Source organism: Micromys minutus (assembly GCF_963924665.1).
Source record: "Micromys minutus genome assembly, chromosome: 1".
In the NCBI taxonomy this organism is placed as follows: domain Eukaryota; kingdom Metazoa; phylum Chordata; class Mammalia; order Rodentia; family Muridae; genus Micromys; species Micromys minutus.
Genome location: NC_137969.1, coordinates 74,574,679 through 74,718,857, shown reverse-complemented (window position 1 = coordinate 74,718,857; position 144,179 = coordinate 74,574,679). Strand labels below are relative to the sequence as shown.

Below are 144,179 nucleotides of genomic sequence, written 5' to 3'. Positions count from 1 at the left end.
ATCCAAGTTATGCATGGACCGCTCCCTCTGTGCTGCTCGGCTGTGTCGGCCCCAATGGACTAAGGCAGCAGGTAACAGAGACTTAACACGGCTAGAACCCCCAGCCATACCACAAAGTCCTATTCAATTTAGGAACCTAAACATGCTGTCCATGAAGTTTGGATGAGAGAGGAGAAGAACTGAAGTTGGTTTTAAGACTGCATGGCCTTTTTGCCTCTTTCTAAAGCCAGCTCTGGTAATCCTTGCGGCCCCCATTAGGATGGGTCACACTCCAGAGCAGAAGGCACTCTAGAGGACTAAGATTGAAAGCCTGAGTCCTTCTGGCCCCAGAGGCTGGAGAGCTGGGAGACATAGGCTGAGCGTGGGGGGTGGAAGTTGTTTGGCCACCTGCTTTTCTGCTCTTTCTCCTCTGAGTCTCAGGAGTGGCTTTGGGAGCTCCAAAAGTAAAGGGGGAGGGGCGGGGGAGGTTGAGGAAGGCATTGCTTATACCATACTAGAAATCAGAGACCTGGAGACCTGGAACAAAGCTTGCTTGGTGGTTAATCCATAATTGTAACCATTCCCTGGCACATTTATATTCTATGAGGAAAACTAATCTGCCTGCCAGGAGTGCCCAGAGTCACACGGGAAACCTAATGCTTGCCTCTACTTTGGAAACCAAAGGTTTCTACCATTGCCACCACACAGTACATAACTGATGTATTCTCTACCAGGAATTTGAATCTTAAATAAACAACATAAGGCCAAAAAAATCCGAATAGCATCCCACTAGTGACATGACCCTGACCAGAAGGCCCTTACTGCACAACCAGTCCTGACTGTCCCTGAACCCCTGGACATGTTAGTTCCTGCCCATTTACAAGCCCTTCCTATGGGCTCCCATATTCCTGGGTTCTCTCAGCATTGTTCCAGTAAAATGCACTTCTGCAGCACTAGCAGGGTCAGAGGCTTTGTTTTTGATACAGGGATCTGATGTATTTCCAACCAAGTCATTCACTGCAGCTTTGTATTTGAAGTCATTCATTCCAAATACTGTTATGAAACTCCATTGTGCCCTACACAGTGTGCCAGGAACTGGATGCATAAACACAATGATGACTCCAACACAGGCCAAGGGGACTGTTTGGGGTGGCAGAAAGGGAGCTGTTTGCAGCACATCAAATTAAGGCGGGAATGGCGGGATCCCTGGCAGTAAGGATTGTGAAGGAGGCCACTTCGCAATTCATGTTTAGTTTTTCATTTCTGACTGAGCGCAGCCCACGCCAACAAGGATCTAAGTGTAGCAGAATGCTCAGATTGACACTGTAATGGGCTGGAAGTGCAGATGAACCAGAGAGAAAGCTCTGCTGGGTGGGGTCACAAAGCAGGACATCACAAGAGCTTCTGTCTCTACAGAAGTCGGCCTGAGGTCCCAAGGCAGGGACAACTGAGAACCTGAGGGAACAAGAGAGCCTCTTCCAGAGCCTTGAAAATCTTTTACCTCCCTTGCTCTCTCTCACTGTAAAGAAGCTGTGACCATAGAAAGGCAGATATAAGCCCTGGGAGATTTCAAATACTCTTCATCTGGCTTCCAGAGAGAGGCATGTCTATCAGAGGAAAACAAACATTTGCATAGTGAACTAAGGCTGTTGATGTTTTACCAAATGTAGTACACCTGCATAACACTGAGGCAGGAGGATTCCTTAAACTCCTGAGTTCAGTGGTAGTGATAGAGAAATCAGGATCTGAGAGAGGGGAGGGAGAGAGGGGGGAGGGGAAGAGGGAAAGGGAGAAGGGGAGGGGGAGGGGGAGGGAGAGAGAGAGTATTTTGAATACAAAAATAATGAGTACTTGAGATTCAGCTACAACATATGACAATAACCAGAGCAAAATAGTCTCCTGGGACCTTAAAACAGCAAGACTGTCCCTTAGACTGGGATGTGGCTAATTGGTAGAGCAAATGCTTTTGCATATGTGGTGGCTCGGGGTTGAGACTCTGCAAACAGGATGGAAGGAGGAAAGAAAGGGATAGAGAGAAGGAAAGGAAATGTGAAGAAACCAGAGAGTGGTTATTATTAAAACCCATGTTAGAGACCAGATGATCCAATAGGAAATGAATTTTAAATACAGAGAAAAAATGTAAATCCTGATAAGAGGCTTGGGGACTATGTAAGCCACATGTGTGGATTGCAGGCATTCCAGGAGGGGAAATTATAGCTCAGACTTCTTTTTGTTCTCACAAAACATTAAAATAAAGTACCACACCAAGGAATATGCTAGTAACATTGTGCAAACTAGACTAAAGAAAGTCTTGGCAAGCAAGACAAAGGGGTTTAAGGTGTACAATAAAAAATGACCAAACTGTTCATATTTCTTTACTGTAGCCTTGGAGGATGAAAAGAGGAACGTGCTGTATGTATAGACTCTGTTAAGATCACAGCTGAGGGCCTGCACTCATGCAAAAGAATTCCCCTTGAATGAAAGGAAAATGAGCAGGGCATGTGCAGAAACCTGACTTCATCCTCTCTGCAGCCCATTTTAAGGGGAAAAAGCCTAAAATCATAGCAAAACACCATAGTTGGACCGCTACAGAACAGCATGCAAAAAAGTAACTCAAAATTGAGCATAGACCTAAGGGTGAAAACCAAACACTTGAGAACTCTGAGGCAAAAGCAAGGAAATACTTACAGTGGTCTCGTTAGTGACACTGGAGTGACAAGATGAAGTCACAAGAAAGCAGCAAGTAAAAACCCCAAAACATTCAGAATCCACAGGACACCATCAAGAAGCTTTTAAAAGGGCTGATGAGAGGGCTCTGTGGGCAGCCTTTCTGTCAGCTTGGCTACTTGATTTCAATCCTAGAGGCCCATTTGGTGGTAAAATACCAACTCCTGAAAGTTGTTCTTTAATCCACACACATGCGTGTGCATGCACACGCATACATACAGCGTTAATTAATTACGAGAATGAAATATATTATACTCAAAAGTAAAAGAACTTGGAAGCATACTTGATAAGAGCATTGGAGCCAAACTACTTTTCAAATGTTTGTCAGCTCAGATTTTAGATGATAGCCCAGTCTAAAAATATGAAAAGAATTAAAAAGACAGTTCTCCAAAAGCAGACACACATGCATATGGTCAATAAATGCATGGCTATGAGGTCATGGCTGATGCACTTTAAGTCATTAAAGACGTGTGAACAAAATCCACAGTGAAGTCCCACTTCATAGATAGTAAGGTGACTACAACAAAAAGACAGGCAACAGCAAATAGGAGGGTAGGAAGGGGTCGATGTCTTCACTTGTCACCGAAAACAACACACACACACACACACACACACACACACACACACACACAGCATTGGGACTGCCTTGTAGTTTGGTAGTTTCAATGTTAAAACAGTAATGTATATGTAGGTATACACCAAATAAAAATGAAAATATTGTCCATTCAAAAGTTTGCACATCGGAATCATAGTAGCCCAAACCAGGAACAATTCAAATAGGACAGTAGTATGATTGGCATATCCTACAAGCAAGTACAAAAGGTCACGTGCCATTTGATTACATCATATGAAATGTCCAGAGTAGACTAGTGGCTTCCTGAGTCTGGCACGGGGTGGGAAAGGGAAGTTATAGGTAATGGGAATAGGGCTTCTTTTGAGGTACACCCAACGTCTTCTGAAATATTATTGTACCAACAGATGTGTGGTTGAATATACTAAATCTCACACAATGCTATACTTTAAGAGCATTATACCTTAACAAAGATGTTTTCAAAATAAGTTCAACTGACTGTGGTGGTACATGTTTGTGATGGTTTGGATGAGAAAGGTTCCTGTCCTGTTTGTTGTTGTTGTTGTTGTTGTTGTTGTTGTTGTTTTGATTTTTGGGTTTGGGGAGGAGTTATTTGTTTTATTTAAATTTTTTTTGGTTTTTTTTTTTTTTGGTTTTTTTTTTTTTTTTTTTTTTTTGTCAACTTAACAGAAATCAAATATAAGTCATGTGGGAAGAGAAACCTCAGTTGAGAACACCACCAGATTGCCTGCAGGCAAGTGTATAGGACTTTTTGGTTTTTTATTGCTGATTGGTAGAGGAGGACCCAGCCCATGATGAACGGTGCCACCCCTGGGTGGGTTTAAGAAAACAGAGATTGAGGAAATGGCCAACCAATTACTGGCTCAACTTGAGACCCATCCCATGGAGAGAACCCACACAGGACACTATTGGTGATACTCAGCTATGCTTGTGGACAGGAGCCTGGCATAACTGTCCTCTGAGAGGATTCATCCAGCAGCTGGTGGAAACAGATGCAGAGACGCACAGCCAAACCTTTGGCACAGCTCGGGAGTCTTGTGGAAGAGTTGGGTGAGGGATTGAGTGAGCCAGAGGAGTTAAGGATACCACAGAAGACCTACAAAGTCAAGTAACCTGGGTTCATGGGGACTCACAGAGACTGACCACCTAGGCTCCCTACTAATAAATAGCAGCTTGGTCTTCGTGTGGGTCCCCTAACAATTGGACCAGGGCTGGCTCTGTTACCTGCCTTTAGATCTCTTTCCCCTAGCTGGGCTGCCTTGACTGGTCCCAGAAGGAGAGGATGTGCTTAGTCCTGCTGTAACTTGAAGTGCCAGGGAAGGTTGGTAGGTGGCTGGGTGTGGGGGTGGGGAAATAAAAGCAAGGGAAGGTTGGGGCTAGGAGTAACCAAGGGAGGGGGCTATCATCAGAATGTCAAGTGAATAAATAAATTAATGAAGAAAAAAAAAAAAAGAAAAGAAAGCAGGTTAAACAAGCTATGGAGAGGAACCATTATGCAGTATTTCTCATGACTTTTGCTTCAGTTCTTGCCTTCAGCTTCCTGTCCTGACTTCCCTCTTCCCTCAGTGATGGAATAAGACCCACAGGTCTTAAGATGAAGTAACCTCTTTCCTCCTCCAAGATGCTTTTGTTCACGGTGCTTTGTCACAGCAAAGGATGTAAACTAGATCAATAGGCTCATGTCATTGAACACTTGGTCCCTGGTTGGTGGTGGTATTTGAGAGGGTTGTACAACTTTCAGGAAGTGAAGACTTACTAAAGGAAGCGTGTCACTAGAGGTGGGACATGAGCTTTATAACCTACCCTCGCTTCCTGCTCTCTTGCTCTGCTTCCTGTGTGAATGAAAATGTGGTCAGTTTCCTGCTCCTGTTGCTATGCTACATCTTGCCTTCCACATCATGAAGGACTCTATCCCTTTAGCACCATAGCTAAAGTAAGCCTATTCCTAATTAAGTTTCTTTTTTGTCAGGAAATTTTATTATAGCAACGGAAAAGTAACTACTACAGGCTTACAATCTCATCACTCACAAAGATGAGGCAAAAATATCACAATTCCAAGGCCAACCTAGGCTAGGAAGAGTCTGTTGTAATTCTAAAAGCAAAAATTAAGTTCTAAATTTAATTCAGGGCTAGGAATTTAGCTCGGTGACAGAGTAATTGCTTGGTGTGGGTGACGCCCAAAATTTAATTATCAGGATCACAGAGATTAAGGAGACCAGAGAGAAAGAGGAGAAATAAAACCAGGAAAAGGAAAGGAAAAAGAAAAGAAAAGGAAAGAAAGGAATAGAAGTAATTTGAATTACATTATTTATTTGTGTGTGTGCATGTGTGTGTCTCTGTGTGTATAAGTATGTGTGCCTGTATGAGTGTGATTCTCTGCATGTGTGCACATGTGTATGCATGTTTGTGTGCATGTGTGACTCTGTATGCATGCATGTGCATATGCATGTGTATATATGTATGCATGTATGTGCATGTGTATGCATGTGTGTGTGCATGTGCATATGCGTCTGTGTGTCTGTGTGTGTGTGTGTGTGTGTGTGTGTGTATACAAGAATGTGGATGTGTGAGGGAAAATATGAGGGTGGATGTGTATGCATGTACATACCTGAGGTGGGCTGCTATGGATAAAACCCAGGGCCTTGTTCATTCTTGTGCTTTACCTCTGAGTTACCCTCTTAGCATACATAATAATGAACTTCCTAACAATATGACATACATTATTACATACTTGTGTAGACCAAAGGCTCTTGAAAACATAGAATTAGCAAAACAGCAATAAGATAGAAAAGAGAAAGTTAAAAAAAATCTTTCTAGAATTCTCATCTTGTAAATGCAGTGAGAAGCAGGAGACAAAATGTTTATGAGGACAAATGTTCATCTTGGTGGAGGAAACAGATGACATGTCATCGCTGTCAAACAATAGACAAAGCATGTGTCTGCTTACGCATGGCCAGGAATGAACGGGAGTTAATTCAAGGGAAGGCAAAGCAGGTCTTTGGACCAGTGAGGACACTCAAGAACAGAACAAAGAGCAGCCAGCAGACAAAACTGTGGAGTATACCTCTCACCCGAATTTTTTTTCTAATCTTTTTTTACATTAGTGCATATTAATATTTATTAGCAAAGTAATTAAAAAACATAAAAAACCATAAAATTTTATATTTGTATATATGGTTCTGGGATGCATTGTTTGTTTCACTTTTTTTTAAAGTTGACACCCAAAGTGATTAGTTTCATTGTGGTGTTTTATATGTGTGTATATAATAACATTTTGTTCTTATTCTGAGAAGATGAATTTAGTCAGATCCAGGCTGACTCTATGACATGTTGCAAACTGGCAGTTTTTGAAGACTTGGCCTAAGTTTCTGTTTCCCAGAAATGAGAACCCAGATCCAGGAACCCGCGGTCAGCCAGCCACAGCTGTGAGCAGCCAGTCTGAGGATGCCTTGCCACCCTGAAAAGTTCCCAGAGCCCTAACCAGTCACAAAGGCACCCATACCCCTGGAGATAGAAACAACCAATTAAGGCAAAGAAAGGGAAAAGTCACCTACTCCTACCATAGCTGGCTTTATAGTTGACCCTACAAAGCACACAGCTCTGCCTTTCTTCTCAATGCATGCTGGACCCCCTGCATGCATACTCTGCAGAATAAATGCTCTTTGCTGTTGCATACTATTTGAGTCTTGAGTGTCATTCTTTGGCGAATCACAGACCCTTACAATGCAAGCCCCTCCTGCTGCACACCTCAAGATCCTACCTCTCTCTTGCTAACCCTCTTCCTGCCCCTAAATATGTCTCCCTCTGCTCTTTATATCCCGTGAGTTCCACTTTTCCCCACCCCCACTAATAGTTCTTACCCCCAATACCCCCCCACACTTACAAGCTCTTCCTCCCAACACCTGGGATCTTCTGATATTTTGTCAAAATCTGAGAATGTATGCCCCAAATGTGAATGATCTCCCTGCAACATACAACATGGCACTGATAATTTTACCCTTCCTCACTTGGTCTTTTTCATCCTTCTCCTCTAGAACGAGTTACTGTTATTCCCTTTTTCTCTTTCTACTCTTGACAAGCCAGGAACTAAATCTAGCCAACTCTCAAGCAGGAAGTGTGACAAGAATTAAAATCTACCTGCTTCATGAAGGGGAGGTGTCTATCTATTGCATTTGGTATTACTGGTGATTTCTTTTCATAAAACAGTAAAGAAGATAATTATGTATATAGGTCATCCCAATAAATGTGAAGTGACTAAACTAAAAAAGAAAGAAAGAAAGTAGAGATCAGGAGCTAGAGAGGTATCTTAGCAGTTAAGAGAAGTTGTTGTTTTCCCAGAGGACCTGGGTTCAATTTCCATCACCCATGTGGACACTCATAACCATCACTAACTACAGTGACAGGGGACCCAGTGCCATTTTCTGACTTCCGAGGGAACTAGGCACACACATGGTGCACAGAAATAACACCCATACAGATAAAATTAAAATTAAAATTAAATTTAAAAGATTTAGAGCCCATCTAAGAAGAACAATCAAATGACCATATGCTAGTGTTGTGGTTTGTATATGCTCAGCCCAGGAAGTAGCACTATTAGAAGGTGTGGCCCTGTTGAAATAGATGTGGCCTTGTTGTATTATGTATGTCTCTGTGGTTGTGGACTATCAGACCCTCATCCTAGCTGCCTGGAAGTCAGTCTTCCACTAGCAGCCTTCAGATGAAGAAGATGCATAACTCTCATTTCTGCCTGCATCATGCCTGCCTAGATGCTACCATGTTCCCACCTTGATGATGAACTCTAAACTTGTAAGCCAGCCCCAATTAAAATTTGTCCTTATGAGAGTTGCCTTGGTCATTGTGTCTGTTCACAGCAGTAAAACCCTAAGTAAGGCAGCTACTAACTGGAAACAGGTTTAAAACAAGGAAACATATCAGCTATCAATTACTCAGAGAAATGGGCACTAAGGAACTGCTTGTTCAAGGAGGAGTTAATATCAGATAAGGTAAAATTTTGATTTAAAGACACTAAGTAGGAGATGTAATAATTTAAAGCACTAAATGGATAGAGCTCAGACATATTATTAACCTGTATTCTTGGTGCAGTTATATCTGCTAAATATTTAAGTACAAGGCTGTTAGAAGCTGGAAGTGGTGGCACATGCCTCTAATTCCAACACTCAGGAGGAGGCAATGGCAGAGGATCTCTGTGAGTTCAAGGCTAGACTGATCTACAGAGTGAGTTCCAGGACAGCCAGAGACACACAGAGAAACTCTGTCTCAAAAACAAAACAAGCAAACAAAGTCAAGACAAAACAAAAGAAACTCAAATACGGTGAAACTTTATCACATATCTTTTGAAGAGTTTGCAGATAAAGAGGAAGATCAAGAAAAGTGGGTGATAAAAAACTAAAAATGGTATTGTTGATATATTTATAACTAAAACTTATCAAAATTATTATGTTTTCTTCACATCTCTGTTTATTATACTTATTAAAAATTAATCATATACTTGGCCAGTAAAAATATTTAAAACTTTTTAACATTGGTTTGACAAAATTTAGAAGTCCATACTTTAGTCAAATTCAACAAAAGAAGAAATTACTCACAAAAAAAAATATAATCAAGAGAAAAACAACAAAATGCAGGAACTACAACATTTTCAAAGCTTGTCATAGATAAAATAGAGATTATAAAAAGAAGCTATAAAGAAATCATTAGAAGCCATGAAGTTTAAGGCTGGTGCTGTGGCTCATGGTTGAACATGCATTGAACATGCATGAAGACCTAGGTTAATCCCTACCACTTTGGGGGTGTGGAAGGAGATGAACAAGAAAAGCACCATTTGTACATTTTATACTTACTACTGAACTTGGGACAATATATCTAATTTTAGCAATGAAATTTTTTAAAGTAAAAAACAATTCATAATTCAAAATATTTTCAAGTGAGCAATGACATGCGTTATCCTGCCTTACTGTGAAAAGAAAAGTAAGACTGATGGATCTGAGCTCAGGGAGGTTGTTTTGGTAGGTAAAGCTCTTCCCTGGTCCACTCAGGACCTGATCTACTGTAAATGAGATAGAACAGTGCATCTCCGTAATGCCAGCATTCCTAGGGTGAGAGGGAGGCAGAGACTCCCTGGAAACCTGCAGGCAAGTGAGCCTGCCATGTGATCAGACAAGAAGCAAGGGGCCTGTCTCAAAGGAGGTGGAAGGTGAGACCAGCATACCACGTGATCCTCTAATCCTCACATGTACATCATGCATGCACATGCAAATGTGTACATACATGTGCACACATATGCCATAACATGACGATTAGAAAAGAAACTGTTGTAACTCTGGCTAAGAGGGAAAGAGGAGAAAAAAGGAAAGCAAAAATAGAGGTAGGAATGAAAAAAATAACAAAAAAAGAAAAATAACATTTCTTCTCTATAGAAAACTAGAGAGTAATGTTCCAGACTAATATAATAGCAAACAAATTTATGCAAAAATAATCCAAACTTTTGAAAACGTAAGACACAATGGAACAGAGAATAAATGATAAACTACCACCTTTAAAGTCACCAGAATTAGATATATGACTGGGCTTTACTTCAACTATTAACATGAGGTAATTATCAATATTATATAATTTACATAAGGACGTGAGGAAATATGGAAATATTACCCAATTCATGTTTGTAAAGATATGGTTTCAATTTAAAAACTTACTTCATAATAAAGTACTATATCAAATGGCTGAGAAACATCTAAGAAAGTGCTCAACATCCTTAGCCATCAGGGAAATGCAAATCAAAACAACCCTGAGATTCCTCCTCACACCAGTCAGATTAGCCAAGATCCAAAACTCAGATGACAATAGATGCTGGTGAGGATGTGGAGAAAGAGGAACACTTCTCCACTGCTGGTTGGGCTGTAAACTGATACAACCACTCTGGAAATCAGTCTGGCGGTTCCTCAGAAAAATGGACATAGTACCACCTGAAGACCCAGTTATTCCACTTCTGGGAATTTACCCCAGAGATGCTCCAACATACAACAAAAATACATGCACCACAATATTCATTGCAGCTCTATTTATAATAGCCAGAAGCTGGAAAGAACCCAGATGTCCTTCAGTAGATGAATGGATACAAAAATTGTGGTACATTTACACAATGGAGTACTACTCAGCTATCAGAAACAATGGCCTAACAAAATTCTTAAGAAAATAGATGCATCTAGAGAATATCATCCTGAGTGAGATAACCCAGTCACAAAAGAACAGACATAACATGCAGTCAGTGATAATGGGATACTAACCCCAGAAAGCTCTGGACACCCCAGAAACAACCCACAGACTGTGTGAAGATCAAGAAAAAAGGGAAAAAAGAATATATTTTTATTAAAATAGAACTATATCACATCCCCCTTTTTTTCCTACAGCCCCTCCCAGTTTCTCTCCTATCTCCTCAAATTAATAACCTCTTTTCCTATATTATTGTTACATATATACATATGTGTATGTATAGGTACCCACAAATACTTAATTACAACCTTATAAAAATGTGTTTGTATACTTTTATGCAAAAATGCTTTAAAATCTGTACATTTATCTTTGTTTTTTAAAATAAAGTTAAAAAAATAAAGTACTACAGAAATGTAGAAACCAGTCTCACATAAATATAATAAAAACATTTTAAATAAAAGCAGAATCAGCCCATCAAAATAAAGTGGTCTGTTCAATAAACAATTATTTCATGAGGACAATGGAGTTTAGTAACAAAATCTATCAGCACAACAATTTTCATCAAAGAAAAATAAAATTTATATAATTATGTATATAATACTTTTAAATGGCATTTGTGAAAGAACCCAGTATACAATCCTTTCAAAATATTAGGAAAAACATAGCCAGAAGGGATAGTATAGCATCTTTAGACAATATAAATTCTATACACTCGACAAAAATTTAATAGCCAGAATATATAAGGAACTCTATTTCAAAGGGAAGAAAGGGCAGTAGGTCTAAGGAGGTATTGTCCAAAGGAAGACTCACCAAATGTCAATTAATATATTTTAAAAGATCCCACTTCAGAGAAATACAACTCAAAGCCACAGCAGCTAATAAGAAAAAAGAAAAAAACTAGGAAAACACACAAAGACTAAAAAAAAAAAATCTATGGGCAAGTAAATGGAGGAGCAGAACACGTTCATGATGCTGACGGTGTGTGTGAATTAGGATGGCCACTACAGTGGCAATGGGTATATAACACACTCTTCAGTGACACAATCAGCCACCAGGAAGCTGCCATGGAAACCACGTGAGACAGTGTTTTATGCCCACAAGGAAGATCAGTCTCTAAAAAAGGCTATGATGGAGTTTCAGACATTGCTGGTAGAAGAGTAAATGTGTTCCAAACAAGCTTAGGGAAAGTCTGGGTTTTTCCCTATGACCCAGCACACCACTTCTTAGGTTTAGACTCAGAAGAACTGAAGATCCAAACTCAAATAGGGGTGTGATGTCTGGTTCACAGTATCCAGACACATGACAGCTGAAGGCAGGAGGTTGACAAATGTCCATGAACGCATGCACGCACAAAAGCTGCCCGAGCCATACTCTCATTTTAGTGTCGTGGCTGTATAAAGGGATGAAGTACTGATGTACTAATGCACACCGAAACATGCATTGTGGTGGTTTGAATGGAAATGGCTCTCAAAGACTCATAAAGTTGGAACTATTTGAAAGAATTAGGGAGGGTAGCCTTTTTGGAGGAACTGTGTCACTGGAGGGGAGCTTGGAGGTTTTCAGAAGCCCAAGCCAGGTCCAGTGACTTTCTCTTCCCGCTGCCTGCGGATCTGGACGTAGAACTCTCAGCTCCCTTCCCAGTACTATCTTTGCCTCTACGGCACCATGCTCTCTGCCAGAATGATGGACTAAACTTCAGAAACTGTAAGTAAGCTTCAATTGTGTGCTCTCTTTTAGAAGAGTTTCCTTGGTCATGATGTCTCTTCACAGCAATAGAACACTGACTAAGGCATTGCATGAACATCGAAGTCATGCAAAGTGAAATAAACCAGCCACAACAGATCACTCTTTTTGGCCCTATTTACATGACCTGACCAGACCAGGTAAATCTGTAGTGACAGTGTAGACTCATTAGACATCTGGATAGACACAGATTTGGTTTTTTTTTAAACCTAACGTTTTTAGTACGAACTAATTGCATTTCAATGTGCCTTTTTCATGTATGTACATGATATAGTTAGATAATTTTGACCTCCTCTTACCTTCTCTCATCCCTCTTCTACCCTTCCCGATTCTCTTCTCCTTCCCTAATAGTTTACCTTCTGTTTTATCTCCTCAACACCCCACATCCCCTGGGTTCTACATAAGAATCAAAACATGTAGCACCTGTCTTTCTTAGTATGAATTATTTTGCTTAACATGATGTCCTTTAGCGCTCTCCATTTTCTTCCAAATGATAGAATTTTATTCTTCTATATGGCTGAATAATACTCCATGTGTATAAATCCCATCTGCCTCATGTATACACCACATCCTCCCCATGTGTACACCACATCCTCCCCATGTGTACACCACATCCTCCCCATGTACACACCACATCCTCCTCATGTACACACCACATCCTCCCCATGTGTACACCACATCCTCCCCATGTGTACACCACATCCTCCCCATGTGTACACCACATCCTCCCCATGTACACACCACATCCTCCTCATGTACACACCACATCCTCCCCATGTACACACCACATCCTCCTCATGTACACACCACATCCTCCCCATGTGTACACCACATCCTCCCCATGTGTACACCACATCCTCCCCATGTGTACACCACATCCTCCCCATGTATACACCACATCCTCCCCATGTATACACCACATCCTCCCCATGTACACACCACATCCTCCTCATGTATACACCACATCCTCCCCATGTGTACACCACATCCTCCTCATGTATACACCACATCCTCCCCATGTATACACCACATTCTCCTTATTCATTCATTATGCTTCCATTACCCAGCTAGAACCATCTTGCTCTTGGAGACAAGGTCTCTCAATAAATGTGTCTGGTTTATCGCTGCCTGGCTGTTGAGCCCCTAGGATCTTCCCCATGTCCACTCACCCCCTCACCAACTCTAAGGTTAAAAGCACATACCACTAAGCTGTGCTTTTCACTTGTGTGCCAAAGATCCAAACCCAAATTGTCACACTTAAACACGAAGCACGTTACCCACTGAGACGTCCTGTCCTTAGTGTTTTAAGGAATCAGCAGGGTATTGGGCTCCTATCCCTGTACCCTTGCAAGCACTCACGGCTTCTGTTTTCTTGACAACTACCATTCTGACTGGAATGGGATGGAATCTCAATGAAGTTTGTATTTGTACTTTGGATAGAGGTCTTCTCTATGGGTACCAAAAATGTTCTAAAACAACCTTGGTTGTGTGACTCTGAATGTTTAAAGACCATTGAACCATTTTCTTCAGAAATGTAATTCTCACTTATAAAGAACTCTACATTCAAGAATGTTTATTGCATCATTGCTCATGCAGCATAATAATCATGATAATTAGAGCTATGGTTAGCATTATGGAAATAAAGAGAATACCTAGAAAAGAGTTTCTCTATTAATATAATACCTTTATATAATAAAGCATCATCATATGGCTGCTAGAAACAAGGAATCCATGAAAACAATGAAGCCATGGTGCAGAATGAATTTCTATAAATTATTGTGAATAAATAAATTAATTACATGACTGTTTATAATGCGATTTCATCTTATGTATAAGTGATGTATAAGTGGCAAAATACGTGTGTGTGTGTGTGTGTGTGTGTGTGTGTGTGTTTGCAGGTATATACACAAATGTTATCTAAGATGACTTAAGCCTGTAAGGGTATGTGGAAAGAAATCCCAGAAATGGGTGAGTCATAGGAGCTGGGAAAGAAAATTATACTGGATGGATTTTTTAAACATACTCAAGTTGGTTAAATGTCCACATCTCAGCTTAAGCAGAAAGCTTTTAAACTATTAAAATGTAAGCAGTCTATAATTTACATGTAAACTCAATAGGATCCACTCCCTGACACTTACAAAACATGTTGTACTGGACACATTAACTACTTTCTGCTTTGATTTCCTCATCCAAAAGTGAGTTCATAATAACTTACCCCATGGAGTGAGTTAAGGCTTGAAAGAAATAACACACATAAATCTCTCAGATTTTTGCTATTTGTCATTTACTATTTGTTTGACTGGTTCTTTGCCGAACATTGTGTCCAAAACCATCCATCTCATGAACCTGTTCAGTAAGTAAGTAAATAAATAATTGTTTGCTTGTGATTATCTTTCCCCACCCCCTTTCCTCTCCATCTTTTCCTCCTCAGTGGAAGGAAGTCTGTTCTTTGCTTGTCCTTGGAAGTTGTGGGAAAAGGGAAAAAGAAGTAGACCAGCCGCCGAAGCCCAGTCAGCACATCGTGAAGGGAGATTTATCTCAGGAGGAAAATGAAATTAGTCCATCTAGGAAGACATAATTCAATCTCCACTCCACCCGGAAGGGAAGGCACACTTCACATAAGTAGACCTTGAAGAGCAGGGTGAGAAAAGGGCAGGGGCAGGAATTTGGTCAGTGTTCCTCTCCACCCAACATGGCCGCAGGAGAGTTCCAAGTATACACACTGCAAAGTGTCTCCTACTCCTGTGGACTATTCCTGTTTGCTTGATTTTGATTTTCAGCTCTAATAGAGGTCAGTGGCCAAGCAGTAGTTGAAATCCTACCCCAAAAGCATATTTTTGCTAGTTATGTTAATCATTGTTTGGTCAGCTTTAACAACCAAATTGCAGCAACTACAGAGGGTCTCAACCTCTCCAGGGTTCTGAGCCCTGGTAGTAAATACAGACATTACATCTACTAAAAGGGAAAGGCTCATAATATTGTGTAGATACCACCTTTGTCCCCAAAGCTACTGCCTAGAACCATGCTGCAGCCCAGAGAGGGACACTTGTCTGTATCTGTGTGTCTAAGCTTCCTGTAGCCAAGGCCTGCCTCTCTTCTTCTGGTGAGTCAGGTCACCTCAGGAGACTTTGTGTCTCTAAACAGAAGCGGCAAGCTGCTCACAACTAAGAACTAAGGCTTTAGGACACAGCTGATCAATAAGGAGGTAATCTTACTTGAAAGGGCACCATCTTTGTTGGCTTAACACTAATATCAGTGGAGAAAACAAAGAGAGCTATTGCATAATTAGCTAATGAAATAGGACAGTGGGGACCAGGAACAGTAGGTCCAGAAGAGGCTGTCTAAATCTGAGTATAGTTATCTCCTCCCCTACCTGCACCACATCCCCCTTGGGCATGCAGCATCCTCTGATGGTTTTCAGCAGGGGAATCCAGAGAGACTCACAGGGACTTAGAACATGGCCTCCTGTTCCTTCAAAAGGCATCCTGAAGAACTCTATTTTCTTCATAGCGCAGCATTAGGCTCTCACTCTCCCTTAGCAGCCTCCCTTGGATCTGGATAGGTCCCTAAGCTGGCTTCTCTGCCTCAAGATCCCCTACCTTCCATGTGTCCCCCCATTTCACTCCTATTTGTCCTAGAATAAATTTTATGTGCCCAAGCGATCTATTTAAAGCATAAATCGAAGTGTCAGCTTCCGGTCCTCTAATTAAAAACCCTCAGTGTGTGTCTCCCACAGGTCTCATACATACAGAGAACCTTGAAACACGGAGAACATGACACAGCTCTGCCCTCAGAAAGCCTGGTGAGGCTAGACAAGTGACCAGTTCCACAAGCACCCATGACTCAGCAGCACAAAGAATGACCATGAGAACCTCCCTTGGGAGCCCCGAGGTCAAGAAAAGGCTCACCTGCAGAAGGAGCACATGAGCAGAAATGTCCACGATGCACTGACAAACAAGGCGCAGTATTTCTTGAAGCCAATTAATATAAACTAGAGGAAACTATTCAGAGTGTTTCAACTACTGAAGCTCAGGATCATGGTAGAAGGAAGGATGGAAAGAGTCTAGGAGCCAGGGGGAGTGGATGTCTATAGCGAAACAGAATTTGGCAGACGTGATGGGGCAGTTGCACATGTGAATTCACAAAGGTTGGGAATAAATGGACAAGATCAAATCCAGACAAACCTCCAGCCCTGAGAAGGAGGAGCTCGTGAGGCCCCACCCCTGTTTGAAGAGCTCTAGACAGTTGTTGGCTACTGGGGGAGGAGAATCGCTTCTTCAGACACGCAGGTGGTGCCCATGTACATACAAGCAGTATCAAATGAACTCAGCCGGTATTCTGTTTTTTTAAATGAAATTTGGAGGGAAACGTGAAGAAACATCAGGGAGGAGTTGAAGGGATGGGGCTGGGAGTTGAATTAGTTCCAAACACAATTATATGTGTGTATAAATATTAGATATTTATATTTAAGTCCTTTTTAAAGGAAACTATAAGCTGAACTCTAATAGAGGAAGAGTTAGGGCGTGGGGCGAGAAGGGGAGAGGAAGAGACGAATGTGCATTGCAGGTTAATGAGAACGGGCACTACTTCTTGCAGCGTTCACAGACTGCAGCAGTAAGAAGTATTTACCTCACTTTGTACTGTGAAGGGAGTAGAGAAGAGGCTTGAAACGGACAAGCACATCCCATAATGGGAACAGCTTTTTCTAAGGTTCAGTGGATTGAGAGGGAACACACGGTGTTTACCTTCATGGTGAGAGAGATGGGTGGAAGGGAGGGGGGAGGGGAAAGGGAAGGGGAGAGGGAAAGGGAGGAGCCCTCACATGCATTCAGTAACTACATTTTCAGTTCTCTGACCAAAGCAGCAGAGAGACCACACAGATCCATGCATAATTTCCTGTATTGATAAATTTATATGTGTGTCGTTTGGAGCAAACAACTACTATATAACAGAACAGAGTAGGTATGAAAAAGAAATGCAGTAATAAACTAAATATGGTTCCAAGGAAATAGCTTCAATCAGAGACCACCTCAGAGAGGAGGGCTTTCCTGGAGCCCCAAAAGATGGAAAGAAGTCCAGCAAATATGAAATTTGAGAATGAGAAGCGTAAGACACAGCTCCAAATATTCTAGGTAAGGAACTAGAGTTTGAGCCAAGTCAGTAGAGGACGCATCTGGAGTATGGTTCATTGGTCTAAAAAGATCAAAGGAAATCATAAGAAGTGAGACTTGGGGTGGCAGGTGGCACCCAAATCAAGCAAGGCATTGCCTTAATGGATTTTTTAAAATGTTTTATAAAATGAGATTTTTTTTTTCTCTGCAGGCAAAAGCACACAGGAAAATTTATTAGCAGGGAAGACACATACACATTGATGTAGGCTAATTAGCAATGGGGACAGGGAAGATCGGTGACAGTGACATTACGGCAGCTAAAAGAAGACACCAAGATCTCTGAGTGACAGGTCTCTGGCCTCATGAAGCTGGTGGGGACAGCAGCTTCCCACAAGGGCCCGGATAATGTCAGGATGTATCTTTTCCTCTAACTTGACAACATCCACAGGTCTCTTAGCCTTCTCTACCTTGATGTTATCATCTGTGAATTGGGGATTCTGCAGAGACTGGGAAAAAAGATAGAAGTGTACCACTCACTAGGGAAAAGTGCTACAAATCTGGTTCTTGCAGCGCCCACCACATGAAAATCCCTCTATTTTAGAGCATAGGTTGGTGGCTAATGCTTTTCAGTTCTTATTGAGACTTATTGTTAACCCACCTCAATTTCCTATAGCTCAGTGGTGCTCAAGCTTTCTAACACTTTGACTCAGTCTCTCATGTTGCAGTGACCCCCAACCATTTCATTGCTACCTCATAACTGTCATTTTGCTACTGTTATGAATCATAATGTAAATATCTGCTGTACAGGATATCTGATGAGTGTGTGACCTAGTGGTGCCGTGACCCATTGCTTTTGCAGGTCAAACGTTCAAAGAGCTGAGAGCAAAAACATACTAGCGTGAACCTCACTGGAGATTGCTTCTGTAAATAATGATCGCATCAAGATAGTTCTGGAATTGGAGAATCCGGATATGGTGCACGCCTGGTGACTGGGAATAAAGTTCAGTTGGTGAACTTGGCCTAGCATGGGCCAGGCTGCCACCCTGGCTTTGCTCCTCAGAACTTAAAAAGGCCGGGTGCAGTGGGCTATCTGCCCTCTTAATGTAAAGACAGGAGGATCTGAAATTAAGTTCAAGGCCTGCCTTGGGCTATGTGAGACCCTGTCTCAAAAGAAATGGGGCATATAGAAAGGAAAAAAGAAGGAAACAAAGAAGAAAGGAAAAAGAAAAGAAACAAAGAAGGAAGAAAAGAAGGAAAACCAGTTAATCAGTGGAACATAAGGCCTGTCCCCATGTGGTATTGCACATCTATTCAGAACACTGTATCATTTCCTGTCTGTCCAGGTGCCTAGTCTTGAGTCACTATTAAGTCATCATCTCCATGAAAAGAGCTAATGGACTTTCTCATCTGACATATCCTCAGCTCCTAACATAAGCAAGCTATGGCTGAGTGGGTGGATGATTCTCAGAGTCTTCCAGTGAGCAGACTGTATTCTTCACCATCCGGATACCATGGGATAACTCCCCCCACCGTGTGTGTGTGTGTGTGTGTGTGTGTGTGTGTGTGTGTGTGTGTGAACTTCTAAATTCCATGTTCTATCCTCTCCTTTCTGTTTTCCTACGGCTCTTTACAAACATTACATGCACTGGAAAGTGTCGGGTTAAAGTTTCAACATCTGGGTCAGGACTCTTGACTAAGTGACAGACTCCATTCAGACTTTCTTATATAATACGGTAGTGCATTTATGAATTTGTCTTCAGTCACTGCTGGAGTCCACACATGCAAGCCACGATGACCAGAGCCTGTGTCGCCACCTCTAGCCTCTTCTGTCCTCGGTACTATCTTCACCAATCAGATCTGAGTGGCAGCAAAGACGCAGAGAGTCCGAGACCTAAAGACTTAAAATCCCAGAAAAGAACAGGTTATCCATTTGAAATGGTCCTTGCCAAAATCTTAGGTGTCTGTTCATTGGCTCAGCTTGGGACACGTGCCCATCCAGAAGCCAACCTCTGGGACTCCATTTGTCCAAAGCCAGCCCTGGAGCAACATAAATGAGAGCGAACCACAGGGAGTAATAAGAGAGGAAGCCTGGGAGATGAGTGCAGTCCCAGAAGAGAATCAGGTGCTGCTACCAGCAAGGGTAACAGATGCTCAGGAGAGGCTAGTCGGCAGATGTTTTCGTCTCCAGCTATCTAAATTGAGAGTGAGTAAAGCCCCATCTGATAGACTGTCAGGAAGCAATTAAGCCTTTTGTCACTGTTGATGCTGCGCATGCATTTAATGATAACAGATGTGCTGCGGTACCAGTGAGCAGCTGCAGAGAGGGAACCAACAGGGCTGGAAGGAAAAGCTAAGCCATCCATCTTACGGCCCAAGAGTTCCCCGCGTCAACTCTACTGCTCAGGATGCCTAAACTGACTCGGGTACCTTCCGAGTTGCAAAACTCTGCTCTGGGATTCAGCAGATATATCTGAAACTGCTTAATGACCAACAGTTAAAGCTAGGTAAATTAAGAGAAGGAAACCGAGGATATGGTTTGGTGCATAAAACCCAGCCATATAATTAACAGAGCCCACATCAATCACACTTCAGTTAGGCCTCGCTGATTTCATAGGTATTCAATGATGGAAATAAACCAATCCTGGTAGAATTGAAGCCAGTAAAACCAAAATACTTAAATGTGAGGCTCCTGTCATCAATAGTCAAGTTCCCACTCTCTTTGTTGTATTTGTGGGATATTGGGGTTTTTAATGTTTCTTCCTCATTTCGATTTCGTTTCTGTCATCCCCAACATATCTTTGTCTAGGCATTCAATGCGAACTGGGTGTAGTTTTAATAATAATAAGCCCTTGTGCTGCAGACCACTCTGTCCTTTATAAAAATCACTCACTGGAGTTGCAAGACAAACTATCCTCCCAAGTAACTACTGGAGCATCTTCCGTGGCATTGCCGGTGGGGTCTGATTGTTTTGCATCATGGGTAAAATGTCTTTACGTTAGGATGGTGGAGCATCAGGGCTCTGGTGTTCTGAGAGGCAAGTGGGGTGACCCAAAGCAGAATCACCCTCAGCAGTTTGGGGTTATAAGTCCATTCTATGTAACTACATAAGCATTAGTGATAACCTGAGCTTCATGGGTAATCCTCTGGAAAGGGGGAAAATGACAATTTAATAAAATGAAGAGTAGTGTTTTTTAAAACAAGTAACACAAAGGTTGTTTGATAAAGCCTCAAGGAACTTTAGTATTTACATATATATGTAAATATATATGTATATATATGATGTATGTGTGTACATTTATAATATCTTAAACCTTAAAGGGCATTATGGCTCTTGGGCTGATTGTTCCACACAAGAACCACAGACTAACAAAATCCCCAGTACCAAGCACAAGAAACCCCCGTTTGATTGGATGGTCATTATAGTTCAAGTGACTCCCACGGCAATATGGACTACTGATGTAGCCCTAGGTTGCCACTCAGAGGTTGAAGACACTACACACTTAAAACACGTGATTAACCTGGAACTTCGCACCCTGTGGTCTTGCTCATGAGGTATCTGATAACCACTACGAAAGCTTCAAAGAGAAGGACTGATTAATAGTCCTACTTGGCTGCGATACCTTTGAACTACAGCATAGTAGGATGTCTATAAAGATTCAGTAAGCACTAGTAACCAACAGTCAGTCCAGTGAGCTTAAGGCCTACTCAACAGAAAAGAAATCATGCATGGTACTAAAACCTAGCCAACAACCTGGGACTAGTGAGGTCACGCATCTTAAAAGTGAATCTATTACTTCCACTTTGCTAGAGCAGCATAATTCCTAACTACATTCTAAATCTTGTCTGTTATATTTACCAATGATAAATGTAGCTCTCAACCCTCAACAATGAGGTGTCTCTTTACAGCAAATGGATACACACACACACACACACACACACACACACACACACACAAAACTAGGCACAATGCAGACATTAACGCATGGTAGGGATCCCAGGCCTGGTGGCCTGGTGGATGTATCCACATCCCAGTTCCTGCAATAATGGTTCAGGAAACATCACAGAAGAGGGCACAGAAAGATTTAAAAAGTCAGAACACCAGGAAGTCTGCTATGAAAGTCTGTTACAGAGAAGGTTACACAAACAGGCTACACAGCAGCAGTTATCAATTGACATGCTAATGAGGAAAGGGAAAATCTACTGAGGTTACATCCCTGGACAAGGAACTATAGGCAACTGGTGACTGCTGAGGGAAGAGTTAAGTCTCTCCCAGGGTCTAGGTCCCCAGTTAGCTATCCAAATAAAGTGGTCAGCCCTGGAACCGTATACACATAAATAACAAAAGTGAACTCTGTAGGATTTAGTTATATATTCCTATATATGTATGTATACATGCACATTTAGTAATAATAAAAGTAAAACCAATCGATTTGAGAGTCAGGAGGCAGCAACATAGAAGGAGTTAGAGGGGGACCTGGGAAGGGCCAGAGGGAAGAAACAGAAGGGGAAAGAATGTGGCTATTTTTTAACATTAAAAAAAGTATTAAAAGTAAAATAAAACTATCCATAGCTCTATATAGAAATAAGTAAAAATTACTTTGACAGCACTATCCATTTGGACTGTGGTTTATGATTCTTGTTTTCTCATTGCTTTCTAGTGCATCTTTCTCCTTAGGTTACTCCCAGATCTTTGATGACTAGAAATACCAATGTTCTGGGACTTTGAAAAACGTTATAGAAAAGAAGCAACTTTTGTTTTGTTCCCACATTTTTGGCTCTTACTTGGACCTTAAAAATCAGTAAATGTATTCAGGAATTTTTTTTTCTTTTAATTAGAAAAATAGTGGCTTATTGAATTAATTCCAGCCGGCTTTTCAAGGGGCTCAAAGGTCCACTCTCAGAACTATAATCCTTGAAGATGGTTGTTCTAAAACCAAAGGCAGCTGAAATCACTTTCAATCACTAAATCTCTTTCTCACTTGTTAGTCTTTAAACATATTCTCCAGTAGGGTGTCAAGTTCTGCCACAAGACAAATGATGGAAAAATGGAAAACTTCAGTCCCAAACCTCGGCAGACATTCCAGCCAGCTCTAATGCAGCAGTTCAGTTGCAATAACAAAGTACCAACCTTTCTGAGCTCCTACATAGGCCAGGTACATAGGCTTCTTTTCTTCAGTATTTCTTTGGTTTGACAATGAAACGGCCTCTGTAGTTTAATGTATTTAACACTTGATCATCTGCTCATGACACTGTTTAAGAACGCTATGAAACTTAAGGAAGTGGGCCACTGGAGGCAAGTATGTTGGGGTTGTGTGTGTGTGTGTGTGTGTGTGTGTGTGTAGCAGGAACAGCAGGACTGCCTCTATGTAAACCCTGGGGACCAAGAAGCCACAAAGCATCTCCTTCAGGAGAACCTAATTGAGAACTGACTGAGACACCAGCATTCCTGCAGAAGAACCTAATTGAAGACTGTCTGAAAGACCAAGGATTACTAGTGCAAACAATGTCAGCCAATCAGGAACTGCTGTTTAGAAGAGATGCTTTGTTGAGACCAGTAGGTGCATGGGTGGAGGGTATTAAAGGAGCTAGCAGCAGATGAGCTTACTGTGTGGTGTTTCTCACCTGCTCCCAGAATCTGTGACTGTGTGCCAACTCCCTCCCAACCCCCAAGGGCAGATAGGGTCGGTCAGAGAGCTGTCCAGGGCACAGGCAACATTGTGTGTGTGTGTTTGTGTGCGCGCGCGCAAGAGAGAGACAGAGAGAGAGAGAGAGAGAGAGAGAGAGAGAGAGAGAGAGAGAGAGAGAAAACGCTCAAGCACATGCACTTGTCAACTTGACACAATCTAGGATCATCTCGAAAAAGACCCACCCATTGAGAAAATACCTCCATCAGATTGGCTTATAGGCCAAACTTTAGAACAATTTCTTGATTAATGATTGATGTGAGAGAGCTCATCGTAGATGCGTTACTCCTGGGTAGGTGGTTCTGAGGTATATAAGAAAGTAGATTGAGCAAGCCATGAGGAGCAAGCCAGTAAACAGCACCCCTCCATGGCTCCAAATTCTTGCCTGAGAGTTCTTGCTTTTGACTTCCTTCAGTGATAGATCATAAGCTATAAGCCTAATGGGCCCTTTTCTTCCCAGGTTGCTTTTGATCGTGATCTTCATCACAACATAGAAAGCAAATACATACAGCCAGCCTTGGGGCTTTAAAGCCTCTTTCCATTTCCTGCTCACTCTCTGCTCCCAGAGTGTGGTTGCAATACAATCAGCCAGCCTCTATGCCTGCCACCATGTCTTCCCTCCCTGGTTCCACGTCCTTTCTACCAAGAAGGACTGTATCCACCCAGAACTGTAAGCCAAAATAAATGCTATCTTAACTACAGTTTTCAAGGTATTTTATCACAACAATAAGAAAGTAACTAAGAGATCCTTTCTTTTAATTATTCTTGTAACAACTAGATAGGCATTTATTAATGCCTTTTTATAGATGGATAAACTGACAAAGTGGAAAATTGACTTGCCAAGTTCACATGGTCTCTTAGAGGTGAATGTGGGAGCCAAGCCAGAGCTCATTCATACCATGAGTCAAGGTGAGGGTCAAGAAGCATCAGATATTTGCAAAGGAATTAGTTACACATTTCAGAAACCAGAACATTTCTGTTGTAACCTATTGTATTGAAACCTTTTTTCCAAGCCAGGGGATCAGCATGGCTGATGCACAAAGATGGGAGAAAGCTCAGGGTAGCCTCTGGCATTCACCAGATCAGGGTGACCTTGGGCATGAGGAGGGGATAGAAGAGGGACAGAAGACAAGGCCCGAGGAAGAAGCATCTCATGAAGACATGCTTTAATTAATTGAGGTATCGATGTGGTTACCTGAAGATATGAAACATGAGTAATTTAATTCTGTCCTATTTTCTCATAATTAATAGCTTCCAATCCCTGAGTTGCTCCAGCGTGAACTTGACTTGCCATTCTTGGGCTTCATTCTCTTGACTGATGGGCTCATGTCGCTGCTGCTTGTGTTTGTCAAGTCTCTGACATAAAGACTTCAACACCAGGTTTGTTTGGGTCATGATTTTCAATCCCGAGGGAGATTTAAGATGATACAAATTATCTTCAGAACCTAAGCTAATTAGTTGAGACTGGTGAATCTGGCTTCATCAAAATGAGTCCTTATTCTACATCATCACAGCTGTGTCTGAATACAATCAGTTTAAAAGACTGGGTAAAAACACACCAGTATTTTAAGAATTGCATTTTTCTTTTGACTTGTTTGTATATTTACTTATTCATTGTGCCACGGGTCAAGTCCAGTGCCTTATAAATGCTATCTCTACATCCATCTCTAAGCCCACAACTTATCTTTAATACTAGAAAATGATCTCATTTTTTTTTTTAATTTCCATAATGAGCCTTTGCTGTTTGGAATGAAGAAGCAAGTTTGAGATTGGGGAGCGGACACCTCATCAAGTCCAAATGATGAATGGACACAGTTCAGAGCCTTTGCCAAGGGACTAATTAGGAGATGATAGTTTGCCTTTGGTGTCCATCTTCAGACTCCTCTAAAGTCACCCACTGACATTTGAGTATGTTCCCTTTGTAACGGCACAGGCACAGTGCAGTTCTGTAGCCTGATGGTCTGCATGAGTTGGTAGTACATCTTTCCACTCATGCTCATACCTCCCATTACACTCGTCTACTTTCTGGTATATTCATGATGATCTGCTTAGTTCCCCCATATCTGACATTTATTTCCCAGTCTTTAGAGGCAAGTCTCTTGCAAAGGCTATAGTTCAAAGGCTTCGGTACCATTCTGATTTTTGAAAGCACATGCTTATTCCACTTCCTGCAGATAATCTCTCCTAACATTTGCATTAGTCACAAAGATCACAATGGGTGCTTCTAGACCGGCCCCCTAACTCTAATCTTACTGTGTAACACACTTTCCCTACCAATCCATTCTGAAATCAGGAACGTTAGCGGATTCGTCATTATCGAAATGATTGTGAATGTATGACATGCATGAAGTAGAAACTTAAGGGCTCTTTGGAAAATTAGTTTTGTCAAATGATAAGTCACTGGGGCACACAAGTGAAAGGATGTTTGGCTGGAGCAGACACAGGAGAGACTGTTTTCCTGAAGTAGATGCAGGTGAAGAGATGTTTTGATACAAGAAACATGCAAAAGGATGCTTGGTGAAGGAGTATAAATACGACCCCACAGACAGTGGAAGATGAGACCTGAGCCTTGGTTTGGTTTGCTCCACCTTAGCGTTCTTCACTAACAACATGCATGTATTGGTTTGCCTTCTATAGAATTGTTGAGCTCAACTAGTGATAACGCTGCCATTGAGGGAAACTGCTCGTGGGGTTCCTGTGGCAGCTTGCCGCTTGTGCAGCCTCACCTCAGGCCGGTTGCTGAGCCTGGTGGTTTCCTCAAGCTGCTGATGGTGTCTGGTGTCTGCCAAAAGGACTGGACTGAAGTTGCAGGTTCGTGTGTGCTGTCTGCCTGCCTAGAGGATTGGTCCGCAGCTGCAGAGTCGCATTTGGTGTTTGCTACAGGACTGAACTGCTGCCCAAGAATATCGAGCTTGCCCCCAAAGAACTATTGCTGAACAGGTCCACTTCCCCCCACACCCTAATAACTTTTCTCTTCCACTACCTCTCCTGGGTGGTGGGCTAGAAGAGAGGTTGTACCCTTATTAAAAGTAGGTTGCAAAAAAGATATGCCTACACCGTGTTTTTCTCACTCCCGATCATATCCCAATTTCTCAATTTTCTGTCATTTCTGGTACCATCCCAAGTCCTTCCTTTCTTCCAGGTCTGCCTCCTAGAGCCCCTGTCTTTCTGCTTCCATCTGGACATCTGTGTTTTGTAGGCATAGTGGAGAGTGTGGTGGCTCCCAGGCCCCTTCATTAACAGATGAACAGAATGAAGAGGAATCTCTCTACCCCTCTCCCCACACTGCCTATTCCTGCTGCTGGTTCAGCTAACTAACACATACACTCTATCACATACGTTTTACCTCCATACTTGATTTATTATCTAATCTGAATGTAAGTTCTATAAAGGAAAGAGAGGGAGGTTGGGAATGACTGAATTTGTGCATGTATGTGTTGTACACACTCCTGTGTGTCCACTTAAACTAGCTTATTTGGTTTGACTTGTTTGTTTGAGACTGGGTCTCATATAGCACTGGTTTATTTTGGACTTTCTAAATAGACAAAACTGTCCTTAAACGTGTGATCACCCAACCTCTGCATCATATGTGTTGTGATTACAGGTATGCACCACATATCTGCCATAACGGACAGGTTTTGTCTTTTTTATCTTCTGCTTTGTCTTCAGTGCCTAGGATAGTGCCTGCCACAGCATGGACACTGAGTGGAAGGATCAAAGCTACTCTATCTCCTTTGCTAGAGGCTCTTCCAGGAGTGGGTAGCCCAAGGCCAAGTGGTCCAATGAGCTTTGATGAGAGTCTACCAAGAAGGAGATCCAGTCAGTAAGTTTTTCCAGAAACCTGAGAAAAGGAGTAGTTAGTCAGGTTGTTTCTATTTGTCATCTTATGGGCAATAATAGAGGTGGCCTTAAGACAAACCCAAAGCCAGGAATGGCAGGCCAGGAAGACATCAGCAGTTTTCCAATGATTTAGTCAAGAATCAAGCCCTACCTTTGGGTTGTATTAGTCCAATTTGAATTGACTCTTTTATTTGCCATTAAGAAGTCTTACCTGCTATCCCTGTTCTGCTCAGCACAAGCATTTCCTGTCCGGGTTTTGTTGCTGTTGTTGTTTGTTACTGTTGACTTGTTTTTTGCTTTGATTGTTGTTGTTGTTTTCTTTAGTTTAATTTGGTTTTTCATGGTATGTTCTTGCCATGTAGCCTAAGCTAGTCTCAAACCTGTAACAGCGCTCCTGCCACAGCCTCTGGAGTGCTGGGGATTGGAAGCGTGCAGCACCAAACCACTGCATACCAACTGTTTTACAGACCACGTCTCTGCTTTTCTAAACCCATGCAGCCCTTTCGTGGCTTCTGTGTCTTCTTTCGAGGCACTCCATACTTTAACTGGAGCACATCCTGGCAAACTGTCTAAGAAATCTATAAAGAGAATATTTTCTGAGTCCTTGAATGTCTTAAAATGCTTTCACCTCTCCCCTTGAACTTCTCTGATGAATTGAGTAGATATGGAACTTTAGGTGGGAAACTGCAGCATCTTGAGATTTTGAAAGCACCCTTAGATTGTCTTTTTCGATCCCCTTTGCTGATGGGATGTTTGGTGATCTAACTCTATTTTGAGAAGTAGAATAGCTACATTTAGCAAATGAAAATAGAGGACACCTAATTAATTTTGTGTTCCAAATACCCTGTGAAATATCTGGGGCATACTCAAAAACGTACCCAAAGTCTCTCTGGTTGTTAACTATCAGCCCTAGGGGTAGTCACTGCTATATTCTTAATTTACTTGATGTATTTTTAGTATTATTCATCCTGGCTTTTCTTATTTTCCTAAACAATGCATGGTATTAGTGCTAATTGAACACCAAAAAAAAAAAAAAAAAAAAAGTATCATTCTTGTTGGCATGTTCAGCTGGCAAATCACCTTTGCCTGACAAAGGCTTCAGCTCCCTATCAGCTTGAGTCTGAGGAACTGTGAAAGAAAATAGTATTGTATTATATTAATCTTAGTATCAGAATACCTCTAGAGAAATTCATTATTAGAGCAAGGTCTGGGAAGACTAGAGCACTCAGCATCATGCCCTATAGCCTTGTTAAATTAGATGGTTTCAAACCTGGCTGCCCAGCTGACATTTCATACAAGCATCAGTAAACAAGCTCTGAAGGGGGCCAGGGGTTCAAACTGAAGAAAGCTTGACTTTGTAAGAGCAAGTATTCTAGACACATCTTGAACTTGCCAGGTAATTGCTCTGTGGTGACCTGGCAGGGAGATGCACTATCTCAGAAGGAGAAGATGATTAGCTTTAGAGATACATATTTCTTGACTTTATCTCAGAATGAACCAGCCAGAAAGTAGGTGAAGAGGTATGGAAATAATAAGCCATGTGGTGGGGAAAACTGGGTAAGATCAAGTAAGTTTAAGAAGTTGAAAGATCTATAGTCAGGGGAAAGAGATTTTTAAAAGACAATTTTAGAATCACCACACTAAAGATAACCTTAAACATCATCTAGTCTAGGCCTAGGAAGGGTGCAGCCAGCTCAGTGTGGAAGAATACCTACCAGAGTAACATACAGTAGACTGTAGTTTTGATCCATATCACACACAGGGAAGCATGAAGAAAGGAAGAGGAAGGAAGAAAGGCTGAGAGGAAGGGAAGAACATAATCTAGTCCCTCATTTTACTCCTAATAACAAGAATGACACAAATCCCAGGAAAACCAGTCTTCCTGGTTCCCAAGCAAGTGTCCACTCTGCTCCAGGGTTGCTGTTATCTGGGACTTATATACAGCAGTCCTATTGGATCCTCTTGATATCCTCTACAAGTGATAAAACCTCCATGGCCCATTTCAGCTTCACCCCAAATCCCATCACAAAAATAGTACAACTCCAATTGGGGTGGGCATCTAAAGGAAAATGTTCCCCTCACCAAAAGCATCACCTATGTCCCAGAGACTATGAGTATGTCTGTTGGAATGTAAATGGCTGCCCTCAGCATGTTGCTGGGGTCTTTGTAGTTTTGGTGGCACATAACACAGGACAAATGTGGTTTGATTGGGCAAGGTTGGAAGGATTAGACAACGGTCTGGATTGTGTCAAGGCCCATCAAGTGCAATGGCAGCAGGTGCACACTTCACTGTCACATCATCACATGAGAACAAAGCAGCAGATTGATTTGCACACTCATCACTTTTCCTGTCATCAGACTTCACTTCTTGGTTCCTGGTATGACAGCGAGATATTTTAGTAGGCTTTGTTTCCTTGATTAGTTGAATAAGTCCCATTTTCTATCTGAATATAGAATGTTTTCATCAGAACAGAACTTCTTTGAATAGTGCTTTTGATTTTAGAATCAAGGATCACTATGCCTGGGCTCAAAGTTGAAAGATCTACTCTCATCATCATCCATGGAGGTCATTTGCCTGCTTTTCTCTGTGGCCAAAAGTTACTGAAGAGGTCTGAAAAGTTTCTGCTTTCAAACAAATGGGTAACTTTATGCAGAAAGTATGATAGAAGGTAGACACAAGACGGTTATTTCTGTGTTTCATTAAGAAGTAAGCCTATGTGGGAAAGTATTGAAAATTGATGTTATCAGCCTTCTTAAGGGAGGATCTCAATGTGTAGCTCTGGTTTTACTGGAACAATCTTTGCAGACAAGGCTGGCCTCAAATTCAGAGATCTGTCTGACTCTGCCTGCCTAATACTGGGATTAAATGCATATGCCATTATACCTGGCTACATGAACAACTCTTAAGAAATTTGACTATGACCCAAAACACAAAAACTTTATTGGAATGCTTGGCTTGGTTAACTCATTGGTTAGTTTTAAAGGTAGAGGAGACTTGAGAGTTTCTGTTAGCTTGTGGGTATGGATGGATACTTTCACTTTTTATCTGTTCAGGAGCATCAATAATACAGCAGCCAACAAAGAATTCATCTAAAGTCATCAATTAGTCAAGGGGCCAAAGTATCAGACATAAATCCAGAAGATAACCAAATCCAGCAAGCTATCCTCTGATTTCCTCCCACACATATACGTATGTGAGGCTGCTCCCATGTGTTTGTTTGTGTGTGTGTGTGTGTGTGTGTGTGTGCACGCGCGTGCATTTGCATGCAAGTGTGCACAGGCATATGTGAACGCACCATAAAATATTTTTTTAATCTAGGTCCTAGCCAAGTGGTGGAGGTGCACAGCTTTAATCCCAGAACTTGAGGGGCAGAGGCAGGTAGGTCTCTGAGAATGAGGCTTACTCTACAGAGAGAGTTTCAGGACAGCCAAGGGTACACAGAGAAACCCTGTCTTGAAATAAAGAAACAAACAATCTGGGTCCTTCAATACCTTGTCTATTTATACATGCTATCCCTCCATTTGGTTATGGGCACAGGTGTTGTGACTGTACGAACAAGGTCAATCGGAGCTGCAGCACTAACAGGCCATGGAAGGAATAGAGAAGAAATCACTTGATCAGTATATATTTCCTGTGTGCTAAACACTGGGGAAGCACTTTAATGACAGTAAGCTAGTTGACTCCAGAAATTGTGTGAAATAGGTAATGTTATTATATCTCTTCCAAAAGTAAAGAAACCGAGATTCAAAGACATTAACTAACTTCTTCAAAAACACAGAGTTAATTAAGAACAGATCTGAACTTTAACCTTGTCTCACAGGAATGCAGACTAACACTGGTTTAATATTATTAATTAATAATGTGTAAAAGTATTATGACTTGGGTGGGCAAGATGGCTTCATGGATAAAACACAAGCCTGACTACTTGAGTTTGATAGTTGAATTCTATGGTGGTAGAATAGCATTGACTCTTGGAATTGCACCCTGCCCACCACCACCCCCCCCACACACACACACACTCACTCTTACAGAAAGAGAGCCAAGGCCAGCTTTGGTCCTGTTTCCTGCAGAGCTACCAGGAGACTTCAAGAGAGATTCAATCCTCTGCTGTTTTTAGCAAGTGGCACCAGGTGCCCAGGGAGAAGAAAATAAAGCCATTCCATCAAAATGCCAGGACATGGGCCCTGGAGCTCCCTTATCAGAGATCCCAGTGACAGGATTCATAAGTAATAACCAAGAAAACTGTTTCCAACTGGAACAAATTCTTAACAATATAAAGCAGCTTGTGACCGCTGCTAAACTTTCCTCTTCAAAGTGACCTACAGAGAAGCTCTGCAAATCTGTTAAATAGGAATTTGGGGCAATTGTTTTAGGCCAGGCTGGAAAGAAAGATGGAGCCACTGATGCTAAAGTTTTGAGACACAAGGGTGAAATTGAGATTAGAGATTTAACAGTCAAAGTCCCTAAACAGGACAATTTTAGTTGATATAATATTGATGTCCCTTGTTTCTTAAACTTTATGCCCCCAAAAATTGGCTTAAAGTAACCCAGTATAAAATACCATTTCTTCTCTGTTCTGCCATATTTCGTCCTCTCCTTAGATGGCACTTGGCTTTAAAATAATTAACCTGCTTTTGTTTTTTTCTCTTTTCTCTAAACCCTGTTCCATCCCATCTGAATTCCATTTTATATGTTAAATGATTTCCTGATTCCAGAACAACAGTATAGGCAATTTTAACTCATGATGGTTATTTAGCCGGAGTTTTCAACTTCATAGTCTCTAGCATGCTTGGAAAAGGTTGACTTAATTGGGTTAGTTCGAGAAGACCCGCCCTGGAAGTGGGCGGCACCATTCCCTTGGCTGAGATCCTGGTCTCTGTGAGGGAGAAAGTGGGGCATGGGCATAAGCAGTTGTTGCTCTCTTCTTCATGACTGGGGATGTGATGTGACCAGCTGCTTCAAGATGTTGCAGCCTTGATTTCTCCACCGAGATGAGCCTTACTTCCTTGAGTAGCATTTGTCCAGGTATGTTCTCACCCCAACAGAAAAGTAACTAGGACTCTTGGGACTTTGTCCTTTGACAAATCATGGAAGGACTGTCTGATGAGATCGTGATTTGCAAGTAAACCACTCCCTACACACACACAATCCTAAAACATTAACAGATACTTTTAAAGAATGTTTATCAGTTATAAAAACAAAAACCCACTAGTTTTAAGCGGAATTGTTTTTTTAGAAAGGAATTGTTTATCTTAGCATCTCTGTTTCCCAGCACATCTGGCATATGGTACAGGCGCAGAAAATTTTGTTTAATGATTGATGAGCATTATTCAGTATAGAATAACGGTTGTGTCCACCACCTGTGTTCCAGGCTTCAAAACACCCAGATATGCTTACAAAATCCACTTAATTGGAGAAAACTGATCTATACACCTCAAGAAATTACTTCAGTTTTTACCTTTTAGACATTCAACTTTAACACATTTGGAGCCTTCTGACTTATTGGAGAAAACTGATCTACATACCTCAAGGAATTACTTCAGTTTTTACCTTTCAGACATTCAACTTTAACACATTTGGAGCCTTCTGACTTTAAGAAGTAATCCTGTTAGCATAGATAGGTTTCTAGACTAAATGCTAAAATCCTTTTATCTGCTATTGAAGACTGATAGTAGCTAGTACCATTTATGTGATGATTTTTCTTGGTTGTCAATTTGACTGCATCTGGAATTAACTAAAACCCAAGAGGCTGGGCATTTTTCTTGATTAAATAATTTAAAGAGGGGATATCTGCCTTTAATCTGAACCACACCTTCTACTGGCAGCCTATAGAAAAAACATTGGAGAAGGAAGCTTGCTCCTGTTGCCTGCTTGCTCTCAATCTCAATGGCAAGTTTGTTCCTTCACTGGCATTAAAGCCGACTTCTTCAGGATTCTGGCAGATACTAAAGACCAGCCGAGACACCCAGACACCAAACAACTGCTAGATTCTTGAACTTTCTGTAGACAGCCATGGTTGGACTAGCTGGACCACAGCCTGTAAGCCACTCTAATAAAGCCCATATATATTTATTCTTTCATTTTTGTTTCTCTAGAAAACCCTGACAAAATACAGGACCACTTTCTCCTTGTAATCATGTTAAATCAGGAACTTTTATTTGGAATTCAAGCTCAGTCAGCACTAAGAGTTTTCCTGCTAGAATCCATCTTTGAATACAAGTTTTAGCCCTCCTTTCACTGCGTCCCCAATTATCTTTCTCTGCATCCACATGCTACCCACTTACCCTCTGATTTCATGAATCTCAGGACATAGTACTACCTGCCCAGTTAGACTGAGATTTTGGAATCATCACCACCTCGAACACTTACATCCACTCCTGCAATGTACCCAGCCTTAGCCACTGAAGGGCAGCTCATTGTTTTCTGACTACTATTGCAAAACATCCCTGAGTTCCAGAAAGGAAAATTAAAAACTACACGTGTGTTCTCCCATACATATCACGTTTTTGTAAGGAAATTGTAAGCTGCTGGGCTCAGGTGAACACAATTTTGAGGTGACCAATGAAGCTCTGGAATCCAGGAAGATCTCCAAGAAGGGCACTATCGTTTTCAGCACCTTGGAGAGAGCAAGTCGCACCCCAGGTTTAGAGGCACAAAGATCATCAGGCATGCTGTGCTTGCCCTGTAAGCACAGTGGAATGCTGGAAAGAGGGCAGGCTAGACATTCCACTCAAACCGGTTTGCTGTCTGACGCAGGAAGGTCACATCCATTCCTACCTGGAGGTGATGGCCCTAGGACTTTACCCTGTTTAGAGCACTCTCCCCACATATTTCTGGCCAGGCAGGTCTCCACCCCATGACTTTGCAGAAAGGCTTCCCTTAGTCATTATTGCTGTGTTTTACTTTGTTCCTCATGTTGTCCACATTTGAAACTGAACAGTTAATCCATCCTTTTGCTAAGCTATTGTCTCTCTGGCCCCAACAGAAAGTGGATCCTGTAGAAAAGAGACCATCCTGTGTTGCTCACTGCTATCTCTTTCGTGTTTCAAGCCTTTCTGACACCTAGAATACACTCTGCAAACACCTGACAATTAAAGAAATAAAGTAAGACAAGCAACAGGACCACTAAATTAGACCTGGAATGTGGGAGACAAATGAAAACCTTGAACTGCACAGTTTGAGCACACTCTTCTTATTGGTTCTAAAAATATGACTAAGATTCAAGATACATGTCTGTTCACTAGAATGGCCCATGCAAGAACAAGTATCTAGCACACTCATTAGATGGCAAAGCCAATATTAAATAGAAATTTTTAGAGAATTGATATTTTTTGTCGGTGGTAGGATCTTCTGTTTTATTTTTATCTGTTTTGTTTATGTTACAGTGTACCCCTATGCAGCCCAGGCTGGTTTCAAAGTCTAGATCCTCCTTCCTATTCCTCCTCAGACTCCTACAGACTGGAACTACATGCATGTGAGATAAGCAATACATTTTGAGGCTTTTTAAAAAATGGTGTGAATATTAGGTATTTTGCCTTTATATATGTCATATATGTAAACATGTGTTCAGTGCCTGCACAGGCTAGAACAGGGCATCACATCCTCTAGAACTGGAGATGTGGACAGTTGTTAGCTTCCACGAGTGTTCTGGGAAATGAAAAGGAGTCATCTCAAAGCAGATGGGGTTCTTAATCATTGATCCATATCTCCAGCACCAATTAATACTTTTTTTAACTAATACACGCTAAGCAAAGTCAATCCCCTTGTATAGCTCCTCAAAGACAGCTGCTATTTCCTGATGGATCATAATGAGATATGTAGATTTTTTCTTCTCAAAGACATCAGTAGAGACTATAAATAGTTGACTATTGTCTGAGTCATGGCCCTTAAGTTGTTCACTACTGGAAAAGATGAGAGCATCTCATGGGTGTTTGGAACCTACATCTCTGAACATGGGGGAGGAATATATGGCAAGTAGTAGACAAACTGCTTATGCAGAAGCGAGTCTGATAAACATCTTTAGTGCAGCCTGTACAGTGGTTTTAAGTCTTCTAAATCATCCCCAACATTTTGAAAATTAAAATAGAGATAGCTAGCATTTCTTAAAAATTCTTAAGTTCTGATAATATTGGTCTTGAAATTGCCACAGGGCAATAGTCACCTGACATTGGTTAACAACTGCTACTTTAAAGGAGACGTGTGGTCTATGGGAAGCCATGGATCCTGGCACCTCATCTGCATGACACTTTGCTTGACCTATACTATTCACCTATATTAACTGCATGGACCCCAAATGCATTTGAGTTTGAGGATGTTTACTATGGAATAGGCTCTGATCTAAGAATTGTGGCCTCAAGGCCAATTGTGAGGATAAGTTTCTATTTAAAAATGACAATCCCATTTTCCCTCCAAAACAATCAATCTATAATCTGTTACAAGCATGGAACTTGTAATTGAGTATATAATGAAGACATGTATAAGTACATAACACAGTTGTAGAGAAAAATGTGTGTTGTGTGTGAATGTGTGTGTATATCACTGTCCTTTAAAATGTTTATTGCATAAATTAGTAAGAATCAAGAGAGCATTTATCAGTATTCTAAATCCTAAACATATTATGACTTATTGTTATGCATCTTACAGTTTCTGAATCTACTAAATTTTTCTCTTTTTTCTCATATTTTCCTTCAGATTTTATCTTGAGATTAAGAACAGAACATGTGCTTATTTAATTAAAGCTTAATCAATTGATCAATGTATTAATCTTCAGTTGGTCAGTAGCCCCCAGGGTGCTGCAGTTCTATAGTACATCCATCGAACTAAGGCAGTCAAGTCTCCTTGGTCTGAAGACGTAGATCTGGTCCTGGCTGTGATCCTTCAAACAAGTCACTTGGTCTTCTAAAGTTTTCCCATCTGTCAAACTGTGTTCTCTCAAGGTGACTCCCTGTGAAGACAAGACACATGGGAAGTAAGCAACTGGAGACTCAGAGATAGATAGCGAGCTAACTAGCAGGGAATGAGGAGGAAAGACACCCTTCCCCAATAATTAAAGCAAAGAGACTTCCAAAGGCCTGGGCAGCAATCCATGGAGGACCAATAATGGAACATGAACTCATTAGCAGAATGTTGAGTAAAACTCAGAGAGGAAGAGAGGGCTGGTGAGGAGGGAGTCCAACTGGAGACAGGGGATTCTAATGAAGGAATGGGGAAGGATTGCTAATTGGGTCATTTAAAAACTCAACAGCTGAATGTAATTCCTCCTGAAGCAATAAGAAAACAGCCAGGGGAGATATAATAGCATGAGAATGTATGTTAATGGGCAAAACAGGATCCCCAAGTAACTCAAGACAATAATGCCCATGCGAGCTAATAGATGTCAGATGGAAAAGAGCTCCTGATCTTAAGCCAATCTCACCTGAGGACACAGATTTGAAAAATACATAAAAGGAAGTAGATAGTAAGCACTCAGAAAATATTTGTTAAGTTGGATTATATTTGCAGAAGCTCAGGTGCACTTGACTATTTTAAAACCCTAACTTGAAGGAAATGAAAAAAATACAACCAATCTCAGTGATTATGGCTTTTGCAAAGAGTCACCAAAAACACATTCCGTGCAGAAACCTTTTATATTTAAAATATGAAATTAAAATTATTCTGTTTGCCAAGATTTTTCACTAGCATGTACCACCAGGATGGAATTGAGAGTCTGTGCTATTAAATTTTGCATCCACTCAGGACTAACAGTATCAGGCAGAGCAACTTTGAATGAATACATGCATAAGTTTGATCATCTGTTGGTAAAGACCAAAACATCCAGATTAATAGCCTCAAACAACATAATTCCACTCTTTCCCATAATTCCACATGCTGACTTGCTCTATGAGAAGTTCTTTAGGGGTTCTTCCTTCTCTCATGTGACAGTCATCAGATGTCATTTGGTGGGAAGTTATCTAGACACTATGCCAAGAGACAATGGTGACTTTCCCTCCTCATAAAGTCTCATGCTCCATGAAGTCGATTTAGTGAGGTAAACAGACATGTCACATGGGGGTTAAGTTATTCCAAAGCACACAGTCAGAAACTATTAGGTCTTCTCAAGCTGTTGACTTAGAGCTGAGGCTTCTGGAATATCCCACTGGTTAAAGCTGATCACAGGGCCAACCTGTGACTCAATGCCTGAGGCAGCTATAAAAGTATGACTCTGAGGAGAGATTGTTAACTGAGGTTTGCCCTCCCCCTTCCTGTGGAGCAAGAAAGAGGCTTAGAGTCATGTCACATACCATTCTTTAAGCCCAGGAAGAATGACTCAGAGAGAAGACCCAAAGTCCAAAGGTTGAAAGCAGGGGATGAAATGAATATCCCTGAAAACAAAAACAGGGCTTGAAAGTAGAATGTCCCTTGTCTTAAGTGAAAGAAACCGGGCCTGTGCCAACCTGGATTTCAGAATCTCTATAATCTCCTTCTTCCTCACTTCTTCCTCTTCCTCCTCCTTCTGTTTCCCCTCCTCTCTTCTTCCTCTTCCTCCTCCTCCTGCTCCCCCTCTTCTCTTCTTCCTCTTCTTCCTCCTCCTGCTTCCCCTCCTCTCTTCTTTCTCTTCCTTCTCCTCCTCCTCTTCCTCTTCTTCCTCTCCTTCTCTCTTTTTCTTCCTCTTCCTTCTCCTCCTCTTCCTCTTCTTCTCCAGATCAGGGAGCAACTACAGTTTTCTGACCCTTCCACTGCTCTATGGTGGTGAATGGAGTACAATGATTCTCTTTCTTGATCTTTGCTCCAAAGCTGGGCACATGAGTCTCAACCACGGTGGATTTTGATGCTAGACTAGAAGCTGATTCTACATAGCATGAGGCTTGCAGATGTGAGGGAATTTTTCATATAGAAAGAACATGAATCTTGAAGGCAGCTTCAATGGTCCATGACCCCCACATCTGTCACTACATGCAGCCACTCTTTTACTTACCCTAGGACATGATGTGATAACATTGAAGAATATGGAGGAATTGATCCTCTGCTGGCTATTGGGAAGTTTGTAGAGTTGAAAACCTCCATTTCCTTCACTTTTTTTTCAGATGTTAAGCCTCTGTGTAAAAAGTCTGGCTGTCACAGTTGAGAGAACACCCTTCAAGATGATATGAGAGTCCATGCAAAGAGGGAAAGGTCTTAAGAGTGATATAAAGAGAAAAAGAGACCAGCCAATTCAACATCCCAGTTAAGACTCCACCCACCACCCCTACCCAAGGGAATCCCGATGAGATCAGCATAAAAACTGTTTGTGATAGCTCGGTCAACCATAACCATACAAAACCAATAAAACGTTTTGTTTTTAGATATTGAATTTTAGGATAGTTTACCAATACAGCTACTGATTACCAAAAATGAACAAACAAACAAACCCAGAATCAGTGGGTGATTATGGGCAGAACATCAGCTTAAAGGAGGTTGTTATGATATTAAGCCAGTTTAGAAACATAATGAAACTTAATGGTAATGTGATTTGAAAATGAAACCTCTCATCTTAAATTATGAACTATGTTTATAGTCAAAACATGCCTCAAACTCCCAACAGCCTATGGATAATAGGGCTTCCTTTGCCTTTTTTCAATCTGTTTTTTTAATCACATCATCTTATAGACCTGTACAGTGCACGCGCGCGCACACGTGTGTGTGTGTGTGTGTGTGTGTGTGTGTGTATGTGTATGAGTTATATTTAAATGCAACTCTATTGAAAAGCGTGTGCCCACTCTAGGACCCTATCTTACTGTCCTTTTCCTAAGCCCTGCCCCTAATACTGAATTTAAATCTATACTAAAATAGTCTCTTAATTAATTGCAGCAATCGAGTTATTTTGAAATTCTTTTCTATGCCATTAAAACAAGAATTCCAACTTCACTTTAGATGAGATCTTTGAAAAGAACACTTCCAGTTGCTACAACCAACATCATAAAGGTGCATCTCTCGGTAAAACTTTCAATACTATCCAAATGTCTTCTCACTTCAAGGAATATTTGTTGAGCCCCTGATTAGCATGAAGGAAAAATGGAGTTCCTTTGGATCCACTTATATGTTTCTCCTTTGGGGACTCAGATGTAACCTTAGGCATAAGGAAAGGAAGTTTTTGTTGAGAGCCAGGCATCTCTACACTATTGATTCCAGCATCCTTAAAGTAGCCTTGATGCAACAGCAGCAGCAGGAAGCCACTGCTCCAGAGACCAGTGATGTGGTAATGTGATGTCTGAAATCTTCATTTGGTGGGAGTAGAGATATGGGCTGTGTGGGAACAGATCTGAGTCTAACTTAAGGTAGACATAAAAGGAGAGAGCTGGGTGAGACATAGAATTTTAAAAATAATAAGATTGGGAATAGAAATGGTGCCATTAACATAAAAATGTAAGAATGTGAGACAGCTAAACTAAAGCAGCAATGGATGGAAAATCCACCCAGAAATAAGCTCTCTCATTTGGATCCGAGGATAAATTAAAAAGGCTATCTTATGAGCTGCTGGCAGGAAATAGGTGTCCAGGAAGCAGATAGTTAATGTAGGAAGGTAGGAATCCAGGATTCTATGGTGTGCTCCCGTGTTTCGACACTTGAATCAAGCTCTGCTTTACCTCACCTTTCAACTGACTTGGTGTTCCAAGACGGGATAAATGTCTGGATCTGAGGTCTGGGTTTCCAGACTTCTTCCTGGAGATGACATCATACTCCAAGATGACCGCTGAGTCAGGGCAGAAAGGAAGTCCTACCAGGACAGAGGACAAAACACCACACCCAATCTTACACCCAAAGGAGATTCATTATCACCCACCCACCAAGAACAGTAATGAAATCCCATCATTTATGCTTCAAACACACACTGCATGTGAAAATGAGCTGATGCCTCATCAAGAACTTGGTAACAACTCAGCCTCCCTCAAGCCATCGGGCGAGGCTTCTTTCTGTCTTTCGTAACTTGTGGGTCTAGGTATTCCTGTATTTAAACCAGAAGCTGAAAAATAAGCAACGCTGTGACGATGAAGCCATGATTGGATGGCTTCAGTCCTGCCGTGTGTGTGACCAGTTTTTTATGCTTACAAGTTTAACGCAAAATGAAACAGAACCTGAAAATCATGTTCAAATGGCTCCAGGACCCGGATGTCTCTTCAATGAGATTTTATCATTTCGTCGTTTGCTCCGGATTGCACTCTTGCATATATTGTGTCCTCGAACCCTCTGTCCCACTCTGCCCAGTCCCTCCCACCTCCTGTCAGTCTGTGTGTGTGAGAGAGAGAGACAGACAGACAGACAGAAACAGAGAGATTTGTGTATTTATATAAAATCTAAGAACCACAAATGATATACAAACTTTGCCAATAGTTTTAACATTTATCTCCTCTAACTTCTTAAGATTTCCATACATGTGTGTTGCTGCGTGATTTCTATTATCAATCCTTCTCCAGCCTCCAGCTCCTCCTGTGTCTCTCTCCATCTCAAACTCACAAGCTCTTTCCTCTTTAACTATGGTTATATGCATATAATGTTACATATATAACATATATGCCGTAATGCTTGCTCCTATCTAAATATGATTACTGCTGACTACCTGGGTAATCATATTTAGTAACCTACCAGGGCCTCATTCCTGCACAAGACAGATTCTTCCTCTCTGCAGCCATTGACTATAACTTTTCATTGAGCTGTAGGGCCTTGATAAGATTTCCCAGTGGGGACAGTCTTATTTAGATGACCATATAGTTAAGATCTTATGGGTCCAGCTTCCCAGCTTCCCTGTTATTTATAGAAGACACCGTCTTCACAGAAGATGTCCTGGTTCTTCCAATCTTCCAATTTTACACACACACACACACACACACACATATGTGTATATATATATATATGTACATATATATATATATATATATATATATATATATATATATATATATATATATATATACACACATACCTTCTAAAACTGAGTTAGATTATTTAAAATGATTATCTACAGGTGTATCCATCTTTCTGCCAACAGTATAACTTAGTTCTTAGTGACTGAGAAAACCCCATTGTGCATGTGTAACACATTTCCTTGTTCATCTTTCTATTGTTGGACACCTAGGCTGGCTTCATAGTTTAGCTATTTTAATGTACTTCTAAGCCCAAAATGCATAGTTGATGCCACTTCTGTTAGAGGTCAACTAAGTTTACATTATACCATTTTATACCTTTAGTAATTGTTTGGTCTTCAAATAACAAAAGATTTTCTTTTGGGAAGGACCATTTTATAACTATTGTAGCACAGAATGATAATTTTTAAATACCAATTTCAGCTGGTTTCATTTTAAATTTTTAAAATAAACTTTATTATAGCAGCTTGCAAATAAATAAATATTTTCAAAATTATCTTCAGAAATATGCCCAATCCTTATATATATTCTCATGGTGAACCATGCCTACTACTCTTACTATATACTCAATATACACTCCGAGTTTCAAAGGCAACAGAAGAGTGAGATGGGACTGAGAGGCCTCAGTTTCCCCAGAGTAAATGGCTCTATGTCAGAATAAGGAGACAGATCAGTATGTGTTCTCTTAGTCATAGACTGTTCAACTCACCTGTCTCCCTGAGCCTCCCCTCCCCACATAGTCTCACTTTTATACAACAATCAAAATAAAAACGAGCATTTTTACCAATTCTCCTGGGCCAGGTCCCATGTGAAAGACTTTGCAGAAAGGATCTCATTCAGTTCCCAAAGCCATCATCTCCGGTGCATTTATGTCTCCTTTGTCAGTGAGTTAAGTAATTCAGAGAAGTATTGAGTGAACACATGGTTGCCTGGACTGCCATTTCTCACCAGCGCCTCCTCCCCTTCCATCCCCCTGCCTCTTTCTTTGACATACCAGGTCTCTTTCTGTGTCTCGGGATGAATGCAGAATCTACAGTGGAAGACTGAGAGGAAGAAGCCTGGGCCCGTGCATTAGGGTTCCACAGAGACAGGGAATAGGATGTATATACACATTTATAAATCTACATATAAGTATATGTACACACCCATAAACTGTAAACATAATGTATACATATAAGCAGATTTGTTGTGCAATTTTGGCTCACAGAGTGATCTTAGGACCTGATGCTCTCTGTAAGCTGGGAACCCAGCAATGCTGGGGATACAGTTTAAATCCTTGAGAGCCAGAGAGTTGTGAGCAGAAGACCTGATGCTCCAGCCCAAGTCTTCAGACATAAAGCCAGAGAATCTTCCGTTTGTCTACCCTTTGCGTCAACCCAAACTCTCGGAGGGTAGATGAGACTATTGCATTTGGGGAAGGGTAGACTTTTTCCTCAGCATGCTAATTGTCCCTTTTTCTTTTTTCTGGTCTCTTCGCAGCACATGCCCATAGAAATAATATTTAACCAGATACCTGGACATCCTGTGATCTGATCAAGTTGACAACATAAGGTTAACCAACACAATCCCTGAATCTCTTCATGGATATGTGTAAGCATGATCAAATTCAAACCAATCTTCTGAAAGATGAATCATCGGGGGTGTTGAAAGGAGCCATCTCATCTGAGCCAGCTAAGTTTAGCCACCCCTCGGCCCTCTTTGCCTCTGTTCACAGAAGTGTGTTATAAAATACCCACAGACTATGAGATGGGATAGAAATGCACTTTTATTGTGAGAAGACACTGTGAGTTTCACTTAAGTGGATAATATTTCTATTATATATGTACACACACACACACACACAGAGAGAGAGAGAGAGAGAGAGAGAGAGAGAGAGAGAGTTAACTCCAAAGTTTGTGCTTTCCAGGAACAGAAATCCAAGACTAGTGATCACTGTCATGTCATAGTCAAGTTCTCCCAGTGTAAGAAAAGTGGCCTTAAAACCCATAACATACTTGCTCTCCCCAATAGTACCAGGTTCTAGAAAAACAAACAAAAAAAAAACCACACACACACAAAAAAATCCTTGGGAAATATCAGCCTTGAAAAGCTTTTGATACATAGCAAACTACCCCAAAGCCAAATGGTTTACAAAGAAACAACCCCACACAAATATCACCCCCACAAAAAATATTTTTAGGGCACACATTTGAGGCTCTGCAGTGCTTGCTGGTCTTAGCTGGGCCTTTCTGCCCACCAAAGCTAGGCTCTGAGCTAGGCTCTGCTAATATCAGCAGGGTTCACCTAGGTATTTAAGATTAGCTATGAGTTGGGTAATGAAGTAAGCATGACTCAGCCAGTTGCCTCTAATTGGAGTCTCTTCCTCCAACAGGTTTCTGAGCTTGATAGTCATAGCAGAGGGTGCAAGAGCTGCAAGAAGACAAAACTACATGTTTTCAGGTGACTCGGCCAATGCAGGTTTACTATGCCATGGAAAAGTGTGGGAGGTCGTTATCAAATGCAATGGGCACAGAGGGACGAGAACAGTTTCCTTACTACAACCAACTTGCCACAATATCGCAGGATCACTGTGTAGGAACCTAAGTGAGAGCGCTCTGATCCCCAAAGTCTTCTTCAAGCCTCTGACTTTAAAACCTCCAGCTATCTAGTAGTAACAGTGTCTCTAGGATAACAGCTGCAGCCTGCAGTCTTTGAAGTAGGTAAGAAGTCGGATTGGAAGGAAGTGTCCGATTCTCTCCCCCTGTGACTCATTGAGCAGAACACTGACACCGTTTGACTGAAGCATGCTTCCACAGGATGTGAGCAATCTCCCTGCAAAGAATGGATCGTGTTATACCAGCACCTTGCCTCCCTACCTGGCAAAGACATCGTAAGGCAGTTGCCTGAGACAGGACCCTCCATCTCCTCTGGAAGCTCATTAAGCTGAGGAAGTAAACAACTCAGAGGCTTCAGGAAGCCGCTGAAACTGACTAGATTCATTGGGCTCTTACCTCCCCAATATAAGCAGCAAGGACTGCTACAAGACCAGCTCAAACAAACTGAACTGCCTAGAATTCTCTCAGACAAGCCGACCTGCCTAAAAGAAGGTCAGAGCAGCCAAGCTTCCCGGGAGGAGCAAAGGTTAACTTGGATACCTGGAAGACTCGGGGGTCAGCTGGTGTACCTGGAAGAAGGAGGGGTCAGGGAACTATCCGGAAGAAGCAGAGATCAGCCCCAGTACGTGAGAATCTGGAGTTCCTGAAAGAGGCAGTCCCCTGCCTGTTGAGCTGCCTGAAGGCTACACAGTGCATTTTTGGTTTTTAGTTTCATTATCTGTCACATGCTGGAACAGGCTTTTGGTGGTGTGGCTGTCTGAGTCATTTATGTTCTTACAGTGGGACCCTCTCACCCATATATTTTATTTAACTCCAATAAAATCCATTGGATCAGTACAACATCAACGTGTACTTTGGTAGCATCCTGGCTTTGGTCTGTCCTTGATTCCATATATGGGATGAGCAAATGTTTGTTTACATCTCCTCAGGAATAGTATCACACAAGAGACAATGTGACCAACACTCACGTGAATACAATACACTTTTCCTCTCTAAAGAAAGAGAAATAAAGAAAGATAGTGAGGTATCGAACTCGAACTCTCTCTCTCTCTCTCTCTCTCTCTCACACACACACACACACACACACACACACACACACACGCCCCACTGGAGCTACTATTCAAGTTGCTACCCAGTTTAGACCTTCCTTTCTGACTTAGTTTCTATATACAAGGGCTTCTCTTTGTGGCTTGTTATTTCTATTTTAAAAATTTCATTTAATAACATCTCAGCCAAGAGAAACAAAATCTTGAACGACAAAAACAAATCATTTCAGTGACTTATGGCCAGACCAAGAGCAAACTGTTAGTGTGATTTGTGTCTGCTTCCAAACTTGGATGTTGAAGTTCCAGCCCCGGTACTTCAGAATGTGAGCCTCCTTTGGAACAGAGTCATTGTAAATGCAATTAGTTAATCGAGTGTCATCCGGGGGTGCACACAAAGGGAATGGCATATGATGAAGTAGAACCTGGGATGACCCAACAGAAGCCAAGGAACACCAAGGATTGCTAACTAGGGAGGCGTGGCTCAGCTGTTGGTTTGTTAGCCTAGGATGTCTACTATCTAGAAGTGTAAGATGAAGTGTTTTTCCTGGTTAAGCCAGCCAACCTCTAGTCATTTGTTAAGGCAGTCCTGAAAAGTGAGTATGTATGTGAATAATTACCTACATTATGGGCTACAGCACACTTGTTTCACTTTTTGTTTCTTACCCTTAATGTTTCTGGCCGCAGTTCCAACTATGATCACAGGTTGATGTTTTCCCCAGGCTCAGCCAGCATAGCCAAAAGCCAGTTCAAAACCCCAATCTCCTGACTAACTATGCACTTCACTCTACACATTATTACTCTATAGAGGTTTCTAATAACAAAAATGTTGAGAATAAAGCAAAGACTGGAGCTACTACTGTTTGAAGGTGCCTCCAATGCGCAAGAGATTAGTTTCTAAAAGAATTAGTTCTTAATCGATTCCTTATAAACTCGATGGTATTTTAAGCCGTCCCAAGGTATTTCCCATTTAAAAGTGCCCTGTGGGAGATCCTTTTGTACAGAGAAAGGTATTTTTTGGAGTGTGAATGATTACCTGCTTTCTTCTAAATTTGTTTGCTTTCCAAGTGTAATTTCTTTTCCTATAAGAGATGTGTGTGTGTGTGTGTGTGTGTGTGTGTGTGTGAAAGGAGGCTTGCCTTCAGTTCTGTGCCTCTCTTTGGCTGCTGGGGGTTGGCAAAAGCTTGCCTCTGCCATCCTAGCTAATGATAGCAATGAAGGCCACCCACAAGTTGCAGTGCTTTTTAAATATATGTGGTGTCTGAAATGCCTCCTTTCATTTTCAGCCACCTTGAACATCCTCAACCGAAAATCATTGTTTGCATTGGGAAGGGGGAAAACATCGTTCTTGTTAGATGCCAGCTCTGAGCTGTTAGTCACTCCGTATTAGTGATCTGTGTTGATTACTATTACAGATGCCGAGCCAAGCTGTGTGTGACATAGCGGGTGCTTTCTTTCCTTCTCTGGGTCTGCCTCTAGGCTGCCTGTGTAGAAAGAAATGCTTCTAGTGGCTCATGAGAGAAGGGATGGCTATAGCTAATAATATGACTAATCTTGTGTCTTTAATATCAGTTTCTAGGGGCAACAAAAATGGTTAAGAACTCTTGCCTGGGTTCAGTCCCCAACACGTAATGACAACTAATAAATGTCTGTAACTCCACTTCGAGGGAATCCCATGCTCTCTTCTGACCTTCTTGGGCACCAGGTATGCATGTGGTATACATACATACATTTGGGGAAACATGTGTGCATATAATAAATCTTTAATAACAGTTCCCATTGGGGGATAAAGGTGACCAATGTGTTTATGGTTCTTTCCTGCCATGGTTTTCGTTATTGATTAATTTCATAAACACCTATAAAGATCTCAAGTCAGGCATTGATTTTAGTCCTCGGGACACAAAGGTGAAAAGGACTCTGGTTCTTTTTCACTTGTTCTATCTCCACTGAGAAGATATATATATATATATATATATATATATATATATATATATATATATATATATATATAAACAATAACCACATCAATATGGAAATACAATATTAGAGAAAGGTGCTTTGGAACCACAAAGAGAAATCCAACGTTGAAAGAGCATTTTCCCAGAGTTGGTGGTTGTCTTACAAAATCTGGAAGAATGAGTAGGTATATGTCGAATGCATGATGTCATTCAGGATCAAAAATATGCTGTAATACAGGACCAAATGCATGATGTCATACAGTACCTCTCAAGAAGAGACAGTATTATGAGACAGTAATGTGATCCTGGTGTTTAGAGGTTGGTGGGTGGCAGATCACAGGGAATGAAGGGAAAATAGAAAATTAGTTGAAAACATTCATAGTGTTCAAGACCACAATGGAGCTTGGGCACCCATTTGCCATGAAAGGATTTCATCCTGGATGGATGTCCTAGTTACTTTTCTGTTGTGGTGAAGACACTACTATCAAAACAAATTGGAGGGAGAGAGTTTTTTGGGGTTTACACTTTCAGAGAGTCAATCCATAACCATCGTGGTAGGGAACATGCCAGTAGGCAGGCAGGGGTGGTTCTGGATCACTAGCTGAGAGCTCACATCCTGATCCACAATAACAAGAGAGAAAGAGGAAGAGGGAGAGGGAGAGGGGCAGTGGGAGAGAGAGAGAGAGAAGCCTATAAGGGTATAGGCTTTTGAACTTTCAAAGCATACCCTCAATGACACACATCCTCCAATAGGTCCACACCTCCTAATCTTCCCAACTGGGAACCAAGTATTCAAGTACACAGAAGCCAAATATTCAAATACCTGAATTTATTTGAGCCACAAAAGTAAGGAAAGGACATTATAAAATTTGACAACCTGGAAGATGGCCCGAAATCTGTTGGAGCTGAGTGGAGGGAGCTGAAGCAGAAGACAAATACTATATCAGGACAGCAACTGTGGGGAAGAAGAAAGGGCAAAAGATTTACACAAGAGTGATGAAGTAGAATTCCACAAGTCAATGACTAAGATGAAGGAAAAGGCTCGTGGAAATCACCCATCTCAGGCCTCAGCAGACAGGTGGCCTTAGGGGAAAAAAGATGAAAAAGCAAAGGAAAAAGCTAATGGACGTATTTCCAGAGAGCAGAAAGTTTGGAACTATAAAGGAGATTTTTAGGAGTCAGATTCCCACTCGCTCCTAGATGCAGGTTTTGGACCTGCTTGTTCCTTCTGACCCAGTTATTCCTCACAAATTTTACTTTCAGTCAGAGTAGAAATAAGTTCAATTTGCAGCCACATGCACAGGAGCACTAGCCCTTAACAATGGGCCACTGAGAGTCGTGTCTGTCGGGCCCTCAGTTCTGAACAGCAGAATTTTCTGGTTACTTCAGTCAGAAAAGAAAAAAAAATGTATTAAAATATATGGTTGACTCATAAAATTACCCAGAAGGCCAGGCATGGAAGCATCATAGCCAGGTATGACTTGGGCCAAGTCGTATCACTGACCTTGGGCCCTGGAATCCTCAAATTCTGCCTCTATTGCTCAAAAGTAACATCAGAAAATTGTCCTTATTTCCCCCCTTGCCTTTCTTCCCACCAAACTCTCCCACCAGTGCATGTAATTGTTAAAACTTGAATTTATAGATATGTCCAAAAGGTAAAAACACAAATCCCTGGCTTTTTCCTTAGAAAGATGAGATTCACATGGGCAGAAAACATCCCATAAATAGGAAAACAAATATTACTTGAGAGGGCCACTGTGGAAGAAGAAATTCCACTAAGAAATCCCTTGTTCCTATAACGTGGGAGCTGAAATAATTGAAAACCTTACAACTTTGTGCTTCATAGTATAATTCTTCCCATATTGGAGAATTCACTGAGGTGTGTAAAGTATTTTCAGTTTTGTGTGGGATGTTGCCAGTACACACAGCCAGTACAACCTCTGTGACTGTGGTCCTCTGCGAGGCCATGACGATTATGAAGCTCTTGCGTGCCTATGAGTGCTCTGACCTATACCTGGCATTACAGCCAACTGAGCAGAAGGATTGGACACATCTGTGCCCGTATCATTCCGAGTCGTGTTCACAGAGATGACACCTGGAGTCTGGGATCAGGACAGCCATCTGTCATTGTTACAGAAGCAATTACAGTTTGCCCTGACAGGAAGACCTTCATGGTCACTCATGGAGGTGAGAGCTTGCTTGGCAGTTGCAACAGAACCACCCTGGCTACACCTTCCAGTTAGCTGCTACAGACTCTGCCTCAGTAAAAGGAAGCCACAAAGGAAATGGGATACGGCCCAAGGAGAAATAGGCCATTTGGCCAGACTCTTAGAAATAAAAATTCCAGGCATGGGAGAGAGGCTCACTCTCCTGATAACCATTGCCATCATTGTCCCCTGAGGGTAGTCATCAGGGACACTCAGCCCAGTGGACTTCCAGTCCCTGTGCAACACAGGAAGGCTCCTGGCCCTTATTCCTCATCTTCAGAGTCTCTCCATTCTAGAAATTTCTGAATTATCTTAAGGGGGAAAAAAATCAATTCGCTGCAAAATTAAGCATCATCCTAAGAGGCATATGTGGGCCATGACAAAATGGCTTCATGTCTCAGCCGTGGGTTAATGTTTAGGTGTGAAGAGGCCCCATGGCCTCAGGCCTGTTTCCCTGGAAACATAAGGAGAAACAGTCTACAAGGAAACCAGGCAAATACACTATGATCAGATTCCCAGGAACATTTGGTTCCCTATGAGTAAGATTCCGGGATAGCTAAGACTCCCTTGCCCAGCTCCATGCAAGTTTTCAGCAGGACCCGTGTCAGAGCTGACTGTGCAGAGTTTAGGCACATTGAGGGTATTTTAATGCTCACTACCTACTCAAGCTTCTGTATTTCATTTCTTACAGCCATGGTCTTGTTCCTTTGAATGTGAGATACTTTTGAAATGTAGTATCTTAGTAATCTCATCCTAAGATTTTTTTTCTTTAACTTTTTATTGAGCCTTTGTGACTTTTACATCATGCACCCCAATCCCATTCACCTACACATCCCTTTGCATCCTCCCCCCAAAACTGCAACCTCTCCTCCAAAATAAAATAAAAACAAAACAAAAACTTCATCATGGAAGCTGTAGTGTGTCCACACTTCTTTACTTGCAAATATTCGTTGCAAAGACTCACTGGTCTGTTTTGAGGCCTCTGGCTTTTGCTACGCCATTAATACTGGATCCTCACCAACTCTATTCTGTTATCGCCCTGTATCATGAAGATCCTGCAGCTTTGGGTCTATAGTAGCATTCCCTTTATGTGCTACAGCAGTTCATAGACAAGGTCGATGTCGGGGTGGACCAACACAAAATCCTGGATTTGGGCCTTGGTGGTAGCTGAGTTGGTCAGCCAACCAGCTGTCCCACATCCACACCAGCAGGGCTTGCTCTCTGACACTGCCCTGGATAACTGACCCAATGTTGCAGCCAGCAAGGGGCAGGGCCAGCTCTATTGTGCTACCCAGATGAGGTGCAAGGCCCATTCTCCCAACTGCTGAAGCAGGTTGTGGGCAGGGCCAGTTCTCCTACTCCCACGAACCCCCTTAGATATTTTATATCTGTTTCTACTTCCAAGAAGGTAAAGTAAAAATGACCAAATTTCCACCCTTATGAAAACAACAAAACCTAAACACAATCTATTGAAAATGTTTTCAGGCATCATACAAATAAATAAATATATAGACAAATAAATAAAAACGTGAGCACTAAACATGTGCCAGATCCAGGCCTGGAAAGTTTATTATATTTACATAGAGAAGAAGGTTCCTGGGGAAAGGAATTTACCTGAACTGAAGAGACGGAAGAGTATGTTTAGAAAACCCAAAACAGCTGGATCTCACTGAGCAAACTATCAGAGAGAATAGATGGTACAATTTACATCTAGAATGTTCCTCAAAGATCTGTCCAAAGGGGACATTGGAGCCTCGCTCAACCTTCTTTCGTTTCTCTCCACTGCCTGGCCACCTCGAGCTCAGTGGCTTTGTTCAATAACACTCTCCCTCCATGATGCTCTGCCTTGCTCCAGGCCGCAAAGCAATGGAAGCAAAAGGCCACGCACAGAACATCTGTGAAACAGAACCCTCCCTCATCATAAGCTGTTTACCTCAAATTTGTTGTTACAGTGGTAGGTGACTAAAACAACGTACTTGCTCAGTGAGAAAGCTGTAGAGATCTACAAAGGACCTCCTTTCTATGTGTGACTGAACAAAGTCACTCCTGGATCTCCACAGTGAGTCAGTTCCAGGAAGTCCCACAAACACCAACATCTAAGGATGCTTAAGTTCAACATGCAAAATAGCATGTTCACCTGAGTGTAGCCTACACACATGCTCTGAAATACTCACTCATTACTAGGTTACTTATACATACTACAACACAAATGTTATGTGAATCACAGTTATGTTGAACTGGTTAGAGAGTAATGAAAGGGAAGTAAAAGATCACTATGAAATTTAGTATAAGCACAACTTCTTAAGAATATGCTAAATCTAAGAGTGGACAAATCTGCAGACTCAGAATCCAGGGATACAGAGGGTCACCTGCCTTGGTTAGGATCCTATTCGAGAAACTGTCCAAAGCAGGAGAAAAGCCCAAGCATAAGGAATTCCTGAAGCTTGCCCAGGGCTGAGACTCATTTATATTCTCAAAACTTAGAGCAGAGAACTCTGCAGAACATCAGGAGTAAGAAACGCTATTCAGAAGAACACTGCCAAATGAGCCCTAAGTAAAATATTGACTGGTCTCACTTAACCAAATCCAAAAGAAAGCCTCAAAAGGCTTGCACTATTCCATCTCTGATTGTTGCTTATACTGATCATAGCACTGGAACATTTAAAGGCATACAAAGCTTCAGCACCCAAGAGCCTGAAGCGTAAAGGGCTTGGCATCCAGTGAAAACTTATCAGACATACAAACTGAAGAAGGTGATCCACAAGGAAATTGTCAATCAATAGAGACAGATTGAAATGGTATGGATGATAACATTACTAAGCAGGGACATTATGCACCTGTGATAAATATCCCTCTGCATGGTAAAGTGGATAGCAGAAATAATGAGCATGGAAAAGGGAGGCATACACGATGTTTTTAAATGCAGCTGGGTAAGACAGGGAACACATGTAACTCTGGATAATCAGGAGGCTGGAGAATACAGCTGGTTGCTGGTAGCTCAGACCATTTTACAACACCCCGTCTCAAATTAAAGTTGTTTTTTAAATCCTATAGCTATCGAAGAAGTCACAGCTGAAACAATACTTTGCAGAACGAAAACTACAAGTCCAATGACTCCGCTGGCAGGTGTTATCTGCTCCATACAATACAGACATTTTCAAATATTGAAAAGTACTATACCGGGCAAGATAATTGTCTCTTCTGGACATTCATGTTGTGAAGGGAGCTATGAAGGTGTTGCCTTGCATGGGAAGGGGGAGTTTGCAAATGTCACCAATGAGAAGAGAGTATCCTGTGTCACCCAGGTGAACTCAATGACAAAGGTCCACTTAATGAAAGGACAGAGGGGAGTAGAATGAGCAAGATGCAGAGAGTCCTTGGTGGCTGGCTTTTATACATAGTAAGACAAAGGACTGGGCAAGGGGTGGGAGAACTGAGCCAGCCTCTGGAAGCCGGACTGAATTCTTCCCAGAGCCCCCAGAAGAACTTCCGCTTTGCTAACACCATTATCTTACTAAGGAAAAATATGGAACCCCAAGAACTTTGAGATAACATGTTTTTACTGTTTCAGTCAGTGGTGGTAGTGGTGGCGGTGATGGTGGTGGTAATGATGATGGTGATAGTAGTGGTAATGGTACTGGTGATGGTGGTTCTGGTGGATGGAGGGTTTAACTTTTTGAAGTAATGTCTCACTAATTCCAGTGGTGGTAGTGGTGGTGATGATGGTGGTGATAGTGGTGATGGTGATGGTGGTGGTGGTGATGGTGATGGTAGTGATAGTGGTGGTAATGGTACTGGTGATGGTGGTGGTAGTGGAGGTGATGGTGATGATGGTGGTGGTGGTGATGGTGGTTCTGGTGGCTGGAGGGTTTAACTTTTTGAAGTAATGTCTCACTAATTCCAGTCAGAACTCAGGCTCACTATCGTGTGGGCTGAACCCAGAGTATACTCTAGGCTGGCTTAGAACTAGCTGTGCTCCTTCTTTAGCCTCCCCAGTACTGAGATTACAGACACATGCCATCACATTTAGCTTGCTTTCATTGTTTGAAGCCGCTAAATCTGAGTTAACCTGTTACAAGAAATAGCATAAAACTGATACCTGGGAAGGACATTTCCAACTTATTCCATGGGGCCCGCACTATCTTAATACCCCAAACAGACCATAACATTACAGTAAAGAAACTCACAAAATCATCACTGAATTAGCAAGCCCATTAACAGTATGGGAAGAGGACAGTCACCAAGACTGAGTGCGATTTATCCCAGGAAAGCTATAGTGCTTTAAACTCCAGCGCGTCCCCCTGGGTCCAAAATTCCTGTAGTGGTTTGACATTCACCAACACATATGTGCCACCCTTTATTTTTTCCCTCACTGTCCATAACTCAGATGTCACCCACAGTAACCTTCTTTCTGCTTCCTAACTTGTCACATGCCTACGACAAGCTCAGACTCTGTGACAGCAAATACCATCTTCCTTCACCCTCTCTTAGGGACCATCCTTTACTGATCCTGTAGCAGAAGTGCCCTGGGTTCTTCCTCGGGCTCCCTGTCCCCACCCCTCCTATCTTTCCACCACATTCTATTAGGACTTTTGTACCAAGACATCACTAACTGTTAATTTTTGGTCTCGCCTATGAACTCCAACAAATTAAAAGTTCTATTCAGAGCATCTTTGAGTCTAAATGGTTAGCGCCATGCCTAGCATATGGTAGACCCTTTGTTTGTATCTACTGAATGCTTGGTACTTTCTAGAGATAAATCTGGTGTTCTGGGGCACAGAGAGAGCTAATTAAAATAAATATAAAATAAGCGGCCCTTTGACCTGAGACTGGAAAGGTTCCAAACACAAACACATCACTTATCCTCTGAAAATTACATCTCATAACTTGCATGTGCTTATAGGCTTACCATGTCCAAGTATTTATAATATGCCAGCCTATCTGAGGCTCTAGGAAGTATGTGGTTAGGCCTATTTCCCTGATGTGAAAACTGAGACCCAGGAAAGAAGAAAGATATGCCTGGGATTCTGGTGAGAGATGAAGGACTGCAGCTGGCTTACTCAGCAGTGCTTTCCTCTGCTCCTTCCGAGGTGTGCTTCAGTCCCACCCCTGCCTACAGAGAGCAGAAACTAAGAGCCTTCGCACTAACCTCAGGCCCTGTGCCCTCTATATAACTTCCGCAACAAATGAACTGCTGCGGGCTGTTATCTAATCAGCCCTGTAGCATTCCAAGCCCAGACTTTCCAAGCTGTGCTTTTACTCCCAAAAAAACAGGCTAGGTCCTTTACTCTCCTCCTTAAATGCTAATTCAAACACGGAAGAGTATTTAAATGAAAACTGATTAGATGCAGCTAAACAGACCAGCAGCCCATTGTCTTTCCCTCTTTAAGCTCCATCTCATCTCTTGGCACAGCCCACTAGGTCTACCATCATCATGAGCTCCATCACAGGAATGGTGAGGATCGCTGACCCTGTCTAGTGCTCCTGGGCAGTCCTTCTGTTCTTGTTTGATGTGTGCCTCACTGTGCCTGCCCATTGTTCTCTGACTTCTCTGCTTTCTTCTTTTAGTCATCACCCAGCTGCCCCATAGCTTCCACGTCCCAGTGAAGAGAAGGCCTCTTTCTGTTCTGCATATTTTCTCACCTTGAGAACTGCGTTGGGTTCTGGTATTCAGGCTCCATCACTCTTTGTCCTTCTACAAAACAATCTGAATTTCCTTCCACTGATTATTCATTTTTTCATTTGTTTGATGTCGTATTTTAATTTCTTTCTTTGCAGCCATCAAATTGCTCAGTCTCTTTAGACCTCTGCCAAATTCCTCAGTTTTGCTTTCTTTCTTTCTTTTTTCTAGTCTACTACTACAGAATGTTCAGAAAGATGCTTTCCTAGTGGGTGGTCCTTGATCCCAACAACCATGAAGAACAAAGAAACACCTTTTCATATTACAGCGTAAATCAGAAATTGAGTTCTGTAGTGGGGATTTCTAAGGGAACAGAAGTGATTATATAATATACATAATATAAAACTGATATATAGTATACGGGAAATTTATTATATCAGCTTACCGGATATGTTCTGGTTGGTCCAACAATGGCTGTCTCACACTGGAGAAACCAAGACTCAATTGCTCCGCCCCTAAAGCTGCATAACTCAAAAGTTTTAATCTGACACTAAAGGCCTGAAAGGTTCCTGGAGAACCCCTGAGCTTCAGTTTATTTAGAAGTGCCCTCCCGACACACACAAATGGTTCTAGTATTGGTGAATAAACTCCACAGCAACAGAACAAATGAATTTGCCAGCGAGAGTGAGAGTAAGTAGGAGGAGAGCAAAGACCAAAGGGCAAGGCGTCCTTCATTCACATCTTTCCATCTGGAAAAACACCTCCTGTATTTAGGGTAGGTCTTCCCACTTCAAATAATCTCATCAAGAAAATCCCTTCCAGGAGTCTCCAGCAGTTAGTGCTTCCGGTGATTTCAGATGTGTCAAGTCGACAACCCAGATTCACCATCGCTAGCACCAAAGTCTGAAGACAGAGCAGAGAGTATGGTGAGACCTTAACACAGTGATATGTATCCGTTAGAAAATCTGTGTCTGGTATACAGAGAAAGCATGCAAGGAAGTTATCACCTTTTGCAGCAGTGATGGGGATCCTTACTGCAAAAAAAGTAAGTGCTCAGAGAAATCTGCCTTTGTGCTGTTTACTTCCCCCATTTGTTTGTTTCTCTTCTTAAGAAGTACCCAGCACAAACCCTCAGAAAGCCCATTCATTCCCCTGTGCAAGATTTCTGTCACTGTTAGGTGACTTTAGTTCTTCAGATTTGTCTTCATGTCACTTCTCAGCACTTGAACTCTACTGTCAGTCATAATTGTTCCTGTGTCTTTATCCTAGAGTTGAAATCGATTCAGACATGAACTCAATCTTATTCTCTAAGCTAGGTGGCAGGGGGATAAAGGGAGAGAGGAAAGACTGACTGTAAGGAAGATTGGGTTCTAATTTGGAGAAACAGAGTCAGTAGCTCCTATAAATGTGTGTGTGGGTGTGTGTGGGTGTGTTTGTCTTGTGTGTCTGTGTGTGCATGTGTCTGCATATGTCTGAGTATGTCTCTGTGTGTATGTCTGTGTGTATGGCTGTCTGTCTGTGTATGTATTTCCATCTGTGTGTGTCTGTGTGTATGTCTGAGTACATTTCTGTATGTCTGTGTGTGTCTTTGTATGTCTATGCGTATCTGTGTGTATGTCTATGAGTACATGTCTGTGTGTGTGTGTCTGTGTGTCTGTATGTAAACAAACCTCTTAAGACTGAGCCTCAGGACTTCCTTGTGAGAGGTGGGCCTCCCTATTTGTTTTGACTGAAACTATATTTGGATCTTAACTGTCCCTCCAAAGGCCAAAGTCTTTGGTCCCTAATTTTGCTCCAAGATACACTCTTGCTATGATGTGCTGCTCTGCCACCGATGAAAAGAAAAAAGAACTGTCAAAGTAAATCTCTTCTTTTTGTAAATTGAGGACCCCAGGCATTTGCTATAGTACCCAAAAGCTAACAGAAAGAGTAAGCTATACATCCTCTGATCTCTTCTTTGTCTTCTTGTCAGTCTTTTCCTACTCTCTAAATTCATGTTCATTTCTCTAAGAACACTTAGTCTTAGTAGCATCTTTGAAAACAACTGGGTACTAAATTCTTTCAATAAAGGTCACTGAATAAGGATGTGTCAAAGGCAAGACAGGACAGCACCTCTGGAAGAGTCAGAACCCTCAGCAGGTTACCAAGTAACTGGCAATTCTTTTCCCATGACAAAGCAGGAGGGAATCTAGAGACAGCCACAAAGATAGATATTTTTAATTAGGAATACAAACAGGGAAACTGAGGCTTCAGGAGTTCATAGAACTGCTCATTCTTTGTGAACTGAAAGACACAAAGCCTCTGAGACAGTTTCCCATTACTAATCCCACTGCTAGGCTGTGGTCCTATTTTAAGATACAATCGGTTGTGCTTCGAACACTTTAGGGAAACAGCATGGATTTCTCTGTGCAGCTCCGCGGGAGGGCTGTGAAGCAGCCTGCCATGTGTGGCCTGCTCCTGGCTTGTCTCCCTTTGTGCAGGATTCTGGGTGCTGCCCTCACTTTCCCCAGGAAGTGTGAACACTAACGTTATTTCACCTCTACGGTGGGTGATACTTATTGAACTGGTCCAGATAAAATTAGTTTCTAGTTCAGTAAATGCAATGCTTGATTTGAAGAGAACCTTGGGTTTTCTCTTTCCTTTCTGTATTATCCTTTTTCTGTATATACTTCTCATTTCCTTTATTATAATGTGCTTGGGGTTTTCTTTCTGTTCATAAATCAATAGGTTGCAGCAGTAATAAAGTATAATTACATACATCAATGTCAAAGCTTCACAAAGATCACTGCTCTTATGTTATATTAACTTAGCCTAGTCTGTGTTGTAGTTCTTTCTCTAACAGAATCTCACAGAGGCTAAGGCGTATCCCAGGCTGACCTCAGATTTTCAACAATCCTCTTGCTCTGTAGTCCCAAGAGCTGGGATTGCAGGTGTGAGCCACATCACCCAGTGTTGCATTGTCTAAGTAAACAAAGCAAAGATTTCCTAAAGTTCATCTTACCAGTACCTCCTTCACATGTGTGGTTTCTCCAGACACTTCTCCTTGGTGCAGCCCAGGAGTGTGGAACTTAGGACCCACAAAAATGAGCAGTGTTTGCAAAACTGAGGGTAGATAAAAGGGTCCTATGCTCAAAGGAAAGTTCAGAGATCTTTTATCCATCCAGATGGTGGGGCCACATCGCTAGAAGGTATGGAGTGCTATGTGGGTTGCCAAAGCAAGGTCCCAACTCACTCATTTATTTGAGAAGTATTTGTGAATGTCTACTGTGGGCCCATCATTGTTTTGAAGGCTAGCAAAACAATAGAAGAAAGATCGATATAGTTTCCTATCATTACAGAGTACGTAACCTAGTGAGAAAGATAAGTCACAATTAAGTAATCAAACAAATGATTAAGGACAGCTGAAGTGGGGAAGAGGTTTGAGGACTTCAGGAGCTCACAGTGGTGATTCCCAGCTGGGTCTTCGAAGCGGAGGGTGGCATTTGTGGGCTGAGCTTTAATAAGGTTTGAGTTAGTGGAGTGAAGGGCCAGAGATCAGAAACTGGAAAAGACAGGAAGAATGATCCATCAGGAACGGGACCCTCCCTCCACAGAGGCCTAGAGGAGGGAAGCAAGCAGCTTGACTCAGTTGATGAGGTGAAAGGACAGCACCCAAATGGACTAGATAAGATGGGGTTTGGTGAGGCAGCCAGGCAGCCAGAGGCCACATCAGAAAGGATCTCATCATAACCGTAGCTCTCAGGGGTCCCCAAAGCAGTGGGAAATCATTGACATGTATTTGTGGATATTTTTCCCGAAATTCATGTTATCTTATTGGATTTTTTCAAAATGATACTTGTCAGTTACAGTATTTTAAAAGGTAGTTGGGAGGATGGAGATAGGGCAGTGTCTGCTGTGCAATTGTGGGGACCTTATTTCAGACCCCTGGGTCCTATGGAAAGAGCTGGACGTGTCAGCACACATCTGTGATATCAGCACTATAGAGGCAGACAGATCCCTGGAGCTTGCTGGCCTGCCAGTCCAGCCAAATCAATGAGTTCCAGGTTCAGAGAGAATGTCTCAAAAAAGAAGGTGGGGAGCAATTGAAAAAGACACCCCAATTGACCCATGGCGTCCACATGTACACACACATGTACATACATACTCATGTGCATGTACAAACACACACTTGACCCTATGCGCGCGCGCGCACACACACACACACACACACACACACACACACACTAGTTTCAAGGCACCTGAGAAAGAAAAGTGGAAAAAATCAACTAAGTGCCTCGAAAGAGTCAGAAAGGAGCCTGGTCCTACCCAAAAGGGTGATGGGGACTGTAACCAGGACGAGGCTCAAAGGATCACTGGGTCTGTGAGGTTCTAGGTCAGGATCAGCCTAAAAATGAGGTTGCCCTGGTATGGCTAAGACTCAGAGGAGTGGGTGGCCTCATATTTGCATTTCAAATGTTATCCCCTTTTCTGATCCCCCCTCGATCCCCCCCCCTCCTGAGATTCCACATCATACCAATCAGAATGGCTAATGTCAAAAGCTCAGATGACAGCAGATGCTGGTGGAGAAAGAGGAACACTTCTCCATTGTTGGGGGAAATGGCAAGCTGGTATAACCACTCTGGAAATCAGTCTGGAGGTTCCTCAGAAAATTTGACATAAGTGTTACCTAAAGACCCACTCCTAGGCATATACCCAAAAGATGTTCCAACATATAACAAGGACACATGCTCCACTATGTTCATAGCAGCCTTAATGATAATAGCCAGATGCTGGAAAGAACCCAGATATCCTTCAACAGAGGAATAGATACACATGGAGTATCAAATGTGGTACACAATGGAGTACTACTCAGCTATTAAAAACAATGACCTCAAGAAATTCATAGGCAAATGGATGAAACTAGAAAATATTTACTTTCTACTGAGGTTGTCTATAAACCTGGGTCTGTTTGCAAGTGGAAATCCAACCCGGGGCCACATCTGTACAGTTAGTTAACAGCCAACCCCTTCAAGTGTGGAAATGAAACAGAAACAAGAAAGGATGGAGGAGCTGTTGTTGGGAGACCTCTATGCTGCAGTAATCTAATCACTCTTGACAATCATACAGGCAGGGATTGGGCCTTTTCCACTTGTCTACGGCTCACATTGACCAACATATTTAATCATAATAATTACCACAAATAATTTTCACAGAGTAAGGTATAAACACACAGAGGACATGGCCTAGCCAACAGGAAAAAGGGGGCTCTTCAGGAAAGGTGAGTTGTCCACTGTGTTGAGCACAAGGGTTGGTAGGAAGCAAAGACAAGGCCAGAAAGGCACGCTGGTTCTCAGTGCCCTGTGATGGGCTCCAAATCAGCCTGTGTCTTGTTTGTTCCTTACAGAAAGGCGTGCTAGAAGACAACAGGGAAAAGGAGAATGAAGGATTTCCATTGGTTTAGTTTCAATACTGAGGAGACACTGGGAGCTTCAACCAGAAATCACTGTCAGAGGCTCTGACTGACTGGAAGAGAGCATCAGTCCATTGATACAGCAGAGATTCGAAGACACTCAAACATCTATTGGGTCAACTAGAATGCTTGCCTTGGATTGAGAAAAAGTGGCTGGCTGGCAGGAAAAACATGGGAGACATTCATGACAATAACAGTCAAATTTGATAAAAATCCTGTGGATAGCCTCTTGGGAAATGCTACCCCCAGGAGGAAAATAAGGGAGTCGAACGCTGAAGGAAATCAACATGGGATGGGATCCTGGGCTTAAAGGAAGGAAATAACATCACTGTACCAATGATTTTTTAAAAATCTAAGAAAAAAAGACTTTTGAGTGTGTTGGGAGATGGGACCTTAGACAGCACGGAGAAGCCAGAGCATATCTTCATGAGCTTTACAGAACCTAAGACAAAGTTGTCAGACTGTCTGAAGCAGTCCTGTGTCTCAGGCTGTATCTTGGTAAATTCTGGATCTATAACTGTGGTCCATGGAGAGCTGCTTCTTAACCCATCTGGAAGAAAATCTGGTCATTGAGGGTCTAAATTAATAAACCCAGATGGAATGGCGCTGCCTCTTACTCTGTACCCTTGCAACTTGAAGCTTCATGCAGCCTCTTGTCTGTCTTCAGGCCGTCTCAGCCAGGTTGAAGCCCATCTCCCGTTTTTTAACAGTTTCAGGGGCGATTCTTTAACTTTTGTCATTTGGTCCTATGGTTGCTGGAAAGGCTTGACAAGGTCAACAAGAAGATAGGCCTCTCTGACCCACAGTTTCTAAGAAGGTGTGCTTGACAAACTGAGTAATGACTCCATTGATAGGAAAAGTCAAGCCAGAGATCTCCCTCTTGTGAAAAGTCGAGCACAGGGTCACTGTGGCTGAGGCAAACAGGCTGGGGTCCCTTGGAGTGTGCTGAAGGGCCCTGGCTAGGGGACTGAAGACTTCTGTCCTGCTGCCAAGCATCAAAAGCTTAGAATACAAAGAAGCATCTGTGCTGTACCCTGAGAGTAAGTGCCAATGACATTATCCACAAGGAATGATTGCTATCAAGGTCTTGTTGTTGGGGTTTTCCCAACTTCCAGTGCCCAGAACTGAGAGTCCTTCAGACTATATGCAGTGCTTACAGCAAAGGGCATCAGTTATCATCAGCAAGCATACTAGAACCCCAGAGGGATGGGAAAGACTTGAGATCTAAATGCATCCTTACTGTAGGTAATGGGACAGCTGGCAGGGCTTGTAGGGAGGGTTGGGGATTAAGGCTTCAGATTTAACATGACTAGAAAGTTTGTCAAATGCATATTGAATACTAGGTACTGAACTGCACGGCAGAGCTTGATGTCATGTCTTCCTGAGGAAGAAACTGTCTCCTTCAGGAGATTAGGGAGCAAACAACTATGAACAGCATGAAGGCAGCTGGCAAAGGCAGGAGTGTGGTGCTGCCAGAGGCAAGGGGCACTCATGTGAAAAGGTGGAAAGGGAAACGTAAGAGGGGGTATAGCTAGGAACCTGGCCTGAAATGTGGCAATCCTCAGGTAGCTCACTAACACCAGAACACGGGGAAAGAGAACCACAGCCTCCTGGAGAAGCTGCTAAACTTGTGACTGCTTCATCTGTACGACGCACTGGCCTTTGACAGACAACTGTTGGGAAGGGCACCTGTCCCCGGTCAATGACCTGGAAGGTCCAGGTCATGAAGTAATTTGCTGAGATATAAATAAGAATGGGCTTCCGGGAGGCTAGAGAGTCCTTGCCAGCCGTATACCCAGTGTGTGGACCACACTGAACACCTAACACTTGTGTCTGCACACAGCTTAGCTCAGTGTTCCCACGGACAGTTACACAGTAAGTCTCACACTGACTTCCTTTGTTCTTGTGGACTCGGGTTGATAAGGTCACAAGGCACTATAACCCAGTGAGTTTATTTTAATTGCAAACTTTATGTAAATACCTTTAGGAATTATCATAGTCCCGTGTTCATTTAAGATCCATTAAGTCTGAAAGGATCCCTTACATTTTATGACTATATTTTACTGTATTTTATGTTTGAAATCATCATGGTGACATTCATGATTCTGGAGATTCACCAAGGTGAACACGTCAAGAGAGTCATTGATCAAAGTCAGTACATAATACATTTTATTGACACTTTACTAGATACAACAAAGTCTTTCAAGTTGTAAAAATAAAATATATTCTCCCTTACACAATTTTTCTACAAGTTGGAGACAGCTAACACGCCCTCCCCATGTATGATGGCTCGTACTACCAGAAGACAATGGAGATTTTTATCCACACAACTGCAGACTGACAAATTATTCAAATGAGAAAGATAACCTAATTCTCCGGCTGCATGCTTTTCTTTCAGACTACTTTCTAGACGATAATAGCCACTGAAATCCACACTATCTCCCTCCCCCAAACCACCTCTTGAGCACCTCCAACTTAACACAATTTGACTCCCAACCCCTACCTGCTACTACTTTGCTTTCTTCTGACCACGTGTTTGATCACCAAAGCCGGAAAACTCGATAGTTGGGCCTGATCTTCCTCTGACACTAATCAATCACTGAGTGAATCAAATTTACCTCCTAATGACTCCCAGATGCAGACAGGCCTCTGATGCCCCACAGCTCTACCCTAACTGAAGGCCAAATCATCTGTCAATCACAGACCCTGAAATCTTGCCTATTTCTAGTCTCCACATTGATAGAGAGCCATTCCCCACGCCCTCAAATTGTGAAATTTGCTTTCACGTTGACTTCCTCTGAAGATCAGCAACTGGTTTGGGGACAGAAATTTGATGCCTGTTGCCCATAGGTAACATTGAGAAACTCTTTGACTAGCAGCTTGTTTTCTCTGAGCATGCCCAAGCTCTTTCACATCTCTATACATTTTCCTTTTCACAAACTCATCTCCTTCTCATTCTCACATGCTTCCCTTCTTGGCCAGTCTCAATCAGTCCTCAGGATCTAATTCAAATGTCACGGTCTCAGTAGAGCTTTCTATAAATCTTGGTGGCTCTCCCTTCTGGCCTTCATGGCACTGGATATAAGTTTCTATTACAGCAGCATCACAGTTGACTGTAAGAGCCTGTTAATAGATTTATCTTCTCGAATGAATCATAGCATTGGTTCAACTTCAAGCCACTAGTACTGAGCAAAATACTTGGCTCCTGTCATGCCACCAGGAACTGTTTGCTGAATGAAAGGACCAGTGATGGAGGCCTTTCATCTACATCATAAAATGAGCCATGTCATCAAAGAAGGAAAGTGCTTTTCTGTGAACTATAAAGTGAAGCCAAAGTGTCAGAAAAGGTAAGACAAGGATGAAGCCTGCCTTCAGAACTACTTTTAGAACGTTCCCAATCTATCCATCCTAACTAAAGACTTGCCCCAGCAGCCTTCTGTGAGTACCAGCTCCAGTAAATGCTCAATGATCGTGAAGGGGAAAGATATGAAAGAAGCTACTGCTTCTGAATTATAAGAGAAGATACACAGGGAAAAAAAAGTATCTGCTAACCCCATGGGAAGAACAACAATATCAACCAACTAAAACCCCAGAGCTCCCAGGGTCTAAAACACCAACCAGTGAGTACACACACATGAAGAGATCCATGGCTCCAGTTGCACATGTAGCAGAGGATGACATTGTCTGGCATCAATGGGAGCAGAGGTCTTTGGTCCAGTGAAGGTTTGTTCTCTCAGTGTAGGGGAATGCCAAGGGGCTGAAGTGGGAGTGGGTGGTTAGGAGTGGGAGCATCTTCATGGAAGCAAGCGGAGGGGGGAGGGGAGATGGGAGGGGGAAAAGAAAATAACATGTGAAATGTAAATACAGAGAATATCCAATAAAAATTATCTGCTAAATATCCTTCCTATTTGATCACAATAGAACACACGGCAGATACACGGAAAGGAATGTGCCGCACATCTGTGACTTCAGTTTCCACCCGGAGCGTAGACAGGCTGCTCTTCCGTCGAGGTTTCACTGACAAAACTGGTAGGAAATGACTATGTGCTTGGTCACTAAGAACCTTCCAGAGAAGCAAAGACAAGAAAAGATCCTTAAGATTCCCAGCTTTCTATTGCGCAGATGGTTTCCTACAAATTGGCACCTTGACTTTGTAATTCTCCTGGGTTCCATAAAGTGCTGAACTTTTGCTTATACATAACAGGCCTTAGGTAACACTGGGAGGGTAGCTAAGTGTGTTTGGGTCTAACTAGATGGTTTCACTAACTTGCCTAAGGATGCAAGACAGTCAAAAGGTGGTGTTTCTCAAGGAGCTTCTATCTCCCCCCACTGTGTGTTGTTTTAAGTATTTTCAGAGGTTATGGGGTGGGGGGGAAGAGTATATGAAAGCAGGCCGTGGGTAGGCTGAGAGCTCGTTCCTTGACAAACACTGACATTTTAGGTAATTTTGTGGGAAAAAAAAAAAAAAAAGCTTCTACTAGACTAGAGAAAACCGCGGGTCAGTCGACGAGGTAGTAAATCTATTTAGTGCCACTGCTGGAGCTCACACTTCAGCCTTCCTCGAGTAGGACAGCAGAGAAGGTCCCACCCAACTCTAACAAACTACATCTCAAATAATGAGGCATCACAGAGAAGGCTGACTCTCCAACCCCTCCATATCTCCTCCCGCAGCCCGTAACGCACCCCACTGGGGTTCCCATTATACTCTGCACCGCCGCGCCCTCTCGGCCCCACCCACCCCAAGAAACAGGGTCCACGCTTCTGCATCCCACTATCACCCGCGGGGCGACACCTACCGGGGTCCCGGGCCCCGCCCAACCCCACGTGCCAGGCCCCGCCCGGGAGCTAGCGGCCCTTTAAACACCCCCACCCTTACACACAACCCCCCCCCGGACGGCAGCCGAAGAGGGACAAACTCATGGCGTACAGCCAGTCTCTTCCGCGGAGCATGTTTCCCGTAGCCCTAGCCCGCTGGGCTCTCCGCCCGGGGCTACGGTCCCCTGGCGCCCCCCGCACGCCCCCGCAGCCGGACGCAGGAGTGTGGGCGCTGTCCGGCTCCAGGGCGGGGCGGGAGGAAGCGCGGTCTCTGCCGCCGCCGCCGCCTGCCTCCGCCTGCCGCTCGGGCCGCCCGCTCGCCCGCCGCTGGGTGCGCTGCACGCGGGGGGCAGCCGCGGTGCAGAGGTTCATGCAGCGGCGGCGGCGGCAGCTGAAACAGAGAGACCGGGCGCCGCTGCCGCCACCCTCCCGCAGCTCCATGCAGCCGCCGCCGCCTCCTCCTCTCCGGCGAAGGGCGGGGGGCTCCGGCCCGGGGTGGGCACCACTCCTCGCAGCGCCGCTCCCCTCCCTGCCCTCCGCCGGGGCGCGGGAGCCGGCGAGAGCGCCCGCCGCCTCCTAGGAGCGCACGCTCCGCGCGCCCTTGCTGGAGCGAGGGGGCGGGCGTGGGCGGGCGTCGGGGCAGCCGCGACCCAGCGCGCGGAAAGGGGAGGGGGCTTCCCCGGAGGATGCCCCGCGGCGGCGGCTCCTCGCTCTTAGGCGCTAGCTGAGCTGGACCGGGAGCGAGCGGCGCGTCGCCATGCCGGCGTGACGGGCGCCCGCGGCTGCCCGCGCTGGGCCCCCGCGCTGCCCCACGCCGCGCCGCGCCGGCGCCGGGCGGCAGGATGGGCTGTATCCAAAGCATCACCTGCAAGGCGCGGATCCGGCGCGAGAACATCGTGGTGTACGATGTGTGCGCCACCATCGACCAGTGCCCCACGCGCATCGAGGAGACCTCGCCCATCGTCCTGCGCTACAAGACCCCTTACTTCAAAGCCTCGGCCCGTGTGGTCATGCCCCCCATCCCCCGCCACGAGACCTGGGTGGTGGGCTGGATCCAGGCTTGCAACCAGATGGAGTTCTTCAACACCTACAGCGACCTGGGCATGTAAGCGACGGGCCACGCCACGCGGCGCGGGAGCGGGGTCCTGGCCTCTTTCTCCACTCTCCATTCCGACCCCCTCCCCAGTCCCTTCTTACCGTTGCCCCCATCTCTTTCCGAACCTTCCTCCTGCCTCCCCACCCACCTCCCTCCTCCCTGCGCTTTTGTTTCAGTGACAGGGCGGGTGACGGGAGGCTCCTCGCGAAGGCATTTTCTAGTGCTTTGCTTCTGACTTCCTCAGAGAGGCGAGGAGAATTGTGAGGGGCAGGAAGAACGCAACTGGGAGGGTTCAAGAGGCAAAGATGGGGTTGCTGGCGATTGTCCTGGGAGTTTGGGGGCTCGGTCTGTATTTGTGGGTCTCCCCGGGAAGTTTGGGGAGAGGAGTGGAGTGCCGGGGGCGCATGGGCTGTGTCGTGCGCCTTTTGGAGAAAATCAAGCTGGGTTGGAAGAGAAGGTGTAGGAATGGGAGTTAGAGGCTCTGCCATCGCTCCCCAGACCAGGGAGCCTAAGGGCATCCCTGCCTGGAACCTCCAGCCTGGCAGAACACCACTCTAGCTATGCGCACTGGGGACCAGTTCTGGGGCGATGGGGAGCTGGAAGGCACAGGATGCTCCCAGACCAAGAGGAACTGGTGGCCTGTGCTAGCGGCCGCCTGGTGTAGCACGGGGTGTTTCTTAAGCTCGAGGAAAGGATGAGTCCCTTCATCTGTCTGGGGTCTTTACTTTTCCAAACTTTCCTAATTGCGGCGCTGGAAAGGATTCCCAGGCGCCCACCGCCTATTCAGTCGGCTGGCTGGGAGCTCTCCAACTTCCTTCAGCAGCGCCGGTTAGTGCGCGCTGAGGGTTTGGCAGCTGCGGTGCACCTAGATCTCCAGGGCTCTGCCGCCGCCAGGGGCGGACATCCTGCCCTGGAACCATACAGGCTTTGAGAGGTCATGTTCTGGACTTTTTTTATCTACTAAATTTTCATGGGCTCTCCCGTCCCTTTCCGGAACTACACTCCGTGTACTTGGCCACTATGCTTGGCTAGATTGGGGCCTGCGTTCTACTTACTATTACAGTGTCAGTCTAGAACACCCTAATTAGCTTGTAGCCTATAGGGAAACCCCTTTTCTGGAAATTCAACCTCATTTTATTTCTTAATCTAAAACTGTGGCACTCCCAAGATTTACCTATTTAATATGGATATGGGATGGGGGAGTTCTCATTTTAAAAGGTCAAACCATCTTTTTAGCTGCAGTTCTCGGGCTTTTTTCTTGCACTCTGGGAGCATGTAAGTTAACACTAGTCATAGGTGCTAAGAGGAATTTTGATAGAGTGTTTTGTTCCCTGTTCCTCCCAGAGTTTGCACTTTGCTCTTTAAGCATAAAAACTGGGGGGGGGGGGGGGTTGGTAAAGATGGTTAGTGATGAAGAAGAACAAACCCTGCTTTGCAATATGCCTGTGCACACTGTGCTCTTGTCTTTCTGGAAATGAGAGAAATGGGGGACATATTATTTTGGGTGAATCATGCCATCTAAAAAGACACAACCTGAAAAGAGTGGTTTGACTTGAATATGTGTGTTAGAACTGTTTGCTTGTTCGTTTATTTGGGGCCTTTTGAAACTCATTCTTTCCAGCCGAGTAAGAAAGCCTGGCAGGGGAAGGGCATATGTTTCATGATGGGGCAGCCTGGGGGAGGGGGGTTGCTTAACCTTGCTCGAACAGTCACAAAGCCTGACGCCCCTAGTAAAGGAAGCCTGGGGGGCAGTGGGCAGAAGCGGCACCCCACCCATATTTCTCATGACTACAGGAGGGAGCCATCTGCGGCCTCAAGTCTTTTGTAAATCAGTAAATACAAGGCATATATATTCCTTCCATAAAATATAAAATATTTTATGCCAGAGTAGTCGGGTTGAGCTATACACAGACATGATAATGGAACTTGTCTCTAGGGGAGGGTGTGTCCACCTTTGAACCAATTTTTGCAGGCATGAATTCCTAACATATTCTCCTGATATACCTTGCTGAGTTCTTGCACTTGAGTTTGTTTGATTTAACTGCTACTTTCAATATTTCAAGATTGCTGGTTCCTCTGTTGTTGGTGAAGGGAAGCAAGAATAGTCCCCAAGAAATCATAAATTGTATTATTATAGATCTGTATCCAGAGTCGATCTCTCTCTCTCTCTCTCTCTCTCTCTCTCTCTCTCTCTCTCTCTCTTTGTGACTGTAATCATTGCTATGTGTTCAGAGCTACTTTGGAGCCCAGGTTTTACTGAACCAGTTTCTACAGACTATTTATGCCCTGAAAACTTAGCCAACATAAACTTTTTAATGGGAAGTAATGATGCATAGAAGTCACCGCAGTCTATCGGTTTCTAGACTGCTGAAGCCACTATGGTGAGCGGCAGACACTGCAGCCTGGATGTTCACTCCTGTGCACTCTCACAGAAGCATGGTGCCGTGAGGTTTGGGTTAGGAGGGCGACTTCTCAATATTTGGGAAAGAACTGTACAAGACTAAATCCACATCTAAAACACCAAGAAGCTGCTGGTTTCAGGATTGAAAGAGAGCATGTCTTTGTGGTTTATATGTTGAGTTTCCTGGAGTGGAGGAGAGTGGGCTTTTATATTAGCATATATAGAATGAGGTTTTATTATGGCATTTTTCAAACAAAATGTTTGCTTCACCACACCCCCACCCTTAGTCCCCTTTCCTTCCTGTGCCCTTCAACCCCAGTAGCCTCCTTTCTGCTTTCCTGTTACATGTGACCTTTAGACCACTCACCTCTTTCTCAGCAGCCCTTGTTCCTCTCTCATGGTCTCCTGCGTAGTTTCAGAATTTGTACCCACTCTCTTATACACACTCCTTTACAAACTTACAGACACTGGAAGTGAGTCAGCATATGAGACAGTGTGTGTGTGTGTGTGTGTGTGTGTGTGTGTGTGTAAAAGTTTGGGAGAGTTGATTTTTTTTTTTGTCTTTCTGGGTCCAGGTCACCTTAATTTAATATACTTTGTGACTCCATCTATTTTCTCATAGATTTTATAATTTTATTTCTTTTATGGGTAAGTAAAATTTCAGAGGTTATATGTGGCATGTTTTCCTTCTCCATCATACTGTTGACGGACTTCTGGCTAGTTCCATTTGCTTCTTGTTGTAAATGATGCAGCAACGTGACGTATAGATGTCTCTGCAGCCGGATATAGAATCCTTCCGGTATATATGCCTTGGAGTGATATGGTAGTTTTTGGTAGGGCGTGGTGTGGTGTGGTTGTTCTAAGTCTTTCTAGATATACCTCCATACTGATTTCCATAGTGGATATATTAGGTTTACACTATTAACACTGAATAACCCCACCTCCTGCCCGCATTTATTGTCATTTTTTTTTTCTTGATCATAGCCATTCTGACTGGAGTGGGACAGAATCTCAAGGTAGATTAAATTTCCGTTTTCAAGGGATAGTTTTCTAAAGGAATATTTCAAATGGTTGGTGGCCATGATGATGTAATTTGAACTTGAACTCAAGTGACTTGGTACTTCACCAAGTGGCTATGAGGAATCCGGCTAGCAAATACAAGCCATGACTTGTTTATTCCTAACTTGGGTCTGATGGATCTGGTTAATGTGGTCTTCAGCAAAGTGCTCAAAGTGTTCCTCTTCCAGCAAGCAGAGCCATTGGTTTCCCAGTCATCCTTCAATGAACATAGATTTCCCAAGTGTCCAGGTTTACAAGCACCACAGAGGACACTAGGAAGGGCCGGAGACTTAGACTATGGCGGATTACACACAGAGAACTGTAACTGAAGTCTGACAGATAGATAGATGGGAAACATCGCATGACAGTCTATAAAAGGAAAAGTTAAGGTCAGCTTTTCACGACCACAGGGTGTTAGGAGTCTCTCTGTATCTTCTTCATGCCATCGAGGCAGAAGAACAACCCTGAATGCTTAGCACAACACCCAAGAGATGTCCGGGGTGAAGCCTGAACAGGAATGGAGCTTACTTGCCAGGAGTGAGTAGGGTGAAGCTAAACCCAGGGGGGAAGGTTGCGGCTAGACAGCTTTTCTGTACAGCCTCTCTTGCGAGTAGTCTTCTCAGGCTGTAGAGGGATTCTTCCATGATGGGCTCAGACCCACCCATCTGGAGAACTTAGGCTTAGGTGAAATTTAGTAAGTCCTATCTTACTCCTCACTTTCAAGAGAGTCCCTCCCTAGCTCCCTGCTCCTTCAGTGTGGTGGCTCTTGAACATCTAGCCAGACTAGCCCCCCACCTCTGAGACCCAGTCACCCTCCTCCTAGCTGCTCTCCTCCTATTGAGGAACCTACTCCCTTTCAGGTTTTGTTGTTGTTTTGTTTGTTTGGAGGTTCTTTGTAGCTAGTTTCTCTTTTTTATTATTATTAGATACTCTGTATTTACATTTGAGATGTACCCCACCCTGCTCCCATTCCCCCTCCCCCTCCATTTGCCTTCACAAAGGTGCACTCCCTCCTGATCACCCTCTCCAGCCCATTACCTTGCCATTCCCCTACATTGGGGAAACATGCCCTCCCTGGAACAAAAGCCTCTTCTCACATTGATGCCAGACACTGCTATCTTCAGCTACATACACAACTGAATCAATAGGTCTCTCAATGTGTGCACAAAGGTTAGTGTTTTACTCCATGGGAGTTTTGGATGGTTTGATTGGTTGATAATGTTATTCTTCCCATGAGGTTGCAACCCCGTTCAGCTCTTTAGGTCCTTTCTTTAGCAACCTCATTGGGGTCCCGGAGTTCAGACTGATGGTTAGCTGTAAGCATGCTCAGCTGTATCTATATGACTCTAGTATAGTCCCTGAGGGGGCAACTCTGTCTGGTTCCTGTTACTAAGTCAGCTATAGTGCTTGGACTTAGTGACTGCATATGTGATGGATCCCCAGGTGAGGTGGCTTCTGAGTGATCTTTTCTTCAATCCCTGCTCCTCTTTTTGACCTTGCATTTCCTCCCATGAGAGTTTTGTTCTCTTTTCTAAGAAGGACTGAGGCCTTCCCATTTTGGCCTTCCTTCTTTTTGAGCTTCATAACGTCTGTGAACATTATGTTGTTTCTTGGGTATTGGGTATTCAGAGCTTTCTGGGGCTAGTATCCGCTTATCAGTGACTGCATACCATGAGTGTTCTTTTGTGACTGGGTTACCTCCCTCAGGATGATAGTCTCTAGTTCCATCCATTTGCCTACAAATTGTATAAAGTCATTGTTTCTAATAGCTGAGTAGTACTCCATTGTGTAAATGTACCACACTTTCTGTATCCATTCATCTGTTGATGGACATGTCTCCAGGCTGCTAACTCCAGTGGAGCTGACTATGAGAGGTGCTCCCGGTTTCAATGGACCACGATTGACTGACAGCTTAATGACCTGACTAACTACTCTCATCTTTTAGCTCTCGTACCCTTTCCTGCTGTTCCTACCTCTGTCTTACCTCCAAAGCTTACTTTATATCACTCAACGTACGTGTTTCCCTTCTCGTTCTACACTTCCTCTGAGTAACTCCATCCACCCCAATAGCAGCAAATGAGCTCTCTCTCTCTCTCTCTCTCTCTCTCTCTCTCTCTCTCTCTCTCTCTCTCTCTCTCTCTCATCTGCAGCCAGGTACATGTGTTTATTATTCAGTTCTGCTTGACTGCTGGAAAGTTCTCTCTGGCTTAAGGTGTCTATTCTTAAGCCATTTTCTGATTATTTCTTTTGGTGGTGGTGGTGTTTAATCATTGGAGAAAGATTGTACTATGTATCCCTACATGGTCTGGCGCTTAGTATGAGGCTCGAGCTGGCCTGGAATTCGTGACAATCCTCCTAATCTGACCTCCTGCTTTGACCTCCCTCACTGTAGGATTATAGCACTTTGCCACACCCCAGCTTCTCTGAAATGTTTGCTCTCCACTGAAACATTTCTCCAGCCACAGTCCTTCCCCGGCTGACTAGAGTACCTCCTTACCCTGAGTTACACAAGCCCAAACATCTCAGTATCATTTACAACTTTCCTCCACTCATCCGGTCTATCCTCAGACCTATTGACCCATGTCTGGGACACAGCCATATTCCACACGTAGTTACCAGCTCCATCCTTGCTCTTCCTTCCAGACTCTCCCACAGAACAGGCAGATGGATTTATCCCAAGCACGGGTGTGGTCCCTTTCCTGCTGGGACTTTCTAGTGACTTCTCATTACAGGTGGTATAAAATGCATAAAACACTCTTCACTCTGGATTTCTGTTTCTAAGTCATGTCAACTGTCCCCCAGGTCTTCGTTGGAACTGGCTTTACCCAGCTGGTGTCTGAAATGCTCCTCCTGCCTAACCAGTTCTATCTAATTCCTGTTCATCATGCAAGTCTCAACTGCTCCTCAGAGGTCATCATTGACTTTACAGTTACAGTGGAACTCTGCTCTTCCAGAATGCCCTGTTCCTATACAGCCAGGGGAGTGCTGTGGTTCACTAACTTCCTACATGTGTCATGATAGTAGATATCAGATCTGTTGTATCCTCTGTGACCACTGCCTGGACCATAGAAGATGTCCAGGAAACATGTGACATTATTAAATACATGAGACATTTTTATCACTTTCAATCACCAGCATGCCCTTCAACAGAAATTAGCTTTTCATGTGAACACTTGGCATCATCCGCAGAACTGACACCCTGGCGACTGCTTGGCACTGCCACACATTCTAACTGCCCTGAGCTCCGTTTTGCTCCCCTGGACTTTGCGGCAAGGTTTGCTTCTTGGCATCTGGCTTGTGTCTTTCACTTCCTCTATCTCAGCCGGGTCCTGTCCATCAATTCAGAAGCCTAATTCTCATCTCACCCACCTGCTGTAAAATGATACTTTGTATCTACCCAAAAGAGTAGGAACCCTGTAGCAATTGTTCCGCCTGAACCCTTGATTCTGTAAATCCCAGGATTTAGAAGGATGGAGACGTGAACGTCTTGCCTGGTTGAGCGGTGCTCCCCTAAGATAGCGCTCACCTTTTTATTTCAGATTCTATGCTGCTGTATGTGCAGGGTTGTTTGGGAGGTTGCCTTCACTGATAGGCACACCTTCTTTCAGCATTTGCCATTTCTTCAAAGGATCTAGTGAGTCTGGACTGCTGGACCATTACCCATGATCTCTTTCTGTTACTATAGGGAGGCTCAGGAAACACAGGGGACCCTAGTCTAGAGAGAGCATCAGTTGGGAAACAAGATTCAATTCCTTGCTGCGTGTCCTGAGTGCCCTTGAAGGGGAGATGGCCTAACCCTTTTCCTCTAATCTCTTCCATCTCTGCAAAAGAGGAGCTGCAGAGGATTAACCGGTTTTATCAGCAAAGCATTAAGCTCCCTAGAGATAAAGCACAACTCCTAAAGGGACCGAGAGTGTAACACATGGTTAGAGGTAGAAGGAAGGAAACAAGATGTGCTTTGTGCCTGGGTGCTAGACTGTGGCCGCTTGGGCATGGCGAGAAGGGGGGAGCAGGGAGAGGATAATTTGAGGTCACTGGACTACAGGATACAAATAACCTTCCACTAGGCATCAGGAGTACATGATGTTTTGGGGGGAGGTCCCAGGTTCCGGTTCTCCCAGAGTCCTTCTTGTGCATTCAAGTTGCCAGGGATGACAGAAACCATTGTTTCTGTTAACACTGCAGGAAGTGGCTACAGTTTCAAAGTCTATTGTTAGGAATTCCTTTAAGAAGAGAAAAAAAAAAATAGGAAATAAGCAGACGCACATCCAGGTGAATACTCCTGAGTGGCAGAGCTCTCCCAGAGCTAAGGGTGTCTGGAAGGGTGGGGCTGGAGCCGGAACTCCCAACATCAAAGATACCCACAATGTGAGGTAAGCTCCCACAGAGGTATCGTGGGGCCACATTGCCTCTCCTTTCTGCAGATTCAAAGTAATAGGATGTTTAAGGACTGGCTCCATAGTTGACAAGGTGCTTCAGCACAAAACAGGTGTTGACATGTGTGGGAGAATGTCTGGAAAATCGGGGTGGCTTTGCTTGAGACGGGACATAAATAGCAAACACCATAAACATAAAACATGTTCTACCGTTAGAGGCTTGTGTGCGCCGCAATACTGAGTCCCCTCCTTATTTATGTGGCCTTGTGGAAACCTTACCCAGCAAGGGAGGGGTTCCTAGTACAGGGTTCAGGGGGGCTTAGCAACCTGCCTAAAGTCTTATAGCCAGAAAGAGGCTCAGCCAGATAGACAGCCTGTTTGTTTCCAGGCCCCTCCGTTTCTAATGGACCACTTTGCCTTCCGGGAAGGAGGTTTTCCAGACTTGCTCTGCTAAATAAAAATAATAAACACAGTCTTGTTGTTTTTCACTGATTTGTGAATTTCCTCGGTGCTTTGGAACTGAGTTCAGAGAACTTGGAAGCAAACCTCTTAGAGTCTCCATCCCTCCCTCCCTCCCTCCCTCACAGAGAACCAGTTGTGATGAGCAGTGAGAACACATCTTTGTAGCAGGGCGGGAACACAGAGTAGGAATGAGCTTCATCCATACTCATGGTTTCTGGGAATAAAGGCACCATCTCCAGCCATCCACAACACCCCGCACTGGCTGGGTGGCAGGTTTCTGGGCTCCTGCGGTTCCCCTATGACCCTGTGGCTAACTGGGGATGCTTTCTAGTGACTCTACCCTTAGACACTCAGACATGTTTCTGCCTCCTGCAATTCATGTGCTGTTCCTTTCATTAAAGCCTATCAGACCAGTCCCGGTGGGTGGACCCTGCTTCTAATTAAGTTCTGGGAGACACACCATTTGGAACGATTCACCATGCCAGTTTAAAATCTAGCTGCTGGCTCTCCAGCACAGAGAGAAGACCTGGGTCCCAGTGCCAGCTCTGAGACCTTTGGCTGGGTCTTCAAAATTCAGTGTCTAGTCTGCTTGTACATACATGAGCAATCATGTCTAGAGTCAACTGAATCTAGGAATCAACTGAAATGAAAGCTGTGCAGAGGGCTGGGGAGATGGCTCAGCAGTTAACAGCACTGGCTGCTGCTCTCCCAGAGGTCCTGAGTTCAATTCCCAGCAACCACATGGTGGATCACAACCATCTGTAATGGGATCCGATGCCCTCTTCTGGTGTGTCTGAAGACAGTGACAGTGTACTCACATAAAATAAATTATAAAAGGAAAAAAAAAAAAAAAAAGCTGTGTAAAGGCATTCCAAACTGTGGTGTGGTGTGGACAAGTTAGCTTGATTGTTATAGAGCTTATCAGTTAGTCCTACCAGTCAGTGACTCCACGTAAGCCTGAAAGGAGAAGTTTCGTTTGTAGCTCTCTGGCCTCCCTGGGCAGAAAGTCATTTAGACCTTTGAGAGGACCCGGACATGGCAGCTGCCTAACAGCCCTCCCCACCAAGTTACCTTTCAGCTGTGCTGTAGGAAGCAAAGTGTTTGGGACCCTGTTTTGAATTCCTGAAGCTGATCCATGAAGCTTGGCCACTTCCTCAAGGCCACCTGCCCCTCACAGAGCCCTCTCTTGGTGACAGTATCACTTGTACATCATGGTACCCCATGTAAGGAGCTGGGGACACAGCCATGCTGTTCCTACCCAAGAAAGTCACTGGTGTTTCATTTTAGAGAAGGCAGAAACCAACATATAAAGTCATTATATCTTAAACTAATTTTTAATATTATTCTCTCTTTCCAATTGTGAATTTTTTTTTCACAATTTTGTTTCTCTGTAAGCAGATGTCTCATGATTAATCTTACAAAAATGGTGAAACAGATTTAGGACAACAGTTACTCCCTATTTTTGAGACACAAGCAGAGGCTCAAAGAAATTAAATAATGTGTTCCATGTCAACTTGGGAAGGGCTGATAGGATTAGGCCAGGTTTGTGATCCCCCACTCCCTTCTTCAGTGTCCTGCTATATGTTCCAACACCTGACACCCCACCCCCATCCCCATGGCAGAGGGCAAGGCAAGATCTAATTTACCTGTTTCTGGTAGCTTCCAGTCTTGCCAAAGCCTGTTCCCTGCACCCTCCCTGGCATCCCCACAGGTACACAGGAGTTAGGCTTAGGGAAGACTATCCTCAGGATACATATGCATGTCATTCGTTCTGAGCATGTTTAGGGACATCTCTGAAGGCCAGAGAGGGAAAGACAGGAACATCCAAATGTGTTCAACAAATGCAAAGAGAAGTTTCAGACTGTCCAGTTAAAACAAAGTAAATAAGGCTTTCTGATGTGGTGTAATGTCCATGAGTGGGGTGACTGTCAGTCCTGTCTCCGGAGCATCCACTGGCTGAAACTCCTGGGGCTGCTGTTTTTCTAGCTGACTGGTGAGCCTGGGTCAGGCCAAGGCACTCAATGGCCACCAGAGGCCTGGCTAATGGGAAACAGTAAATGGACAATCCTCAACAGTCACAGCGACCTCCTAGAGGGGCAGACAGGCCAGGGATGCCAGGGGAGGAGGGGTGCAGGAAACAGGCTTTGGCAAGGCTGAAAGGTACCCGAAACAGGTAAATTAGATCTTGCCTTGCCCTCACCATGGGGGTGGGGTGTCAGGAACTGGAATATGTGAGGAGGGAATCAGAAATGCTGGTTCAGAGAGGAAGTGTTTTCGGGCTTGCTCATTCTTTTCTTAACCATGAGAGTCACACCGAGAGCCGCCATTCCAAAGTGGCAAGAACATCAAATCAAGAAACTGATTGTTTTAAATGACTCAAATCTAACAAATTTTCATGAACCATCATCACATTGTTTAGAGAAGATGAGAGAATTTGTGCTACCAAACTAAGCCTCAGAGTTCCTGGTGAAGATGTTTTCTTGGTCTTTGGATAAGGGGGTCAGTCTTTTATATGGACACCTGTCCACTCTGAGTGATTGACAGGTATCTACTTAGCATGTTTCCCTTTGCAGCCATAAACAACTTAACCAACTTAATTAAATTAATATGAAGCTATTTGTTGAACTCTTAAATAGTGCCAAATGCTTTATGTGCAGTGCCTCTGAAGTGGAAACTGCCCTTGCTTTCACCAGAATAAAACAGTGAGATAGGAATAAAGGCTCTGGTGGCATGTCTAGCATTAGGCAACTAAGAAACAGAACTAATTCTAATGACTGTGATGGGCTGTCTTAGAGGAGTTGGATAAACAAATTTATGGGTTGGTGGATGGATGGATGGATGGCTGGATGGATAGATGGATGGATGGATGGATGGATGGCTGGATGGATGGATGGATGGATGGATGGACGGACGGACGGACGGACGGACGGACGGACGGATGGATGGATGGATGGTTGGTTACATGGGTGAATGCATGTTGACTGTTCAGGACATTGTCTGATTGCTTGCTTTTGTCCTTGATGAGGAAACGGGAAACAAAAGGTTTGAACCAAATTGGGTATGCCTAGGGCTCTCACCTCCCAGCTGCCTAGTTCATTCAGCTGGTCAGGATCTGATGCTAATGAGACTAAGGTCTTAGGAAGAGATCCAAGCAAGGGCATGAGCTCCTGAGTCAGTATGCCTTCCCTTCCAGCTCCCTCACCAGCAGCTGCCCCCAGCCAGCTCTTGTTCACAGCAAGGTTAGGTGGACAAATGGTGAAACAGCTAGAAAAAAATGAAAAGGGTGGTTCGACAGAATCCTCTTTCCCTCACCAGCTGTTAGCATAGGATATCATGGGGCACAATTTACAGAGGTGCACACTGGAACCCAAGAAGGGCAGTGTGAGAATGTGCACATGAGTCACTGATAGATCCAAGATTCAGACCCAGGTCTACCTGATGCCATTGCTAATATTTGCATCCCCGGGCCTCTCTACTGCCTTACCCTGTGGGTCATGAATGGAGACATACCAAGCCTTTTAGTTTAAAAATCAGTAAACAGGGAGGTTTCCCTTCTAATTTTATACACATATGCACACCCTTGTTTGCTGAGAGTCCCAAGTCTGCTGGCAGAAATGATCACCTGTATCAGAGAGGAAGCAAACAGAACCCAGGAGTCGAATCCCTTGGCAGCACAGAAGGGAACTCAGATCAGCCCAAGGGATGTCTGCACAATTGCCAGGAGTGGGGGGACCAGGCTATTGCCAGTGTCTGTACATAGTGATTAGCAAACTAGAAAGGAGAGGGTCTCCCCAGAGACACCCATCACAGATGGCAGGAAATATGAGGCCCTAGCAGCCAAGAGAGGCTGGACTTAGGGAGAAACCAGGATTTAGCTGGGGTCCCCAGCAATTCAGAACCCCGGTTCTCCAGCTCTTTCAGACCTACCCCACCCAGCCCAGGTGCTGATGGCAGGCATGGTCCTCTTGGCTTCCTGCCCACAGACAGGCATGGTATCCTCATGTCCCCTGGCAGCTTCAAAAGAAACAAGATCCAAGTGGTGTCAAAGATGACAGATTGTAAGGGGGGCAAGGGCCCTCCCCTGATGGCAGGGCTCAGCTGGGAGGCCCTGAAGAACAGAACAGATGGGGGACGTCTGAGAGGAATATCCTAGCAGCCTGGGGACTCTTGTCTCTGTTGTGGCTTTTAGTCGGGTTTTGTCCATTTGCTTTTTGCCATTTTCTTTTTGTGTTAAGGGGGTTTAGCATAGGGATCTGATAGTGCTGTGTCTGCTTCCTCCAAAGGAGAGGGGCTGCAGAGAACGGGTCCAGGCCATTCAGCTGTGCTTTGGTCTTCTTAAGACTTAGGTGAGGATGGAAGAACACTGTCAGGGGAAAGTGTAGACTTCCCAGCAGCGTGTCACAACTCCAGAACCATCACTTGTAACTTTCCAGGCCATGTCTCAGGGGGACTCTAGAAATCCAGGGCAATGGCAGGTGCTCAGCCTCCCCTGACTCGACCCTATTCCAACCTTAATTCTATTCTCAAGGACTGCACTAAGACCCAGTTTCTGCCTTGCTGAAGGAGGATGCAGCCTCAGAAATGCACGGTAACTTAGGCCCCCGTTATCACCACCCGTGTGGCATGGTCCTTGCAGGTCCTGTAATTCCAAGATGCCTTGATGTCTGGGTAACCTATGACTTGTTAGTATTTGCTAAAGGCTGCCACTTGCTTTGGTCAAGATCTGCTTGACCTGTCATTGTGTCTTCTGCAACTTCTAGTTGACTACTTCCTCCACTTCCAGCCCATCATCCTTTTAGACCAGTAGGTCTCACTTGCTGGGTCTCCTGGACCCTCTGACCTTTAATTAATCAATAACATCCTCCCTTGGGCTCACCTACCTGAAGCTAAGAGACAAATGCAGAGGAGGGCACAACTGGAGCCGCATCACCATACCCCCTAAAAGTAGGATCTCTCATCCTTCCGGGAGCCCGTGAACTGCTGAGCCTTGGTGGGCAGCTACTTTCCAGAAGAAAGCCCTCTCCTAAATGATCTTTTAAGAAACGTACCTATGAAACTGTAGCTCTGGATCCTATGTATTGGATGATGGAGTTGAGACTCGGAATAGGAAGGGTTTGGGATCCAAGGAGAAAGCAGTACAGGGAGTGGGGAACAAGTCTGTTAGCTTCAAGAACCATTTTTTTTTTTAAAACAAATTCCTGGCAAAGAGTGGTAGGGAAGAAGTTGAAGAACATGGTTTGCATCCCTTCTTCTTGGTAACTATCAGAAGTCTCTAGATATTAAAAGCAGGTTCTTATGATGCAAAGGAAAAAGAGGAGGTGGAGAGGAGAAGAAGAAGGGAGGAAGGAGGGAGGAAGGAAGAAGGGAGGAAAAGGGAAGGAAAAAGGAAGGATGAAGGAAGGAAGAAGGGAAGGAGGAAGGAAGAAGGGAGGAAGGAAGAGGAAGGGGAAGAGGAGAAGAAGAAGAAGACTCCATGTGGAATCTGAAGTGAATTCATAGTGGGGCATCTCCAGATGTGGACACACTGTCAGCAGTTAGGCAAGAGTGGTTGTGCTCTCAAATCCAAATGCAACTGTGTCCAGGTCTGTGCCTTGAGAGAAAAACCCGTGTGGGTGCTCAGAGACTTTACAAATGTTTGTAATAACATAAAAATGATTAACTTTTATTTTATATGTATAAGCATATGTGTCTGCTATTTCCTGAAATGGTGGGTCACTTACATTGGCAGCCAGAATTATATACATCCCAGAATCACAAGCAAATAAACAGAAAGTTTCCTGTAATGTTTTTCTGCCTTCTTACATAAGCGTATACACTGGAAGATATTCTAGTGTAATCTTGCTGGTTAAACTGGAGCTCCCATACTACAGGATCCATACTAGATCATAGCCTTGGGTCTGGATTACATCATCCACCTTCCACATTGTCTGAATAGCTTCTGTAGACGTTTGCTTCGGTAGTCGTTGGACAAAGGTTGCATAGATGTTCTGTGTTCTAGATCATTGTACCTTGAAAATGTTGCACTTCTAGATGATTCTATCTGCATGGACTGCCAGTCACAGAGAAGGTCTTGTGAAGTGTCTCTGTCCTCTGAAGTGTTTGTGACTGCTCTGTTTTTCAGTTTTTAGCTATATAGGACTTTTTTTTTTTCAGGCTGTCTTCTTATGTCTTGAGTTTTTCAGTTGCTGTGTTTGTTTGCTTGCTTGCTTCATTTTGGACTCCAAGAAGTTTATTTTGCAAAGTTGGCCATGCATTAAGAAGAAATTATAATGAGGAGATTTTTCCAAGAAGTTTAGTTTATCATGGTTTGTTTACTAAGTCCTTCATCACTCTGTTATGGACAGGAGTTAGCTTTTTGTGATTACTCTTTCTGGGTTGAGTAATTTTCAAGTAACTTTGTGTTGAGGCAGCACTCTTTTAGAAGAAGTACTGTTTCTAGGCATTCTGTATTAGGAATTGAGATGAGAGCCAAGGTACCAGGAGTCCTCTGATTAAGGCCAAGGTCAAAGGGACCCAGCAATCACCAGTGCTGTTCACTTGACACAATCAATGTCATGTTGAAGCCTCTGGAGATCTAGTTTTTCTGAGGTATTACAAAGGACTCTGATGAGTGACAGTGATCTCTGTCACCCAACTGTATGCATTCTAAGGCCCAAACTACTATGACAAGCCAGAAGATTCTTCACTGTTCAATGTTTATTTGGTGTTTTCATTGGCATGACACTTGAGTGGTTGGTTCCTTCATCCATATGCAGCTCTTACATTTCACACAATATTGCAATGTACACTACAGACACATATAATACATAAAATATCCTGTAGAACACTTATACACGAAATATGCACAATGGACTCACACACTGGAACCTAGGCATGTTTGGTGAGGGTGCACAGCACAGCAATGCACAGCACTGCAACAGGCTAACATTCTTCTAGAAAGATTCCTAAGATGCCTCCAGGCTCTCCTGGGGTCCAGCAATCCTCAGTATCTTCCTGCTGCAGAGAGAAACAAGCAGCTGGCTCCAAGTTTTACTGCACCTGTTCTCTGGCCTTGCCCCAAGGGCTCATTTTGCACTGGCGTTTGGCTTCTGGCAGGCAGGGAGCTTGTCTGCTTCCTTCTCTTCCAGATGGCTCTGAGAAAGACCAGCAGAGGAGGGTACAGGGTGGAGATAGAAAATAGGACCAGGAGGCAAAATGCCTGCCATTTGGAAGATACAACCAGGGACTCCTGAGGAGACACATATGCCTGAAGTCAGCCTGGCTCTTGATGGTCTGATTCTGGATGGGGGAGCAGAGCACAGGACCCCTGTGATGGGTTATTCTGCGATGCAGCCATCTCAGGTTGGCTGGAGCCCTATAAACCTATACTGTCATAAGCAAATGAACAGACAAGCAAAGAAACAAGCTAAAAGGCCAGGCTGTAACCAAGTCAGGTAGAGATACTGCCATGTGTTGCTTCTGTGGAGCACCCACGGGTTGTAGAGAGGTAGAAATTGGATATGAAATTATCCTTCTCCATAGCACACATGGGCAAACTGGGGTTCAGCAAGCAGAACTCAGCAGACAGTTTACAGGGTTAGGAAGCACTGACATTCCCTATCTAATTCCAAGCTGATTGTTCCCTCAAATAGTTATTGCCTGGGGGTTGGGACGGGCTGTGATTTTCAGAAGCTAAAGGACTGGAGACTTCAGTGAAATTCCTCTATTGCCTGGGTAACCTATTAAAACGAAGAAAGGAGGGCTGCCCAAGGTCACTCAGAAAAACTGAGAGGTCTGCAAATGATGGGGCTTCTTTTAAAAGTCTGTGTTTCCAAATATTTTAATTCAGTCAATCTCGTTTTTATTTTTGCTTAACATTTCTCTTAGAAACTTTTCTCTATTATGGAATGCAAGTTTATAGGAATGGCCCAGCCTAATAGACAATTATTTGTATAGAGAGAAAGGATCTCAGGCCCTATTTTCATTTTTGCCTGTGCCTCTTGATTCAGAGACACAGAATGGGTTGTCTCCTTCTGCTTGGTTTCTTTAAAAAAAAATCTGAGCTGACTTCTACTCACCTCCCTGTTTATCTATTACAGATAACTGATACTTAATAACAAGCAAGGAGGAGAGGGGGAAGGCAGAGGAGGATGGGGGGGGGAGAAAGAGGATTGAGAAGGAGGTAGGGGAGGAAGACAAGGAGGGGAAGAGAGAAGAAAATGGGCATGAGATGCTAAGTGTTTACACAAATTTGAACTCATATACAGTTCATTCAAATTCATATTACCTCTATTCCATAGGTAAAGAAATGAGGACTTTGGAAAGATCAAGTAACTTACCCAAGCTCTTAATGCAAAGAATTCTAAAAGAACACCTGATCGCCAAGCATACAGGTGTTTATCTTTAAAAAAAAAAAAGTAAATATCAAATGTAAGTAAGATTTGACAAAACCATAAACCACAAATAGTTGGGACATTTCAAACAAAATCACTGCAAACACTCTTCCCAAATTGAAACTGTACAAAAGGTATTGACAATTCAGCAACAAACCAAACACTAAGAAGTATGTCAAAGCATTGAGTTCCTTACGTTTTTAGCTCTCTGGGACCCTCACAGCATCCTGTGTGTCCCTCAGAGGTTTCCCAGTAGGTAGAACATATTGCTGAAGATCTGCTTCTGTTGACGTTGGAGATCTAACTTATCAGAAGGGTGTGACTCAATGAAGAGAATCACAAGATCCAGAAGCCAACAGCCAAGAATTCATTACCCTTGACTCTCCTTTCATAAGAGACAACATATAGAAAGCATGGTCCAGGGAATCTTAGTAAGTACGTTTGAATCCTGCCCCCAACCACCTACCAACGTCTCTATCTGCTTCCCCACCTAGAAGAAAGGATAGTGATGTTCCCACTTGTTGGTGTGGTCATGATGGTCATGAACTTGTTGGCAATATTTAATGGGTTAACATTTATAAAGTGCTTTAAACAGTACCAGATACACTGTAGATGTGATTTTTAGAGAAAAGTTGGATACCAAGGGGTATCATTTTCTTCAGTGCTATAGCCATTAATGAGTTCTATTAATAAGTTCATGCTTAAACAAATAATCTCCCATATCCTCCCCACCAAAGAATACATAGACATTTATTGAATATCTGTTATATGGTTCATGGTACGAGTCCTCCAGTTGGTTTGGAATTACCTAGGTGTACTTAATACCAGACACATCTACCATGGGCTTTCCATCAGTGAAGTTCATTCTAAGCGAAGCAATCCAATAGACCCATGAAGACCTTGACACACCATACATTGCCTTTGCATCCAACCTCCTGCAGTCAGAATCTTGACAGTTCCTGGCACTGTTCTTGTGTTTCTCACTTGGTTCAGAAGCTCCAGGCTAAGCCATCTGCAGCCCTGGAAGGACTCTACTGTCCCTCCTGTTCACTAATCCTGCCTAGAAGTTATTATCTTGGCACGGTGAACCACAGCATGCCAATAGGAGAGTTCTTTCTTGCAGTTGGCAACTCTAAGACTATCTTCCATATCAGCCTTTCCTGTCCTAATGTCTAGCAGGTTTCCCTGGGTCCAGAGCGGCTACTGTGCTAAGCCTTCTTTCCTGCTCAGCATCTTTCCAGGGCTGAGGCTCTTTTTGATCATCTCCTCTTAGACCGTGGTCTCTCCTGAACTCCAGCCAGGCAAGAATTAACTTCAAGCTCTAGGGTAATGAGCTCAGAATTCTGGGAACCCCAATAGCTTTTATGTGTGTCCCGGGTGGTTTTGGGGACCTTGGAATCAGACCGACGAGAAATCGAACAAACCTTGAAAAAAGACAAAAGTGGCCAAATGCGCCTGAGTACAGACAGAGAAGACCAAAGGTCTGAAGCAGGCAGCAAGTACTGCTTAGTATAACTCTTAGTATAACTTAGTATAACTTAGTATGGCTCAGAGTGGAGTCCATTCAGATGTTCAGCAAGTGGCCACTCCCTTTGTTGAGGGTCAAACACCCCTTTCACAGGGGTCGCATATCAGGTACCTTGCCTATCAGATAATTACCTTCCAATACACAACAGTAGAAAATTACAGTTATGAAGTAGCAACGAAAAGAACTTTACAGTTGGGGATCATCACAGCATGAGGAACTGTACTAACGGTCAGCAGGATTAGGAAGGGTGAGAAGCACTGGCCAAGAGCTTGGCTGAGATGTCTCCTAGTATTTGCTATTCTGATGCCTTCTGGGGATTGAATTTGAGCATTAGTGTAATGTATACCCTGACCCGGTGTGTATTCTCTAATTTTCTATCTAAACCGCCTTGGAAACTTTATAGGCTCCAGCCCCTTGCCCCATTAACTTCAAACCTTTACTTTTGGTGTAATGAAGCCCCGCCCTCAAAGCGCTGCTTGACTTGTTGCTGGTTAAGAGTCTTCTAATACCAGGAAGTAAGAGTAAATTACTTTCCATCCCTCTTGATTCACAGAGAAGTGCATCATCCTAAATAGCCCATTAGTTGGTCTTGATTTTTTGTTTGATCAACTGCCTTTAAGATTCATATTAACCACTGTTCTAAGTATGGTGAAGGATGGGTAGAAATGGGAATCTTTAGGCTTAACTCAGAGACGGATAAATGTAATCCATGATGTTCTTAAGTACCATAAAAATGTTGTATGAGGAACAGAAATTACTTCTTGGGGTCAAAAGCCTTTGTAAGAAATGGTGGTCAGAGTAGGCTCTAAGGCCCCAAACCCCCTGCATTGTCCTCTGGGAAGATGCTGAACCAACCAAGCTGTGCTTATATTTATCCTTCATCTAGGTCCTGTGTACATAGTAGTGTGATTTGCTTCACTGCCTTCCTTTTGCTCCTCCTAGTAGCTGTATGAAAAGGGCAGAGAATGTATCATTTGTATTGCCCAAGAAGAAACTGAGGCTCTGAGACGGTCTATGATTTGTCCACAACATGGGTGTGGAGAGCAGACAAAAGACTGAAGGAGTGTCTCTGACTCACTGCCCACAGCTTGTCTACATTATCATCCCACGGGCCTTCGGGTTCTGAATGTGAATACCTGCTTAACATGCAGCCAACGAGAGGAAAGCATTAGTCACCTCTCCTTCAGAAAGCTTGCGTGAGTGAGCTCTGCTGAAGCCAAGAATGTGTCTGACTTGAGCTTGTCTTTGAGTCTGTAGAACTTCCAAGACTGGACATTTTGCTGACCTTAGCTAAGAGAATGCACCGTGGCCTATCTTAGAGTCATAAAGCAGGTACCAGGGACTTTGGGAAAATGTCTGAATCGTGTCTTTCCCTCCTCCCCACACCACACAGGCAGGTGAACGGCTCCTCCAGACAGGCCTGTGTCCCAGCTGTCAGCCAGCCAAGAAACCCTCTTCCCGGTTCCTCAGCCTTGGCCATCAGCTTGCAGAATGCTTGGGTGGAAGATGCTAGGCATACTCTGGGAGGCTGGGTCAGTGACAGTGGCATGAGACAACAAAGCTTTCTCAATATAAAATCACACACACACCCACTCTAAGTTGTGTTAGGGCACCCTCCAAATTGTATAAATATATTTGGAGCAGATTTAATGGAGGTGGGAGGAAGCTGAAGCAAAGGTGGTGGTTTCTGCATCATGACTTCCTGAGTCTCTGTGTATCAGAGAGTAGTTCAATGGCTGACTACAAAGACTGCTGTGGATGTCTCTGATTTGAGAGGATTTGTCCCAACCTCCTACCAGCCTCCTTTGACAGAGTTTATGTTTTAGTTACTTTTCTTGTTGATGTAGCAAAATACCTGAGAAAAGAAACTAAGGAAGGGTTTGTTGTGCTCACATTCTATCCTGGTGGGAAGACTGTGGAGCTGGAGCTTGAGATAACTGGTCACATTTGCATCTAATAAGGAAGCAGAGGCTCCTAGTTTTCTTCCTATTGCTGTGATAAAGGTCATGGCCTAAGGCAGTTTAGCTTACGTGACCCAGCCTTGGGGAGGACAGGGCATGAACTCCAAGTGGGAACCTGGAGGTAGAAACTAAGGCAGAGGCCATGGAAGATGCTGCTAGTGGCTTGGGTTCCTCAGCCTGCTTTTTTTTACAACCAAGGACCACCCACAGAGGGCTGGGCCCTCCCACATCAATCATTAATCAAGAAAATGCCTCATAAGCCAGTCTACTGGGAACATTTTCTCAGTTGAAGTTCCCTCTTCTCTGATGACTCTAGCTTATGTGAAGTGGATTTAAAAACTAGACAACACAGAGACAGCGCCCAAGGCTGCTGATCAGCTCTTGGAGGAATCATCAGTCCAGGACCCTAGTCTATGGATGGCGACACCCACTTTTAAGGTAGTTCCTCCCACCTCTGTTAACCTGGTCACAGAATGACCAGAGGTTTGTTTCCATGATAATTCTAAATCTCATCAAGTTGATGGTTAAAATTAACCCTTACTGTCTAAGATACAAAGGGGTGGGTATTAGAGCAGGTGTGCACCTTCAAATTTAAATGTGGCTAGTTCCTCAACACTCCACTCCACTCCTTCGGTTTCAAAGAAACCCCAAATTCCTCTTGAACAAGGACAAGAGAGGGTTTGCCTTTGTAAGGGGAAGATGAATGAGTTCTCAAAGAAACCTCTGGGTCAGGTTCCATGAGGACCAGAAGATGCCTTGTTGGAAGGAATGGCACACCTCTCCTCTGTACTGTATACCTTTAATGTTTCCTGCTGCAGCAACTGAAGATTGTGCCCTGAAGGAAGTTAGTTTACACCTCTTTACTGAAGAAAATAGCTGAGATTTCAAAGATAAACAGCCACCCACTCCCTGCCTATCAGGGACAGAGCAGTTTAAGATGAATGGAGACCTCTGTCTTCTCCACTCCCCGCCCACCCCTTCTCCCTCTGATCCTTCCTGCGCCATCAAGAAGACAGACAGCCTCCTCCCCGTCCCTGCCTCGAACCTTTAGAGGAAGGCGGAGCAGACTTGGGCTGATCCTTTCGGGAAATATTTCTTGCTCACAGGCCTCCCTTGCCTAGAAGCAGTTTCAGGGTTCCTGTGACTCTGGATTTCCGTTGCTTTCATTTTCTACAAACTAATTGCCATCTGTTGATTTCATTTCAGTGACACCCACATCAGGATCATTCATAGGGAGAACTAGACCACTCCTAAACCCCTCCCTTACTCCCTTACTGTTTGCTCCCATTCAGTGGCTGAGCCTGAATCTAAAAAGTCATGCTCTCTCTCTCATCTCCTTCCTCTCCTCCCTCCCTTTCCTTTACTCTTTCTCTCTCCTCTCTCTCAACTTGCTGGCTGTCAGGCAATCTTGAGTTTTGTGGCATGTGCCATTTCTTCTTTCATCCTTTGAGAAGGATGATGGTTTCTGGAACCTCTCATTTGAGCCAAGGGTTTCCCCTGTAATGTTTGTCCACTGTTCAGGCTGCCTTGATTACGCTTGATGAGGCTGCAGCCTTTTGGTTTTTATCGAAGGTCATGGGCAGGCTGTGGCCCATCTATGCTTCAGCTCCTGAGAACACTGTTCCCGTTCCATCCTTTGGGCCTTCCACAAAGTCCAGAAGTGCTCTGTGTGCTGTGTTGGGCAAAGGACCAATACACACATGAATACACACACAAACATACACCTTATGCATGCAGGAACGTGCGCACGCATACGCAAACACACACACTCAGTTTGCCTAAGACTTCTCAGCTTTCAAGAGCTGCATCTTGAATCAGTGATCTGACTCCAAAGTTCACGCCCTGGACATACATTCCTGGGGATCTATACCCTCATAAAGCACTATGCCATCACCCAAACCACAGCTCTTCTAGGAGGTCTCCTGAACCAAGGAGCCATGTGCTGCTATCCAGATTGGAATTCTGGAGCCAGATCCAGGCCACAAACATGATCATTTTCACAGCTAATCCCTTTGTCCACCCATCTTCCCAGACCTATCTTACTTGGTAGATCATAAGGTTAACCCTGTTCTTCTAGCCAGGTGCTGCACCACTCCAATAGACCTAAGCTGTTCAGAACACAGGAACTTGCTTTAAGTGAAGTCTAGCCCCTCCCTATTTATGTTTCTATTCATCGCACAGTGACCCACAAGCTGTACACCCACACAAGGCAACTTACCTCTTCTGTACAGACATGACTTAGGTCAGAGCAGAGCTGGTCATTCTCAAACCCATACTGAGCTTTTGAGAAACTCTACTCAGGACAAGGAAATCCAGGACCTGTCACTGTTGACCTGCCCTGTTGGGACATGTAGAGAACAGGGCAACTTTTCATGACAAACCCTTGCCCACCTGTCTCCTCCCTTCCTCCCATATCCGAAGAGCATCAGCCCTCCTTCAGAGTGCATGGGCCTGGTGTGAAAAGCTGTGCCCATCAGGCGTACACAGAGGACAGTGCAAGTTGTCGTAGATTGTGCATCCACGTAGCTGCCCTGTGTGTCTGTTTTCCACGCTTTGGCTGGACGTACACACACCACCATAACACTCCACGCTGGAACATTTCTGCCGTGTAAAGTGGGACTAAAGATCCTGCATTCGATAATTAGAAAAATGCTTGTTACATAGCTGTTGTGAGCCCAGCTCTCAGACATAGTAAATAATTAAAAGTAGTGTTAATCATCTCCCCCTTAAACAGAGTCTATCTAATCGTGTGGAAGCAACACTGTGGTTGGATGAACTGGGTGACTAGAACCTCAGGGAGGTATGTCTTGCTCCTCCATACATAGCCTAAAACATGATGTTCATGTTCCCAAACCACCAGAGTGCTCCCAATGTTTGTTTGTCTCCCTGTGACCCAACTGCATGTTGACTGTGTCTCCCGCAAGAGATCATCAGACCTGTGTCCCTCGCAGACAGATGTCCTCAGGTCCTAGCCTTTGACCCCGAGTAGGCCATCCTGGTGGGTGTTCACCTCCTCACTGGCCTGTGGTGTCCGGGGAGCAGGCCTGACCATCGAACGGACACACGTGTTGTAGACATTTATTGTCCCTCTAATTCAGCCACTTTTGCTTACAGGTAGACTCTTAGTTGCCTGTGATTCCTCTAAGCCATGGTCACTTAATCAGGAAAAAAAAAATAATAAATGGATACATGGTACTAACACGTCCCTCACAGGATTGTTTTAAAATTGAAGATAATTATATAAAACTATTGTGTGGACTTCAAGGCCTTTCCGCTCCATAGTACAGTTAAGCAGAAGCCCAGGGATTAGGTTGAGTACCAGTCCTGCTTTGTGCAGCTCCTTGGTTGTGTTTTATCATTAACCATTTTCTGAGAGGCCCTCTACATACATTGATTAATCATTATTTCACGGCTTGCTCTTACACTATCTGATGCATGCCTTGACAACTGAGCATCAGCTAAGGGTACAAAGCCAGAGGTCCCTTGGAGCTAAGTACCATCAGCCCTCCCTGTGTAGATGGTGGCTCCATTGTCTTCTGGCTTAGTTAAGAAGACAAGTTTCAGATTTATTAGTGGCCCCAACTGCTGTTTTCCCTAAAAGCCCTGAGCCCTTACAGCTGCTGTCTGGCTTCTGAGATTTATAATCACCATTTCTAGTCCTTGATGATGTCTGCAGTTTGATTTGCATATTCACCTTCCCTGTCCAATCTACGTCCACTTAAGTGACTGTCATGCTAGAGGTGGCTCTTCCCTAGCAAGTGACCCTGCTTTCTCCAGCAGAGTGGCGACACTTAAGAGCCCTGAGTTGACAGTGGATCAGGCTGTGGGAAAGAACCAACATGCAACTTGCATGTTGGAGGTCTTAGAGGGAGAGAGTGGTGTTTCTGCTCATGGAATGTCCACACTGTGACCACAGACGTGTTCATAACTTCCCCACTAACCAGAGAGGTTCTTATAAATAGTCCTGCCCCACCAGAATGTGTCAGTAGTATGGCTCCTGGCAGTGGTTAAGACTCCTATCTAAGAGAGAGCACCCTCCTTCTCCCACCCTCAGAATAGAGCAGTTTAACTTGATATTTTATGAGGATGTAACAGAAATGGAAGACCCTCATAAAGGTCTTCCTTCAGCACTCTTTCTTAACGACCATCCTTTGCTACTTATGGGGCAGCACAGCCCTAGTGTCTACAGCAAGTGAAGCCTCTGGGATTCTCCACACTGGTTAAGGCCAGCCTGCAGCCTCCTCTGCCAGCCACACACCAGATACATGCAAATAATAGCTATTCACAACCAAACTAGTTAGGTTCTCTATTGCTACAGTGAAACACTATGACCAAAAGCAAGTTGGAGAGGGAAGGGTTTATTTGACTTACACTTTCACATTATAGTTTATGATTGAAGGAAGCCAGGACAGGAACTCAAACAGGACTGGAACCTGGAGGCAGGAACTAATGCAGAGGCCACAAAGGGGTGTTGCTTACTGGCTTGCTCCCAAGGGCTTTCTTTGCTCAGCCTGCTTTCTTATAGCTCCCAGCATCACCAGTCCAGAGCTGGCACCACCCTCAATGGGCTGAGCCCTCCCCTGTCAAGTCACTAATTAAAATGCCCTATGGCTGGATCTTAGGGAGGCATTTTCTCAGTTGAGGTTCCCTCCTTCACGATAAGTTTAGCTCCTGTCAAGTTATCGTAAGACTAGCCAGGACATCATCCTAAGCAAAGTCATCTGCTTGTTGCTCAAATGCTGCCACCTCTGCCAGGAAACATTTGACTTGAGGACTTCTGTTTTTTCTGACATCATTATACCATTATGGTCATTCTGTGGGATTGTGGAATGTAAGTGCCAAATGTGTAGAGATTTTTCTTTTTCAACTCAGCATTCTGAAAGTCTAGTGTGGTTCATAGAACATGTTCTTGGGTATGTGCTGGGGTGGGGGCATGTGGTAAGCATGCACAAAGTCTACACACACACACACACACACCTGACTGCATCTGAATCTCTAGTGGTTTGATATGAACTGTATTAAAGAATTCTGCTACTCTCATGAACATCCAAGATTGTAAATCCATTGATCTTAAATTTGATTTTCTGCATCGTGGAGCTTATCTGGGCTATTTCATATATTGCCCCAATCAGGGCAGTATAAGTCTTAATCTCCCAAACAGCCCAGGCTCCTCCTAATGCAGCTATTATATCAGATAGCCCTCTATTTTCTTCTCTCAGAATGAGAGTATTGGATTTAAGAAAAATTCCCACTGTCCCCCTGCTCTCTGTGATTCGGAAGCTCCAATAAGGCAAAGGATCTGGATTTTCTTCACATAATATTTAAGGAACTCTAAATGTTTTGTTAAGGAAGGAGATGACTTAAGGGTGACAGCTGTCTCACGTTGTTTCAGGGACTGTCATGTAGAAGATGAAAAGGGTTAGAATTTTTTTTTTGAAAGGACTCAAGGACTATAAATAAGACCAATTATTAATTCATTCTACAAATATTTTTTGAGTGGATGCCATATGTCATGCACTATTCTGGAAAATCCCAAGGCAGTGGTGAGTAAAGCTTCCAATAATCCATACCTTTTAGGAATTTACATTTTAATGAAAAGAGATTATCTAAAACCAAATGAACCGAATGGAAAGGGGCTTCACAGATGTTCAACATGGGCTTCCTGTGAGTTGTTGTGGCATTAGTGAATGTCCTGGCACAGTGACCCAAGAAAAATCTACTTTTCTTAATCACATTTTATCTTGGCCCATGGTTTCACAGGCTTGATCCAAGATCAGTTGATTACTTTGTTTTAGGCCTGAGGCAAGGTGGAATATCATGGTGCTGGGACCATTCACTGGAAAAGGCTGCTCACCTCATGACTGTCAAGAAGCTGTAAAAGGAAAGAGAAAACAGAGATGGGGAAAAATACACCCCTCAACAGCATGCTGCCAGCGGCCTGCTTCCTTCAGCTAACCCCATGAAATAATAGCCAGTCCAGCTTGGAACTTATCCATAGTGAAGTACAATGAAAATCAGTGGTCTCACTGGCTAGCACCCCCTAATTACTTGAAGTATGAGGATGCACTTTACATCTAAACCATAACATTTGCTCTTGTTCCCCAAAGACTCATGATGTCTCATAATGCAAAAAGCATTTATTCTATCTCCAAGAGTCCCCAAAGGTTTAACAGTTTTGGCATTGCTCAAAAGTCAAAGTCTTCTCAGAAACTCAAGGCAACTATTACCTTTGAACCTCTAACATTTCTACTGCTTTGCTAAGACACCATAACCAGCTTGGCTTATGGAGAAAATGGTTTATTGAGTTTACAGTTTCAGATTGTGAGTCCATGACCACCATGATGGGGACCATGGCTACAAGCAAGCATGATGCTGGAGCAGTAGCTGGGAGTTCATATGTTAAGACAACAACCATGAGACAGAAAGAAAAAACTAACTAGAAGTAGGATGAGCTATTGAAAACTTCAGGTTTGTCCCTAGTCACACACCTCTTCCAACAAGGCTCATCCTTCCCAAACAGTTCCAACAACTGTGGGCCACACATCAGGCCCCATTATAAACTTCGTTTCCTTGTGTTTGTATGTAGTGGATGTAGTTGGGGAAAGTTCGTAATTACAGTGGATACATACTTTTCTAGACTGTAAAGTACAGTGTTGCTCATTCTCTTGGCAGACCTCATTATGTACCCATTCCGTGCCAGGCATCATGCAAACAAACAGCGACTTAAGATCCTCATCAAGCCTTTAGATCCAGATCTTCAGATGTTTCTAGGGATGATAGGGATGAGCAGATGCCTGAAGCACGGACCACTGGGCAGACTGTATTGCACCGTGTTCACCATCTTCCTATTGGCAGATCCTCTTGCCCCCTTTAACTTTCTTACCTGTTCTTTGCTTCTTTATCCTTTGCTTTGTATGTGGATAAAGTGGTGCTGCTGAAGAGAGGAGAGGAGAAGGGAAGGGAAGGCTCTGGGACTGAAAATTGGCAGGGACATTAGCAGCTGAGAGGGCAGAGATGGGGCATCTGGAGACAGCTGTCCCCCTCCCCACATCATAGCTCTGCTCACAGAAGCCAGCACACAGCGAGAAGTCAGCACACAGCGAGAAGTCAGCTTCCTGAGCCCTCACCCTCTCCCCGCAGGCTCAGGCTTTTCCATTACCAGGCTCTGTGAAGATTAACGTGTCATCTTTAAAGCATTTGGCACTCCTTGGGAAAAGCCATGCTGTGAATTCAGGCATCGCTAAAAGATTGAACTCTTATTAAGTCTCCGACACCCTGCGTGCATCAGAATCCTTACAGCTTTTGCTGTTACATCTCCAGTGTCCTGGGTTAGTTCCCAGCTGGGCCTATAGACAAGCAAATTACTGGCAGGCTCTGGTTAAGACACTGTACTTAGCACACCTAGAATAGTGAGGGACAAGGCTCCTTTTAAAAGGCTACATCATATGCCACATTCCCCCTCTACTCCATCTTGAGAAGGCAGGGGCCTCTTGGAATTTCATAGTTCTTGGGAAATTAGATCTCTTAATATACCAGAAACCAACCTTGGTGTTTCTCTCTCTCTCTCTCTCTCTCTCTCTCTCTCTCTCTCTCTCTGGCAAAGTCATTGTATAGAGTTTCACACCCTGTTCCTGCAGCTGTGTTGGGTGAGGCAAGAAATCAGAACCAGACCATGATGGAAAACATTCATTAGGAATCCTCTCTGGCTTGGCTCCTCTTCCGTCCCTTTTCTCCCCTGGCTGCAACAGAAGACTTAAGAATGCCACCTGGCTGCCCTGACTTTTCGTCAGTAAAGAGAGCATCCTCACCCAATATGCCCCTTGCCATTGAGCCGAGCAGACCAACAACTGAGACTTAAGTCCTCCATAGGTGAAACAAAGCTTTCTGCGAAGGGAGGCTGGAAATACAATGGGCTTCCTGGCATTCCGTCTGCCCTCTTTACTTAGATACTAGAGTCAGTCAGCTCTACCCAGCATGGACCAAAGTACGGTTGTTCTAAGAGCATTGAACTTTGAAAACAAAAGAATTCATTTTCAGGAGTCACTGCTAGTATATTTTAGCTATAGTCTACGGATCGTTGCCCAACCCAGTGTGACCTCAGTAACCCAGTATCACTTCCGCCTTTTCTCTTTTGTATCAGAGATAAAAACCAGGTTCATACAGGTGTCTAAAGCAAATTCCTACTGAAGTAGGTTCTAACTGGAAACCAGCTGGGGACAGTGGCAGTATAAATGGACTGAACTTTTCCACTTGTTGGCACTTGTTGGAACCTTAAAATTGGCCTAATTAATGTGTTTGCATAGTATTATGCCTGTTTTCATTGTCGGCTTAATTAGCTTCTTTAAAAATAATTCCTCAGGTGAAGGATGTTAATGGCTTCGCATCCTGCCCTGCTGTGCAAAGCCAGAGAGCTCTCTAGTTTTAGGGCAGAATAGAAGGAGGTAGCACTTTACGCTGCAGGTAGTCAGTGTGCGGAAATCGTTGCTCTAAGAAACTGTACGGGCTGCAGTTATAAATAGATCCCAGGAATGAACTTTCGGAGAAAGTCACTGATGGCAGGTATAAACTGGGTTATTAAAGGAGACTTGGGACATTTCCTACATTTTTAAAGTTAACATTGTAGACAAGTCACCATTATCTCCCAGGACAATGGGGTTGCTACCCTCAGAGACCACAGGAGGGAGTGACCTCTGTGTGACCTACTGAGCTGTTTCAAGACAGTTCTCGCTCTGTTCTCTTTAAGCCAGTTTAGTTGCTGTACTCTGTTCTCACTTGCTGTCTTTGTCTCCCCCTCAGTGTGCTGATCTTTTAAGTGGGCACTTTTTTTTTCAGGGCTCTGAAATGACTTCAGAATGTTACAAATGACCAGTCTAACCATGAGACAGGAAACACAGGCTCAAAGTTTGTCTCTGCCAATAACTAGTGGCCAGATTACTACTCGTTTCCCATCTGGACTTTACTAGTCATTACACCCTTTCTGCCCCTGAGATGGAAGGATTATCACCAACAGAGATAGCATGTCGAAGAAAGTAGCGTGGGAGAATCAGAGCCTCTACCCCACAGCTATGCAGGGACGCGTTCTAATGTCATCTGTAGTCAGTGGTGGAATACATTCTAACCCCTGAAAGTGAGATGCAGTGTCCCATATTATGTCTAAGTTCATTTTTTTTTCAAGATTGCTCTTCAAAAGTTGCTTGCCTTTTAATTAATCACTGGAAATCGATACACCTTTGTGGAAGATCTTTACCTGAAACATTGTTTCAGTTTGGTTTGAATTGCAGCCACCTGCTGGTGGAGTATGCAAATTGCAGGTTCTTTTAAAGAATTACCTCTTTAAGGTTCATCTGAGAAACCTGTACAGCATTCATCCTTCATGCTGTGAGCTTTCCCAACCAGCCCTGGGGAAAGCCCAAAGCAGCACTTAACAAGGAGTCTCTAGCACTGCTTGTGCAGCTGCAAACTGGGGCCACAGCTAGGCTAAACCCAGCCCTTGTGCCCACTCAAGAAGGGTAGAAAAGGAACTGGACCAGCTTCTAGTGGAAGGCTTGCTCTTGGGAAGAAAAAGAAACACTCTACTGTCCCCACTAAGTCAGCAGAGCCCCTCCAAGACACTACCACTTCAATAAGCAACCCACTCCTTCCTTTTTCAATGGGAGCGGCAGATTGCCATGACCTGAGACCCACTACATGTGCTTCCATATCCCAGGAAGCCTAAGAGGGTGGCAAACCTCACAAACTGTTACCTCTCAGCAGCATCTTGGAGGATCATCACATACCAGGAAGCAACTCCTACTTTGTGTTGAGCTGGTAGTATAACTAAATTATTTCAAAATTATCTAGAATAATCCAGAAAAGATCTAACTTGATTGGATCACCTAATGGGTGTTTGGGTTTTGTTGTTATTGTTGGGTTTTTTTGTTTGTTTGTTTGTTTGTTTGTTTTTATTGTGTTTGTTTATTTTCTGTTTTTACAGTGCTTCCATCACAGAAAACTGGAGGAATGTGACTTTTGAACTTTGGGACTTCATCCAAACATGAGAATCTTTGCCTAATTGGGTGGGATGACTTGGTGCAGGACAGCAACAGTTAGGTAGAGAGCAGTCGGATAAGGCGATGGGGGAAATCTCCACTAAGGAAAGGGGTGATGTATGGAGAAGCCCTCTGTTCTGATGACTGGCCCCTCACAGCACGTGAGCTGTTTGTGCCCTCTATTTTAATTTCTCCACAAGCATCTCACTGGCTCCCTAGCAATGCTAGAAGTAAAGTAGAAAACTGCAGAGGAAGTTAAATGACTTACCCAGTGTCCTGTTAAATTGCACCCCTGGATTTTCAGCTTAGGAGTGTTAGTCAAGATCACTGTAGCTTGATAGTCACACTTCGAGTTTTCCGAGGATGGGAATGGTTCGACCTCTGAGTAACAAATATAGAACAAAGTATCTTTAAGTTATTTGTGTGAATGCTTGTGATACAGTAGCCATGACCCCGTCTCACCAACCCTATCATAGTCATTGTGTGATAATTGTGCTTCCTGGCGGTGGCTGACACCTGTTCAGTCTCTGTAGCCTGCTCTTTCTGTAGAGACATTTCCTGACAAGTCAGGAATTTTTGTTTGGTTTTAGTTTTGTTTTGTTGAGACAGAGTCTCACTTCCCTGGCTGGCTTGGACCTTGCTATCTAGACCAGGCTTGTCCTAAAGTCACAGAGATCGGCCTGTCTCTGCCTCCAGAGGTCTGGGATCAAAGACATGCACAGCCATGCCTGGCTTCTGACAAGTTTTTTTTTTTTTCTTTTTTCTTTTTTTATTGGCTTGGAGGGCAGGGATGCTTTGGTTTTACCCTCTTCCTGGTCTTCTGCATCTGGTAAAAGCAGAAGTCTTTATCTGAGGAGCTCTTTTACTACACTGAAAGTACCCCTCCATTTGGGGGTACAGGATGTTCCAAGCTGCATTGGGTACTCTGCCGGGGTTTGCTTTTGTGGTTTTAGCTCAAGCCCTGCAGTTAGCACACAGAAGAAACCTCCTTGGTTTTATAAAACATAATAAGATCTTGGAACTTTCCAATTAGAACCTGTTTTAGTGTCCCTTAGAAGTCATCCAAATCACCCAGTGATATTGTGCCATGTTAGACAATTCTCATCAAACGCAAGTGCAGCATGAATCTAGCTCTTTCCCACCAGAGCCCACCATGATGCCTTCCATGGATCCTAAAATGTGTTCATGACCTTCAGTCTCTTCCATCACATACCAGTCCTCACAGCAACACACTTGTGCTGGAGGCCCAATTATCCATCCTTGGGAGGTATTTTCCTTTCCGTGGCCTCTCCTCCTCATGGACCAATATAGTTGCTTCAACCCTGGAGCAGCCTTACCTGTCCCACTGAGGTGAAGCTTAGCTGTGCTCTGGGCCTCCAGTATGGCTGCCACCACTGTCTTGTTCTGTGTAAAGGAGCTGTAACAAACACATGGCAGGAGCTGGTAAGCTGCCTGCACCCTGTGACCTGTGGTCATTTTGACATCCACTAATCTGTACAGTGACAGCATTCTTTATCAGGTTTGACACTTCTTGGTTTCTGCTGTGACATCTGGTTATGCAGGTGGACACATGACCTAGGAAGAAAAACACTACTCAGAGAATTAAAGCACTGAGGGTTAGACCTCATTTTCACTCCTGTTAGCTGTTATCCTGGGAACGATGTGTAATTGGGCCTCAGCTTCTTTACCTGGAGTGAATTAGTGGCTATCTTACATTAATTCAGGTTTTCTTGCCAGTGCCATTACTGACATGTCCTGTCAGAAGCTCAGCAGCACCTGTGACCACTCCCATTAATACAAGTAGCATTTCCCAAATGTAACAAAAAAACTGTCCCCAGACTTTACCAAGGGTCTCTCTGCTAGTAAAGCTGTTCCAAGTAGACTGTCCTAACTCATAGGTTTAGCAAGATACATTCATTCTCCATGTGAGGAAACATAGCCTGGTGGTCTTCTTCTTCTCCTCCTCTTCCTTCTCCTCCTCCTCCTTCCTGCTCCTCCTCCTCCTCTCTCAGCATCTTAGTTTCCTCTGATTTGTCTGCATTGATGTAAAAGCAAGAAGATGAGACAGCGCTTTTCATGCCACATCCTTCCATGGTCCAGAAAGTAACTTGATAAGCCTCTGTGTTATGCAATTCAATGAAGCTTCTCTTTTAATGTATTTAAGAGTTACTGTGTGTGAAGAGTCACAAAGTAATGGTGCCTGCTTCCCTGGATGATACGTTCTTGTGGGAGGAATATTGAAACACAGAAATGACTAGAATACAATGCGCACAGACGTAAGTACCTTTTCTCAGGTAGCAGAAAAGGTAGAGAAAGATGATGCTTGAGATGAGCACTGGAGGATAAAACAGGATGTTAGTGGGCAGAATGGCCTGAGGCAGAGGAGCAGCCTGGACTGGGGTAGAGAGCCCTAGAAGAGAAGGGAGCAGGGGGCAGACTTTGTGGTCAGTTCATGAGTGTTACAGATACCAGGTTTGCATGGTGTGCTTATGGAAGATGGCGTCTGAGCAGTGGGGTGACAATCAGAGCTGTGTCTGCCAGGGAGGAGGAGCGGGGTGAGTAAGGATGTGGGAGGCCAGTTACAAAGGAAGGAGCACTGAGTTAGACAGGGTGGGCGAAGACTAGCCAGGAGAGGGAAACAAGAGCTAGGAGGAGAGAGCACTGGGGTTGGAGAAGGGTAATGGACAGGGAGGCAGCAGAGGGTAGGGTTACAAATCTGAGTCCCTGATTTCCATTAATAGAACCGTAAGCAAAAAGAGCCAGGAGTCAGAAACTTTAAGCACTGGACGAGCGCCAGGGAACAACATCAAACTGGAAGGTTTCTGGAGTTTTCCACACCCCTGTCTGAAAGGTCGCTAATACTTCCTGTGAGGACGCACATGGGGTTTTCCTCAGAGATTAGTTGTTGCCTGGGAGACAAGCTTCTCGATTCCATTTAGCACTCAAAAGAGGAGCTAGTGATAGGACCCTGAAAAAGTAGCATTCAGGGTTCTTTTTTTTTTTTTTTTTTTTTTTTTTTTTGTTATATTTTGTGGAAAACAGCTCACCTTGGTCTCCTGCTCACTCAGTACAAAGAATCTGAGTTCAGATTGCCCTGAGGCTACAGCAGCGACAGTTGCGTGTAGTATGTGTGCCACGTGCTGGCCTTCCCCAATGTTCGAGCAGCACACCGGGATGCTCTGAGTCTGTAACCCCAGGAGAGCATCGCCATTGGGGGCTCTGGGGGCTAAATTGCTACAGCTGGCCTTCTCACTGTGTGCACACAACTAGGGAGCAAGGCACAGACTGGGCCGCAGAGTATGAGCAGGATCCCAGGCCTGTGTGCTGTCAGACGGCTCCCATTCTCCCCAGGGACTCCTTGGTCACATTTCCATCCTGTCTTCTCCATAGGTGACTTGACTTTCATCCATCACTGTCCCCAGGATCTCCTGGCCTGACCCTTCCCCCACTCATTATTATTATTGTTATTTCATCCCAACACTCCATGCAGTTACAGTGCTGAGCTCCTTAAATGCACTGAAGGAGGGACATCAGAGTGACAACACCCAGAACACCCATCCATCATCTACCCCCACTACAGACTCACTCTTCAGTCTTTATCTGCTAGCAACCCAAGGGACACTCTTGTACCAGTGGGTGTACCCCAGGGAGGAAAGCCACCCTTCCTCGTCATGCTCATTCATGAACCCCATGCTGTATTCACTCCCAGTGAGACAGAGGAACATGCTCCTACCCCACTCCCACTCCAGCTATGTCTGTGGCAGTGAGTCCTGCTGTAATCCCTGTTCCAGCTGATATTCAGGACATGTGACTTCCCTGTAGGCATCTTCAACACCAGCCCATTCTCTCATAGTGAGAACTGATACAGCGTATAACTCCCTGCTTTATAAAGGGTGAAGGTGACCCTGAACCCCTGCCTCAGCCTGTGTTTTCTTTCCATCTCTTTCCACGGGCTTCCTCTTCCCTGCTCCACTGCTCTTAGGGACGGTATGGAGTGAGAAGTAAGTCCAGGAAGAATGAACTAATTGAATACAATTGATGAATTAATAGCATGAATGAAGTGATAGGTAAACTACAGAAGAATAAGAGTCCAGGTCAGTCAGATGGCCCAGGCAGTAAAGACAGTTGCTGCCAAGCATGACTACCTGAATTCAAGTCCCAGGACCCATATAATAGAAGAAGGAAATTAACTTCTACAAGTTGTCCTCGGACGGTGATAAGCACATGCATATACATACACACATGTGCACTAAACTAATTAATTAATTAATTAATTAATTAGATAAAATTTTAAACCCATAAAATGCAAAGAAGACAAGGCTAGCTCCTGTTGGCCGGTCTGATTAGACTCAAACCTGTGTCTGTACATCTAGCTTTACTGGTTCTCAGAATGCACACACCCTGCGGCTCCTCTGTTCACAGCTTCTGCTTCTTAGGAATGTCCCAGTGCTTAAAATTAAGTTTGTACTCCTGACTCCACAGGTTGTTTTTATCAGGTACCATAATTCTTTGTCTGGTACTAGCAGTTTCTAAAATGATCCTTGTTGCAAACCAAACAAGTCTGTATGGATCCATTTGTCACCATAACCAAGGCAATCGCAAATTAGGTCAGGTTTGGGGACCTCCTCGGTCTTCAGGTTCATCCTGTGTGTGTGTGTGTGTGTGTGTGTGTGTGTGTGTGTGTGATCTTGAATTTACCATCTTTAACCTCAAAGAGTGGTCAAACAGTCCTTAGAACTAAGCATGTCTTTCTCTTCCATACCAAAGTTATCTTTACCAACATCTGTTCAAACAAAAAATATCTTTTTTGGCAGCAACAAACTCCAGTTCTACCAAGTGACAATGTATAGTGCATCTAACATGTGTCTCTGACATTTTAGACAGTGTTATACACACATGCAGTAAGTTCCACCTGGTGTGGCAGAGAGAGAGGCCATGGTGTCTCAAGGCTAGAAGGATGTGGAGCATCAGATTCTGGGTATCTTTCGAGGAAGTTGGACTGAGGTGCAGCCTCCCTAACTTCAGGTTAGGTCACCAGGACCAAGCATCCTATCTGTCTCTGTCTGGCACAGGGTTGAACTTGGTGACGGTCAGTGACTGTAGCTGTAAGAAGCTGGGGAAGGAGATAGGAAGTGAAGAAGGACCGGTCAGCAGTTTCAGAGCCCTTGCACATTGATCATTTAATTTGATCTCCCCAGTCCTGTAACATTGGGATGACTATCTCCGTTGCACAGTAAAAAGAGCACTGACATCCAAAAACTGTGCCGTGTGCCACCGAACAAGCTGAAGGCAGGCTTGAGCCTTGAAGCCTTTCCTCCTTCCACTACACCAGAATTAGATCTCAGATTCCCTCCAGGTAAAAACTTTCTGAGTCTCTTGTCCTACTCAGCTCCTCTTGCTTGATAGGTCCAGACATCACTTCTTGGCTTGCAATGCCATAGAGGCATATGTTAAGATGGAAAATGAGCCTGGACTTAGAGCACATGGGTTCATTTCCTGCTCTAATATGTACTGGTCATGTCACCTTGAGCAAGACATGTGAGCTCTCCCTACCCCATTTTCCTCATTTTAAAAATGAGGCTCATAATGGTAGTTACATTGTGTCCTTTGTAAGAGAACAGTGGTACATTTTATGAGTTACATGATATGGCCTCAAATCACACCTTATCCTCATCTCCATTCCTTCCTGGCCTCACCTGCCCCACCTCTGGCCTGCCCATAGCACCTCAGGAAGTGTTCCCACCCTTAGCATTTTGCCTAGAATGTTCCCCAGATAAGCACATGGACAGTGTCCTAGTCAGACTTCCTGTTGCTGCACTGAAACACTGTGACCAAAAGCAACCCGGAAGGAGAGGGTTTCTTTTCTTTATATTTCCACGTCACAGTCTGACAATGACTGAAGGAAGCTACAGCAGGAACCTGGAGACAGGAACCGAGACATAGTTCATGGATTATCAGAGTGAGTGAGCCTCAGTGTGCAACTGGAGCATTTAGTTAATTATCTAGCATTTAGTCTAGATACAAGTTGAAATCGAGAGTTTTCACAGTGTTAGAAAGAGACATTTCATAGAGGTGACCTTGAAGTGGGCAGGGCTCTAGATGGATTAATCGGTGTCTTATGCCCCCTCCTAACATCAAGTTTGGGGCTAAGCTTCTCTGGCCAATTCTTCCAGCAGTCCCTAAAAATCTAACTCCCATGAACCCAAGCGGTTTCCTCTTTCTCCTTTCCCCATCTGCTGCCTGGTGAAGACTTTCATTCCATCTGTGTGGCAGGAGTGCCTCAGCACCAAGAAATATGAGGCTGGCTTGTTGCTGTTTGTTTTAGCTATTTTACTAAGTTCTTGTATTTACTACCTTTCCAAACCTTATTCTACCTAATTCCTCCCCAACCACCCCTTCCAGCACTAGGTAGGAGAAAAAGGAGGTTAGAGGGGAAGGGGGCCACAGACCTTTTTAGACTACTTCCTGCTAATTAAGGGCATCTGGTTCTTAGGGGCAAGTTCAATCTTAGTTGTCAGAACATCCAGTAAATAGCAAACCAGAAAATGCAGCAGCAAAGGGAGCAGCAGTCACCACAGGTCCTGTTGGGGTTCTCCCATTTATACTCTCTCCAGAGTCTTCAAAATTAACAATCTGCAGCAAGCAAATATCACACCCCTGCTAGTGCATGAGGCAAATCATAATCACCTGCTGTGAATCAGCCTCTTATCCCACACCTGGGATTAAACAAAAATACATTCCCATAATGTAACAAAACTCTCATTACACTGATTGTCATAGGCCCTCACTTATAGGCCAACTGAGTAGACAGGGCCCTGCCAAGTTCTACAAAGCACAGGCTTAAAGCCACAGTGGCTCTGCTACCTGTCACATGGCTTTGCTGTTAGCTTCCTGGTCTCAGGAAAATTATGTGAGCCACCTGACCTCAGTTTTTACTTCCTTCAGAAAGTGGGACAGATAAGAGCACCTACTATTGTGAGAAATACATGAATTTCAGTTAAAATGTATCAAGTGCCCAGAGTGCGGCTTGGCCTATAGCAGATCTGCCAGGTGTTTGCTTCTGTTACTATTCTCTTTCCACTGTCCATTGTTACTCTGTAACAAAGGGACAAGGGTGTACTGGGATCCCAAATACGGTACTTGGTCTAATCTAGGAGCCTAGGAAGGGCTCTTGGAAGAAGACAATGAGCTGAATCTCTATGGATGACCAGTGTATATTCTAACAAAGAAGATACAGAAACTGTTGCAAGAAAATATGGTAGAAGCCCTAATCAAGAATTGGCAGAAGGAGGTGAGCTACCACACAGGCCCTGACACTTTAGTGGTAGGAAGCAGTGAGTGGGTAGCAGAGATGTCTCAGGATCAGATTGGAGCTAGCTCTACCTTAATCAGCTCAGCACTTCTTGACCTCTTTAGCCCAGATCCCACTCCCCTCCCCAACTCTGGCCCAGTCTTGAAATCTAGGAACCATCTTCTTTCACTGTATTGTCCACAGTATGGAGAGGAAAACACATGGCTTGAGCTGACCAATCATATGTTCCCCAGGATTTCTGCCAGACCCCAGCAGAAAGCAGCTATTCCCTTATGGCGATTCTGGGAAGAGTGATTCTGGGCCATGGGAGGACTTTGCCCTTGGACTAGGCCTGGCCCTTGAGCTCCCAAGAGTCCTGAGATTATTCATTCCAGGAAAGTCCCTGTGTCTTTTTCTTCTGTGCTATGAATGTTCCTAGTCTCCTGCCAACATACCTTTTTTTATTTAAAAAAAAAAAAAAGGTTTTTTTCCATCTGGTTTCTTATATTGCCGAATGAAAGAGGCCTAACCAGTAGGCTAAGGAGTGTAGATCACATCACTCTTGCACCAAAGAGCTACTGAGTGGGTTAAGTTTGGGTCATTGTGCATTTTACATCTGTTACTCTGATAGCAGTGTGAAGCGAGACTACGAGAAAGGGATGTTGGAGATGGGCATTCTGGGTAGGAACCATTGTCCAGGCTATGGAATATAGAAAGAAATAGAAAAACAATGGGGGTGAATAAACATAACATTCCAATTTAGAGTGTTATGGCATTATATAGCTCCTTGGACTCTCACACATATTGCAGAAACTATTCTTTGTGATATTAATCTTACTGTAAGATTTGAACTATGAATTCCTAATGACCAAAATCTATGACAATAAATTTTTGACATATTGTGCTTTATAAAAAAAAAAAATAGAGAGAAATAGAAAAAGGAGAGGGGGAGGGAGGGGGAAGGAGAAAGGGATGAAGGGAGAGAGGAGAGGAGGGATAGATGGGTGTATGGACGGATAGTAGATAGAAATATCTATAGACAAATATATAGAGATGTATAGGGATAGGAAAGGGAGGTGCTCTTGGAAATGTCAAGTAGGTGCCTGAGGTGAGGCAGGGTGACCAAGCCAAGGTTTATTGGCAGCTGTGCTTTCATCTGCAAAGCTGAGGCCCAGCACACGTGGTCTATGCATGGGAAAGGTCTAGTCCCAGAAGCAGTCAAGTTCTGTTCTCTCCAGCCTTTCTGTCACACCTGACTGTCACCCTCACTGCTTTGCTGTTTCCTCCACTGTAAGATGCCCCCTAGACTTGTGTGTCTAGTTCTACCTTCCTGAGAGAGTTCCCAGCCCATAGTAGGCCCACCCCTTGTGCTTTTATGACTTTCTTCTGAAGCCTGGGCATGCTTGCCCTACAGGAAACAGGGTCATCTACAGCTGTGAACAACCCTCTCCACAGATTCTCAAGGATAACCACTGGCAGAAGCTAAAGGAGGGACATGCAGAAGTTAGAAATGGCCTAGGGAGGAAGTGACATTTTAAATGTGTGTTTTACACACCAGAAACTATCACATATATTTCTCATAGTAATCCTGTGCCACATTTGCCATCTCATTTACACGTAAGGAAGCAAGGTCAAGGATAGCTATTGTACACGACCCCACCTCCCTGCCAAGGGAGTGGGTAAGATTTGAACCCAATCCTGGAACAATTCACAACACACTGCCTCTTTCACCTATAGGACACCCATCTGCAAATGAATGGGCTGCAGCTAGTTCCCATTCTGAAGTCCAGTAATGTCTAAGAGGAGAGTTGTCTTGGGCATCATTGGATGGTAAGCCTTATACATGAGTGTAAATATCATTTTCCTTGTCACCTGCTCTGCTTAGGCTTTCAGGAGGACCTACCTCAGGTGCACTGTCAATTTTTTTTTTTTTTTTTTGGCTCACAGTTCTCCCCATCACAAAGGCAGTTTCCATTGCTGGCTGCTGGAATCCCTGCTTCTCTGAAGTTTGCCTCTGCTTCAACTGGCCAGCACCCTGCCCTCAGAAGCCTTCTGATTATCAGCTATAGTGTCTGGCCACCAGTGTCCTCCCGTGGGGATCCAGTGCTTTGCCCTGACTAAGCATTTACCTACATCTTCCCAAAATGATGCATCAGCAAAGCCCGGAAATTCATCCATGATTCAGCAAAGTAGTCAATATGGGGCTATGGCAAAGAGAAGTTCTGGACATTCACAAATGTATTTCACAGCTACACAGCGGGCATTCTGGCTGGCAGTTGGCTTCAGGGCTGAGCTCTGGGAGGCTGTGCTAGTACCTCTGTGTCCTTAAGATGAGTTTATGCCCCGTGTACAAGAGTATAGTGGATAAATAAGAGGGAGGACCTACAACCAGAGGACCTAAGTCCATTACTTAAGAATTCTGGGCAAGTTGCTTACCCATTGACTCCTAAACTTTTCGTCTGGAAAACCACACAAAGAGTAATAGCCAGCAGGGTCTTATGAAATGGAATAGCACATGTAACCCGCTTAGGGCAACTGTTCATTATGAACATCTTTAATACACAATGTGTGGTGAGCATTAGCAAAGAGTACTGCCATTTTTATTCCTGCCCTGGTGCCCGTGCTTCAGTGAGCCCCACTGTACCCCTCTTATATGACTCTACTCAGAGGATTTGAAGTTCTGAAGGCCCAAGAACCATTCTTCTAGACCATTCTTCAGTGACAGCGAGGACTCTGGGGTCTCCCACTTAAACAGCTTAGAGTTTCCAGAAACCAAGTGGACATTTCCTGGGTTGTTTTCTGAGGATGGACTAAGATGCCTTGTGAGCTCTCAAAGGCCCAAAAGTGTTAGGAGGTCAGCATGGTGGACTGTGTCTGATCTTACACACTTCTGTGTCCCTTGGTGAGTACCTGGCTCCTTAAAGATGGTGGTATCCACATGTTTATTTCAGAGCAAACTCCGGGTGCTGCATTTTTGATGGTCAGAAACTAAGACAGTTCTTGAGGTAGGAGACTATCTCAAATTTAGCAACTTGCAGGCTAAACTGATAACTTTTAAATATAAAGTCGTAGATGTTAGGTGGGTTTGTTTTTATTCTTGTTGAAGACCCCGTGGTTTTAGGGTTGGTTGGAAGGTTGGTTGGTTGTTTGTGCTATCTTAAGCTTCCTCTGCAGTGTCTCTCAGGGACACCTCTTCATGTCCCAAGCGAGCACAGTTTTCTGTACGATCAGCAGTAACACAGCCATGATCAGTTCCCACCAACATAAACAAGTGTATCTCGGGAAAATCAGCTGTGTTTCCTTGTCCCACTCTTCTTTCTGCCTTGGCTCTACAAATGGTGTTCTGTTTCAGTGTGCTCTACCGCGCATCGAATGTATCTAGGCCTGGGTGCTTGCTCCTGGAGCTGCTGGATTTCCTGCTGACTGGGTGAGGCACAGTCATCCTGCAACCCTGGAAAAAGAACATCTTTTGAATTTGGAGGCGGAGCCATGTGATGGAATGCCCTATTCCACCACTGCTGCAGTTACTTAGCTTTGGTTTGTGGGTGTGACATATATAAAATGATAATGGTGTTGACCTGTGGCTGCGTGAGGATTTAAAGAATCAGTATCCGTGAAGCTCCAGGCACAGCATTTTAGTAAATGTAAACATAAGGACCCTGTCAGTCTCTATCCCCAGCCACACACCCAGTGCCTAAACTCCTCCTTGGTCCTCATTCTCTTTCTGCTGAGAGGAGCTGACTTGTAGGAAGGGGAAGGCTGAGCTCTGAGGGACAGGTAACAAGAGAGTCACTAGTGGAGCCCCTAGCAGGATAGACATTGTACTCACCATCTGGCAGCCTCAGCTTTTCTGTGTCTGCAAAATGTCACCCTTGAAATTCAAGCTTAGCCTAAGCTTGGCTCAAGCTCTACAGCCCAGGATGCCACCGGCATGTCCAGTGCAGTGTATTGCTTTGTAAGGCTTCTTGGGGGAGTCTCATGTGACCACTTCTGATATGTGCCCCTTATTCCCTCAGCCACATATGCCCAGACTATTAATGCACTTTAATCTCTTCTGTGAATATTATTCAGTCCTGTCTGTCTAAGAAAGATGCTTGGTAAAGTGAGCAACGTGCAGGCAATGAGAAGGAGCAGAGCTTCAGAGAAGGGTGAAAGCCTCCTGGGGAGAGCTGGGAGAAGGGTTGGAGTGGGGGTCTGACTTTTAGTGTATGCTGTCTTAGACAAATGTAGATTGTTCTGGAGGTCTGATTGATTCTTGTCACTCTGGGAAAGCTCCTGCTTAGAAGGCGGAAGCCTGATGGGGGCCTCAAAGTGACCATTTGTTCCTTTAGATATAGCTGTGGGCAGGGAGGGCTTGTTTCCCTCCACTTTGTGTATCCTTTGGAGTCTCTTACTTCAGAGGAAGGTAAATATCAAACTCTTGTATGCTATACTGTCTGTAGCAGATGCTGCCAGAGGAATTGAAGACAACTAGATGTGTTAAAATCGTTTTAACCCATCAGGACTGCTTGGAGTAATTTCCCATGAAACCCATGAAAAGCATTCTCAAGCTGAGCCTGAGACAGTTGTAAATATGTCCTTTTGTTGGCTAACAGAAGGTGAATGCTAATGCTGAGAGGGACTCAGAGAGCCAAAGAAATTCTTATCTGCAGAGCTCTCAGAGAGCTCTCTGACTTCCTCCCCTCAGTTCCTTGGCACATACATGATGGTTTGGAACTGCTTCTCGAGGTTGAGGCCCGGTCTGTGGCGAGCAGACAAGTCCTGTGGCATCTGTTGGGGACCCAACAGACAAGTTGGCCCTCTTAGTCTTGGTGTCTGTAAAGTCACAGTGATGTGAGGAAATGCTAATTGAGAGAGCTGACATAGAGACCCTCACACACACACACACACACACACACACACACAAATGTCAGTGCCCTGACTCTCGGCCCAACTCAGTCACCAACTAGCTTACCTGAACTAATGCATTTAATTCTGTCAGTGGTAGCTTCTGTGCCTACAGAAATTAGGGAGTTAGATTAGATCAAAAGGTGAAGCGCGTTTTCTCTCAAGAGTCAGATAATATTATGTTTTAAGCTTCAGGACTCATGATTTCTGTCTCAGCTACCCAGTTCTGGCACTGTAACATGAAGTCAGTCAACGATATCTAAATGGGTGGCCATGGCAATGCACCTTTGTGTGTAACGTTGTTCATAAAATATTGATAGTAAGCCATACTTTGCCAAACCCTGGATTGCAAAACATAAGATTCTTTCTTAAAGTTAATGAATTTTGTCACGTGAAGTCATTTTCAAAAGTATTTAAATGTAGGACTACTGGCTCTTCTATCTGATGTGTGAGCCACTGCCTTCTTGTTGAACCTTCTAAAATGTCAGGGCACCAATGCCCTTAGAGGCCAAGAAGTCCCGGCCCTTGCCCTGCTAGAAGCTCCTCATCAAGTCTCTGGTTATGTGTATTTATTTAGTGCTTGTCATCTTGAGACACAGCCACCCCACCCAGGCCCCTCCGCCTGTGGGAGGATAAATGAAGATAAAACCTTCATCCTGGTGACTTTTCTTCACAGTCCTAGTGTGCCATCTCCTTTCTTGCTTTTTCCCCCTCCTGCCATGGATGGGTCTTCTGTTTTCCTGCTGAGCCCATGAAGTGTCAGCTCCATCTCCTTCACACTAACCTAGTTAACACACACACACACACACACACACACACACACACACACACACCCATTGCCTTGCGCTGAGCATACTCTCCTTTGCTGCATCTTGTAAGAGGGACAATATTAGAGCATTGTCCACTTCTTCTAGCTGCACTCCTGACCTCAAATGACCCAATGTGTGTACTTTTTCAGACATCCAGAAGCTTCTTTCTAAATCCCAGTTTGTCCAGAATGGAGGATTAGAATGTTTAATACACCTTAGGTATTTGACGGCCACTCTTTCCCAGGCCAATCAGAACTTCTGTGTGTCCCATTGTATGCCAGCCCACCGTTCGGCAATCCCCCCCATGAATGAAACAACTAGCTACCCTCCCAACAAAAATCTATGCTGACACAAGCATGCATGCATAGAAAAATAAATACCATTAAGACTGGAATGAAATGGAGGCCCTTGGAGTAGCATTTCCCAGATAGGAGTAAATGGATACTTACTGTTATTAGCCTATCAACGAGACGGCAACTTGTGCAGATGAGAGATTGTGATTTGGGGATGTTGAGACTGTAATGGCTGATCCTCTAAATGAAGGAAGGAAAATGTGCTATTTGGAAGCCTATTAATCTGCCGTCGTATTTACTGAGCACCAACAGCAAACTCTATCTCCACAAGATGCAGAATGCGGAGTGAGCCAAAACTTGTACTTGGGGAGTTATAAAACCGTTTTCCCAAAACAGACAGGGATAAAGAAGGAGCATGCAGAAGCAAAAGTCAAGGTCAAAGACGGGAAACATGGTCAAGAGACACCTTCAGCCAGGATAGATGACAGGGCAGTGTCATTGGTAACAAAAGACTATGAAGTCTAAGAGGTTCAGGCGAGGAGAGACTTGGATGTTTGTGTTCTAGACTCCTCATTACAGAAAGTCATTGAAACCTGAAAAGGGCCCTGGTTCTTGAGCCTAGCCATTGTTTTCCTATGAGCTAAGAGTAGGCATTTCAGCTAAGGAGATAGACTTACTGTAGTACCGCTCTGGTGTGGAGAGAAAGTGTGGTGCAAGGTGAGATGGATAAGCCCTGAGTGGGAGAAGGGGGCCCTGTCCTGAAGAGATTCCCAAGATTATGGGTGGATTGTACGTCATTCGAGCTTCATTGCTAGGAGTTGCTTCATTCTGAACTCTGACCTGGCCAATATGCTGATGGAAATTTACTTCCCAGTTGTACCTTCAATATATGGAGAGTACAGGTTCTTCTTTCCTTGGCTGAGGGCCTCTAGCTATAAAGTAGCACAGTTCTGGGCCAAGCCAAGACACCCCTCTTCCAGATGCTGACAAATAGCAGTACCAATCCCCAAACACCTTGAGTCTGAGGGCTGCTTGGGGTTCTGGTTGGAGATTACAAGGCACCCAGAAGCAAAGAGGATAAGGCACACACAATTGAACAATCCCAGCTAACTATTATGGTAAATACCACAGCAGCAATGTCTCTGACAACCCCACTGAGAGCTAGAGTCTGCACAGAAGCCATCAGGCCTGAGATGAGAGGCCTGGCTGTAGGTCCTTTTAGACCGGGAGACTAGCCTGGTTAGATCCGTGAAGAGATAAGAAGAACCTGTGCATCTGCCTGTGTGCATGTTTACACAGATCACAGGTGGATAGAAGAGAGAACGGTGAGGTAATAACAAGCATACAACATTTATCTACGATTCACAGGCCTCAAACATTTTCACACCTTGACCTTGTTTTCTCTAGAGAAAAGCCTTGTTATTCTTGTTTTATGCACAAGGGACTTGAACCTCAGGAAGATTAAAAGATCAGGCTAAGAGGAAAAGAGAGCAACTCTTGGTGTGAAGCACGGCCACTCTGTAAGATACCATTACTGTCCCCACAAAGCTTAATGTGATGACTCTGAAGACCCTTCACAAGCCCCGAGCCCCTCCAAACACCCCAGGACTTGCCAAGAGGTCCTCAGCTCAGCTCCTTCTCTGGGTCCCCAGACATTAAGAATGGTTGACAGACACTAAGAATGGTTGACAGACACATAGAAGATGTACAACCCAAGTCCACCAACATGGCTTCCAGGGGCCCAGAGGATCTGCGCTACCACTGTGCTCGCTGCTTTCCAACTTCACCTCTACCCACCTTCCCTAGGCTGGCCTCGGGTGCACAAAATACATTAACACCCCCAAACCTTTGCTGCTGTTCATGTAGTCAGAATATCTGTCACCAGATATTCTTTCTCCTTGTTGGCATTCGTTTAAAATGGTGAAGACATCATCTTTGTCCCCTCAGTCTAGAAAGCAGATTCTGTCCTCATTGACTGTTTGTTGCCTGCATGTAAGGTCTCTTGGAGAAGGGACTTTGCATTGTTCACAGTTGCAAACCTAAAACTTAGAAAAGTGTCTGGATCCAACAAACATCTGCAGGAATCTCAGGTCATGCCAGCCCATCATGCTCTCTGTTTCTCCATCCCATCATGCTCTCTGTCTCTCCATCCCATCATGCTCTCTGTCTCTCCATCCCATCATGCTCTCTGTCTCTCCATCCCATCATACTCTCTACCACTGTTTACCTTTCCCTCCACCTTCCTGAGACTTCTCTCAAATCTCAATGTTGTCAAGTGGTGAATGCTAAAGGGAACTTATTCTGGAAGATCAGGCTTTGGCCCTGTGATCTTAAAGAAAGAGCTACAGGCAACTAAGGAATGCCGTGAGCAGAGAACTTATGCTCTCTAGGGAAGAGTCCAAAGTTGGTTTTCCAAATGGTCAGCCCGAAATTATATACATACAAGAAACATTACATAGAACAAGCAGATCTCACTGATATATTTAGGAAGGTGTTTGTGTGTGTGTGTGTTTGTGAGAGAGAGAAAGAGAGAGAGAGAGAGAGAGAGAGAGAGAGAGAGAGAATGTGTTATATTGATGTGTGTGTGTGTGTGTGTGTGTGTGTGTGTGTGTATAACAACAATTAAAGAAAAGAGGCCATGCATTTGAGATTGATCAAGGGAGCACATTGGAGGGAGGGGATGGAAGGGACAAAATGATGTAATTGTATTTTTATATTTTAATTTCAAAAAAGTAAAAATAAATAAATAAACAAATCTCAAGGCAAGGCTGTGTCCCTGGCATCGGGAGCTCCCGAGATGCTGAGTCAGACCCAGGAGAAGGTGCTTGCTGGCATAACTCTGGTTTCTGACTTTTGGTAGAAAACCAATAGCAAGAAACCGAAAACCAAGAATCTAAACTAAAGTGTTATCTTTTAAAAATAGGGGATCTGCATTGTTGTCCCCTCCTAGGCAGGCTCTATGTCTTCCCTTTCTGTGCCCTCTGAGGTAAGTTGCATAGAGAGCGTGGGCCATAACTGCCACCTCCTCAGACCCCACTGTGTTAGAATGCAGGATGGACCACATTGTTTCAAGTCCTGCTGGGAATCTCTTAGTTAGAAACCTTCTCAGACACCAAACTTCCCTACTTAAATGGAATTTCTTCTTCTCTCCTTGAAAATCAGTGCAGAATTTGTCCCAACCATTATAAGAGGTATGGTGCATTCAAAATCCAAGTACAACCTTCTAAATGCCAGTCTTTGTCAAAAGTTGACAGATCTCTGCCAAACAGCCACAAAATCAATTCTGAACAATGTCAACCATTTAATAAAGAGCAAACCAGTAAATGATCGAAGCTACCCATGGGCTAACTCACATTTGATTGAAGCTACCAGTGGGCTAACTCCCATTTCATTGAAGCTACCCATGCCTCAAACTCCACCACCTGATAACTGTATCTTAGGACAGTCCCTCTCTGAGCATCAGTTTGCCAACCTCTAAGTGAGCATTGAAATCCATTGGTTCACTTCACGAATCCAGTTAGAACCTGTCTGCATGACTGCCTTGATAGTTTTTAGTGTGAAATAGTATTTTAATTATACACAGTAACTCCTAAAAATGTCCAGTATAGAGTGTGCACAGAAGATGCTAATGGCTGAATAGTTAAAGAAGAGGTGGGATCCATTTGATTTAGTCCTTGTGTTGGTTCTTGTTACTTAAAGAATTTGTGTTCTTGATCTGAAAAAACACAGCAAATGCTACTCTATGCTACACAATGAGGTCCAGGGCTAGCCTCCAGGAAGCAGCAAGAAGATCTGTTTGGTTGCTTACATTTCATTTTGTCCTTGGATGCTTAGCGAGTTCTTATAGACTGAGGAAATAGCTCCAGTGATAAAGAGACAGATGAACCCTGTGGGTGAGCCCAGTCCAATGAGAGACCCTGCCTTAAAACACAAGGTAGATATCAACTGAGAAATGCCACCCAAGGTTGATCTATAACTTCCTGCACATGCATGAGCATTTTCACACACGTGTGTACACATATGGTCACAAAAATTAATTAATTGGTACCTGTAAGCTGGGAAATAGATTTGTATGTTACTAGGCAGCCTCCCTTTGGTCTGTATTTGGTCTTCATGGCCTTTGGGGTTTAGAGCCTGACAGTGCTGTGAGGTGACAGACACCTTTCCCATCTTTCATCCCCATCCCTGTCCCACCTCCATCTTCCCACCCCACGTGGGACAGATCTGAGTGAAGGCCTTGTATTTCCATAGCCATGCTCCTCCACATGCAGGTCCCAGTGAACAGCGACACCAGTGGTTGGCTGTCAGGCTGCTGGGTGCAGAGAGGGCAGCCAGAGAGAGGCAGGGCAGCCCTTCCTCCCCAGTCCCTGCAGGCTGAGTACAGAACTCTTGACTTTCTGGTGCCGTGCACACAACCACCTAATTGGAACCTCGTTTATTAAATTCCTCTTTCAACAATCAACTATGTTTGGAATCCTAATCGTTATCCACACCCTCATGAATGTACATTTAGTTATGGACTTAATTACTGAGGTTTATAAAGCTTCAGTGTGCTCTCATCACACATTTAATCTTTATATCTCTGGGAAATAGCTGTGAGCCCCATCTTAACACCCGAAGAAACTGCAGCAGTAACCTGGAAGCTGCGGCAGAGAGGGAGGATTTTAACATAGCCTTAGCTCCCTGCTAAGTATGTCTCTGCCTTGTAACACACTGTCTCCCAGGAGTCTGGAGGTCAGGAGGAAGCAATCAGCTGTTTAGGGAAAGGGGCTTCATATCGAGAGCCTGTGTAAGGTAGACCCTGGCCAAGAACAGCCAGTTTGGTCCAGAGGCCCTGGTGAGTGTCTGCTTGCCCATCTACTGGCCCCCACCCCCACCTCAAAAATAAGATGCCTAGGGTCTAGGGAACACTTACCATCATTTCGTTGAATGACCACCAGAGAAAGCACAGCTGAACCTAGCTTTCTAAGGATTTTCTGTATCTTCATTTATCTAATTAGAGAATGCGTGTTTAAAGCTTCTCGTATCTCTAATTTAACCATTTTGACAGTGCACTTAAAATAGTTTTCCCAAGATTAAAGACATGAGAGTCCAGTGGTTTAGACCCAGCTGTAGCAGTTACTGACAGGATTTGAGGTAAATTACATAATCCTCAAAGGCCTCAGTTTCTCCATCTGTAAAATGACCCGGACATGTACCTCTGACAAGTGTTGCTAAGGAGAAAGGTGATTGTTATATTGAGTGCTCAGCACATGGCAAGCACGTAGGAAATGCTCTCAGAATCCTGGGTGGTCCAGGGCCTGGCGGTCATAACCCCACGCACTCTGTTTGAGAACAGTTTAGGCAACACCCACTTATTGCAGACACTCCTTGAATAGTGGAGAAGGGAGTGGTGGATGTGGGACATGCTATGAACAACGTCCAGTAGCCACAGCTTCATGGATGGCCTTTCAGAAATCTATCTCAGCTGAGGCCATGAAAGCCAGAGCTGGGTCTGATAGCATACTGTAAGGGAGCACGCCCTCTGGAGCTCCCCGGTTTCTCTCAGTAACTTACAGGTTCACCCAAAATCCTCATCAGACAATTCCATAAATGGGTGACATGGAGATGAGAAGTGGGCTTGGCTGGGCTTGTCGACCCTGCTGTGAACTCATACCTCCTTCTTCTCAACCACAGACTGTCTGTGTCCATCTGTCCAGAGACCAGCCTTGTGAGCACAATCAGTAGAAATGTAAGGACCAGCTAACAGCAGCACTAGTCACTAATGAATCTATCTAAACGATAGGAATGAATGAGCCGAAAGGGAAATTCAGAAGCACAGAAGGGCTGCACCCTAAGAATGTAGACAAGAGACGGAGATGCCAGGGAGGCCCCTACCTGCCTTCAGACGAAATTGCAAAATTATAGCCTGGGAGGCCCCGGCACTGAGTAATGTCTCCTGATGTTAATAAAGTCTTCGAGAGCCTGGATCATGCCACTTAGTGAACTTAATTTATATTCTCTTAGGCAAAATCACCATGACCTGGATAGAAACTTAGCCAGAAAGTAATAAACCACGGAGAGCCACAGATTATGAAGCACCCTCTCAGCAGCCAGGGGCCCTGCCCTCTGACGTGCTGTATCTTAAATGTTATAGGAGACTAGATAATATTGGACAGTTATTAAATGAATTTTATGTGCCAGGAATCGTGCCGTGAACTCTGATGACCCACATTCACCAGACCCCCTCAGAAGCCCTCGGCAGGAAGACATTCCAGTCAGATCCTTTTCTGTTATAAGATATGTTCTTTGACCTTGGGAATTTAAGTTTTCTTCCACTTACGGTGGCCAGAAAGAAGTCATATTCCTGGTTACTTGCAAAGACATCAAGAGCCTTATTGCATTTCTGCAACAGATCATTAGCCAAGCTGAGACCCAGTCCCCAGTAGTCCACCAAGGTCTGAATACTGAGACTTCTGGGTTTCCCTCCACACTTGGGGACAACATGTGTTTTATGCCCCTCAGCCAGATACCTAAGCTCAGAAAGCAGAGGCCCACAGTTGAGATGCAGACAACAAATAGAAGTTCCCTCTTAGCCCTTTCTGCCTCTCCTATTGACTTGAAGAGAGTTCTCACAAATGCCATGAAACTGGGGACGCTTTGAGACAGAAAACAGAAGCTATTATTCTCACCAGAGCCTGGCTACCTGGACCATATAGCTGCTTCACCCAGGAGAGAGATAACAGGACCAGGTCTGGGCTAGTGTTCCTAGGATGGTCAGGAGACCCTGGTACACAATGGTCTCTCTGCTTGTCTCTCCCACAAATGCCTCACACCTTCCACTCTATGAATTTGTTCCTTAAAATTAGTGGTTCAGGGACTGGAGACACAACTATTTGGTAAAGTGTCTGAGTCCAGGACCCCAGCACACATGTGAAAACTGAGCTGTAACCCTAGGCCTCAGGGAAGGTGGAGACAAGTACATCTCACTGCCAGACTGGCCTAGCCAATAGGGGCATTCTTAGACCCTGAATCAAAAATAAATAAATAGATACGGTGGAGAGAGAGAGGAAGATGCCCACCATCAGCCTAGAGCCTCCTTATACGTGCATATGCATGCACATTCTCACACATAAAACTAGACCAGTGCTTCTCAACCTTCCTAATGCTAGAACCCTTTATTTCAGTTCCTCGGGTTGGGCTGAACCCCCAACCATAAAATTATTTTCATTGCTGCTTCATGAGTGTAGCTTTGCTACTGTTGTGAATCATATTGTGAATATTTGTGTTTTCCAAAGGTCTTAGGTGACTCCTATGAAAGGGTCATTTGACCCCCAAAGGGGCTGTGACATGTAAGTTGAGAACCACTGTACTGAACACACACACACACACACACACACACACACACACACACACACACACACACACACACACACGATAGTCCTTACTATTTCATTTATTGCAGTTCCTGCATTCTTGTTCATATTTGCTGATGGAAATTTTTGAGATTTCTCTGACTTCGATAGAGATGTATAGAACGCGGGACCATCCAAAGCTGGGTGATACAGGGTCAGGATTAGTTCACTCTTAGAACTTAATCCATAACCTTCCTGAAGACCTCTCTGGCTTCCTGGGCCATGTTCCTCAGAGGTCTAGCTGTGCTCAGCTTTTCTGAGCTCTGCCAGATGAGCTGTCAGAATCTAGTAGTTGGGGCCACACACTATTCTCACCAGAGCTGGAGATTTCCAGTGTTTTCCATGTGGCTTTATGCCAAGTTTCACGGCAGCTAAAGCCACTGTTGCCATTCGGTCACCAGTGATTGTGCACACAGGATATGGCTGATGTTTCTGTGTTGGGCAGTCAGTAAAGAGACAGTGAGGTCAGCTACTAGGTGGGCTTCAGGAAGCACTGAATGAGAAAAAAAGCCGGTGGCTGCTCATCTCTCTCAGTGGCATCAGGCAATGAGTAAATTCCAAATCATCAGAAGTGAGAAATCAGTCTCTTCCTTCCTGTCTTCAAAGGCCAGCTGTGCAAACCAAGGATCTGAAGTTAAGATTTCATGATACTTGGAGAATAACAAGATTGGGGGGCCATTATGGCTCCCACAGAAGCTAGCTGAGCTCCTGGGTCAAAAGTCAGGGGGAAGGAGTGGGGTTGAATGACCTGCCTGCCACAGGTAGGTATGCAGGGCCAGCTGGCGAGGACAGATAACAGGTTTAAGAACGGAAGACAAAAGTGTTAGAGCGATCATTTGTTTACCCTTCTAGGGCAGTCGAGAACATTTCCTGCTTTACTGATGAGGAAAGAACAGCCTGAAATGTTAAGTAACCCACCCTGGCTCACACCAGTGGGTTCCTGTAGAAACTGATTAGATCTCTCAGAGCAAGCGTTTTCCTTCCTGAAGAAAATCTGTAGAGATCGTGCATTTAAAGCTGTTGTCTTAGACAGTTGATTGAGGTACGGCTGCCCAGGAGCAAGATAACCACCAGCATGTGAACAGAATAAGTCCACTGCCTCACCTCTGATGAGTGGCCAAACAGTATTCTGTCCAGTGACCAGCCTGTCCCCTGCAATGTCTCCTGGGTAACACCAGGCACGCCAATACCTAAAAGGCTGAAATTCAAATGTGTGTTCTCCCCACCCGCTAGAGCAACTCAGGGTGGATAATTTGCTGAAAGTAACAGAGACTCCTGGGACGACTGGCAATTTGAGTTTCTCAGAGACAGACAATATGTTGGTACCAGATGTCATTTTAAGCTAAAAACCTATGGTTATGTTGCTTAGATGATCTGCTTTATTTACTCTAACCCATAATCCCCAAGCCATTCTCGATTGAATGTGGGCTGCTGAGCATTCCTGGGAGAACCACAAGTCAGTATTTTTAGTGATGCCATTTCCGGCTTGGGAAGAACTTCTGCCTGCAGCTTCCTGCATTTAGTATCTGGTTGCCTCTGCGGTTCTTCTGGCGCAGGTCCTCAGAAGTTGGCACCTTGCTCCTCTCTGCCAGGGATGTGTCACCTCCTCCCACCCCCAAATTGTGTGCTCACCCTGGGAGAGTCTGTGTCTCACTCACTGGATCTGTCTCTTGGACAGGTCCCTGTCTTTTCTCCTGCTCCTTTCCAGACATTGCTAAGAAGAGGGAAAGGACCGGGGACCCTGTGGGTTCCTAGAAGTAAGACAGGCAAACGAGCTATGGCTGTGGCTGAGTCTGTGGAGGAGCCAGTTATCATGAGTCCATTGAAAACGCTGCCGATTCCCTCATTCCCCTCCCTTGGAGGCATTGGGAGGCTATGAAGGATACCTTGGCCCCACGTACATCTAAGCCTCTGGCCAGCACTAGGCTGCTCCACCAGTCTGTGTGTCTTCCAGTCTGTCATGGTTCCTGCCTGCTCTGTTCTAGACTGCTCCCTGAACCCCGCCGTGTTTCACTTGGGGTGAAATACCTGGATCCTCTTTAATTGTCCAAGTCCTCCTGGAGCTGGTATGCGTCCCCTCCCTGCCCTTTGCAGGGCCGCTCTGGCCTGTCACCACTGGTGGGGCTGGGATGTCTGGGCTGATGGGTAAAGAAGGAAGGGAAACTTCTGGGATGGAAATCCCAGGCAGCTCCTTTTAGGAATGGAGACAGTTCAGAGTCCCAAGTGGACGTCCTGAGGTTCTGCATGCTTTGTGCCAAGAGCTCTGCTCCTGAAGGGCACAGGCACATACTGTTGGCAGTGTGTGCCGGTGAATCCGCAGTGTCCTCAGTGTCACAGAGACCTGCCTCCTCAGCTTGTGTATATCTGTTTATTATTGTGTATGTCAGGCTGTCTGATGTGTGTGTGTATTTGTGCACGCACGAAGGTGCACGTGTGATGTGCAAGTATGGGTCGGAGGACAATTTTACCATGGGTTCCAGTGGTCAAACTCTGGTCACCCAGTTTGCATTGTAAGCTCTGCACCATCTTGCCAGCACTTTACCCTATTTTTTTGAGACAGAGTCTCTCACCAAACCCAAAGCTTGCTGATTCAGCTAGAATGTCACAACTGTTAAAAGTGCATGCGCCATGTGAGCTCTTATTTGGGTGCTAGAGACCTGACTTTGTATCCAGTGACAAGCTACCAAATGAGCCAGCTTCTCAAACCTCTGATAAAACCATTCTAAGTTTATATTATTGGTGTATTATTTATATATTCTTTACAAATACTTGACACATCTAACCAGCATTGTGAGAGCATCATCCATGGATTGCTGGCCCAGGGAGAATAGAATATTCCAAGTTTAGCCTCCATTGATTGCTGACTTACTTTGAGTTGTTCTCAGGATTGAAATGAGGGGCTGTGCGTATGTAAAATGCACGCTCCTCTGGCATTAAATGGAGCTGTCAGCTCAACTAACACTGCAGTCCTGCAGCTTTAATGCAGGGAGGGCGTGGCTCGGCCCCACTGCTCCCCTCCCACACTCACCTGCTCCTCTTAAGAGTTCCAGGATGTGTGACCATTCTAATTCACAGGGGCATTAATGCAAGGTCAAACTATTCACTGAAGAAAAATTAAGGCACACCCCAGACATCTACAGTGCACTCTCGGCCTTTCAAGAAAAGTACAGGCTCTTTGAAGCCAAGAAAAATCTGCCCAGACAAAACAATGATAGCATGAACATATAGGCTGATTTCAACACAGTGCAGCAGGACCAAGGCCAGTTCTGGGGCCACCTTGATTGGGAAATGCCTGCTGTGGCATTCTGCCCGGGTATGGGGTCAGCATCACATGCACACAGCCTGGTGAGAATTATACCATAGCAGAGCGTTCATTTCCACAGAGAGCACAGCCACAACCTGTGTGCCTTCCCCCATGCAGAGTGCTGGATACCTGCTTATACCTTTTTCTCTGGACTGCAGCTGTCCTCTACTGGCACCCACGTGATTGTCCTCATTGTCATCATTGACCTCTCTTACCCATACTTGACACCATTCTCTTCCGGCCCGTGAGCTTGGGCACCCTGCGCGAAGGCCTACCCAGATGACTTGTCTCTTCATGTTTGAGATAGGCCACTTAGTCAGCCTCCTGCATCCTCTGGCTCCTGTAAAACTTGAACCCAACACCACACACAGGTGCTGTCTCCCGGTCCCCTAAACGCCTCTGTGAACTAAACCCCCTCCATGTTTGCCCTGCCCTTGACCATCCCCACCAGTCAGGGAATATTGAAAAACAATACAGATCTTCCCTTTAAAAAATCAGTATTTGCTTTTCCTCCAGTGCCCAGTCTACACCTGCTAATTTTGTCACCTTCTTTTAAAAACTAATAAAGAATGCTTCCCATGTGACTGCATGTCTGCCAGTCATAGGCCCCTGAGAAGCCTCTGCTGGTGAGGACTCTTTTATTCTGCCAAGAATTGCTTTGACACGCTTTTCTATAGTGGGCTTGTCCTCTTAATTTAGCACAGGTTCAGTCTCTTCGAGTCCTTACATGTTGGAAGGGACTGAGAGATACTATATGTTACAGAAAGCCTTCAAATGGGTACTCATGAGCCATGGGTACTAGAGGGCTGAACAGGTTGGGGCTTTTTCTACCTCCTTTAGCTCAGAAAAAAATGGAAGTAAAGGAAACGGAATGTGGTCTGCCCCCTGTGTTTTGGGAAAAGCAGTGGGAAGAACAGGCTCTTTAAACAGGTGTTTGGAAATGAGAGTTTAAGGCAACAACCTTTCCCTTCTGCAACTCACAACAGCCATTCATTGCCATAGTTAAGGTACAACATGACCCCACAGTCCTACACATTTGCGTAATACCTATGCTTCGCAAGTCCCATAAACTGATGTGCCCCATATTAGGAGAGGTTTACTTTTTTTACAGTGTGTGTGTGTGTGTGTGTGTGCGCGCGCGCACGCACACACTCGAGAACCTCAGACATGCTAGGCAAATACTCTTACCACTGGACCATACTATCCCAGCCTCTAAATACAATATTTAATACAATGTTCAGCTCCTGGTAGAAGGTTACACATTCAAGAGTATGTAGGCAGCACAAATTATACTCAATAGGTTAAAAAAAGACACAAAATTGGATAGTGAAGGAAATGGGTCTGGGAAGACTTGGAGGAAGAATGAATGTTGTCAAAATACACTGTATGATGTTCTCCAAGAACTGATTTTAAAACTCACCAGAGAGAGAGGGGGAAGGGAGAGAGAGAGAGAGAGAGAGAGAGAGAGAGAGAGAGAGAGAGAGAGAGAGAGAGAGAAACAAGTGGGTACTTATATACATGTTACATTAAAATATTCCTCTCCCCAATGCTCCCTTTTTTTTCAATTTTTAAGACTTTTATTTTTAAACACAGATTACAGTCCTTTTTTTAAAAAAACAAAGATAAATGTACAAATTTTCAGCATTTTTGCATAAAAGTTTATAAATACATTTTTAAGGTTGTAATTAAGTATTTGTGGGTACATATACATACACATATGTATATATGTAACAATAATATAGGAAAAGAGGCTATTAATTTGAGGGAATAGGAGAGAAACTGGGAGGGGCTGTAGGGAGAGAAGGGGGATGTGATACAGTTCTATTTTAATTAAAATATATTCTTTTTTGTTGTTGTTGAACTTCACACAGTCTGGGAGTTGTTTCTAAGGTGTTCAGAGCTTTCTGGGGTTAGTATCCCAATATCAGTGACTGCATATTATGTCTGTTCTTTTGTGTCTGGGTTATCTCACTCAGGATGATATTCTCTAGATGCATCCATTTTCTTAAGAATTGTTTCTGATAGCTGAGTAGTACTCCATTGTGTACCACAATTTTTGTATCTATTCACCTACTGAAGGACATCTGGGTTCTTTCCAGCTTCTGGATATTATAAATAGAGCTGCTACGAACATTGTGGTGCATATATCTTTGTTGTATGCTGGAGTGTCTCTGGGGTAAATGCCCAGAAGTGGAATAACTGGGTCTTCAGGTAGTATTATGTCCATTTTTCTGAGACTGATTTCCAGAGTGGTTGTATCAGTTTACAACCCCACCAGCAGTGGAGAAGTGTTCCTCTTTCTCCACATCCTCACCAGCATCTATTGTCATCTGAGTTTTGGATCTTGGCCAATCTGACTGGTGTGAGGTGGAATCTCAGGGTTGTTTTGATTTGCATTTCCCTGATGGCTAAGGATGTTGAACACTTCCTTAGATGTCTCTCAGCCATTTGATATTCCTCAGTTGAGAACTTTTTGTTTAAGTCTGTACCCCATTTTTAATAGGGTTGTTTAATTCTCTGGTGTCTAGCTTTTTGAGTTCTTTGTATACCTTGGATATTAGGCCTCTATCTGATGTGGGGTTGGTAAAGATCTTTTCCCACTCTATTGGCTGCCCTTTTGTTTTCTTGACAGTGTCTTTAGCCTTATAGAAACTTTGCAATCTCATTAAGTCCCATTTGTCAGTCTTTGACCTTAGAGCTCGAGCCATTGGTGTTCTGTTCAGGAAATTTTCTCCTGTGCCTATGAGTTCTAAGGTTTTCCCTACTTTCTTATCTAATAGTTTCAGTGTACCTGGTTTAATGTGGAAATCTTTGATCCACTTACACTTGAGCTTTGTACAAGGAGATAAGAAAGGGTCTATTTTCATTCTTCTGCATGCTGAGTGCCAGTTGGACCAACATAATTTGTTGAATAGGGTGTCCTTTTTCCATTGAATGTTTACGGCTCCTTTGTCAAAAATCAGGTGACCATATACGTGAGGGCTCATTTCTGGATCTTCTATTCTATTCCATTGATCCCACGTGCCTATTTCTGTACCAGTACCATGCAGTTTTTAGCACAATTGCCTTGTAATATAGCTTGAGGTCAGGGATAGTGATTCCCGGAGATGTTTTCTTGTTGTTGAGGATGAATTTCGCTATTCTAGGTCTTTTGTTATTCCAGATGAAATTTCACATTGCTCTTTCCAACTCAATGAAGAACTGGGTTGGAATTTTGATGGGGATTTCATTGAATCTGTAGATTGCTTTTGGTAAGATGACCATTTTTAAAATGTTGATCCTTCCAATCCATGAGCATAGGAGATCTTTCCATTTTCTGAGATCTTCCTCGATTTCCTTCTTTAGAGGTCTGAAGTTCTTGTCATACAGGTCCTTCACTTGCTTAGTTAGAGTCACACCAAGGTATTTCATAGTTTTTGTGACTATTGTGAAGGGTGTCTTTTCCCTTTCTTTTTTCACATGTTTGTCCTTTGAATATAGGAAGGCTACTGATTTGTTTGAGTTAATTTTATATCCAGCCACTTTGCTGAACTTGTTTATCAGCTGTAGGAGTTCTCTAGTGGAATTTGTGGGGTTGCTGAAGTACACTATCATGTCATCTGCAAATAGTGATGTCTTTACTCCTTCCTTTCCAATTTGTATCCCTTTGATTTCCTTTTGCTGTCTAATTGCTCTGACCAGGACTTCCTGTACTATGTTGAATAGGTAGGGGGAGAGTGGGCAGCCTTGTTGAGTCCCTGGTTTTAGTGGGATTGCTTCAAGTTTCCCACCGTTAAATTTGACTTTGACCATTGGTTTGCTGTATATTGCTTTTATTATGTTTAGGTATGGGCCTTAGATTCCTGTTCTTTCCAAGACTTTTAACATGAAGTGGTGTTGGATTTTGTCAAATGCTTTCTCAACATCTAGTGAGATGACCATGTGGTTTTTTTCTTTAAGTTTGTTTATATGGTGGATTACATTGATGGATTTCCTTATATTAAACCATCCATGCATCCCAGGGATGAAGCCTACTTGATCATGGTGAATGATTGTTTTGATGTGTTCTTGGATTGAGTTTGCAAAGATTTTGTTGAGTATTTTTGCATCAATGTTCATAAGTGAGAATGGCCTGAAGTTCTCTTTCCTTGTAGGGTCTTTGTGTGGTTTAGGAACTAGGGTTATTGTAGCCTCAAAAAATGAGTTAGGTAGTGTTCCATCGGATTCTATTTCGTGGAATAGTTTGGAGAGTATTGGTATTATGTTGTCAATAAATGTCTGATAAAACTCTGCACTGAACCCGTCTGGACCTGGGCTTTTTTTTTGGTTGGGAGGCTTTTGATGATTGCTTCTATTTCTTTAGGTGTTATGGGATTAATTAGATGGTTTACCTGGTCCTGGTTTAATTTTGGTATCTTGTATCTGTCTGGGAATTCATCCATTTCCTCCAGATTTTCCAGCTTTGTTGAGTATAGGCTTTTGTAGTAGAATCTGATGATTTCTTGAATTTCCTCAGTTTCAGTAGTTATTTCTCCACTTTCCTTTCTGATTTTGTTAATTTGGATACTCTCCCTTTGTCCTCTAGTTAGTCTGGCTAAGGGTTTATCAATCTTGTTAATTTTCTCAAAGAACCCACTCTTGGTTTTGTTGATTCTTTCAATGGTCTTTTTTTTTTTTTTTTGTTTCTGTTTGGTCTATTTCTGCCCTAAGTTTGATTATTTCTTGCCGTCTACTCCTCTTGGGGGTATCTACTTCCTTTTGTTCTAGAGCTTTCAACTGTGCTGTCAGGTTGCTAGTGTATGCTCTCTCCAGTTTCTTTTTGGAAGCACTCAGAGCTATGACTTTTCCTCTCAGTACTGCTTTCATTGCATCCCATAGGTTTGGGTATGTCATGTTTTCATTTTCATTGAATTGTAGAAAATCCCTAATTTCTTGCTTTATTTCTTCTTTGACCCCGCTATCGTTTAATAGAGCATTGTTTAGTTTCCATGTGTATATGGGCTTTTTGTTGTCTTTGTTGTTATTAAAGACCAGCCTTAGACCATGGTGATCTGAAAGGATGCATGGCAGTATTTCGATCTTCTTGTATCGATTGAGGCTCGTTCTGTGTCCAATTATGTGGTCATTTTTCAAGAAGGTGCCGTGAGGTGTGGAGAAGAAGGTGTATTCTTTTGTTTTAGGATGATATGTTCTGTAGATATCTATTAATTCCAGTTGGTTCACAGTCTCTTTAGTTTTACTCTGTTCTTGTTCAGTTTCTGTTTCCATGATCTGTCCATTGGTGAGAGTGGGATATTAAAGCATCCCACTATTATTGTGTGGGGTAAAATGTATTTTTGAGCTTTAGTAGGGTTTTTTTTTTTTTTATGAATATGGGTGCTTTTGTATTTGGAGCATATATGTGAAGGATTTAGAGTTCCTCCTGACAGATTTCCCCTGTAATAAGTAAAAAGTGTCTTTCCTTATCTTTTTTGATAACTTTTGGTTGAAAATCTACTTTATTCGATATTAGATTGGCCACTCCAGCTTGCTTCTTGGGGCCATTTGCTTGGAATGTTTTTTCCCAACCTTTTATTGTGAGATAGTGTCTGTCTTTGTCTCTGAAATGAGTTTTCTGTATGTAGCAAAATGCTGGGTTTTGTTTGTGTATCCAGTCTGATAGCCTATATCTTTTTATTGGGGAGTTGAGTCCATTTATGTTAATAGATATCAAGGAATAGTGGTTGCTGTTTCCTGCTATTGTTACTTTAGTAGGTTGAATTGTGCCTGTGTGTCTTTCTTCTTTTGGTTTTCTTGCTTAGAAGTTTTCTTGTTTTTACTATGAGGTGGTTCCCCTTATTGTATTGGGTTTTCCACCTATAATTTATTGTAGTGCTGGGTTTGTCGTCATATATTGTGTGAATTTAGTTTTGTCTTGGAATATCTTCGTCTCGCCATCTATGGTGATTGAAAGTTTTGCTGGGTATAACAGCTTGGGCTGGCACTTGTGCTCTCTTAGTGTCTGCAGGATGTCTGTCCAGGCTCTTCTAGCTTTCATAGTCTCTGTTTAGAAATCGGGTGTGATTCTGATTGGTCTGCCTTTATTTGTTACATGACCTTTTTCCCTTACTGCTTTTAGTATTCTTTCTCTGCTTTGGGCACTTGGTGTTTTGACTGTTGTGTGTTGGGAGGAATTTCTTTTCTGGTCCAACCTATTTGGAGTTCTGTAGGCTTCTTTTATGCTCATGATCATCTCATTTTTAAGGGTAGGGAAGTTTTCTTCCAGGATTTTGTTGAAGATATTTACTGTACCTCTTAGTTGATATTCTTCACCCTCTTCTATTCCTATTATCCTTAGGTTTGGTCTTCTCATTGTGTCCTGGATCTCCTGAACATTTTGTGTTAGGAGCTTTTTGGTTTTTGCATCTTCTCTGACTGTTTTGTCTATGTTTTCAATGTTGTCTTTGGCCCCCAAGATTCTCTCTTCCATCTCTTGTAGTCTGTTGGAAATGCTTGCATCTGTGACTCCTGATTTCTTTTTTAGGATTTCTACTTCTAGGGTTGTCTCTTTTAGTGTTTTCTTTATTGTGTCCATTTCTGTTTTAAACTCCTTCTTCCATTCCTTCATCTCTTTGGTTCTGTTTTCTTGTAGTTGTTTGAGATCTTTGAGTGTTTTTCTTGTTTCTTCTTTAAAAGCTTCTAATTCTTTATGCTTTTCCTCCCATTCTTGTTTAAGCATCTCTATCAGCATCTTGAGGTAGGATTTCGTGTCTGAGTCTTTTTTCTGGAGTGTTTGCCATTCCGTTGTTTGTTGTGGTGGGAGAGCTGGGTTCTAGTGTTGCCAGGTTGTCTTGGTTTCCCTGGGGTACGTTCTTTCGCTTTCTTCTTGCCATCTTGTTGTCAGTGTTTGGTTCTCTCCTTTCCCTTGTACCTGGCCTGTGTCCGTGGATCTCCACTGTTCCTGGTGGCGGATGGTCCAAGCGCCTGTTTTGCACCCCAAAAGCTGCCGGGAGGGAACAGAGGGCCCAATGTCGGGTTCCTGGGTCCCTGGATCAAGCCAGGCAGGCACACACTTTCAGCGTGCTCCGCTGAGATCTCTCTGCCCCCTGGCTAGTCGGAATCCGTTCTCACCGGGTTCTCGCCAGTCCTGTGTGTCTGGGTCTCAGCTCCTCCTGGTGGTGGATGTTCCGAGCACCTGTTGTCCACCCCAAAAGCCGCCGGCTGGGAACAGAGGGCCCAATGCTGCCGGGTTTCTGGGTCCCTGGATCAAGCTGGGCAGGCGCACACTTTCAGCATGCTCCGCTGAGATCTCTCTGCCCCCTGGCTAGTCGGAATCCGTTTCACCCGGTTCTCGCCAGTCCAGTGTGTCTGGGTCTCCACTCTTCCTAGTGGCAGATGTGCCCAGTGTTCCTTTGAAGGATGTGGTATTTGTGTATGTTGAATTGTTTCTTCACACACCCTTTACTGTTACTGAGTCTACAAGCACATTTGAGAGAACATAGATTTGTGACTCAGAGACAAGTTCAATCCAACCTAGCCACTTACAGGCAACTTACAGTGTCTATGAAATCCAAGGTGCCTGCCTGTAAAGAGAGGATGCTCAGTAGTGTTGAAGAGGCAGGGAAGAGTCTTGACGTAGGAACAGGATGTTGTGAGCCCTGGCCCAGGACAGGTACCTTTGAAGAAGGCCTTGGGGTCGAGGATTTGGCGTCGAGGATTCGGCCGACATACTGGCCAGACCAGCGTGCCCACACTCTGCAAAAGATGCTTTCCCACTCATCCTCCACATCCTCACCTGCCTTGATTGGCACAGACAGTTAACACTGCTGACCATTCTTCAGCTAATTATTTCTGGCTCCTATTTACCAAGGGTCCAATTACAGGAAGTTTGGACCAGTCTTCTTGTAAGCCACCTTCTGGAAAATGCTTCTGAAGACAGCTTCAAACACAAAAGGAATTTACTCTTTGTGTTCTGCGGATAATAGCAATGGCTCCACCACTAATGGCAGACCATGGTTTCCAGGTTCTCTTGTGGGGTCAATCAGTGAAAATCAGGAGAGGCCAGTGAAAGCACATAGGCAGAGGTTCAAGCCTTGGCTCCTTCACTTAGAAACTGTTGTTAAACTTGGAGAAAAATGTCCAACCTTTCTAAACTTAGGTTCATGTTTCTGTTAAGAACATAATGGCTACTTGGTGCGCTTACCATAAACATGGGGGTATCTCATGACATGTACGAGTGAATATCTAGTTTATTCCTTTCTCACTCAGTTACCAAGTATGAAGGAAGCATCTGTATTGCATGCAGGAAAAATGATAGAACACTAAAAGATTTATGCATTGGGTACACCTTCTGGATCTCCCAGACAGACAGCCCTGGGACATTAACATGGCCACCATCATTGTCATGGCCACCATATCCCACTCTGCCTGTTCTTTCTTGGACCAGCTTTATGTTCAAATAATACGGAAAGTTCTTTTACTCTCTCTGTCTACACCAAGCCCCAGACTACTGTGCATGCACCCATCTCTTCATGTTATATTCAAGCTCTGCTCAGGAGCCCATCAGCCTGTGCTCAAGTTCTCTGTTGTCCAAGACTGGTTCCCCTACCTCCCCAGACCTCATCCCTTAGTCCCCTTAAACAGGCATAACAGTAGCACAGAGGTTGGAGGGTCACCGTGAAGGTTTCTCATGAAGTATTCTATATGAAGATGTATTGACAGTGCTTGTGTGGTGTGGGTTCTGAGTCAACACCAGCTGTTGTCATTGTCACAGACATCCTGCTCCTCCTGATGTTAATGGTTAATGGTTGGGGGTTCCTGAAATCACTCAGGGCTCAGGCTGCTGGGGTAGGCAAGATGCAGCAAGTTTAACAGAGCTTACCCCATGCTGCTGCCCAGTGGGTGTTGGGTTGTAGAGAAGCCACAGGACACAGCTCTGGAGGTGGGGAAGCGCAGTCTGAGGCACCTGAACAGATAGCTGGACAAACAACTGGAGCTCCCTCGGGGATCCCTGGGCCTCGTCGCAGGTTCCCACACTCTTGGACACCCAGATGTGGCTAAATGCCAAGGAAGAGCTGAGAACGAAGTGGGGGTTCATTCTTGCCCGGAGCCAAAGGAGAAGAGGGGAACTCCAACTGGTCCTGAGTGGGTCCTTATCTCATTAGCAGTGGTGGGCTGTAGACTTTAGTGTGGTGGTGGCCGAGGCTAGGAACACAAAGAGGCCTTCTATGGGAGATTAGACAGCAGCTCTGTAGGTGAAGGGCTTCTCTATAACTCTCGATAGTGGGTCTGGATGAAATGAGATAGTTCATGGCTTTAAGGCATTTATTATCATGAAGGAAAGTGGATGAGTAAAACTGTACCCCACTTCTCAGGGTGGGCCTGAGGTTAAACACCTTTTGCAGGGAGGAGAGTCTAGGAAGACCTGCTAATTGGCTAAGCCTCCAGGCCTTTAGGTACCTCATTATAATGAAGATCTGTCTTGAGCCTACGTGACCTGAGGTCATGTCCTCACCTGTGGAGGGGTTTGGGGCGTTGCCCTACGTGACTGATGGACACAAATCTATGGAAGGCTGTGGCTCTTTGTGGGCACCTGGTTTCAGGAGTAAAGCGAGACTCCTCCTGTCCCTTAGGGTCACCAGGGTCTCAAGCCTCTTGCCCAGGAACCAGGATACCTTTCAGAGCCCACAGCCTCCCACTAATGCCCAAGCCCTTTTGCTGCTGCTAATCCACCCTGAAACCTCTGTTCTCAAATATCCCACATTGTGTTGATGTGATTTCCACAAGTCTTTTCTCTCCAGATGAGAGAGGTCCCCCTCTCAGAATAGGAACACTGCCTTATGAGTCTTGGTGTCTCCTGCACAAACAAGGTGCCACGCCCATTGTAAGTAATCAAAAATCATTGAGCTGAGGTCAAATTAACCCTCTCTCTGGAGGGCTTTTCGGTATTCCTCCCTTTGACTGGGGTTATGTTCTCTCCAATAGAGTTGGTTGTAGCCAAAAGAATGGCTTGGCATCCTTTTGATCTTAAATGGCACTCCACGGGCACAGAAGAACTGGCTTCCTGACTCCCATGGCCCTGCTTGCTTACACCTTTCAGCCTGTGCTCCTGCTGAATAAGGTGTTGCTTTTAGGGGTAGAACATTTCTCTCCCTGCCCAGAGTGGCCAGCTCGGGGATCAGTGAGCAGTCAGGCGGTCTTGATGGCTTTGGTCTGGATAATGTAGAGTGATCGATTCTGGCTGTGGGTACCAGAGGCTTAAAAAGTAGTGCATGTGTAAGAGGGCTCTCTATTTTCCAACTCCTATACTGGCATCTTTCTACCCACACCAGGATGCATGATCCTAGAGTGGACATCAGGGAAACTACAGGGCTCTAGAAGGGATGGAGGAGCTTTATATAACTCACCTGGGTATGAACTCTACCATTTTCAACATCTGCTTCTGCAGCCAACAATGATCAGCTTCCTGTCTGGCTTCTCATCCTCCCCTGCCTTTGCTGCTCAACTTTGTAAGTGCTGCCAGGAAAACCGGGGCCTTGATTTGGCTCAGACGGCAGAAGTGGGATCCCAGGAGTCTAGCCCAGGGCTTCAGACTACCGAGGGAAGGAAACTATTTACCCTGCACCCCTGTATCTCAACTCTGTTAACATACTCCTGTCTCCTCATTTGGGTCCAAGGGACACTGGTGAGGTTCCAACTCCTCTCAGACAACTGCAAGGCAGGACCATCCTTCCCATACAGATTATGCCAGACCCCTCCCTGGATACCACACCTGCTTCCTGGCCTGTCTCTGAGTTCCCAGGAAACTCTGTGTGCCCCACACTTCGGCATCGTTTGGAACACTGTGCCTACTGCCTACTTAAAATCTCTCCACACAGGGGCCCTCATATCTGTGCCTCTGAAGCCTTAAATTCACACAGCCCACTCTTGGGCTTTCTGCTGTATCTTATCTGTCGTTCCTCCAAGTTCCTGCTGCCCCTGCCTGCCCTTCCCTGCTGCCTTCACATCTTGTCACCCCTGCTTTCCCATCAGTCTCTGCCATCTTTCCCACAGAGGAAATGGACATTAAGCTATAAGTGGGTGTATACACTATGTAACTAAAAATAGCCGTAAGGTGCATGAATCAGGAAAATATGGAGTTCTAAAAGAGACTTAATTTAGTTCAGTGTGGGAAGATAGAGGTAGGTGGATCAAGGAAGGAGTCCCAGAGGAAGTGAATCTTAACACTTCAGCTCACACTTAACTACACACAGTTAACCAAATAGGTGATGGGGAAAGAGGATACTTCTCCCAGAGCACACGGTCAGGCCCTGGGGCAGAGATTGGCATGTGTAGGGATTGCATGAGAAGCTGACAGTGACAGAGTGCTGAGAATATGGGACAGTGTGAAAGAGATGGAGCCAGGGACCTTGGCAAGAACTAGATTGCGGTCTCTGGGGAACAAATGAAGGGTTTATGTTGTCCTCTAGTAACAGCAAAAAATCTTCCAGGAGTTGTATATCAGGAAGTCCAGCCTGCCCAATCTTCAGATTGGCCCCTTGTCACTCCCTCTGTCTCCCATCCCAGGGTAGCCAAGTGCTGTGGGATAAAAGCACACCGCCCTCCAGCGTAAGGAAGACAGGAAGAGTCAGAAAGCCCATGAGAACGGGCAGAGCCGTGGGAATTGGTAAACCATAGCTGGACGCCACTTGACAAAGCCCAAGAGGTGTCTCTGTAAGAGAACGTTGCTTTCCTATCTTTCAGTTCGGGATCCTGAGGCCTGGCAGAGCCTTGGTGACAAAGTTATGCAGCTGAGTGACAGGCCAGAATACAGACCCAGGTCTGGTTCCAAAGCCAGCATGGTTTCTGCCCCACCCGGAGAGGTCTGCAGATGAGAGAGAGCACAGACCCCGGGGAAGATTTGAGTAGAGAAAAGCACCTTGCAGGTGTGCTGGTGTTCCTCAGATTCCCTCAGCAGCTTGAAGGGCCCCCCACTGAAGGAGATCCTGGTTTCAATTTAACATCTGAGGAGCGTGAGGTTCCTGAGCCCTGTGTTGCACGCTGGCTCCCCTGCTGGCTCTCCACACTGATGCCAGAATCACCAGAGCAGAGATGATCTGTCCCAGGACAAAAGCCAGGCCCCTGGGCCTTTGAAGGAGAGGAACAACAGCAGAGCAGAATGGATGGGTTCAGAGCACCTGCAAGCCGCCTTTTACTAAGAGCTGCCAATCTCTGAACTCTGCCCAGGGAGCAGAGAGGAAGCAGCAGACACTGATGGAGCCCGCCATGCCTGGAGAACCTCCTCTGGCCTTACTAACACTCTCCCATTCCTCCACTACTGTGGTCACTTACATAGGACCTATGCCTGCCAGGAACCAGGTCGCAGGCATCTTTATGACCCTCTCCATATACTGCCTTAGACACATAGGTCTTAAATAATTGCTTGTTTAAAAGGTTAGCCAATCGATCCACAAGCAGAGCGTAGTTGGGAGGATGCAGGTAAATAATGCAACTTGTAGGAAGGAAAAGCTGAGCTGTCGTAGGACTTTCTCATGGATCTAAGTCTCAGCCCTGACACAGCTAATCTAGTGGACACAAGTTCCTTCCCCCACATTCAAGCCACAGAATTACAAGACAGGGCAAACTGAGCCTCCTCCACCAGTACTACCAAGTAAAGCACTGAGCACCATGCAGTGGGTGAAGGATGGTGGGGTTTAAGGACTGGCAAGAAATGAGCATTCTGCCACAGCAACTAACTCCAGCTCTCATCCTGAATATCACACAAGCTCCCTATGGCTCTCCTGTGCCAAGTGGGGCTGGTGCTACAGTGTAGGTACGCCACGTAGATCAAGCTAGAGCAAGAATGTGAATCATTTATATCCATACTAGCTGCCAGGGCCTCCCATCTGAACGTGCCGTATGTGGTGCCAGTTAAACACCCCGAGAAGTCTTGTCCCTCCACATTTCAGAGATTGCCTTGTGAATCTCTCTGTCCCTGTGTGTACGTGTGTCAGTGTGGCCCCAGCGCTGCCCGTTGTAGTTGAGTACCTACTCTGTGTGCTGGTAGGACGTTTCCACAATTCTGTCCTCGGGGCACACACAGCTGTGAGCACCGAAGTAGCTCCTGCCCAGGCTCAGCTGCAGCTGGTGACCCCTCACATCTGTGGTCCTGCCCAGCAAGCAGTGATGTGCTGCATGCTGAGAAAACCAAGTGGAAAGTTAATGAAAACAATCAAGCCTGTTTTTTTTTTTTTTTTAAATCTCTGCCACTAGACCACACCCTCCTCCATCCTTCTGTTTCCCCATGCCTGCCTCCTCCCTCTGCTCAGCATTCAAGAACGTGGTCCCTCCCCACACCCTTCTCTCCCTCCTGGGTGCTATTTAGCCAGAACTGGGACTCTTTCCATCTTCCCACCTTTGATACCAGTAAAACAAGTCAGTGTTCCCATCAGCTGGCCAGTAAGTAGCACTGGCAGAGTCCTGATTCTCTGTCACCCTGTCCTCCCCTGGGAACATGCCTCAGCTCTGATGTCACCTGTGAGGAGGACCAGTGCTTGGGGGATGATGGGGAAAGAAGTGTAGAGGACTCAGGCTTGTGCTGGCCGTGACAGCCAGATACTGACTGAAGAGTGTGCATTGGAGCTGTGCAGTCAGTGCCAGACCTCTCCCACCTCTGCGACGTCCTTGCTTTGGGACATTATTGAGTGATTTGCCTAAATTTCAGCATCTGCATGAAATAACCAAAACAAGCCTACTGGAAGGTTGCTGTGTGGGCCGTTTGGTAACTGCTTGGCATCCAGAAAATACTCGTAACAGGAACATCATAATCTCTGACTTTTGAGGCTTCTGCCCTCTGCCTGCCCTTAGCATCTCAATTTAGTCACCGCAGCTAGTTTGCTCTGTGGTTCTCTTGGCCTTGTTCTTGTACCAATAAACAGATTTCTCTGAGTTTGACTTTATTTCTTGGCTTCCAGACTTTGGAAGTGTGCTAGGCCACTGAGGCCAAGTGGCCTCAGCCTACACTGATCCACCTCCAAGTCCTCAGATCTTGCCCTTCCTTGGGCCTACCCTTGGCTTGGGGTCCCAGACCTAGGTTTGCCAGGTTGTGTTCTGGTTCCTCAGACATCTTTGTTGATTCTTTCCCCAACTCTGTTTGCCCCAGAGATTTCTCTTGGTGCATCCTGACTGTTCTTGTTCCTTCCATAGGGCTGGCTAAAGGAGACAGGGAGAGCATCTCATCATCTCTTCCCTGTGCTATGCAGCACCCAAAACATCCGAGAGCCTCTTGTAGCTATGATCAGAGGAGCAGGGTTTAACATGGTCACTTTTCCTGGATCACTAATGTTCCCATAGCCACCGAAGCAGAAGGGTAACAGTACTGTCTTGACCTAGTGGGGACCTAGTGCCCTTGCTCCCTGCTGCCACCTGTGGACCCAGGAAACAGCTCTTTTTCATCCATTCACCTGATAAATGTCTGATGCCTCCCTTTGTATCCTGGAGATTTGACAACTGTGTCTTCATCATTATGTTCTTGGCCTTGACAATGTGTTCTCCTTAGACAGATGGAAAATCACAACTACTTCTGGGCCAACTAATTTGAAGGTGGGGGGGGGGAACTGTCCTGACCTCAGCTTTTAAAGGTAACACAAGTTTAGGTGCAGATTTCAAGGCTCCACAGAGTGGTTCTCCTTCACTCAAGGGCTGCCCATCCCCCACCCTCACCCCACACAGCTGACCATTGTCACTGCTCATTGTCACCAACAGATGACTGACCACAGAAATTTCTGCACTCGACCACAGAAATCAAGCCTTACCTTTAAAAATAGTTACAGCTGCAGGTGCTCTGTGCCAGTGAGATTGCAGGCCCAGACTGTCAGCACACTACTATGGGGGAGATGGGGACACCCCACAATGTCCATTCCCAAGGCCCCACTGGAAAATTTCACACTAGGAATTCCTCTTGGATGCTGTAAATACAAATAAATGAGCTGCATTTCCTCCCAGTTAGTGACAAGGCACAAGGAGGAGGAAGAAAGGGAGGAGGAGGCAAAACCCAAAGAGGCTAAATGTCACTATTAGAAGCTATGGAATCCTAGATAGTAGGAGGGACTCTAGGAGAAGCTTGTCTTTGAGGATCCAGGTTCAGGCAGGAGTGGACCTCCTTCTATCACATGGCACTTGGAAAGAGCTATTCGAGTTCAGAGCCACAGCACCTTCTTAGCTACTGGCAATGCAGGAAACTCTGAGGGAGCCAGATGCCCGAAGAGGACAGTGAATAGACACCTGTGCCCTTAGTGATCCTAGAGCCCAGGAGAACGAGTTGTATGGAATCTTCTCTTGGGGACAGACACTACATCTCTTTATGTGAAGGCACATCCATCCCTTTATGGTCCTCAGAACCCAACTCTTGTCAGTACAAAGTCTTGAGTGAAAGTATAAAAGTACAGCCCAAGACCTACATACTCAGGCATGCATTCTGCCCTCTTGTTTGAATGTATGAGAAAATTCAAACTGAAAGAGCTCACAAGGGAGTCAGAACTCAACAGTCTCCCAGAAAGATATGAACACCCTCTGTTTACATCATTCCTGCTAGTAACCTTGACCCTGTAAGCTGTTTGTGATCTGAGCAAGTATGCCTGCATGCATGGGTATATGTGCTTTCTAGGTCTTCTGTGTCACAAGGTTAAACACAGTGTTAGAACAAAGTATGCACTCACCAGAACCTTGTGAAGAGAACTTGGAAAAATGTGTTTTCTTGGAGTTGTGCCATAACGGGCATTTCTCTATTTCAGTGTCCCCACTGAATAATAAGTGAAGTGTGGTTGCTTTACCTCCTGTCACCTCAGAATGAAAGTGAAATAGTCCAACAACACTGGTTTAGAAAGAGCAATATGCATAACTACCTGAAAAGCATCTGTAATGCACCAGGCACGGCTTCCTCTTGGCCCACAGGGCAGCCATGCAGGAACAATACTTTATTAGGAAGAGCCATCTGTTCCACCACCCCATGGGCTATGATCTCCTTGAGGACTGGGGAGGGACCTTTGCTTGCCTGCCACTAGGCTTTGTGTGTGTTAAGGGACTAAAAGGGCTTGTGTGACCTGTGGGCATGATCCTTGTAAGAGACACAAGCTGGGTCTTGCAGAAGTGCCCTGCAGGTGTGACTAAACACCCTTCTGTGTGCAAGCTGCCAGCTCCTGCGACCGTGGAAAGGAAAGGCGCTCTGCTCCAGGAACCTTAGAACTGGAGTCAGAGGCAACCCATCCTCAGACATGGCCCAGAAAACCGGCCTCCCATCTGAGGTCTCAGTGCTGTCAGAGAAGTCCGAAAAGATTTCTGAGTCCCGGGTGGGATAACTGGCCTCCACGCGGTAAAGGGCTAGCACGTGCTGAGGTGTCATGGTGCTAGTAAAGCTCAGTATAACCAGAGCGCGAGGCTGGAAAACGAGAGAAACCGCCACATAAAAGAGAAGGCTTCTGCCAGGTCTCAGGAATCTTGGGAAACATGGGAAATTTTCTTCTCTGAGATAGAAGAACGAGAAAAATATGTCTGCCTGTGTGCCAAAGAGAAACGGATGTGGTCATAAAAGAGGGAGGTGGAGCGGAGGTGGGTGGATAGTGTTTGCAGGCTTCTCGGAGTCTGACATAAACAATGCAGAACTAGGAAAATCCTAATTTTAAAACCAACTCTGCAATCATGGTGCAAACCATCCGAGAACTGGGACATGGGCCAGGGCCATGGCTGGGAACTGGGTGGCTGCTTAGAGACGGTGGGATTTGTGACTCACCAGGTGACACACAGGGCCTTGGCCGCCATCCCTCCTCCCCACCTCTGCCTCAGCTCTCTCCTCAGCCCTGAGCCCAGCTCTCACCTGCTCCATGCCTCTTTTCTTCAGCCGCCAGATAAGGACCAAGACAGATCCTGTGGGGGTGGAGTTTGCCACAGAGACTGAAATGATGGAGAGCCCGAAGCTCCGGGGCAGATGCATGCCACTCTCTCCAGTACTAGATATAGAAAAGCTTGAGTTCTCAGAGAGGGTGCCATGCTCTTTCTCAGAATGCTAATTCCTTAGACACTACCAATGAAGATTAAGAGCAAAGATCTGAGGCTCTTTCCCACCCTCCAAGTTGAGCACAATTAACTTGGCAACTGTTATCCCTTTAAAGCATAGGCCCAATCCAGCAGTTAGACCACAGACTCTCAGCATAGTAACAGTAGTGAGGATGTTGCAGTCAACTGTGATGGGGTAACATTGTCAGGACCGACTGTCAGCCCCACAAGGAGAACTGGATGGTGGAGGTCTTCTGCTCTACCTGAGTTAACCCTTGAGGTTGGTGAATTTTGAAGAAAGGAAGCTTGGGTAAACCCAGGTAGCCAAAGTAAAGGCCCACTGGGGAGGAGGAGAGACATCTAATAGCTGTTCCACAATGTCTCCATATTGTGATGCTAACATGGTCATGGCATGTGTATCAATGTCCTCATGACTACTACTCTCATCTCTCAGTAGATTCCCTCCCTAGCTGAATGACTTTAAACAAGTTTTCCGTCCAACAACACTACCCAGCTGCCAGCCCCATGGCCTCACAGGATTAGGAAGAGGAGAGTAGACCCTTCTCAGAGAGGCTGCTCATCCCAACCCCTCATTCACACTGGGGACACTGGTCAGGTCAGAGAGTGTGTGCATCTTAACTCAGAGCTCATATGAATGAAATGTTGAGTGTGAGCTGTGTGGTTGAAAGCCATCTCTTCTAAACAGGACGCAGAAAGATGCAGTTTGCAATAATCGATGTGTTCATTATTAGGCCCATTGGCGGGTGCATTAGCTTTGAGCTCTGGGTCAATGGCCAATTGTTTAAAACGAAAACACTGTTTATCACCGTGAAGAGAAAGGTTGTGGGAGAAAGCAGAGATAACCAATAATTGGCAGAGAATGGTAGATGTTAACAGAGCGTTTGCTCACACACCAACCCTTCGTTCTATCTTCACAATAACCCTCAGATGAAGGGATGCTCAGAGTTCTTCCCATTTTACACATGAGGAGCCCAAGACTGATAGAATGATTTGCCAGAGGTCAACCAGATCTTAAACTATAAAAAGATGTGTGGAAAGTGAGAGCAAAAGACTGAGCCTTCCAAAGTTACACTATTAAGAGGTGAGGCAAGATCAGTAAAGGACAGTTGTAAGCTCAGGAGGAAACAAATAGTGTCCCACACACACTTTGTCCCTAGCAATGCATTCTGGGTAAAGAACACAATGACAAGCATGATCATGTCTCACTGTTCCATGGACAAGTCAGGAGCTTTAAACCCTGAACCCCATTATGTGTGCACTCAACGAATAATGGCAGAGTGTCAGGAACCAAAAACTATAAACATACTCTTGCTCAGCGATTCTGGGCAACACTTCAGCTGTATCTCTTCCTGTGTCTGTAATACACTATTGACTCCCACAGCTCCGGGGATCTACCTCGGTAGTAGCTTTCTGATGCAATTCTTTCTTTCCTTTCAGCCACTAGCTTATGTGAAGACCCCAATGAAGATTATGTAAGTCAGGCCTGATGGCACACATATGTAATCCACTTACTTGGGACAGGGGGTGAAAACAGAAGGATCAATGGTATAGGGACATCCTCAGCTCACACATAGCAAGTTCTTGGCCAGCCTCGACTACATGAGATCCCATCTTCAAAAACAAAAGCTAAAAATAATAATCAATAGGTACTGCCCGCAGTATTGTAAATATTCCTCCTCATCCTTGCTTGCTGTCCCGCCTACACACAACTTCTTTTAACCTCCCTGTTTCTGGCCCAGCGGCCTCCAGTGCAAGTCCCACCACCCTTAGGATGAAGTCCAAATGCCCATTCTTCACAACGCCCCTCAAGCTGAGACCACCACTGCCTCGTTCTCAGTTTCCTACGTCCACCTTCCCAAGCTGTCTTCTTTCTCCCCCCACATACTCTTCTTTATGCTGGATATTACTGAGGCCTGTGATGAAACCTCCCAGCTGAGAGGGGCTGTCTTCATCTCCCACAGCCCATTTCCCTCTGCAAAGCTTCCTCCCTGCTGTGGCCTTTGTGGGTTTTACACATCGGGACCCTGTAGCACTTGGAGTCTGTGTTACTCATTTTCATGTTTGCTACATGGTGGCAAAAATAGTCCCTGAAATACATTCATGCTTACTAATGTCCTCATTTTAAATGTGGCTCATCTCCCCCTTAAGACAAATAACATTTAATGCAAGGTGTGCAGCTATCCTAATAATAGATTCTAGATGAATAATAGATGTTAGGTTTCTTAAAACAAGCAAATATACAAAGTGTAAAGCTGCAATAAAAGATTTTTTGTGTGTACACGTTCTATCAAGCCCTGTGAATAAAGGCATGAAAATGATTCAAATACAACATTTAATCCTTGAAGGAATTTCAATGTTTTTTTAAAATATATTTTATTAGTTCTTTGAGATGCATACAATATGTTTCTGCTCCCTCCTGGATGTAATTTTCCCATATCTATTTCTCACTTCTATCCTTCCTCCTAGCTTCATATTGAGGTATGTGTGTGTGTGTGTGTGTGTGTGTGCACGCGTGCGCACGTGCACGTGTGCACATTTAATCTACTGAATATAGTTTGTGGTGCTCATATAATCATGGATATGGATCCATTCAAGAAAAGTTAGGTTGTAGTCCTCTGCCAGTTATGTACTAAATACTGGTTCAAAAATAAGTAATAATTCCAAGAAAGTTGACATCTAATTGAGAGACACAAAACTATGAGTTAAATTATAATCTGTCAATCTGAACACATCCATAGACTCATGGAAATATAGATCTTCCTGTGGAGGCGTGACTCATGATGATTCTCAAAGAATTAATGGCCAGATATAGTGGACTTTTATTAAGAGGAAGAGGAGTGTGGGCAAAGGATGAAGCAAGAGCTAATGTGTAAAGATGACAACAGGTCACAATGAGCCAGGTCTCCTCTGGTGAGGAGCTTAAATTTTATCCTCTGAGTGACCCAGTGACTTCCCTGTAAAGGAGACTTAGAAGTGTTTTATTTATAGAGCAAGCACGTGTGAGAACTTGTGAAGCCTGTGAGATGAGCTGGAGACAATCAGCACTGAGTGCAGAAACCAGTGGGGTCATGGTGGGAAACCGTACAGGGGAGGCTAAGGGCTTAGATGAAGTGAAAACAGTGAGTCACATAGAGGAAGGGACACAAATCCAAACGTGAAGTGTGGGACAAAAGCCACAAGATGCTGCATGGTAGTCTGTAGGGGATGGGAAGAACCAAATATGACCCTCACTTCTGACAGGAAAGCTTGGGTGCAGCCGAGAGGAAGAGGTCCTGGTCTATGGTGGATATGAGGAGGTCAGTTTGGACCATGTGCAGTCTGAAGTGCCTCTGGCATCCTGTTCAAGATTTTTTTTAATGTCTACTGAGGGAATCTTGGGGCCACCATCCCTGGAACTTTGCAAGGACCTCTCTGAAACCCATCACCTTGTCTTCTGTGTAAAGTAGTTTTGCATTTTATAGCTGAAGCCCTTTCAAGCTACTGCCTTGGAATAAGTACCTAATTTTCGTAGAAGAAATGAAGATATGATACTTTTCTAGTAGAAAGCAACTTCTCCTTCACTAAATTTAAGTCATATCGAATTAGGTTATTTCCTTAACCAAGCCATCCCTTGATGATGTGAATAGAGATAAATATTGGTTCCATAGGGGGCATTGGGAGAAATCACACTTTGAACTCAAGCAATCCCAAAACAGAAGGCACAATGAACCTACCAAGGCCACATACCTGAGACTACACTGAGCCCAGTATGTCCTTGCTGTGGTGTGGCTAAGAAGCTTTGGATAATTTCAGCACTGCAGGGAATCCTTTGAGACAGGTCTCTTCCTTCTTCCCAAGCCTGGCTCCATTGTGTTCCTCATCATACCTCCATCCATGAGGAAACCTGGAACCAAACTAAGTTTATTATTTTCCAGCCAACTGACCTCAAGACTATGGACCCAAGTCTCTGCCTTCAGCTCTGGGAAGGAATATGAAGGCGAAATGTAATGATAATGTAGTGATAGACACAGTAATTGACCATAAAGATAGCCAGTCCTGAGAAGGTCAGCATTGTGGTGGAGTAAGGAGTGCATCCCCTTGAGAGGGGACTCTCCAGATTAGATATACTACAGGTGGCCATGAGAAGGGTAGGGGAGCAAACCTGTCCTGGGAATTCCTGTCCTTCAGTCACAGAACGCCTGGCCACTAACCAGAATGAAAACTAAGGTTTGGAAATAATGTCTGGTGATGGAGAAATTGTCTCAGCCCCTGAGCTTGAGCACAACAGTTCCCATGTGGTCATTTCATGAACCCAGCAAGCAAATTAGCCACTTGGTTCTCTACCACACTGACTCATGGGCAATTATATTACACCCAAACAGCACATACTCTTCGGTACAATAAGAAATGGTGTGTGTGTGTGTGTGTGTGTGTGTGTGTGTGTGTGTAAAACAGCAGTTGATTTTTAAAAAAAAGAGGCAATAAAATTTGAAAGAGAGCAGGAATGTGGTAGGGTTGGGAGGGAGAGAAGAAAATGTAATTATAATTTCAGTGTGTGTGTGTGTGTGTGTGTGTGTGTGTGTGTGTGTGTGTGTGAGTGAAGTGGGGGTAATATGGCACCAGTCATGGTGGTAAACACTTTTAATTCTAGCACTTGGTAGTAAGAAGCACACAGGGCTCTGAGTTCAAAGCCAACCTGTCTACATAGCATTTGCTGAGACAGCTGAGGCTACATAAAAAGACCCTATCTCAAAAAAGACCCTATCTCAAAAAAGAGAGAGGGGAGCAGGCAGGCACCACAGAGTGATCCGGGCACTCCGCCCAGCACAGCACAGCAGCATGGGTACTTAGATGAGCACTCATCAGGTCAATCTCTGTTACTTAGATTCTGTCAACCATAATACACTACAATTATTCTCAACAGTTATCAAGGACATGAAGACAAGAGAAAAGCCTCTTGCAGCTGTGGGCTTACCTCCTCCCCAGGCGGTCCAGCCCTCCCTTGGCTTATGATGGGATGACTGACGTAGAAAGTACCATGGGGGTAGCCCAAAACAGCAGTTAGTGTTTCCATCTTCCCTAGTGATGGGAGGGGACGCTGAGACATTGTCAGTGTCCGCTTGAGCATGCAACTGCCCTTTCTACCATTTGGATAAGCCCTGTGGGGTCTAACGTCATCTGTGAGGGAGAAGAACTTCATATCAAACAAGGCTGCCACCTCTTAGCTAATAATTGGAAAACCCACCATTCTCTAATTATTTAATTCTTAGGCATTATAACTAAGTATCACCACTATTCCTGATTCCATGGGTAGTAATAGGTAGAATGTACCTTTCAGGGCCCAGTCAAATTCCCCCATGGACATGCTAAGGAATATTAGTTAGAACATTATACAGTATATTTCTCCTTTACTCTGGCTTCTTCCATTACTATGTGAGGGCACTTAAAAGCAGTATGATATACAATGGCCAAAAATCACAGACTTTGTATGATACAAACACAGACTTTAGAATAAAACAATCCAACCTCGTAGAATCAATCTGTAGGACACTGATCTTATTAACATTTTAAACCTCTGCCTTCTCGTGTGAATAACAGATGAAGTAATAGAAATAAAATCCAGTTATAGCATGGAATTGTTTGAACATAAACTGTGATATCAGAGTAACTAACACAGTGATTGGGGTGGGATAAACACTCTATAACCACAGTGGCGACCATTGTGATTATCGTGATTATACACAGCACCTCCTGGGAGGAGGTACATGCAGTGTTCTGTCATCCCTTTTGTGATGCACAAAAAGTATAGACACTCAGAGTGGCAAGCTCACAAACAACGCAGTGCAGCTTACAGCCCAGACACGAAGCCAAACAGAGTATGTGAGGGAGCGTGTGTGCCAGCCTGCAATTTCTACCAAGTGTTTTAGGTCTCAGAAAGGACTCCCATCTCAGCTTTCCTTAGTGTTTTCTGAGGGCCAGGTTGGTTTGATGGTAAAATTTGAAGATTCCATGTTGAGTAGAAATGCTACTACTGTGGCTTTTCCAAGAAATTAATACAATGTTGAATGTCACCTTTTCTACCCCTCCTGTTGCCTCCTTTTGTGCACATTAAATTTCAGATCACCTCGTCCCGTGATCAAACCTTACACACACATACACATATTCTCCCCTAAAAAAGCACATCCGGTCATGGGTCACCTCTTTGTCATCATCCCAATGTCCCAGTGAGTTGACAACTATTCATGGTCTCACCACTGTCTCCCTGGGCTTGGTTTCCAAATGGCCTTGCTTTTTTTTTTTTTTTTTTTAATGTCACTTTGATTGTTTTTTTCTCAATTAATCTTGATACAGCCCAGCATAGAACTTTTTGATCTAAACCCCCTCCTCCATCCAAACTTCCCATTTTGCCCAATTTGACTGTGTTAGTAAGTGGTATGTATGTCTCTAGCTTATAAAAAACTCATCCAGCCTCTTCTTGTGTATCCCTTTTTTCCAGGTCAAGCTGGGAACTGCCCGACTTGAGGGAAGGGAGAGTAAAAGCCATCAGTGACTCAGATGGGGTGAGCTACCCATGGTACGGGAACACGACAGAAACTGTGACCCTGGTTGGCCCCACCAACAAGATCTCCAGGTTCTCCGTCAGCATGAATGATAACTTCTACCCCAGTGTGACATGGGCAGTGCCAGTGAGTGACAGCAATGTTCCACTGCTCACAAGAATCAAGAGGGACCAAAGTTTTACCACCTGGCTGGTGGCCATGAACACCACCACCAAGGAGAAGCTCATTCTGCAGACCATCAAGTGGAGGATGCGAGTGGACATTGAGGTGGACCCTCTTCAGCTGTTGGGGCAGCGGGCCCGGCTAGTGGGCAGGACTCAGCAGGAGCAGCCCCGGATCCTGAGCCGGATGGAACCCATCCCCCCTAACGCACTAGTGAAGCCCAATGCCAACGATGCCCAGGTCCTCATGTGGAGGCCCAAGCGGGGGCCACCTCTGGTTGTGATACCTCCTAAGTAAAAGCAGACTGCCCAACTGTGTGTGGAACACATGCCACTGAGACCCACAGTGGGGTGACCAGGGGTGGCAGGAGCCAAACTGAGTTTCTGAGCCAAAGCAGACCTCTTGGTGTGCCAGCCTTAGCAGCTACTTGTGCCGAGTACAGCTGCTCCTTGGGTGGTAGAACCATAACCCTTAGGAAAAGCCCCTTCCTCTTAGGAATAAAGAAACCACTGATTTGATAGACTTGCTCTGATTACCGTGCAAGTAGCCATATTTTGGAGCTGACCAGGACGATTCTTTTATTTGAACTATTGACCATTTCTTTCCTGTGAGATGCAGGGGATGGAAATGAAACTAAACAGTGCCTGTGGCAGATGCTGCTTCCCAACCAATTAGAAGCGAGAGTGAAAACATCCACACCAGGTGTTCGTAAGACAGCCTCCTTGTGCAACTGGATGGTG

General features: G+C 44.3%; 1 protein-coding gene across 1 annotated transcript; it reads left to right on the top strand.

The window, feature by feature from the left end:
• Nucleotides 1-65,246: 65,246 nt before the first annotated feature.
• Nucleotides 65,247-143,736, top strand: FAM78B (family with sequence similarity 78 member B; the record flags this gene model as incomplete). Its single annotated transcript, XM_080917756.1, has 2 exons — nt 65,247-65,575; nt 143,214-143,736. The coding sequence occupies exons 1-2, from the start codon at nt 65,313-65,315 to the stop codon at nt 143,734-143,736; spliced, it is 786 nt and encodes a 261-aa protein (XP_080773882.1). The 5' UTR covers nt 65,247-65,312.
• Between the last annotated feature and the right edge of the window lie 443 nt (nt 143,737-144,179).